Raw genomic sequence first — 126,850 nt, forward strand, 5'->3', positions numbered from 1 at the left:
AAAAAGGAACATATAAGAGAAAACACTCCATCTTCCCTGCTGTTTTCCCAGGGAGTATCCATGTGTTCTTCCATCAGGGCTGACTTTTCACATGAATATCCCTTCCCATACTTGAAAGCTTATGCAAATGCAAACATACAACAGTCCCTTTCCGGAGCCTGAGGAAGTCTTGTTTCCTCCATCCTGTAACTGAGTATCATGAGACAGAGCAAGAAATTACAAGGGCAGGCAAACTAAAGCCCATTTGATCCCTACTCCAGAGGCTTCTGCACGCACTTCCTTGGTCTCCCCTCACAGGCTGGCCTGCCCAAGCTACTCATTTCCCCCTCTATCTGCAAAGTCTGGCCTCCTGACTTCTGCAAAGTAACTACCTCCAGAGTTTGGCTGGAGCACTTTCTTCCTCTCCTCCTGAGCTGCAATAGCAAAAGCCTAGGCACATTGTGATTTTAGGATTGGTGCTCTTTGATTTTAGCCTGGAGTTTAGCAGCAAAATGTATTTCTAGGGAGAAAAAGTACTGGCTGTTAAAAACCAGGGCTGCTGTTCCAGGCCACAGCAATCCTCACAGCTGAGAGGTGCCCAGCTGCTCCTGTTCCTGCTCCTCCCTGCTCAGGGACTCGGTGACACAGGCTCTGCTTGCAGGCAGTGGACCAAAAAGCAAAGATTTCCAAGCACCAACGCACGTAATCATGTTGACCTGCTCATCCAGGTCAACACAATCCATATGCTGCCAACAGATGATGGAAGGCTGGCACAGAGGTTTCACCTTCGTGCTGTGTGGCAAAAAGGAAGGTGATGCTGGGAAGGGCACGGTATTTCTCAGTTGGAAAGCAACTCAGAAAAAAAATCTTGGAGGCCAACTTCTTCCACATACTTTGTGTTTGAAGTGAGTCCTTTGTCTACAGATCTGTCATCCCTCTGGTTAGCTGATCACCCAGTCATGCTCTCATTTGGCAAGGAAATCCCAGGAGCTACTTGATGGCTTCCTTCATGGGAATAAAATTTGTTCCAAGCAGGAGCAGTTTTCCCTTCAATTCTAAACAAAGATAATTTTTTCAAAGTTTCCTTTAAATCCTGGGGCCAGAGGAATGAGGAGTTAGCACAAGAACAGGAAGAGCACAAGAACAAAACGAAACTTCTCGTAAAGTTCAAGCTGAGAAAGTTGAAAACCTATTAGCTTAGGAGCCAAGCTTGTGATGAAAGCTGTGAAGTATTTTTCCTGAAATAGCAGATATCAGAAATTTTTAAGGGGAAAAAAAATTCTTTGATGTTTTCCAGGTTGAGCTGGTAGAAGGAAGGTAAGTAACCCCTCATCCCCCAAAATACCATCTCGGGAGAGAAGGAACTTGTGAACAGCAAGAGTTACTGGTCAGCCAGGTGCAATCCAGCTGTAGGATCACAGGCCATTGCGGCACTCTCTCTCCCCTTTGCTAAGCCTGCTGGACAGGCAGATTGCAACATATACAGTGCCTTTGCCTCTCAAATCCCATCTTTGGGAGGACTGGAAGAAACAGAGAAAGGTAGGTCAGTAGAGACTCTGCACATGGACTGTGCATCTGTGGTAATTTTGTACTGCAGAGCAGAGACTGGTAATAGAGAGGTTCTTTGAGGCATTTCTTGTGCACATCTTCTAACTCCCCTCCAAACGGAGAGCTGTCAGGCTAAGTGAGGGCATTCGTATCCACATGAAACATGAGTCAAGTAATGAGTGCCAAGAACTTTGTTAAAAGATGGTTCATGCCTAGAGAGTAGGTCACACAAATACCATAAGTATGTACTACCCTCTAATTATGACATCAAGATTTTAATTTTGTGTCTCTGAAAATGTTTTCAAAGTTCAAGGGTCCTGATGCAATAATTGCCCAAAAGTGTAAAATTCATAACACTCCTGCTGGTGAAATATCTATTTTTAAGAAAAATATTGGCTCCCATTCTACCATTGACATGACCAATGGAGAGATCAGCTTTAGCTAAAATACAAAAATATATTTGTCTGGATCTTTCTTTATATTTGTTTTGGAAGCTTTCCTGGTTAATTATAGCAGTACTCAGCTCAAGCTGCAAATACGGACTTAAAGAAAGAACTGATGAGTCATTCTTTACTGAATGACACTTTCTAAAGGTAAAGATCTATAGTTTAACTTTATTTTTTTATTCTAACTCTTTCACCCTCTACAGAGCTGTAATCCCTGTAAGGTCGATATTGCTTAACAGCACAAATAGTCTTTGTGAATTCAAGAACTATTTGTACTCCTCTTGCACAATTTATGACTATTGCTATGGAATAGCTCAACCAAAGAGCAAGCAGGACTGGAAATTTCACGCTTGCAGCTCTTGTAAAAAATTGTGAAAGGTGGTGGATAATATTATCTCACTTTTTGGAACCAGAAAAAGTCATGTAATTGGAGTTTGCCAACAAAAAGAGCAACAAATAATGAAACAAAGAGGTATCTTGTAGATGCCTGGGCAGAACTTTGAGGACAAGTTAAATAAGTAGCTTAAGCTCTGGAGACACATAGAATGACTACCACTGCCTTACCCAGATGGTGTCTGTCTTATCTAGGCAATCTCAGTAAAAAATAGAAGTTTAACCTGTCTAATTAACACTGATTGTGAGGGTAAAGATAACTGGGTTCAGAGCACAGATACAAACAGGACCATCAGTGTTGAGAGCTCATCAGTAGCTGCACTTAAACCCAGTGTTATCAGGAGGAAAACTAGAAAGGAAATAAATTACCAACAAACATATTGTGGCTAACAGCAGGTTCACAACTGACCAGCCACGAGTATTTACAGGCATCTCACCAAGCAGTCAGTAATTAAGCAGTGGATATAAATAATCCTAAATGAAGGGTTTGGTAAATGAATTGCTTCAGTATATCACAATACCACAGTCACAGCTCTGTAGGCTACTGCACGTGCAAAGCCTTTCCTTGTTGTTATTAGTGCTCCCATTTCTGTGATTTGTTTGGGGACATGCCTGAAACTCAGATTTTCTAACTCTTGCAGCAGAGAGGACACAAGTGCCCAGCCAGCCCGAGCCTTTGGCTGTCCTGGCATTGGTAGCAACAAAGTGACCATGAGCATCTCCTCAGTTCAGGTTTCACTATTTCACCAGGCATCATTCTGAAAAAACAATCCATGTCCTTTCCCTCTTTTCCTCTCTTTTAGATTTGCCAGTGTGTTAGAGAGGAACTACACAAGGAGAAGGATTTGCTCAAAGTAATGGACTCAAAGCCAGATGTAACCTGTGTGCTTCACTCCAACTCAGGAGGGGATGTCTCAGGAAAAGGAGGCCATGTGTAGAATTACAGCAGGTAAGTGCTTACTAAAAAAGGTCTACAAAAATACAGTACAGATCTTAAACCCAGAGTGTCTGCTGTACTGAAGGATTAAGCTTATCAGTAGGAGTGGAGAACAGTTTACTTCAAGCATTATTGCTTAATTTCAAAATTAAAAAGTGACAGCTGCAGAATTACCAACTTGTTGGTGTCTGATATACACACTTCAATCTGCAGGCAGCTGACCAGCACTGTGGGGTTTTAACTGCTGAGAAATTTCCCACTGAAGAATGAATTCATGAAGGACTGGTAAGTGCATGCTGCACACGGAATTATACAAGCCCTTTTCGAAGTCAACATCAGGAGCAAGACTGTATTCTCTAAATTTACTTTATAGCTGGTTGCCGTTTCACAGCACTGCTTGTAACACTGCAGGTTCTAAGTTTGCATGGGATTCTTTCAAGCAGTGAGCTGTTATTCATAATGAAAGTTATAAATTCCTTTAAAGATCTCCTGACTTTAAGAACAAGCTCAGTTGCTGCCTTTTAAGAAAATAACTCCAGGAAGCTCCATACATCAAACGTATGAGACCTATGAGACCTTTGCAGTTAAAATATTGGTATTTTATACATATAAATGCACACATACTTTTGATGAGTTTTCTAGATTTCTACAGAATTTGAGCAGCAAAGTTAGCTCCTGATTCCTCTTACTGCCAGTATCATCCACAGAGGAGTGTGAGAAAGCAAAAAAAAGAAAAAAAATTTAAAAGATCCCTCAGAGTTGAGAGCAATTGAATTTTCTAGAGACACTTGTACAGTTTGGACTTACTGAAGCTGTACATGACTGAAGTTCACTCCTTTAAAAGAGGGGAAAGCTCTCCCTGCCAAGGAGCGATGTGTGTCCACCAGCCCTGGGCAGGTACAGCCCAGCTCAGGAGCTGCTCAGCCTCCCTGGGGCTCACGGGTGAGCAGGTGGCTCTGGCTGTGCTGATGTACCAGAGACATCACAGCGTGTCCTGGTTTGCCAAGCTGTGGCAGAGGCTTTTGGTCAGATGTGCAGTATCTGCAGTTATAAAAAGACAGGCTTAGGAAGGTCTGTCTGGGTAATGATGACAACCAGTTTGTCCTCTTTCAAACACCAGCAACTTTTTCTTTCTGTTTTACATCTGAAGTTGTTTAATTTTTTAGAAGTTTAGTGCTTTTATTTTCTGGCATAAGACCCTCAAGCTCATTAGCATTGCCCTATTGAGGGAGGTGGAAGGGAAAGGAGACTTTTTGTTGTCCAATTTTTGCTGGCTCCTTCACTCAATCCTCCCTGTGGTGGTGTACGATTTTAGAAGACAGAGATGTCTTTGTTCCTGAGGCTCCCATGCAGTGTTGCTTTGCCAAGCTTGCACTCTCTGAGCCACGCCGTTTTGTGTGGTGACCTGGAGCCCATACCAGTCCCATGGGCAGCATGCAGGACCTGCCAGTGGCACTCCTGCTGCCCTCCAGGACAGCACACAGCTTTAACACAGCAGCTGCCTCATTCCCTGCTACAAAGGGATCATTTCCTTTGCTCAGGGAAGAGTCCCTTGCCTCACTCACTGATGCACAGACTGAGGCCACACTATGGGGTGGCAGAGCAGGGAGTAAGCAGTATTTTGTCAAGGCAGTGCAAGAAGTGAGCAGCCCCTGAGTGCCAGAGTGCTGCTGCACGTTGCTGCAGAGTGCTGCTGCCCACCACCTCCTACGGCACCAGGGGTGGGCAGTTAAGTAAAGGAAGGTCAAAAGTGCTTACAGCTGCATGGAAGAGAGCAACCCAGTGCCAAGGCTGTGTATGTCCATGGTAGCTGTCTATTTGGGATTTCTATGTGGTTTCCTCACTCTGAGCAAGCCAGGTGTTCCCAGCCTCTGGATGCAAATCCGTACAAGCCACCAACATTTTATAGTGCATGCAGTGGTGCTGGCCAGCTGCCATGTCTCATTTCTTGTGTTCTCCTTTCGCTTGAAGGAACAGGTGTCCTGATTTAATTCAAACAAGTCTAGGATAAACCAGAGAAAATAGCAGCTCAGAGGTGTTTTCTCCAAGAGACATGTATTGCATAGGAGCAGATATTCTGGAATTTTGTTCCCTGGGTATAGCACATACTTAAAACTCTTTAACTCATGCAAATTTTTCTTCTGGCCCACGCGATGTATTGCAGTGGGTGGTTTTGTACTGAGACAAGGCTGGCTGCAAAAGTGGGGTGGAAGTTCACAGAGGACTTCAGATAGGACCAAGACCTTATTAAGCTGGAGTCTTTGAGGTTTTTCCAGTTTTCTCTTGGATGTTCCATCAGCTAAAAGCAGCACATGTTTTTGAGAAGCCAAGTTTCCTGTATGTTTCATACTTTTCTGTTTGAAATTAGCCCTGTGAAGTTCTTAGGCATCCTTGTACGACTTTCTATACTATGCTCAACTTACTACCAGAAATAACAGCCACACATCTCAAATTGCATCTACTAACTCCAGGCACTCTCCATGGCTGGGTCAAGGTCCTCTTCTGCCAACCTAAAAGAAAAGCTGCCTGGGGCAAGCTGAGGGGCAGAAATCCCACCAAGAGTAGCCCCGAGACCGCATCTTGTGGTCAGCCTACTGTCCAAGGCTGACTAGCCCTTCTCCAAGCTCCCTGGGAGCACCGGCACCCCCTCTGTGGGAGACTCACTGCCCGCAGACAGGGCCAGGGACCCCCTGGGATGGGTATTTCTCACAGCAGCAGAATGCCAGGCCCAGCACACCTGCAGATGCCCTCTCCAGCTGCTGTGTGTGAGTTCAGGTCCCATGCCTGCATCATGCTGATTGCCATGTGGGACAAAGGAGTTCAGCTCTGCTTGGGGCTTGCAAAAGCTCCACCTGAAGCAACAGTTTCATGAGATATGCTTGAAGTGATTTAACATCCTTCCAGCCTAAAACTCTATGGATATCAACAGCCGTGAATTAAATTCTGACATGGGACAGAGTTGCCATCATGAAATGCATAACCCTCTTAAGTGATAACAGGCCTGAACAGCTTTTATCTCCCTAGAGACTCTGTTACGCAATGGAAAAAACATTCCCAAGCAGACAGCACACCCCCAAAAAGCTGTGATCTTACCTGTCTTATAGACAGATACCCTTAATTCTCATCTGCCTCCCTGGGCTCAGCTTATCTTATATGGATAAAGCCATGTTGAAAGAAAAGCTGTAGTGAGAAAGCAGAAGAGATGAACAGCAAAGCCTTTGTTAACTGTATTTTGCTGTCTATCGAAGAAATACTTAGGAAAAAGCTTTTAAATGCTCTTAGCAGTTCTAGTGTCACCATATGTATGCAAGCACCAGCATTGTATTGGACAAACCTCAGATCCCTGCTATTTCTAGTAAAATTTTAAAGGAAAAAATACGGACCAAAAAAAAATTTCTTTTTATGTGACCTTTAAGGTCCTTTTGATGCCTTAGGTTTTAACGTTCATATTTTTCAAATCCTGTACTGCCTAGTGTGTAACTCTGAAGTTTCGTGTGGCCTGTTAGCTGCTGCTCTCTCATGCTGGTTAGACATAACAAACCTCTGTAGGTTTGCTCTCCAAGGACACCCAGATTGTCCTAGGTCCAAAATGTGTAAACTAAGGCCTTCGAAGAGGAGGGCAAACTTGGGGTAGTTACATCATTAACTGGGGTTGCAATGGGAGAATTGATCCTGATATGCAAATGAACCAAACTTATAAAAGTGTGACAAAGAACCCATGACTCAGGGTCCATCTTGGGTGTAGCCTTTTGACTGCCCAGGGTGTACCTTTGAGGGCCCTTCAAATAAAAACCTACCTGTATTCCCTTATTCTTGTCTAGTCTCAGTTTCTACGTGGCAACCTCAGGCATCACTTTCAGCAAAAGTAAATTATTCTAACATTCAAAAATTGCTATTTTTTATTACTGTTTCCTTTATTGTAACATTACCTCCTGCCATTTCTGTGGTTATATTTTCTTCATCACCTGCCTTATGGAGGTGCCAGCAGTGCTGGGGGGCAGACCTGAGATGCAGTGGTGATGCATGAAGAATATGAAGAATTGCAGTGACCACAGCAGCAGAAAAGATTTGAGCAATAAATTGCAAACTGCAGCTGGCAACAGTGGGATGGGGACTGTAGCAGGTGGACAGAAAAGTCCTCCTCTGTTAAGCTAAACAATGGAGTTCAGCCTGGGCTGAACAGACAGTCAGTCAAAATCCTTGAAGCAGCAGGTCCTGGGGCTGTGTAAAGCAGAGAGGAAATGTGAAGAGCAGTGTAGATGAGAGGTAAAACAGAGCACTGTGCCCCAGCAGAGTTCATCTGGCTTCATCTGTCTCCCCCAGATCAGTAATGTAGGCAACACAGCCTGCTCTGTCGCTGTGCAAGTCATGATAAATAACCCCTTTTAAGTCTTCCCTGGTGAGCTTCTGACAGAGCAGCAGTGAGGATTTGCTTCCTGACAAGTTCTCAGGCCTCCAAAGGGCTGGAAGGTGGGAGAGCAGGCACAGCTGAAGGTGTTTATGTGGGGGTTTCTGGCAGGGATTTTGTGGGCACATCACTCTCAGGGAGCACAGAAGTCACCAAGCTACTTGGAGGAGAAATATGAAGAATGTTTATTCAGCATTTTGACAGTAAGCAATGTGGCAAAGACTCAAGAAACTTGTTGGCCAAGTCCAGCATCACTGTAGAATCTGTGTTTTCTTGCATGGACTTACTGTGAACTTTGTGAAGTGTTTCATCTTTGTCTTCGAGGCAGCTGCTGTGCACGAGGGACAGAGCATGGCTGAAGGCGGGGCTGTACCCCACTCCCTGCACAAACTGGCAGGAGAGCATCAGCTACGGCTCCACAGCTCCCCTCCACTGTGGGTGGGCTCCTGCATGCACTCAGCTTAGGAAAATGTTTCTTCTTGCTGGAAAGGCAATAAACAGAGCACTGCTAGAGCCACGTGGTGATGGATGCCTGCCTGTCCACTCAGTGCTGAAGGACAAGCACAACACAATTTCTTTCATCCCAATATCATCCTTCTGAGTGAGCAGCAGCCCACATTTAGTGGGATGCCAGGATGGCTGATTCTGCTGGGGACTTCCTAAGCACAAGCTCATTGCAATCCATGACAGCGTGACAGAGGACACTAGAAAGAGGAGCTGATTTTTGTACTTGGGGGCATAGACAATGTCAAGGTACCCGTCAGAAGCATAGAGAGGTGGGTACAGGAGGAAAGGAAATGTAGTTTCTGCCATAAACCTGAAACAATCCCATACTGCCCAAATCCTGCTTTTTTTCTCCCTGGTTACTGAACCAGTTATTGAGCTGCACCTACCTCCCGTCTGCTTGGCTACATTATTTGCTCTTTCACTCTCCCTATGATAATACTGACAATGGTAGGCAGCACTTCCCAGTGCATATGTGCAATTCCCTTTTCTTGCTGTTTCATTTTCAGACTGCTTCTTGGGCTGATTCCCAAGCCAGTCCTCAGGAAGGTCACCAGGGTCTCTCAGAGCCCCATGCGTCCCCACTGTGGGTTTCCCACTCTGCTTTATCCTCCTCCTCCCGCCTCCAGCTTCTGCTGTCTTTGCTCAGAAAGATGATGTGGGGCTGGAAGCCAGAGGGGGAGTGGTTGGGGTTCAGCAGGGATATGATACAGTCCACACATTTTTCACTTTGGGTCTTGTCTCAGATTTTGGTTTGTCCTGCGATAGATGCAAGTCACTTCACTGCTTTGTGTATACAGAGCAACAAAGCTTTTCTTTTCCTTTACAGCCTGCTTTAGCTTAACTGCAAAAGAGTAAACCATGAACTGCTCCTGCTGTGCAGAGTGGGGATGGCTGTGTCCATCATTCAGCAGGGGTACTTGTCTGCACAAGCTGTGCTGCCGGCACACGGATGGGTGGCTGGGATGTTCAGGGAACAATGGACACAGGATTGTCCAGAAAATGGCTGGTGCAGAGATGCTGCAGAGCAGTCAGTGCCATCAGTATGGCTGTGAGAGCACAGTGCTGGCAGGGTTCACTGGCAAGTGCTGCCCTGCTCACAAAGGTCTCCCTGCACAGACGGTACCATGACGGACAGGGTTTCTGTTTCTTACCAGAGATGCAAAGATTAGGATTTCCAAAATTTCAGCATGTACAATCAGGACATTTAAGCACCTGTATGATGTGCACGCTTATCATACAGATGCATGTGACATACACAAAAAGAAAAAAACCACATGATGCTTCTGTGTGGTGCACAAAAATATGAACTTGGTAGAGATCTGCTGGGAAGTGGCACAGTAGTCATGCTGTAGTCTCATACCTGGTGAACCACCTCTCTTTTTCAATAGATGGACTTGGTGGCAGTAGAGAGAAAAAAATGCATGTTACAGATTAATAAGACACAGAGACAGATTTTATTTTGAACCAAAAGTTAAAATTTTATTTGGAATATCAATATACCCCAAAAAAATAAAAATAAAAACTTCCTTTTATGTAATGAAATAGCCATTTGAAAATGGTAAAATAAAGATATTTATCATACTATTCTCTTCTAGTTATTGTACACATATTAAGGTTGTTTTTCTGAATATAAATCTAGCTTGAGCTTTAAGGCTCCAAAAAGCCTAAAGCATGTAGTGGCCCTTTTGAGAAAGCAGATAAGTCAATCAGAGCTGCATTTTTTCAGCAGGCAGGCCTGTTTGAAGCTGTCCAGGACTGGACAGAAAGGAGATTTCTCAGAAAGGTCACTGCTTCAGGGAAGTATTATTTTATACCCATTGGGAAATACACTCTAACCCCTCTTCATGCAGCATTTTATATTATTATGTCCTGGGGAGGGCCCTGGTTCCCCTTAGCTGTCAAGTTAATGTGCAGATCCAATCTTATTTGTGTTGGTACAGTTGATTTAATTTAAGAAATCAAGTCCTACCCTGTGATGTTTGCTCTGCTAGAAATTAAGTCAATACAAGACCCTGGTGCTGCCTTTACCCCTGTAAGCAAAAGCCTGTGTATGGTGCACTGACTGCAACGGAGCGTTCACGAGAGCAGGATGGGGGACTTGTCCTTTAACTTGCTTTTAATAAAATAAATGGAATGGAAAATGTATTAAAATAAAACAGTGCAAACCCACTGGCAATTCTGGGTTACAATTCTTCCCTTGTAGAGGGCTCACTAATGCTAGGCTGGAAAATATGACTAAAGACCCACATCAGAGCTGAGTAATGCCCCAGATGGTTCATGTCACCACTCAGCAAAAAAGGAATTTGGGACTTGCATCACCCTCTGCAACTGGGCTCCACCGGGCTGAAGCAAAGCTACCTGAAGTCACTGGACATCTCACCAACAATCTCACTTTCAGCAGGCATTGGAACACGTCCTGAACTTATGCAGTATAGTCTGAAATTATCTTTGATTCTTCCTTGATCAAAGCCATTTTCATTACTTTATGTTTGTGTTTATGGTTCCAATACAAAGGTGTTATACTTCTGCTTCTGGCTCCGAAGTACAGGATAGGCTACAACTACTAGAGACATTACAGCAGTAATACATTATATGTGGCACTGCTTACAAAGGCTGCTGTTTCATGCTCACAATAATTGGTCTCTTACAATCTTTGCTGCCTGAAACCACCTGAATATTGATCCCTGAGGTACCATCGTTTTCAACTAAAATGTCCCAAGGTTTTACTTTCAGGAGAAAAAATAAGATATACCCAGGACTTGAACCTGTTATCAGACCATGGATGTTCCTCCAAACAAATCCACAGACCCACGTTTGCACTCAGGGAGTGACTGCCTAATTAACTTCTGCAGGAGGGACCCCTACATGGAAGCTTTATTCCACCAGCCACCCCATCCTGGGCACCTGGCACTGTGCAGCCCACCTTCCTTCACATGGCCTTCCCTCATCTTGGAAAGGAGTGAGTGTTCAGCCTGGAAATACTTTGTCCTGGGATATGGAAAAAATCTCCCTGTGTGTCTGTCCTGCAACTTGTGCTCAGTATTTTATTCCTACTACCTAGCCTGGCTCTTCTGAGTGATTCCTTTTGCACACTTTGGCCCTTACTCCTGCAAGTAAAACTCCTATCATTTTACTGTGAGATGCTGGTGAGAGGTCTCTTTTGGAGCCAGCTGCTCCTAGCTGGGCATTATCAGCGAGCCCAGACAAATAATTTGTGACTCTGAGTTACAGAAGGTCTGTAAGAATGAGGGGTTTCCTTCTCATCACAGGCACAGTTTATAGAGGATGCAGAATTATCCAAGCTTTTGTTCTTTCACTAACTAGTTGAAAATATTTTCCTTGAAGTGTTCACTACACAGAAGTAGTGTTGAGGAAGAGCCAAATTCTGCTGGCAGCTGCCTAAGCGTAAATCCATACTGACCTTTCTGGTTTTATTTCAGTACATTGAATTAATGCATCAAAACATAAAATACAGACTTAAACCCTGGTAGAGTGACCTCATCACCAGTGGAACTTTCCTGACTGTTAACAGTGGATCCCATAACAGCATTTCCAGCATCTCTCATGGCTGTCACAGGTCTCAAAATTAATATAAAGTTTGAGTTCCCCATGGCATGTGTGAATGCAATAGAATTACAGATTTCTTTAAATTAATTAGGGAAAAAAGGGTTCTGGTAGTGGACAGAAAAATCTGAAAATACGATTCCAAGACTCAAACCAGGGGAAATAAGTAGGACCCAATTATCTGTGTTTGTATCTTGTGGCTCAAAGGTTGGAACAGCTGGAGTACTGTTGAGGTGTCATTATATTAGGGTTGAAAAGCTCAGTGTTTAAGTATATGCAGGTGGGTTAAATGGGATGTCTAAATATGATGCATGTATGTTTTAGGGGAAAAAAAGTAAGAAAATCAGTGTCAGTTGTTTTTCGTCTTATTGTCAAATTCTTTAATGCCAGTTACCACCTTGGGCTCCAGTGGAAAACCTCAGAGGAAAAGCCCAATGGTACAGTAGGGCCATAGGACCTGTGTAAATGCGTGTGTGATGTTACAATTTCTGAAGCAAATGGCAGTGTCACAGCCAGTTCCCAGCGTGACAATAAATGCTCCCTAATTTGCCACTGTACCTTACATGTCTGATCCTGCTGCCCCGTTCCTACAAGGGCGCTTGTCTGCAGCCCAGTCACATGCCAGGATGCCCCCTGCATTTGGTGCTGAGCTCCCCCTGCACACCAGGGGTGCACCCGCACTGCCTGCTGAGGAGGTCACTCGGGCTGGCGACTGCACTGGAGCCGCTTCCCAGGCAGCAGGGAAGCTGCCTCTCCCACAGCCAGCCTTGTCTGGGAGGGCAGTGGGCATGGTGAGGAGCAGGTGCTGGAACAGTGCAGAGGTACCCACGAGGGTTTCGGGAGATGGGGAAAGAGCAGGGGAATTTCTTGCTCTGCTGAAGTCAGTGTTGGCATTGCCAGCATTGCCAGCCAGCACCTAGAAATGTGGGGTTTTAATCCTATGCAATTAAGGAAAACAGAGTATGAAACAGGGTAGGTGGTTGTTCGCAACCCACCCCGTTTTTGGCCTGTGGTAAACTTAGGCTCCAAGTCCTTGCCATGCTGGGATGTCACCTGCCATTGATAAAGGTTATGGGACTTTTAAGTCATGAGCCATAAGCCTCAAATTCACAGGAGATGCGCAGGGCTCCTCCCCCTCTGCTCAGATAAAGGCAGTCAGGCACACTGGCTCTGTTCAAAGCACAGCAAAGCCTCCACTGACTTCAGATAGTCCAAGATTTCTGTCCCAGCTTCAGCTCCAGACACTGGACCACTTCCACCCCTCTTGCTCTATCTGAGAGACTTAAGACACACAGGACTGAGGGTCTAAATGGCACAATGGTGGGCTTCTACTAACACTTATCAGCTAATTACAGTTGACTTTTAATTTTGCCTTTTCCACTCTTAACCAGTCTTCTTAACCTGCTTTTTAGCCAGGGCAAAATTAAACATGAGGAAAAAGGCTTATTCAGCATTATAATTATCTACTCCCAAGCTGTATAACAAAATGGTTTACACATTTAATTGGTTTTGTCTAATATTTTCACGTATACAGTAGTCCTATTAATGAATATCATAGCTTCATTACTGCATATCACATTTTGCTATGTTTTGTACCATAAAATAATGTCAGCACATCAATAACTTAAATAACACAAATGTAAACTCATTTTCTGTTTGTTATAATTATGATTTTAGCCTGAAAAGGCGTTTTGATTTGTAAGACCATTCACATAATATGGAATGCAACTTTATTTGTTTTTCTTTTGTATATAATGAGACACCGAAAGCCCTTGTCATCTCTTAACAGGATACTAAAGCAGCTCTGTTTCATGAATGACAGCACAATTAAAGCTAAAAATCATAATTAAAAAACCCCCTCTGTACTGTACAATCTCAAATTAAAGCAAGAAAGATAATGACAATCTTTTGCATTAGCCAGGAAATGTGATTCTCTGCCACTGGGCTGTTTTTTCTTGTTGACAATTTACAGAATGTGTATATGGGTGTAGTTATAGGTGTGTGTATATTCTATGCAGAACAGCAGTCCCTATTTTGTTGATCTAGTTCTTCTAATTGTTTAGTTAAACTACCTAGCTGTTACAATTTAGAATACTACATTAACACATTTAACATCAAGTTTACATACTTGCGTCTTTGAAATACTAGGAACTTTTACACATTTTATTTGGCTTCGTAAGGACTGGAATACCACAGATAATGCAATCTACTTGTCTTTGAAAGAATATGGCTGTTCTCAACTAACTCTCTAAGGTTCAGAGTGAAATGCATTTCTCCTTATATCTGTAGCTGACTTCAGAGAAGAAAGAGTGTCTTCTTAAGCGGTCAGTCTGATGTTACAGTACAGATTCTGCAGAGATATATATTTATTTAATGAAGGATTAATTCTCTCTGGACTTTAGAGTCAAGCTGTTGCAGCAAAATTACTTCATTTAGACTATTTTTTTCTACACAAATCTCAAGAAAAACCTATTCCAAGTATGTTTTGTAGTAGTATCTCCACATGACCAGAGGAGGGCACTTTGAACATCTTTGCACTGCCCAGGAGGCAGATGCAGAAGCACAGTGATACCCAATGTCGAGCATTCCTGCCACCTCTCCCAACTCAGGCAGGCATCGTTGTGTCTGCAAAAACACAGAGTCCCGATTGTACCACAGGGCTGTGTTCTGAAAACAGTGGGCAGATAAATCACTCTCTTCTCGCTAACTGCGATTTCTTCCAATTTCCTCCATTTAATTCAGTGTTGCTGCGGGCGAAATTAAGAGTAATGGATAATTCCTAAAAATCTCGTGAGGGGAGTTGTCTCCCTCTCCTTCCTGAACATCCCTCCGCTATTAGCCCCTGGTAATTTAGCAAATATTGATTGATTTAAGCCTCTATGACTTATCCTGCTGCAGAAATTCCTTGCCTTTAACTGAAAAATGCACTTGGAAAATGCACTCTCTGAGATACGTATTGCAACAGTGCATCTTTTCACATTAGACTCTTGTAAAAGTACTGCTCCTTTCCGCCTTCTGAGGGAGGTCACTCTGTGTCCCAGATCTGCTCTCCTGGCAGAGAAATCAATCTCTTCTCTTTTCCATTCATAACCACAGTGTGGAGTTCAGCCAGTTTCCATGCAGGAAACATCTTTTTGGGCTTCATTTTGGCTAAAGGTATGAACCTTCTATGGAAAAGATTTTAATTCTGCAATCTTGTTGTTATTATAGACAGATTTTTTTGTCACCTCTGCTTTTTTTTTGTTTAATGCAGAGAAATTATTAGAAAGGATTTAGAAACCTTTTTTTTTTTTTTTTTTTTTAAATAAAAGTCTCTCCTGAACCTTGGGGAAACACACTGCTTATTTAATGTACTTTTTCTCTCCCCTTAACATTATTCCATTTCTCTTTTCTTCTGTTTTTTCTTTCCTTTTTTCTTTCCTTTTTTCCTCTTCTTTCTTTTCTCCTTCTTTTCTAGAGCAGACAGGTACAAGAAGGAAGTTGTCTTTCATCAGCAGTCCTTTGAGATAGAGTAGAATTCAGTGAGTCCTCACCATGATAGGATCATAAACTTACTGGGTTAAACCACGCTAACTTTCCCTAAGCTGCCAAGTTTTAACTGCACCATACATATATGTGTTTCCTTGTGCCTTTTTTTCTTATAATTTTGTTTTTCTTGATGACCCTGAGCTATGGCTTCTTGTTTCTACCACTAGTCAACCTTTCTTTCTTTTCTGGTTTTGCCAATATAGGCCTCAAAGAAAAAATGGCAGAAGAGCACAAAGTAGCTGAGGTACATGAGAGAGGACCAGATGATGTTCTGCACGTGGGAATGGCACTGGCCCTGCTGCATCCAGGAGAAGACCAGGTAATTGATCACGCAACCAATCAACATCTGAGTGATCTGCGACAAGGTGATGAACATGGCAAACTTGCGTGAGACCCTGAAGCCAGCAGCTCGCAAGGCATAGTACGAGTACATGACGGCGTGTACTCCATAGTTCATGGTCATGAACCAGCCACCGCCAGCCACCATGTCCTTGTAGGAGTACCAAGAGTAAAGTAACACAGTAATGTGATGGTACCAGTGTAAGAAGATGAGCTTCTGCTTCCTAAGAATAATGAATATTGTATCACCTGTAATAAAAACAAAACACAAAAAAAAGAAGAGGGGAGGCAATGAGAAATATATCAAACAATTCTGTAATTAATGCAGTGCTCTCTTCCCTTTGCTATTGCTGGAGAATACACTACTTTAGAGCATGAAATCCACCTTACCTCTAGATCTGAGAGCCTGTCTAATCCAAGAGCCAGTTTGGCTCCTAAGCTCTATGTAATCTTCAGAAAACCAACGCATCTACATTTTCCTGTATGGATAACTCCATTTGGAAACTCCATAGGTTTACTTGATAGCCTTTCGCTGCAAACATTATCCACAGAAGTCTGAGGTGAGGTAGGTGGATGTACATGTATTATCTCTAACTGTGAGACTGTCCATTATATACTGTGAGACTAGAAGAGAAATACAGCTTGACAGAGAGCAGAAAACCTAGAGGAAGCAGCACAATGTCCTCTGATTCAAATGTCTACATGCAAACTGGACCTAGTTAAAATCACTAGAGCCTTTTGAGCTAATACACAAAAAAGCTGTTGCATAGGCATCCTACCATAATGAAAGAGATGCTCCCAAAAAGAAATTTGGGTTATGTTGAAACACACATCTCTTTTCTGCAAATCCATCTTACTATTGTAGAAAAGTAAATATTATTCCTCTTGTTTTTTTTCTTCCTTCTGCTTCTCATGATTGCAATGAGCATCTCAATTAGCTATATTGATATGTATGTATGCTACTTGTTTTCCACTGTTATACACACAGTGTTTTCAAAAGGATCCCTGGGATCTGAACCTGGGGACTTAGTTTGATTTGTAAGTATCCCAGGAAATCTAAGTCATGAATATTAGTCATGGATGGAAGCAAAACTGCACTGTCTTCACAAGGTCTGTAATAAAACCATAATGCTACTGTTCACTTCATTAACTGCAAGATGTTGACTCATATTTTAATAAGTAATCATATGTTCAGTTTATTATTGCTGTGCAGTTCTTCCTCAGTTTTAGCAACTAAATTTCTGTGCATTTGCAGCAATTTAAGCAGCAGGAAACCAAGGGATTCTGACACAGCAAGGCAACTGGTGTCTGTCTTATTCTAGTTTTAATGCTGATGAATTGCTGTCCTCTAATTTGCTGAATCAAATCACCTGCTGAAAGGTAAAGTCTTATTTTTGCTGTACACCTGAACACAGTGAGAGCAGCAGTCCTTTGAGGTTTAATAAGGGCATAACCTTAAATGAAAGCTGGTGGGCTGCTCCCTTCCATTAAAACAACCCTTTCTTACACTAATAAGCCACAGATGAGAACACATGAAGACTGACTTCCTAGTTGGCTTTCACATGTATATCATAAGTATCCTTATCAAGAAACTGCTGCAGAGATACAAATTTATAAAAATCTGGACTGGAAAAGCTAGGGATATTATGGGAAATTGGTTTCTACTTGGAGGAAGCAGACAGCCACAACTTTCCATGTCTAGGGAGGAAGCACCTTACTGTTCATAACTGTACACTTAGATGTGTATTAAAGAATGAAAATTGCAGAATGGAGGAAGAGCCTGACTCAAAGCTTCTTACTGACACAGCTGCTATAGCCCACCCTTCACTTCTGTAGCCATGGGGCATGTGACTGCCGATTATGCCACTCCTATCTGCCTACAAGTAGCTCAGGAAGAGGTACAGACCACATTGCTTTTCCTTCTTGACTGCCCTGCTGTGTATAATCACTGCAGTTTATTCCCAGGCTGAGAAAGGTCTTATTCAACTGCACATTGATCTAACTTCAGCCAAGCTGGAATTTACCACTAGAGACTAAAACACGTAGTTTGGGGTTGGTTACACTTACTCAGTTTTTCTGAGACTGAAATGAGATTTTGACGGTGATGAGACCCTTCTTGTGCTTCCTGCATGGACATTTCTTCTCTAAAAACACATATATGCATATGAGAGAAAGAGAACTCACCTAGTTCGGGTGCTTTGCTTAGCACAAATGCATATGCCCAGAATTTGCTGACAGGTCCAATGTAAAAACTCTGGTCACACACTGACTGTTTCAGGCCTTTGGTCATCAAAATGTACAGCATATAAGCACCAGTTCGAACAGCACCAAATATACTTTAAAACAAAAAGAGAAAATTAAGAAAGGTCAGTGGACATTCGAAATCTACATGCCATCACTCCAAATCATTATGAGAAAAAGGCCATAATTGTGCTGAAATAGTAAGTTTGAGACAGCTTAAAAGCTGGAGAAACTCTGCTGGCTTCTGGGAAGTTACTCTAAACTCAGACTTGTAAAATGGAATGCAGCCACAACCCCTGATGAAAGTCTGGAATGGTAACATCAGTGTTTTTTATTTCATTACTACAGGAATGATCCTTCAGTTTTCAGGAGCAGGGAAACATCTATTTCAGCTCTAAACAACATGCAGAGTTTTGATGCTGATGGCTGTGAAACGACAAGAAATGAGTCAATAAAATGCTGTATTTGCAACATAATCAGGACCCATTCCCTCTTCGGATTTCCTCAGAGTTTTCTCTCATTTCTCCCTGTATTTGTTACACCTGCAGGAGCTCTGAGCACAGCCAAACCCAGGTAGGATACACAGATTTTGATGAGGAATCTCAGAGCTGGTGTTTTGGTGCACATGCTTGACTTCATCCCTCCACAGGTCATTGCTAACAGAGGAAACAAGTAGTTAAATCAAGCTGTAAACAGCAGATTCACCTTCACCTCATCAAAGTGAGATGCAAGGTAACAGTGTTCTGTAAATGAGAAACATCAAGAGATTTGTAACGGTATTAATTAGTGCAATTACAGAGGGGATAGGTTGACATCCATCTCATGTAAGGAACAAAGGCTTCTGTCTCACCAGCAAGGATCTCTGCAGAAGGAAATGCCTCACTGCTTTATGGCAAGAACATGCCTGCCCATTGTCTACCACTGTAGCTTGGTGGCGCTTCGTAAGGTGTGATGAATACTTGGTGAAGGAAGTAGTTTTCAAAAAAAAAGGAGCAAAGACAGACACAATCTATTTTGGGATTGAGTGTATCTTACTTTATGCCTACATCATATGTCCTCATCCCTCTACCCAGCTCCATCTTATCTCCCCTCTAACTTCTTTGCGACCTTGACCTATCCTGGTTCCCACTCTGCCTCACTGTCTTTTGTGACTATTACATGGCAGCAGGCAAAACAAGCCACCTAAAACTGGTGTACAAACACATGTGGGTAATGCAAGCTACCATTTATGCAAAATGTGTGAAAGAAGGAACAATTCCTCTGAAGTTATAGATTCTCTGTTACTTTTCCTTGTCTTGTGAAGTCAGTATTCTTTAAAAAACATGTTTTAAAACCATTAAGGCAGCTTCAAAAGCTGAGTTCTGTGGCAGTTTCTATGGTACTTGGTCAGACTAGATGGTTCTAGTAAGCCTACTGAACATAAAAACTGCTGACCTAATTTATATATAATATGCAGAGCATATTTAGATTTCCAAATCTGCAGCATTGATACACCCTGCTGCTAAGGAACAATGCAGAGTGCTCTCCCCTGTCCCCTGCACAGAATCTGCAGCCCAGTGGAGTGCCACAGTGCCTGCTGCTCTTTGGGCTGTCAGTGGGGGCTCTATGGCCAGGTCATGCCCATGGAGAGGTGCTGCATCCTGGCTCCTGCACCACTACCTTTAGATGCCTGAGGTTTCACTGCGCCATCAGGAAATTCAGACAATTGTGGGCACTTACCAAGCTACTATTATTATCTGCTATTTGCACAGTGGTATTTGCTCATGGGCTCTACTACCAGATGAGTCCTCTTGTGCTATGTGCAAATAAAAAACACCCTGCTGTGGTACAGGTGTGCTGGAGAAGTTTAGCTGAGTCTGTATTTCCCATTAGCATTGTCCAAAGCAATGCACATATTCCCAGGCTTAAGCAAGAGAGCTGCTGCAGTCTCTCACGTTCATCCACCCCTGCATGCAGAGGAGACAGCGCAGTGCTCTCAACATCTACACAGCCCATAGTGATATCCCCCCCATGTAGGGTTGTTTCCTCCCAGAAATGCCCTCTCAGCACACTTTTCTCCCATCTTTCAGGCATCGGTCATTTTAGCTCAGCAGAGAGTGCCAAAACCTGCAGGAGGAGTTTTGAAATGAGGTGCAACTTATTTTGTGTCTTCTCTTTGGTGTTTAAAACATGCTCCTTTTTTTTTTCTCAGGAGCTGCATTTCTCATTCCCAAGAAGACAGATCCTGACAGAGATGTGATACGATCACTTCCTGAAGCACTGAACTCCTCAGGCTAGCCAGGGCATGCTGCTGCCTGCTCCTATGTTTTGGGTGGTTGCAAAACTGCGTGGAGAAGAGCAGGCAGAATACCTAATGATACACTGGTCCTCCCATTAGTAAGTATCTCAGTGCTGACATTAAAAGGGAGGGAAAAAAGGAATTTTAGATTATGAAATCGAATAGCTGTGAGCAATACATCTTTCTCTGTAAAGAAGCTGTACTGCTTTTCTAAAAAACTGTTTGTTACTAAAGTTTTAAAACCAAAGAGAATTCTGTGCCATGAACACAAATGCAAATGAGAAGAACACTTGTTCGAGCAACAGGCAAACAATCACACTCAAGTGTGATTGAGTATGGACAGCCAGGGATTTAATCTAGACTGTTAACAGAGCCACAGAGTCTGTGCCTGGTGGGGATTACAGTGTCCCTTTGCTGTCTTTGAGATTATATTGATGTAATTCTGCCTGTCTTTCTGTTTAGCAACTACAGCAGGGCTCTCCCTGGAGTGCACACCCACACTGATTCACACTCACACACTTTTCTACAGTTCCACAGGATGGTGGCTTCCTCTAGTTCCATGACTCCAGAAGTGACTCCAGTTACAGCTCTACATGGTGTGAGTCAGACTAATCTGTATTTTTTTATTGGTAGAAACCAAGTTACATTTTCACACAATTCACGATGGAAGGCTTTATGAAAAAGAAGGATAGCAAACTCCAAGTAACTGATTCAATTACCTAAAGAGACACCACGAGTAGGTAGCTGCTTATGAGAAGTGCTGCATGCCAAAACACTACCTTGCCAACAAGACTGAAAAAAGATCTGATGCATGCCTGCAAATGTGTCTTGGAGCCAGAGAGCTAGGACTGCTTTTTGTGCCTCTAGCACTTAATCTTGTTTGTTCTGTAAGGTAAAGTCAACCAACAAATTTCTATGTTGCAAAGACATGATGTGCAGCAGAGTGATGACATTGCTTACTCAGTAAATAACTTCTGCTTCATTCTGTCCTCACCCTGCTTTCTGCTGTAGCTTTTGTGAGGTATTGAAATGAACTGCTTACCAAAGCAGTCTGTCTGGTGGGAATCATCTGCAGGGATTTTCAAAATAAGGTAGCAGTGAATTACTGTACAAGTACAGTCTTTTACAACTAGAGAGACTGATCAGAAATAATCTGCACCATCTAATGCAGCTTTCTCATCTATTCGGGCTCAAAATGTCCTACATTCTCCTCCCCTCAGGCAGTGACTTCTCTGGTAGGTTAACAAAAGCCCAATTGATATTTTACTGTCCATAGTATGATCAAAATATATCCATGAGTAAAATACAAACTAATATTTTTCCCTCTCAAACTTGTTTTCAAACAGGCATTGGTGGGTTGACTCTGGCTGCATGCCAGGTACCCACTAAAGGTGCTCTATCAGTCTCCTCCACAACTGGACAGGGGAGAGAAAATATATGAAAATGTTACTGGGTTGGGATAAAGGCACAGAGGGATCACTCCCCAGTTACCATCATGGGCAAAACAGAGTCAACTTGGGGAAATGACTTTATTACCAATCAAATTAGGGTAGCATAAAGAGAAATAAAAGTGAAATCTTAAAAACACCTCCCATGTTCCCTTCTTCCTGGGCTTAACTTTACTCCTGAATTCTCTACCTTCTCTTCTCCAGTGATGAGGGGAGGAGGGGGATGAGGAATGGTCCTCCTGCTACCAAAACCCGGCCACAGAAATCCAGTATTCAGAGGGCCTCAAAACACATCCCATGCATGGGTTAGGCGCAGAATTAAGAAGGAGGCAAACTGAGGACTGGAGAGCTGGGTGATGGAAAGACAGTGCAGGTGTTATTGTCTGAAGCCTATTGCTACTTTCTGCTGTCTCCATCCCACTTGCCAGAAGGGAATGAAGTATTTGTTTCTCAAAACCCCAAGTGAGCAGCAGGTACCTCAAGCCTTCAGTACCAACCCCAGCTGGCCTTGTAGCAGGCTTAGCTCCTCCTTGCAGTGGAGGTCACTGCCCATTTTTGCTAGGGCTGCTTTCTAGGGACACCCACCCCTGCACTTGCCTCCTGACACCTATGGACACCCCAGTCCAGGATCAACACTGCAGAATTGAGCAGGGAATGTGACTTCCAAATAAGAACAAATTAAAAGTTCAGCATAGAATATAGCAACATGCCCTAAAGGACAGAGTGGAAAGCCTCTACTCTGGTTTAAATCTTTAAAAAAAATTAACCAAATCATGCAATCTGTATAAGCAGAACATGATAAAGATGGCGTTGAAGGGGACAGGAGTCTTGACTATGGCTAGGGATGAATGAAAAATATGTTAGCTACAAGCTGGAGGTCAGTAGTGGAGTATCTTTTTGAAAGCATACCATCCTCTGTACCCAGTACCCAGCAACCAGCTGAGAGCAGCAGGGAGCCCTCAGGCAAGAACCAGCTGTGCTGCACAAAATTACGGGCTGGTAGGGACTTCAAGCAGAACCCTCCTTTCCCAGGCCTCACAGGCTGTTCAACAGCCCAAACCACTGGGAGCCAGCTGGTTCAACCAGTCTCTGAGGTGTTGGACTACACTGTGCTATGGGTGTGCTGGGCAAGTCCAGCAGCGAGCCAGCCGGCCACCCAGACAGAGCTCCCACAGGTCCAGCTCCAGCTCCCAGTCCAGAAAAGGGAAAAAATTTTATTCTGCCCTGACCTGCTTACATGGTTACTCACAGGAGTCCTGGCAGGTGAGTCTGTGCCCTGGGAGCACAAGGCTATGGCAAAAAGCACAACATCCTCCTTTGTGAAACCCACATCAAGCAGACAGCGGTCCTGGGAAAGCAGCTGAGATGACCACACTGACTGCAGCCTGCTTGTACCATAACAGCAAGAAAAGAGGGGAAGCAGGTTCTTTAGTTGTTTGTTGACTCCCTTTTTTTTTTTCATTTTAGCATGTGAAATATTTACAGAGGGAGCACTCTGAATTCAAAGGATGTGTCTAAAGGGCAGCAGGTGAAGAATGTGGAGCTCCCTACACCTTCCTTCATGACAAATCAATCCATGTTCACCTTCCTGTTCTGGTCAGCAGCAGTACTTTGGCGGTCATTCCAAGCTTCCCTTCTGCTGCTGAAGAGTTCTCTCTTAACACAATAAAATGGCCTTTCTGTGTCTTTCTGATTTAAATCCCAGCGTCCTCAGGAAAGAGGAAGGAGTTGTGCTGCTAATGCTGAGGCACAGGAGCGTGGGAAGTACAGTGACCCCTCTGTCTGTCATGTCCGAGCAGCAGGGCAGTCCTGAGAGCACACCCAGAGACAGCAGTTTCTGTTAAAAGGGGCAGCAGAGTATTTCTGTGCTTAGCCAAGCAACAGAACACATGCAAACTATGAAGTGATACTAGGAAATTGCAGGGAGGAAGCATATATAAGAAACAACTCTCAGAACTAATTTTCTTGAAAAGAAATGCAGCTTCATCAAACATACTGAACTCCCCACCAGCACAGTTGTCAAAACAGCAAAGAAACTCAGAAACTCCTGGTATTACCAAGCACCATGTACCAAAGTAGGTGTATGTCCATGTCAAAGAACATCTCACATCATTCAGTCATACCCTTGCTGTGTTTTTTAACTCATTCCTAAAAATAAGTTTGTAACAAAGCCATTTTTCAACATGAGTGGTAGGGATGTTTACTAGTTCTCTGGAAGTATTTACAGTTTTTCTTCTCCACCTGGTAATGGTGAACTTCTTTCCAATCACTTTTATCTTCTGCAGTCTTGTGAAACCTGGTCCCAGAGTACCAGCCCATCAATGATGTGCACCACAAAGGTAACACAGCAGAGACAGGGCTAGGTGACAAATTTCTTAAGAAACTGATAGATTTTGCTGCTGGAAATTAAGCTGTTTGTAAATTTCCATCTGTCTCCCATAAAACCCTGCTTAGGCCACGTGAGAAAGAATGGTAGTTTTGGCTGACTCAATAGACACCAAGGCACCTCCAGAGGATGCAGGCACTGAAGGGGGCATCTGCCAACCAGCAGAGGGAAAGGTTTTTTCCAAGTTTGCATTATTTTTTCCTAGGTGACTTCAGATAAAGTTGGTAGACCAGCATTGGGAAATGGCCTGTTCCAGGGAGGAAGGACATGAGGATAGGTCCTACCTAGCAAACAGGAGTTCTGGGAACATGCATTTGTATGGTGACCACACACTAAATATATGTTTACAGCTCTATTACAGGAAGATAAACTATTATCTGTGTGGACAGGTGAGGTAGTCAGATCACAGTGTGGTTGCTGCGTTGCTGTTGCTACCGTGACAATACTGACAATCAGCCCAGTGGGAAAGATGGAAGATTTAATGAACCATTGGCCTGCTCCTAATCTAAAATCTGTCTTTAAATTTTGTGGTGACTTCAAGTCCCCTAGGATCAGAGTACTCTGGGAAACTGCTAACCTTAATGGCAAAAAGAGAAGACAGTCAGACAAAATTTTAGTAGTTGAATCAGAATGCTTGCGGGAGTCTGCCCTCATCTGGGGAAAAAAAAAAAGAAACTGCATTTTTTTCAGTTCTCCCAGGATGTGGCTACAGAAAGGGTAGTTTCTTTATAAAGTTAAGCAAAACCAAAAGGGAATGTCCAGGCTGAAGGGTTTATCTGGGTAATGACAAATGAGGAAAGGATACACTGTGGTCTGGTTTGTGCTGACCGGAATTATGGACCAACAGCCTACTGACTTTTACTGGTGCCTGGGTGATTATTCAAAGACTATTGTTCCAAAAGCTTTTGTGGGTGGACGTGCCAGACTGTTTTGAGGCTGGGAAATGAATTAAGACTATGAGAGTAGCCTCCTTAAGAGCCTGTCCGACAGAGATGATGTTCTGTCCTCCACGGAGAGGGGACTGGCGAAAAACCAGGCCACACACCAACCTTCCAGTGCACTGCAGCAAAGGGCAAGTGAGAAATACGTTTCCTGGCTAATTAAGTTTCCTTAAACTTTTGTGTCCATGGGTTACAGGGTACCACAGAGAGAGAATGTAGGTTCTGTGGGCCCCACTTTCTGGGGGGCTGACGTGTGCAGGACCTAGCAAAGGAGCAGCACAACCCACTAGAATTTGCAATTGTTTCAATCTGCTTTCTGATAGCCAAGCTGCTCTTGGTGTTTGTGGATTGGTTAGATTTCATTGCAGCTGTTCTTCCACTTCTTTTTTTCTAAATGAATCACCTCTTAAGTCTTGCTGTGATTTTTTCCCACTGATGGACATATTCATCCACATCTGGCCAGCTCTGCAGAGGGGAGGGAGGAGCAGCACCAACTTCACCGGGCAATGTGTAATATGTGATGGTGCAGTATTAAAAAGTTGGATTTTCCAGATGAAATCTTCTAAAAGAGAGAAGGAATCAATCACGACTATGAAAATCTTAATATACAGTGTCACTTAAAGGTTGTCAGACTACCTAAATGTTATCTCAGATGTGACTCCTGTCTTAGTTTGTCTCTTTTATCGTATTCAATAAAATTGAAGTTACATAAGTTCCATGAATTACCGAAAAATCCTGGATCTTCTTGTATTTAAACTGGTGTAGAAACTATATGGTTTCCTTAGACTTATCTTTGATTGAAAAATCATGATATTTGTACTGTACGGTGAGAAGCCAATCATTAAGTACAAATGAAATGTGACCAATGACTGAAAGCTATCATTTGGCTGTTGCTCCATGTAGTGACTGACATGGAATTAATGGCTCTTATTTTGACTTCACAGAGTTAATGAGATCTGTTGGTAAGTCACTGCAATATAACAAGTCCTCTAAACTTTTCCACAGAAAAGCAGCCTGGAAAAGGATCTGGCACCCAATGTCCTAAATGGTCAGTGTGATGCAAGGGCAACCTATATGAAATATTAATTTGTATTAGTAACTGACTAGAAGAACTAGCTTCTTAAGTCTGCACCTAGTTATTAAAAATATTTTGCTAGGTTTGTGGAAGAGGTTTAACTTTCCTAATTAAATTAATCAGTCTCTTGGTCAGTGAAGAATACATAGTGAATGGTACTCACCTAAATGATAAAAAAAATTTGAAAAAGTATGGTACTGACTACGGATTTGGTCACTCTTAACTCTAAATGTAATATCTTTGAGGTGTTTTATAAGCATTTAAAAGACAGGACTTCTTAACAGTGAGCTACCTTGAAATCCTGGAGAGACACTTGTTCAAATTACAGCTGATGAACTCAGCCCAACTGTTACTTTTGTAAGAAATGGCAAAGAAAATTAATGTAACTAGGTTATTGTTTCATCATCTTTCAACATTTCCAAAGTGCTTTCAAGCAATGCCAAGGTTAGTGATGGAGAGGGAGACCTGTTCCTGCAAAAAGACTGTTGTTGTAAGACACTTGTAAAGCACTTCTCTGCTTTACCTCCTAGAACCGATCCAGGTACCTCCCCAGAAGTTTCTGTCTCCTCACTGAATCCACTTCAGATGAAAAGGACATCTCCATTCTCTCCACAGAGCAAACCTTCCTCTGCCATACCAAAATCTTGGTCTCCTCTGCTTTCCAACAGCGAAGACCTACCACTTCCAGACTGGGCTATCCCTGAGATACCAACCTAAATAAAGTTCAGGCCAGCAACTGCTTTAGGTCAGACATTCCTGTGTGAAGAACTGCTAAGTACAAAGCTGTTCATAAGCTGGGGTCTATCCAGGTAACTTCCTTTAGACTTCTGTCTGTGTTGGCATCTCCAAGGCCCTTAACATTGTATTTGTGAATACCTTACAGAACTTTATGTCCTTTACTCGTGTGATAGCCTTGTAAGGTGGTTAAGTATTAAACCCATTTCAAAGACAGACAGGTGAGGCAAACTGAAATTTAATTGTCCCGTCGAAAATCTGCATCTGACTTGGGATAAGAAATGATGTGCAATTTCGTGAGTCCAAGGTTGTGGGTTCAGTCTCCATATGGGCTATTTCCTTAAAAGTTGGACTTGATGATCCTTGTGGGTCCCTTCCAACTCAGGATATTTTGTGAATCTGTGAGTTGTGGTTCAGTGCCCTACCCAGGAGGTCTGTTTGATGAAAGCAGAAAGAGGCCTGACCTCACTCTGTATCAGTGAAAACAGTATAGTTGAAGTAACAGTAAACACACTTCAGTAGGACAAATTTTCTTCACAGTCCTTTGACCTACTACAGATTTTCTTTCCACTTTTTAAAGTTGCTCTCTAAACATTCAAGTCCCAAGTCCTTCATCTTAATTACCTCAGGTACACCTATATTTTTCAAGATAAATAGTTTATAGACATAAAAGCTATTGGTACACCTCTTAACAACACTTCATTGCTTGTATATTTGGTACTTTGGCGGCACACTTTCAAGATCTAAAAATACAGAGTGAGGTGCACAGACACACAGTGCAAGTTTACAAAGCTGTGCTCTTCTAGAAACACCAACAGCTGAAAACCTTCTGACCTAGCCTGAACATCGGCTGTGCCTTCCACAGAGGCAGTCAGACCCTTGCTCTCCCTCTGTTTTCCCTTAGGAAAGTATGTTACGCAAACACCAGGGTAGATTTGGCCTGACACAGCTGGACAGAAGTGACAGAGAATGTGACCTACAAAGTGAGTTTCAAGAGCATTCACGCTTCTACCTCCTCCCCACTGTCACACCTTCTGAGTTTGCTTACACTGCTGCAGACTGCAGCAACTGACCTTAACTGTAAGAGAAAATATTTTGATTTTCTCCCTCATGGAAGTTTTGCAGTTGTTTTAACTACTGTAGTTGTTTTACACCAGTGAACTCCAGAATAAAATCAGGTATGGATCAGAATCCATGATTGGGTGCTTAACTCCTCGCGACATGACCACATACAAAAGTGAGGTGGAAAATTCAATGCCAATATTCTTAAATACTCCTGTTCTCCTTTACTTAAGCCTTCAATTGATAAAACTACAAAAATGCAGTTTTAATCCTATTCAGCAGCAAGAGAGTCCGTGGGAAACCCATTTTAAAAGGCTCCTATCCAGCCAAGTCTATGAAGGAAAAGCCTGAAGACATAAACAGTGAGTCAACCTTGGACAAAAACAGAACCCTGAACTCTCACTGTAAAATGAAAAAATCTGGTTATTTCAAAGTCAATCTTTCAGAGGACTGCAATGCCTCCTTTTGTATGTTTGGGATTTAAGACTATCGTAACATTACTGAGCTCCTTTCTGCTCCGTATTGTTTGCATTTCACTGGGGGAAAAAAAATCACACTGGCTAATAATTTTCTCACATTTTCCTTTAAGGAAAGTAATTTTGAGCACAGATGTGAAAAAATGTTACCAAGTTTTCACTGGTGCCAATGAACTATGGTAACTACTTACATGCTCATTCTATATTTAGCAATTTTAGCGTAAAACTGTAACAGCAAAGAAGGAGGGTTTTGCCACCGTATTTTACCCCTTGTTAGCTGTGTTTAGACAACCATACGCCCAGTTTCTACAATTCAGTTGCTAGCAGACAATTGAAAGCACAGGAACAACTCCCTCACACCTGTGTCCTCCAAGGCCTAGCCTATAGATAAAATTATTTGGGACCATTATTTATTCTCTTACAACAGACAGGAAAAAGAAAAAATTATGAAAAAAGCCCCTTGGTTCCATGATACACTTTTTTCTTATGGTAACTGAATATCTTTAAAAGCACTTTTTCAAAAATTAACAGAGCAGTCATTTAAGAGCACTTATGTTAATCTCATTCTTTAAAAAGAACATAGAATTCATCCTCTTCAGCCCATGTGTCTGAAAGGCTGCAAGGTATCTATAATAAAATGACTAAACCATTGTAATTAAGAGCACAATTTTCACAAATGCTTCAGACTAGAAAATGTCTTTAACTTCCTAAACTGCCTGAAAGCTTGTAATGATGAATGCCTTTGTTCCCACTTGCAATTTTACCTCTCCAGCTGAGAAAATGTTCTATTTGAAAACGTCCACTTTCTTTGGGGAGGTGAATGTGATTACTAGCAATGGGCATTCTCTGTGGCTCTTCTCTGCTCCGAGTTCCTGTATCCATGCACCCCACATGGATGGCCCTCTCATGCTGGAGCTATCCCATGCCTCCACCCATCCCACAAGCAGGCTGCTGGCTCCAGTGCCCGCTGCCCACCCTGCTGTGCTGCTCTGCCCGGTTCCATGGCCACACCATTTGCCTGGGCTGGTGAATGATGCAGCTAAAATGGTCTCTCCTCCACTTTTTAATAACATGATTTCACTGCTCTCATTCATAGGGAAAACAAAGACCGGGGAAGGCAGGAGCCTTTCCATCCAGCCTTGGCACCAGAGAGTGCAAAATGTGGCACCATGCTCTGACCAGCTACTCTGCTCTAGGAAGCCATTTAAAAGGCATTTAAGTCAGTGGTTGGCATCTCTGCTGGATCTTGTTTCAAATACACTCCTTTACAGGGTGAAAGAAAATCCCAGGACTGACTCAAAAGCTCGGAAATACACAGGCTATAGTTGAGAATGCAGCAGGAACTGTACCAATGCTGTATTAGGTACCATTATTTTTATTACAAATTCTATCTCTATAATCCACTGCTCTGAATAACAGAAATGGGTCCGTCCAGAACATACACAAATGTAAGGGCATGAGAACACCAAGAATTTAACAAGCCCCAACAGTAAAACCTTCCTTCTGATGTTTTGCTGCCTAACTGCTCCTCAGCCTCTCCCACTGACCATCTCCTAACTGGGAAGGAAAACAAATGGATCTTGCAGTTCACCCACACAGTCCTCCTTTACCATCCTTGAAGGTGAAGGAGACTCATTCAGGGTGGAGTCCAAGCCACAGTAATGTTAAAAAAAAAAAAAGTAGGAATAGGGGGAGATGAGGAATAACACTTTTTTTCAGTATGGTGCTTGCTTATCCTAAAACCTGCTGGTTAGAAGTACTGGAAGTGTTTTATAATGAGGTTCTCTGGCTTTCAGGACCATGTGTGTGAGCACAACCTGTGCTGATCTTTGCAGTTATTATCAGTCATTTTGGCAGAAAACTTTTCTTTGCATAAATTCACGCATACTTTGAGGTTTGGGCTCAGTCCTATCAAAATCCCAAAGCAAATTTCAGAGAATTCTCCTTCCATTTCTAAAAGAAACCCCCACCACTGAACCAAGCATACAAGCCTTGCTTTTCAGACCTGTCTACTGCACTGATCCAGATGCCTTTCTAGAAAGCTTTTCAATGCAAATCATTTGAGTTTTCAGTTGGGACCAAAACCTGAAGTCAGGCCAGCTCAGACTGATTTAGAAACTGTGCAAATATTTCACATGGCTCTAAGAAATAATATATCATTTATGCAGCTTTATAAACCCATAAGCATATGCATACATGCCTGGGTGGTGTTAGGATCCCATGTGATAAATTTTGGGGAAGGTAGTGAGTTCTATTAAAGTGACGGCTCGCTCTGCGGTTTCCACGTGAGGGCAGATACTGTGTGTCTTGCATCTGCCTTTTTTTTCTCCTTGGCAATAAATCCCTCAGTGTGGGGCCACTCCCTTCAGCCTTTCCCTCTTGTCAGCAGATTTCTTAGTCACAACTCACCTGGCTCCCCAAACCATTTCTTTGTCCTTTTTATTGACAAAACTGGAAGGAAAGCCAGACCTAACTTATTTCTTTCCCTCCCCAGGGACCTCATTAAGCATACCCAAACAGTGACATCTCTGCAGGGCTCTCGATCAATGGACACTGTCATCTGGAGATTTTAATCACATTAACACCACAGCAGAGGAAAATCCATCCAACTCTCCCTTGCTAAAGTGGCAAACTCAACAATTCTGCCAACCGCGGCAACTACTACTCCTAAGACTTATTTGTTTGTGTGGATAAAAATCAATCTACCACAGGTACTGCCTTCCAGTCTCTCCTCACAGAGCCTGAATTACCTCTCCAGGAAATGCAATTTGATCCTCCAGGCCTGCCTTCCTTATGATTGGGAATAGCTATATTCAGACAATCCTGAGAGCAGAGCACACACACACACAAAAAAAAAAATCAATAAAGTAAAATTTTGTGAGCTGGTGGAAGAACTTGCATTGGTTACAAAGCACAGTAGAAAAAAAAATGCTGGGTGTACATCCCTACCAGTAGCTTGTGCAGCAGCAGGGAAGATAACTGGTGAAAGTGAAAAGAGTTATATTTGCACAGAGAGCCTTACTCAGAGCACTTGGCAACTATGCAAGGCCCACTGGGTTTTGGTGGAGATAAGCACAGAGCAATGGTCAGGCTGAAGGGCAGCTGCACTCAATCATCACCCAAGGAACACCAGAGGACAGTGTAAGCTGCTTACAGGGACACCCTTGTAACCATACACTGTTGAAAAACACGTAGCTGTTTTCTTACAGAGAATGAAAAATAATTTTCCAGCTTACCCATGCATCCCTGTATCTCCTCTGATTGCCAAAGAGGCAGTTACAAGCTGATCAAGAGTAATTACCTATCATCTAGTTTTACTCTCTTTAGTGTGCGGCTACCTGACATTGTTTCCTGGTAACCTGGCACATGGTGGTAGGAACTTGCAGGAACAATATTTCTTGATGAAAGCTGTTACTTCTCAAGCAACACCATCACTAAATAGTAATTGGACTTTGTTGTAGCTGAAATTCCCTGGCACCCTGTGAAGGCTGCATACTCAATGAGGTGTTTTCCTTTCAAGAAGTATTTCCTAGTTCTTAGATATTTATTTCAGCAAGTTTGGACTGTGGATAGACTACTAGAAAGGAAAAAAAAAATTCAATTTTCAACTTAAGCCTTGTGTTTGGTGCAAAATCTCACAGGAATTAAGGAATCCATCTGAGGATTTCTAAAGTAGTCCATGAGGATTCATAAGCACAGTGTGCCTCTTAAGCAATCCTTAATGAAAGCATCAGGGGCATTTGCACTTGTTCCTTTGTTGTTACTGAAATTATTCTCAGCATCCAATGTCATCTCAAGGCAACCTTACAGTAGGTGCAGAATTGCAGTGATTTAAATGATAATCCAAAAAAGCAGCATTATCTAGTTCTGCAGGATAAATGAAAGATACTTACAGGATCAAATGTATCAAGTTGGCAGAGTAACTGTCATGTATAGCACTGAAATGTTTGTGTTCAGGAGTTTGAAATTATCCTACACAAATAAAGCCAAACAGAAACAAAGTAAAACGTTTAGCAAAGAGTCAGGCCAACCAATGAAGCCAGCCATGAGTAAAGCTGTAAAACTGGCAGAAGACAAAGTAAGAAAAATCTAAGTTACAGCGAAACACTAGCATTTGACAGAATAAGGGAGGCTTAAAGAAGCTAAAAGTTATAATACAACTGTAATGTCAGATCCATAAATTTAATAACAACTGGAGGCACTGAACTTCTTTTTCACTCCGTCCTCAGTGGGGCAATACTCCTGCAAGCTGCTAGAGAAGTTCAGGGATTTGCCTACAATTGGCAACTGTTTGTTTTTTTTTTTTTTAATTCAACAACTTAGGGGGAGGATGCTGAATGGTACAAGCACAAGGAGACACGTTTAGAAGAAGCTAAACTTGTGACAAAACAGTGACTGTGCTAAGCCACGGGCCGACACCCGTATGCAGCCAAGCCCTGCGTGCGAGCACTGCTGGGTCTGGCAGTGTTTATTAACAGCTCGTCCTCAGACAAGGCGTTGGATTTGATAGGTCATGCAAGTTAACACCTCTCAGTGCTGTATTCCCGCTGTCTCCAACAAGCACAAGCTGTTGGGGACTTACTCAAAAGAAAACACTTGGAGACACCAGTTCCCCAGGGATTTCCGCATGGAGGAGGCCCTTTTAGCATGCTCACGAACCAAGTATCGAGGCTGAGTAAAATACAGAAGTGCTGCCACATGGGGAGAGAAGGGAGGTTTGATTCCTTTTGAATTAATGATCTACTTTCTCTCTAGTACTGTTCCCTGCTTAAGTCACCAGACAGATGTTCTTTATTCCTCAAGTAACATTTCAGTCTGCTCCCTGTATAAAATTTGAGAGGTAAAATTTCACTCTTGGGGGCTCTGCTTTGGGTACCATTCATACTGAGTGGTGACCTGCGATGGCTCCCATGGGCTGGGACAGGGTGAGCTCACGAGAAAGGTGTAATTCAAGGTGACACACTGAGAGTCAACACATTCATTTATTGCGAGAGAGGGGAAAGAACGGGGCAGAATGAGCACAACAGCTTTTCAAATAAAGTATTGAATTCACTTTGCTAAGATGCTCATTTTCCAGCAATAAAGACAAGCAAGCCAAGTCAGAGAGAAAGAAAAGGTTTTAAAGAAAGGAGGTGCAGCTTAACACCGAGAAAAGAGATTTTCATAATAATTTTTAGACAATCCTATCCGTATCTCCTGCAAAGCAGAATTAGCCAGGTCTCACAGTGACTCCTTGGTTTACTTTTAAATAGGCATGAGTAGACAAAAACAGTAAAACCAGCCTACATTCAAAATTACTTTGATGGACACAGGAATCCACAGGAGTAACAGCAGAGTGAACAAAGGGGTCAGACTTTAGAAGATGGGCACAGCATTTTGTCACATGGCATCAGTTACAATTCTGGGAGTAAGGATAGTGTTTTGCACTGTATGAATTCACTCTACACAACACTGTTTGTATTTTCCTACCGGAATTACAGTAACTTACAGAAAAGAAACTTTTCTTCTTAAACTGCTAGATCTCATCCAACGGATTTTTGTCTTCTCTCCAATCATTCTGAATTTCTATTGTTCACCCAATATTCAACTTCAGCTCCAAAACGGTAATTAAAAAGATGTTTCTTTATCTGTTACATAAGAAAATCGAGTAAGCACGTAAAGATGAACATGGTCCTATACAAATAAATTGTTAAGTATGTGTATATTAAGGCTTTTACTGATTTGGGTTCTGAGAAATGTCCTGAGAATATGTATTAATACTTTACAAATATAGGGAATGCTTCACTTTGAGTTAATTTCTTTTAAAATTTATAAGTGAGATTATTAATTCACCTTAAATACTGCTTATTAATTTTAATGTTATTTGGCAAACATTCCTCTTTTCAGTAATTAATTTTCTCTTTGAATGTACTGTCAGGACCTTATAAAATTTCAGAGTATTTTAAGATTTTGATGGGTTGCTCAGCAACATATGAAATTAAGTTGTGTTTAAATCTCCATGGCAAGTATCTGTGAATAGCAGCTCTTGTGAGGGGACATAAATCTCTATCATCTTTCATCGATTTTCCTACTTACAAGCATGATAACTAGAATGTATTTCAGAGTCACAAATCCAAGCAACTGAAATCTTTTCTTTAAACGTATGTTTTGTCTTTTCTGTTTAATTCAGCTCAGAATTGAGCTCTTCACATAAGGGCTTGTCTCAGGCTACCTTGTCAGGAGCCCTCTGTGGAATGAGTGCAAACCCCTCTACATGTGCTGCTGTGCTTCCAGTAACAGATCAGTCAACACCAGCCCCGTAAAGGCAAAGTGAGTCACCTTCTTTTAGTGAGTCTTTTTGGGTTTGTCTTTCAAATATAAGACCTGTTGTTGTGGGAATACTTTACTTTTGAGGCCGTGGTTAGCTTTGTGGCAAGCAGCTAGCGACCTTTTAGCTACATTTGATACCATTTCTACTACTTAGAGAAAGTGCTTACCCAGAAGAAAGACATTTGGAAACCTTGTACTGACATCTACTCATTTCCACCACTGCTACAAAGCATGGCTGGGTTTGGATTAGAATCTAAGTGATCTCAGGGGATGATAAGAGCCTTTCAGTTGTGTGGCTTGGCTAGATGAAGAGATATTCCTTCTCTCACTGCACCTACCAGTCATCGTCAAGCTTAGCCTCTGCCTACAAATGACTGCCTCCCATTAGATGTTTTAGCTTCTTAGCCTCCTGTATTGACATGCCAGAGCTCCCTAGGGAAGACAACCTTTTCCTGTTATTAGTTAGAGCCTTGACCCTGAAACTTCTGCTGTCAGCCCCTAAAGGATGCGCAGGAGAACGGTGCCATGCTGCTGTCCTTTGTGAAGACAAGGCAATCAAACACGTTTAAGCTCCTTGATAGAAATGCTACCCATACACAGACTCCTTGGCCTATAGAAGGAATTACAAAAATCCAACTGAGATGTAATGAAAACATGAATTAATGACTTCGTATCCTTCTGTGAGTCCTGGCCTCAGCTTTGCTGATTTCTACTGATGCCAGCATGACACTTCTGATAGACTCCAAGTAAGACATTCAATGAATGGCCCCAACTTTACATTCAAAGTGTCACAAATATAAAACTGGCAATTCAGGTTTGATGTGTTTTGCAGATTTTTAACACCAAGGAATATTCAGAAATACAGGACTGACCATCACTTTGATTGTGTAGGTAAAACGGCAGTGGTTTCCTTGGGGTCATATGGGACTGAAGAAAGACCTTTTGTGTCTTTCTAAAAAGCAGGTTCCTGTTAACAGAGAGCAACACAGGACTGCTCCCTCACGACCTCAGTATGTAACCAGGCTGGGTAAACACACTTAATTAAAGTGTAGACAACAAACTGAAATAGAACAAAAACAAAACAGAACAAATCTTCAATGAGTTAAACAAGTCAACAAACCTGCTAGGGACCAAAAAACCAAACCAGCCCAGCAACCCCAGTATCTCAAACTGATTTCTCAGCAAAAGATTTCAGGAGATGATGTTTTCACAGGGGTTTCCAAGTGAAAAGCAAGATTTACTGTCATTGCTCCCACCGAAGTTTTCAGAGACAAAATGTTCAAAACTAGTCAATGCTTTCAAAGGGAAATAAAGCTGCTTTTTTTTCTCAGGAATCCGGCTGGCTGCCAGTGTTGACACAAAACTCGCTCTTGACTGGGCTCCTGAATGCTCAGCAAGCTCAGCAGGGTGGTGTAGTTGTTTTGTTTATTTATAAGCGTGGCAAGTTTCCTACTGTAGCAGCTACCACATTTAAATGATCTTGGCAAGCGCAGGGCATACAGGATACATTCTGAAGAAGGACCATGTCATTGCCTGGCAGGCAATTTCCTTTTCTTTTAAAGCCCTAAACACATCTTTTCAGCCTCTGCTAAGTGTTACTATTTCTGAGGATATTTGAAGCAGGTAAAATGGTAGGAGTGCTAAAAGGGAGATAAACAAGGAGTCCAGAAAAAAGCCTCACAATGACCTTGAGGCAGAATACTGAGGGCTCTCCAGGCAGGCTTTTTTCCCTCAGTACAACCACTCATGGCAGACAAATATATTACTTAGAATTTCTGCAAGGTATTGTAAAAGTCATAGCATTTTAGCTTCCCAGAAAGCCAAAGAGGAAGTCTTTTGAAATTTAAGCAGCATTTTCCTGGATCCATAGTAAGTCTGCAGTCCTCTAAATGTATCTGAATTGACCTTTGGAGGAAGCAGGAATGCCTTTCAGACCACGAATGTATAAATGCAACACCCAGTTATGACAGGAGCCAGAAAAAAACCAAATCCAAGTTACTTGGAAAGTTAACAATATTTCCAGTGCTGCTTGCTAAGAGAGTCAGTAAGGCTGTGATCGATGGCCCCAGAAAGAACAGTGGTGCTGAAGCACCAGGTAATGGATGTTCCAATGAACACTTTTATAAGAAGTCTTTGTCTCACATTTTAATGAATTCTTTGCCATTTTTCCTGTTTTCCAGGCAAGAAGTCAAGGGGTTTTGTATGGGATTGCATGTTGCTATGGAAGCTACAAAGGTTTCATGCTCTGTCTTACTGCAAACATTTTGGGTTGGTTTTCCCCCTTCCCTATTTCACTCTTCTGCACACTACTCAGCACCCCAGAAGTGCAAAGCATAGTCATATAATTTTCATAATCAACTGATGCCAACTGCAAATCCAGCAGGGTAAATGCACAGTACTTCTGTGCAGGCCAAACATCTCACACACCCACTCCACTCTGCTTCCTCTTTTCCTAACATACAGAGGAAAGGGTGAGTTCTGCAGCACTTGGGGAACACTTGTCCCTGAATGGTGCTATTTGAGTTGATGGAGGAAGCAAACTATGGAGTTGCGAATCCCTGTCTTCACTGTGCCCTTCTGGCCAATGCTTCTTATCTGCACAATCAGAGCTCACCTTGAGTGCCTGCACTGAGGTGATCTCTGTGGCAGACTGATCCTGGCTGCTTGTACCTTCAAAACATGAAGGCCACATTTTTCACATCACCCAGCACCACTCAGCAGCTCATGCTGGCCATGAGTTAGCTATTTCATATGATTATGATGGGAAACTCCAATTAGCAAGTAAGGAATGTGCTAATTTCAAATTCCATCTAGACAGTGTAGTGTAAATTCATGCTATTCATTGATCAGTGCCTCGATCTTGTGATTGTGGGAGGAAATTAGCTAGTGAAACTGCTTAAAAACCCCACACTGTGAATGTCAGACACATCTGAAAGTAATTTAATTTTTAAATTTGCTCTAAACATCTTCTGCAAAGGAGAGTTCCAAAATCATGCTTCCCCACCTCAAATTGAGAATTAAACTACAAATGCTTTGTGTAAGCCAGCTAGTTCCTAGTGTCCACATTCAATAGGAAAGTGCAATCAGGACTGGGATCCTGCTGGCAACAAACCACTTTACAAACTGATCCACAAATGAAATGCCATCTAGGAACCAATTCAACAGCTGCTGGGATTCAGACATTTCTGAAACAAACAATGACAATTGCTTACAGGACCTTAAAGCAAAATGATGTCAGACACACAGCCAGAAGTACAGCACCAAGTGCAAGCAAATGAAAACTACAAATTTCCACAGTGTTAGAACTTGCTCTTAAAGTTATCCAGACCGCTAAAAGTTTTGTCTGCTCTGAGATATTCTTTATCGTGTTGATGAACTGTTAAACCCTAGCCAAATTAAAGTTCTCCTTTTAGCATGTCCTAGCTATTAGAAATACGCCAGTGTTTTGAAAGTTTCAAGGTGATATAATTTTGGAGAAAAGAAAGAAAAGCCATGAAAAAAGCCAAACTTCTTCATTCCTGCTTTATTTCACTCTGTAGAGTCTCTCAGCAAAAACTATTCCCATCCTGTGAAAAATAATGCATCATTCACACCTGCTCAGTAAGCAAGCCTGTTTTATGTAGCTGTGAACTAATATAATCAGGAATTACTATATTGATATTAGAAAGATACAGGTAGCAGTGTTTGATAACGGTTTGTTGGTCTGTATGTTGTTGAATGAGCTTTAACTTACAGTCCCAATAGTCACTGAAATGAAGGAAAATCCTGAGGTCATCTGTGTACTATTACTAGTAATTTGTACCAAAGTTCATGTGTTTGTAAGGGCTACTTTTATAAGCATTTGTTTGTTCATTCATTTAACTTCAGCCACATTAAAAATTAGCATATTAAGCAGATAAAGTGAAATTCAGGTTGGTCAATTTTGCTTCTGACTTCAGCAACTACCAACAACCTGAACATGACATTCCCCATACTCAGTGTGGAGTCAACACACAGCCAAGAGATGTGCATTACTGAAAAGCAGCCTTTCCCTGTGGAGCCACCTTTTTGCTACAGTCACAAGCAATTTGTGATGGAATAACCAGAAGTCAGCTCCTGATATCGATTACAGTGGTCTAATTTACCTGTCATCAAAGCACTGAGTTTTGGTTTACCTCACTGTAAAGGAGATCAGAGTCTTGACTAAATATTCCATATACACGCACACACCCCATATAAACATAGTACTACTAGTAAGTGAGAACAAGACTAACATCTTAATGTGTTTATTTCCATTTGTAGCTTGCATGGTAAATGTATTGCAATGATAACCACTTTTTCTCATGTCCTCCTTCATTTTCACCTTTGTTCTTCAAGAGAGTTATTGATTTCTCCCCTCTTCAAATGCTCTGTGATCTGGTAAGTCAAAGGGGATCATTTCAGTGTTAAGGAGTGGATCAGGACACAACCCTGAACAGCAGAAGCAAAGAAATGCCACTTCTGTGTGAGCCTATTGTCACACTAGCAGTGCTGCTGTATGTGAAGAACCCCAAACCTCTTCAGGGCCTCTCCCAAGGCAGGTGGTGTGAAGAAGTGCCTACCTGAAGACGGCGAGGCTCAAAGACCAGAGCACTAGCGGCTTCCTCAGTTCAAATTTTGCTCGTTTGTTCATTAGGTGCCGACCACCAAATATAAAGGCAGCGTACAGAGCTGAAAAGAGGAATGATTTCTTCCTGCAAAACAAAACCAAAAAACACCTGTCAAGTGTTTAATTAGTATTAGATACACAGCAGAGTCACATGCGGACATCACTGCTAAGGGCTTGTGTGCTTCCTTAAAAGGAAACTCTTTTGGAGGCATTCCTGCATCCCAGCTGAGCTTATCATTTCCATATGAAACTACATGCCTGCATACAGTCAGGGCCAGGTGCAGGCAAAATTGACCCTGGGGAAGTTCTGGAAAATGACAGACAAATTTGGCTCCCATTCTTTGTCAGTTTCCAAACACTGAACTTCTGTGAGGAATAGAATAGATATTGCAGAGCCCAGACACACTTTTGCAAGCAAAACACAGCTGGTACTTGAACCAGTTGATCACATTTTGCACTTCATTTCTCTTTTTCATATAATTTTTTGTTTCCTGCAGAATCCTCCCTATATGGCAATTTAGTTTCCCACTGTTTCCTCTAAGAAGACACTCAAAGATCATGAGCACTGCAACACACCATGATGAACCCCACAAGAAGCAGAGAACCAGTGAGGAGAGGTCAATAGCCCCATTAAGCAGCAGGACCATGCTGGGTGGCATTGCCCTGCCCATGAGTGCTGGTTCAGGAAATCCAGTGCATTTGCTGAATGGTCAAGCAGGGCTCTCTTAAGGAACTTCAATTACACTCTTCAAATTGCAAGTTTTATTTTTAAAACTGTCTGATAGTAGTTCAGCTCAGCAATAATCACCAAACATTTGAACTCTGCTACTATAACTCATTGTAAATCATCCATTAGAGGTCAAAAATGGACTCAGCCTGGGATTCCTTCCCACACAACACAGTATTACACTAAGACTTAATGATGTACACTATTAATGGTGGCCTAACTGGAAAGGTATCTGTTCAAGAATAGAATTTTCCCTACATTATTTATCATTACATTCACAAATATAGGGTGGACTATGGTTTTGCACCAGGTTCTGGTTCCTACTGTACCCCAAGAAAGAATGACAAATACTCTCAAGAAAGTTAACTACTTCATCAACATCATGGAAAAGACAGAAGCAGGCTACAAGACCTCTAGTTCCTTCTGACACTGGAATCCCAAGGGCAGCAGCAGCAGACAGGCCTATGATCAGGGCATGGCACACTGCCCAGGCTTCCCATTGGGAGAGACCCACATGGTGGTCTTCATAGGATTTTCAACTGGATGTTTAAATGATAGTATGTTGCTTCACCTCAAGAGAAAGACAAGTATGTGCCGTGGTGTCACTACTGGTATCACCCAAGTGCCACCTCCAGGCTCTTCCCTTAAGATTGGCCAGCTGAGGTTACCCCATGGCAAGGAATCTGTAGAGCACAGCACGATCCTGAGGGCCAAGCATAGAGTGGCACAGCACAGCATGTGCCTGTGCCACCTCAAGGCAGCTGGTAATGGATCACGAGACCCTTGATGGCCAAGGGTCTTCCTGGAAGGTTCAGAAAAACTAAGAAAAGCTGTAGCACATCTGACTGGAAATACAAAGAAAGCACATGCAACCTTCAATCGAGGTAAATTAATTGAATTTTATGTAAGTTTGAAAGCTAAAAGAGAAAACTCCAAAGAGACAGAAGCGTATCAGTATGCATTCTGCAGCATGCCATTTTCTGCCAACTTAGAAACTCTGCTTCTACTGATGTATTTACAGCTCTGTGTTGTAAAACACAGGTAACTGCACGAAAATCCACCTGATGCTCTGAGAAGGGAGGACCCAGTGCCTGTGGTCCACTGGGTAAGCTTTAGCATCCATGCTGGCAAAAGCCCCAGGAAGACCAGGATGACCACAGAGCCCGCACCCTCTCACCTTGTGCATTTAGATGGCCGAATTGCCATGGCAATGGTTATCATGACCAGGTTTTGAAAACCACAAAGCCTCGGCCCTTATTCATATCATAATACAGAAAAAAGCATTCATTTTTACTTCACTGGTCAGGGAAGGGACAGAATCACCAATCTGATAGCATGACTGCAGTTTAGCTAGGCTGGACATCACTAAATATTTGTTAACCAGTTTGGGTAACGATGAACAACCTCAAGCTTGCTCATACTGAACCACCTAACTATTTAGACAAGATTTATGGGTTACAAGATAGAAGCAAGCTCTCAGTGTGAGTTTGGACTGCATTCCTATCTCCTTCCCTCTGCAGCCTTTTCAGCAGCGGTGTGAAACGCAGCCCATTGCCGCCTGGGCATGGGTGAGGGAAGGAAAGGAACTGTGATGGACCCATAATCTGCAGTCCTGTCCAGGCTGCTCCAGGGCACTGGGAGAGATGTCTGCTTGGCCTGATTTTGCCCCTTCAATCCCACAGAAGTCTGGGCTTGCAGCGCTCAGTGCAGACAGACAGCAATGCACATGACAAGGTATGGAGATACACGTACACACATACGGCTACTCGAGCCATGTCCATGCAGGTGCCACACAGGAGGGACCCTGCAGCTCCACACCATGAGGGAAGTGCAAACCCACACTTCACAGCACTGCAGTGTGAATCCCCCACGCCAGAGTCAGGAAAGGTCTGTCTTGCACTGATCTATGCAAGGATCTCCAAAGCAACTGAGAGCAGTGCAGGATGAGATTCCAAGTCGTGCAGGGGAAAAGAATGCAACACAGTGCTGCCATGCAGCTGTCAACATGGCACAGGCCATGCAGGCTGGCACGGGAGGATGTTGGGATTCATGAGCTAGAGACACTTTGCAGGAAGGCAAGCCGGAAACAGTTCAGTTCTAGATCAAATACAGCCGAGACTTCAAAGTAATGGTTCAACTTCAGTTCCAGTTCAAGACAAAAAAAGCAGTCTGAATGAGTTAGCAGTTCAGGTCTATGTTCTGCTTGTCTCCTGTTCTTCCTAAGCCAGATAATCTATATATCTACACCAAGTAACATTTCACTTTGCTTCTTAGTAGTGAAACTATCTTTTGTGAATTCAGTCAGTTTATTGAGGTCAATAGTTACATTACAGTAATTAGAACCAAAAAATTTTAGGCCACTTTAGAGCTTTGTAATGAGTACAGCATTATTGACAATGATGGTAAATTGTACTCCCAGAGTATGCAGCTTTGTATCAGCAGTGGCAGACAAGGCAAGATTTGACTGCACACATGATGTGAACTGCAGAGAGCAGCTGTAAGCAGTTTCAGACAAGGAGGGACACAGTAGTATTATCTCCCATCAGAGGGAAGCACAATACTGAATAATGATTAGGCTGATTTTGAAATCATCACTGTTTTGATGCTTGCTACTTTTTGCACTCAAAGGACTTTGAATTTTCCCCATTTTGCAGCATAAAAATGGTTAAAAGAACCTGGCAGGCCAGATGATAGCGTTACAAAGGGGTTGCAGAGGTATGTACTCTTAAGATAATCTGATTAACTGCATTAGACTGGTATTAACCAGTTTCCTACCAGTGTTTTTATGATGGATTTTCCCAAAGATTCATGACTACAGTCTGGTCCTGGGATAGTGACACAAAGCAATGGCAATCTGACAGAATTCAATTAGATCTGATTGATTTTAGTCAAAGGAGAGTAATATCGTGTCAGAGACTGAAATATTATAGTTTATGACTTAAACATTTTCCTGAAAGACTTTTAAAACTGTATTACAAAAGCTGCAAAGAAGACTACCACACCCTGGATGGGGCCCTGACTGAGGCCTTACACTGCTCGCTGATGAAGATGAGATGAAGTAACAGCTCAGGGCTGGGGACATTCACTGAGCACAGGCTTAACACCTCCAAGATGAGGACCACAGCCCCAGGGCTATCAGCTGCCAGGCTCAAACAGACCTCCTGCACCAAAGGGTGGAGGGAAGAGAGGCTCTGGGTATCTGGGAAAAAGGCTCTGGTCAGAGGTGCAGTGACTGCCCATCCTCCACTGTGCAGAGGAGCCCAGCTGAGGGGTCCTCACTGTGGGGGAAGCTTATCCACAGCAGAAGGGGGTGACACGGCCCATCACAGGGGCCCCCCTCAAAGGGGTGCCCAGACCCTGCACCAGAGCACCAGAGATGATGCAACAGACCCTCAGTGTTGCAAGGGACAGTGTCAAGCTGGCCCCTGCAAGAGAGGCACGTGGGCATTCCCACCTGGCCCAAAGTGTATATTAATCCACGGAGTTCTGCACTCTTCAGCATGGCGTGTGGTATGGTGGCGAGTGGTGTGGTGGCGTGTGGTGTGGTGGTGTGTGGTATGGTGGCGAGTGGTGTGGCGGCGTGTGGTGTGGTGGCGTGGCCACGGCGGCAATGGGGGACCCTCACCACCAGCAGAGCAGATGGAGGGGAGCAATGAGACGTCATTGGGACCCTCGGAGGGGTGATCTGCTTCCACCTAACCCCTGTCACCTCTCCCTGTCCCCTCACCTCGCCCACACACTTCTTTCTCTATTTCGTTCTTTCTGTTCTCTTTCCTTCTCTTTGCCTCTCTACTATTAAATAAAATACATCAATTTTTTGGCATCAATGTCTAACCTCATTTGGTTTTAATCTCGTTTCTGGGAATATTTTGAGCCTTCTAAGTTCCTTCCAGTTTATGCACAGAGACTTAACTTTCCTTGCTTTTCTGGGTGTAAACCGGATTGTAACATATCGAACAAGCATTCTGAAAGATGGAGGTCTGGAGTTGTTCTGGAGCAATGTAACTTTTACTATTAGCTGAAGAGAAACTAAATAGAGCAGAACAATGGCAAAAAAAAATTAACCTTGGAAGTAAAAAAATAAAATCCCTCAAAGTAATTCGGTAACAGACTTGCATCCAATAACTTAAATGTTAGCACATTCATATGTTTGTCTTCAATTCTGTTCTGCAGGGTAACGCAGTAGACATAAAGACAGGGCTGCCAAATCCTCCACATTTTTCTGGCATTTCTGTTTCTCACAGTTGTCTCCCACCTTCCTACATTTTCAGACTTCAGGGACTAAGTACTATCTCTACTGAATACAACTCCATGTTCCTCTGACAAAAGTTGCCAGCTCTTTCCCCCTTTATAGGTTTCTGGAGAACCTATAAAAAGCTGTATTTAGGCTTACTACAAGAGAGGGAGGCAAGAGGGGCTACAGGCTGAAGATGTGAGACAGATCTTCCAGGACAGAAGCACAGAGGTGGCTGTATCATGAGGCAAAGGGACAGGAAGAAGCTGGGAGCCATGATGGGAGAAAGAGAAGAGAAAGGATGACTAGTAAGCGTGGCAGCAAATGAGGGGAGCTGGCAGCCATGAGATGGATATGAAGCTGGGATAGCATGGAAGGCAAGGAGGCTTGAAGCCCTTTCTCTGCTGGAACCCCTGGAAGGGTGCTTCCTGCATCCATGGGCAAACCTATGGCAGAGGAACAGAGACAGGAAAGAGGAAAAGTATAACTGACCGGAAAGAGGAAAAGGAAAAGTATAACTGAAAAGAGGGAGGCAGAAACTGAGGATGATAAAGGAAGACAGGGACAAAGCTTCTCCTCATTTCCAGCCAGAAGTCCCACCCAGGAAAGCCTACTCAGGCACCAAGGAGTGACAAGAACAGATCAGCCACCCAAGCCTCAGGCAGGAAAACACAACACTGGGAAGGGACAGCAAATAATCCAAAGAGGAAAGCAATGGTAAACAAATGGCTAAGGAGTAAGACATCCTGACTCCCTCAGAAGTACTTATTTATAAAATGCTGAACATGTTAGAATTATCGCAGTACTCTAAAATAAGGGGCCAAAGCCTGAGGGTGAGCCTCATGTGCAGCAGCGTGAGACATCCCCTGTCTCTGATGCAAAGTGAAATAACCCTGAATATTGCAGTACTGCTGAAGGAGGTAGTTTTGAGCCCAGATGCACTGCTGCCATTTTTCCCCCTGAAAATAGCAGACTGAGTCATTATTGTAGAGTTCTCTGATGTTAATGAGTAAACTGAAACAGATATGTATATATATATGTGTGTGTGTGTGTTATAAAATTGACTATTTCCACAGGATTTTCCTTAATCATCAAAGAAAGTCTTTATAGAAATGCCCAAAGGACAACCTCATCATGGATTGTTTATCTTTCATCATGTAATACAGGATTATCTGCCTAACAGCATTCAGTAGGGGAGCAGTAAAGTGGTGTTAGCCTCCTCTTTCTACATTCTATAGGATTCTTAAAGCTTTTTTAAATCAAGACGTATTTACTTTGCACATTCAAAGCTCATTTTTAAATTCACTACCACTCCTTCATATGCTGTAAAGGGAGCACAAGGGGTTAAAAAATCCCCACTTGCCAGAGCAGAGTGCTGCTGGAAAGTAAATAGGCAGTTTCAGACTCCTGATGTTTTACTTTTGGCCTTCTTCATCACCATTTTACTCATGTAAAAAAAAAAAAAATTACTGAAAAAAAAGATAAATAAAAGAATGTTTGGTTATATGAAATATAAGGGAAATTTCCTATTCCTTTCTCCCAGCTTTCAACAGAAAATAACAACAATCACTTGTGTTTATAATTGAAACTGCTAACTTGAAAGTCTAACTGAAGTGCTTTAACCTGAACGCATGTGAATCCCACACCACACCCATGTCCACAGATCAGCCAGCAGGGCTGGTAGCCTTGGCAAAGTTACTTTCTCTCTGGTACTTATTTAAAAATCACACATTCTGTATAAAAAAGGGTGTGAAAACGCTTCTCAGTCTCTCAGTGTTTCTACCTCAGAAATACTGTCAAAGCAAATCTTTCTCTCTCTCTTCACTGATAGAATTTTGACAGAACTGGCAAGAAGAGATCCAATGTGTGGATATGCCAGATCTGTGTATGAAAATATAACCTGTAGTCCTGGCTTAGATTTGAGTTTCTGCAGCTGCTTCCCATTGACCGTAGCAGCCTTTGTAATGGAGAGAGAAGGACACACGGAAGAGGAAGATCTGTCTGATACATGCATGCCAACACAGTCTGATTTATTCCTACAGCTCAATATCCTTTGACATTTATATTTAGCACAGCAATGATGAGAGTCACACACACATGTAGGTGATTCACTGATGATGGTCTTTGACGTAAAAAGCTATCAGAGAATAAACAGGGACATATCTCATACCAGTCATCTGACCCCTTGATTTCTAAAGCCTGCCTCTCAAAAGGCCATTCAGCCTCCTTGTGACAGGTACTGTTGGATGTTCAAGTCTGTGCTTCCCCAAAGGCTGGAGCAACTCTCCAGGCACCTCTCTCCTGTCTGGGAGCAAGGGAAGAAAAGTCAGAGCCCTGGGAACACATATGGGCCAGGGACTGTTATTCCCCCACATGTGCCTTCTCTCTGGGGTCCCATCACCCAATTCATGTCATTACTGCCAGACAGTACATGTGTCACTGCCCCAACTCCTTAGTCCAAAGAAAGGGAAGAAACATGGGGCCGGGAGGCTGCCAGGAGGACTGCTGTGGGAACTGTCCCAAGCACAACGTTGCTGGAAAGGATGGAAGACGAGGAAGACTTGCAGCTCTGTGAGTGCTAACGGCTGAGCTGAGGGGCAGCCTGAAGCCCAGGTCCCCCACTGCCCAGGTCAGAGTGCAAAGGGTGAGAGCTGCAGGGGCAGCAAGCTCTGAAGAGCAGAGCAACTATTTTTTTGTGGTATATCACCACCTCAAAGCCTGCTCTGGTCCAGTGGAGACAGCCCCAGCTCACCACCAGCCAACTTGCATGACCAGTGTTCCAGGGGAGCAAGGGGCTGAGCCCACCTGGGCCTCTGCCCACACCGCATTCAGTCAGACCCAGGGGCAGGAAACCACTCCTGAGTTGGCAGGGCAGCCAACAGCCCTAAAATTACAGAGAGGAGAAACAAGGGCACGGAAGTGTGGGGGCATGGGGGAAGGTGGCTCATGTCCTGCACCTCCCTGATGGTTGCATTTGTTTTGTTGAAATGTTTGCCAGTAATTTGTAACACTCATGTTTGTAAAACATGTTACAGAGTATTAGTCACATACTTAAAATGTGCGCAGCTAGGGACAAAAACAGCAGCAAATTTTTCTTGTTTTCTCTGTGAATGGGAAAATGTAAGAACAGCATAGGGGTGAGAAAACAAAGTTAAAATTCAGGAACAATTTTGGGGTTTTTTTCAGCTAGACGGGGCAAACTCAGCTCTGAAGCATAGTCCCCTGTTCTTTATAAGCCTCATAGAGGCTTGATGGAAGAAACCATATTCCTGTAAAAAACTCATCAACTGCAACCCCAAATATCAGCCATGTCACAAGAGAAAAGAACCTCTCAAATAGAAAGCACTTCAGAAAAAACCCCCAAAACAAGTTCCAAAACTTTGGGTTTTGAAACCAAATTGCCAAAATTATCACTGAAAGAAAATCAGCTTCTGGCTCTGCCCCAGATTTCCTCCACTTACGCTTTGAATGGGGACCCACCCAGTGGAGACAGCAGGTGAGTGTGCTTGCTGTGATAACAGCCACTCCTGAGTTTTCCACCTGACACAGACAGCAGTGGAAGTTGCAGCCCAGTGAGTTGGCTGACTGGGGAGAGCCACACCATACCCTCCTACCCAGTTGGCACGCGTCAGCCTAAGTCAAAGCCTGCATCACCCCATCCTCAATGCCACCACACATCCCAGGGATGGGCCACATCCCAGGGGCGGCATCTGACTTCACTGTTACTGACACTGATCATATCTAACAAATATTTTTGCACAACCCCTGCAAGATTTACACTGCCAGTGCTAAGAATTGAATCTAGCCCCAGAGGAGTCACAGGAGCCTACCGGAAAAATGACCATCCCTGTTCCTGTGAAGAGCCTTTACAGAAGCTCACTGTAGTCAAGAGAAACTCCTTCACTGGGAGCCTCTGCTTAATCCATTAGCATCACTCCGACAACATATCTAGTTCTTAAGACAAAGATTTGGGGTTATAACAGGTGACAAATTAGTGTCCCAATTCCCCATGGACCCACCACAGGTTTTTCCAGACTTTGCTGAGACTTTCAGGCAGTCGGTGGAGAGATGGCAGAAAGGAGAGAAGCTAATGTAGGTCATAGGCACTGCAGGTCTGATGAAAAGCTACAGTACTTTCACTTTGAATTTCATCAATGTAAATGTAAACCTCTGGCCTCCACAGTAAAAACACAGAGCTAGTGAACACTACTGCAAGTGAACTTGGGGACTACTAACCTACATCCTTCCCAGTTGAAGTCATTCTGTTTGCTCCCACTTCTCACCTGAAAGCAGTTAATGAAGATGCTAGTGGAGGTATGTCATACAGACATAGCATGAAAATAACTAGATCTACAAACCGCCTTACTCCTTTGATCTGCTTTATCTGATCAAATTAATCAATGGTTACGACATTTTGTAATTTTACACTTAAAGGAGTACATCAACGTAAGTCCTTCAGATCTAGGAAGATCCCTGAAGAAACTCAAAATGTTATTTGTATAGACAAGCGCTGCTTTTTAAAACTGCTTAGCAGATAGATATTTCTTTATTAAACAAGACAAAACACAACTCAAGTAACAGATCAGTAAGAATACTGAAGCTGCCTTTGCCCATGCACCTGCAGAAAGCCTCAGCACCACAGTGGCAAGCTCACGTTCCTCTACCATTGCAAAGGCAATTTGTAAACATTCTGGGAAGTAGTGTCTGTTGGATCTCAAAACATATTTAAGCAAAAATGAAAGCCGTCATTTAAAATGAAACATGGAAAATGCAGGGGTTGTAAGCAGTGTGTTATTTTTCTATCTATCCGCCCTAAAAGACATTCCAGCAGACATTGCTCCCTTCCAGCCTTCTGCAATATGACCTCAGAAAATGATGTTGCTACAACGTCAGTGGATTGCAAAACACAAACAAATAAAAACTGTTCTGATTTCCCTGAGAGTGTTCTCAGCCAAAATAGATATGCACGATTTTCCTGTAAAGCAGAGCGCAATGTTAGAAACAGGACAGCAAAAAGTAATGCACAAATAAGACCTTACAGCCAGGGCGTGTTGATCACCTTATAGAAAGCATCACCGCATAACTCCTTCAGTGCCAGAAAACATTAAATTATCCTGGAGCTTTGGAGGAAACCAAACTAAGGGGATGCCTGAAAAGCACAATAATTTAGAATACTGTCCTGGCTCCGGCCAGGACAGGGTTAATTTTGCAGTAGCCAGGAGGGGGCATGGCTCAGACTCAGGGGTTATTCTACACCATCACATGTCACTGCTGTGTTGTCAGGTTGGAGGGAAGGGAGTCTCTTCCAGGGAGAAGGGGTTCCTTTTGGTCAAGTGAGCATGGCAGAGGGAGCTGTCCAGTCCTGTCTGTTGCTGGGGGTCTTCTGTATGAATCCTTCCTTTCGTGTACCCTCTGTCGTAAGTATTGTTGCTGTTATCGTTTGTTTTCTTATCTCATTGCTCTTTGCAGTAAACCGGTCTCATCTCAACCCGTGGTGCCTCCAATTCTCCTCTGCAGCAGGGGAGTGGCCAGGAGGGGAGCGAGTGAACAGAGCACAGGTTTTAGAGGGAATTCTAAATTGGGACATACCATTCCTAAACCATGACAGATAGACACTTACTTCTCTTCCCCACCTAAAGACCTAAAACCATATACGTGGATGAGAGCATGCCAGCAATACCATTTGGTGGCCTAGCTTTGATTAAAAGGGGATACTAGTACCAGTGATATTACATTAATGGAACTGTGGAATAAAATGTTTTGCTTTCAAAACTTGTGAATGCCCAGGCGACCTGTGGAAGAGAAGGGAGCAAATGGATCTCATAAAAAAGGACATTCTGGTGGAGAAGCAAATGAAAGAATATCTTCCAACAACCCATACTGAAGAAAAATCAGGTCATCTTGAGAACAACTGCCTGCTCTGACTGGTCCCATAGTACTTCTTGATGCATGATGTCAAGGACTGCTTGATGTATCTAATAAAATCTTCAAGGACGTGTGACCTTTGTCTACGGATGAGAAAGCAAATGACAAAGGATGCTAATGGACATGATGCTGTGAACCTGGACCTAAGTCTTGACTGATAGGAAACTGGCAAAATCCAGACAAAAAAATGGGGCAATCTTGTCATAATCTTTTCAGTTACCACTCTAAAACAAAGAGCTCTGCCCAACAGCCATTTTCCTTCTTAATCAACTGGGAATCAGATCAAAACAAACAGAAAGGTGTTTCAGCAGAGCTCAGAACCTGCAACAGCAAGCAATTCAGAGTAGCCAGGATGCAAATTTACATGCTGCTACCTCCTTTCAACACAATGTTTTGCCACTTGTCCAACATGTCCACTGGCAGGGAAAGTAGCATTAGCTGGTTATGTTATCATTACCAAATGACATTTTCGTGAACTACGCCTCACTACTGCTTACGAGTTTCTTGCTTTTCATTCCAAGTGGAGGCTTCAATTCTCAGAATAATCTGCAAATAAATTTGTGGGTACTTTCAACCTGGCACAATTCCCATGTCACTGACTGTGACCTATAGCTTCTCCATTAAATCCAGAATTGCTTTACCTGAAATCAGTCAAGGCACTATCTTTAAAGGAAACCCTTTCAAACGCAAAGGTAGAGGCACACTGGCTTGAATCCAACTAAAAGTCTTTGAGGAGCATATTAAACACCATGAGAAATACTGCAAGCAATAAACCAGTGGAAGTAATTTTCTAATTACTGTCAGAATTTTCAGGATCTGAGGTGGACAAAATTTAAGAGGCAGGATGACATTCCTAAACCCGTAATAGAAAAAATGGGACAAAGGAATGTAGCAAAAGCTGTACTATTACCAACACCTGTTCCTCAGCTAAATATCACAGCCTGGCTGTGTTTTGGCCATTTCCTGCAGATATCCCACTTGCACTTCTGAACAAGTCCAAAACAATCGGCATAAAGCAGCAGGAGTGGCACAAAGCAGTACAAAGTACATGGCATTAATGTAGCTTATCTCTATCCTGTCAGCAATATGGTTGCGACAGCTTGTTCTGGCTTTCCACCTCTGCCTACAGCATCACACTCAGCACACGCCCCTCTGTCTCTCTCAACAGGTGGCACGACCCACCGGCTCTCCCAAACTAAAGAGTCGGAGTCTTTGTTTTTGTTTCCAGCCACAAGGGTTTGACTGACTGCATTCTGCCCTTAGCCACCCCGTCACCTAATTAGATGGGATACTAAACTGCTTAGTAGTATTTCACTTTCCATCACAGTGTAAGAAGACCAGGTTACTAACGGATTAGGAAGTATAACATTAAGGTGTTACATATACAAAGAGAGTTGCCTGTCCTAGTCTCTTCTAAATCTTGCTCAGAGGGGACCTGTTAAAAGACAGGAGATGCCAAAAGGAAAGCAATCCTGAAAAAACAAGGTGATGAATCTGGACTATGGTGGAAGTGGCTGCATACATGACCCAAGAGAAGGAAAAGGAGCATTATGAGGAGAGAGCAGTGATTGACATCCAGCTCTTCTGGACAGGCAGACAAATGGAGCAAGCAAGGGCATAAATATGAATATATTTTTAAACAATCCACATACATCAACAGTCAGAATTTAATGGCTGTGGTCACTAAGGGATAAAAAGCAGAACCAGCTCACTGCAAATGAATAGGAAAGACTGTTAGCATGTCAGTGATACTGCTTCAGATTCTTTTCAAACAGGAAGCAGCCTCCCATGAAGGTAGAGAACTTCAGTAAGTTACCTGACCTTGGTTTGTTCCCAAAGGTCATATAACCAAAATTTGGTTTACATCTCCAAATATATTCTGTTTCCTGTTCTTTTCTTTAATTGGATCGTACACCACTGTAACTTGTGGATTTTGCTCAAATTTCTCCCCATGGCAGGTTTACTAACTTACAGGTGGCCTATAAAGAGGTAAAAAAAAAACCTGTTCCAGTCAAAAGCCAGGCTACTCCTACATTACTTTCTGTATCACATGGCTGCTATAGTAGAATACTCTCCATGCTCATCACCTACGCTTACCACGTTTCTTTCATGGGGCTCTTGTAAAGTCAGCAGTAAATCTGCTTCCTGTATCTGCCCACCGTTTCTCTCATGTTATGATCAGATGACACATGAACCCATTTATATTGGTATCTCATTCAAGGATGCTCTACTCCCTTTGCAAAAAGAATACAAGAGTCCCTTGGCCCCTGTGTGCAGGATTTGGTGGGCAAGAGAGGGGGAAGAAAGTTTGACACTGTTCTCTCAGAGGATGCCCCGAGGTGCTCCAGTGCTTTACAACTCTTCCACCAGAGCCCACCAGTCAAACAAAAGCAGCACCCAGGCACCGGTCACCCTCACTGCCCTGCACTTGGTGGCCCCATCACAAAACTCACACATGCAACTGGGAAATCTTTGATGCTTTCTTGCTGAGCCTGCACAATTTAAACACCTACCACAGTCTCCGGGGGTGGGGCACTCCAGTTTCTGGGCATTAAGTACACATTAACAGTAGCCTGCTTTTATGAGCCTCTCCTCGGGAAGGTAAATGCTATCTCTTTGAGGTTGGTAATGATCAACGAAACTGCACATTTGCCACCCAGCTAACCTAAGTGCCCAGAGAAAAAGCTGCAAACCTGTGTATTCAACAAGTTTTTCCACTTCCATGATACCCTAGAGCAAACAGCAGTTTGCTAATGTTTACTGCTTTAGGTTTAGCTTCTTCTGTTGCTGTAGCTTGCTTTGAGATCCGTAAGTGTACACATGCTACAAACGCGTATTAGAGACTTCCACAACTACTCTGCATCTGGAGCAACACTTCACTCCAGCCTATTTTCCAAAAGGCAGACAGTCTTGGAATTGAAAGCACCAAGGGGAAAGTTTACTCATGTTTTAGGAAACTATGCCAGTGATTCCCCTTCTGCCCCATTTCAAGGGGTATTCTACTTTGTTCTATTTCTCCAGCTCACTGGGACTCCAGCTCACCAAAAACAAAAGTATTTTTAGAGCCCTTGACCTGCACCACCACTGAATGACCACCGACACAGACACATGCCCCCATGTTTGCCTGCATCTTGGCCACAGTTGGGCTGCATTGCAGTCAGCCTGTACCTGCACTGAGAGCCAGCAGTGATGGTTCTTGGGCATGAGCTCTGCTTTGCTTCTTTGGGGCTCCAAGCTGCTACATCCACATGGTCAGCACAGTGCAGGGGTGCACCAGCTCACATGGGCATGTCCAACGCAGCCCTTCATTTTGGTCCTTCCCGCTGGTCTGAATCACCAAGGTGACACCATGTACCGAGGGACAAGTGACAGAGAAAAACCTCTGAAGAAAAATATTTGAGTCCTCTGTCTTTTGCCAAGAAGGAACAACATTCATTCATGCTCGAAGTTTTGGCTCAGAAGTTTCAGTCCCGTTGGTAGAACAGGTTGGGCCAAGCAAAAGCACAGCCAGTTTGTGATTCATTGCAGATTTTTTTATTTCAGCCTACAGTTTATGTTTTAGTCCCTCTACCTGTCTACCCTATCAATAAAAAGAATCAGCAACTCCCCACCTCAGACATTTAGCAATCTCACAGAACACCGGTGACTTGTTCAAAGACACATCAAGCCTGTAGTAGCAGAAGTTTGTTTTTTTGGGGATTGAATTCTTACAGCTTTGAGCTTCTCATCCACATTTCTGGAAACTACTGGATCTGTGTTACAGCTGCCACTCTACTCATCCTGCCCCACCCCTGGTAGCTTTTGCCCTAAATAAAACAAGGATATTAGCATGGCTACAAACCAGATGACAGACCTAACTAGACTTTAGTCACAACCGTACCAGTCATTAGTACTTAAATCAGCCTGTGCTTCCTTGTTCTTCTATCTCGGTATTTAAACATTGTGTTGATATACGCCAAGTTCCCTACGGCACTGTAACACACTTTATTCATGTCTCACATGTGCTTGTTTGCTTAGATGGTGGGAAGAATACATCCCACTTCTACTCCCCACTCACTCCTGTTAAATAATACCAGCACTATGGATAAAAATTAAATACTACTGATAATACTGCTATTAGTAACATACTAAATTAACCTCTTAAATAATAAAGAAAATGGATTTGCTCACAAAACAGGTAAGTAGCTGAGAATGTGGCACCATGTAATTGAAACTTAACCCCACTGCTACATTTGCATTCACAGAAAGACCATAAACTTTGAGTAAAACTATATTCAAATGATTTGGCTAAATTTGGTGCTCACAGCCTGTGCTAGGCTGACACTTTTCTGAGAAGGCTCGTGAACTGGTTCCATTAGACCTTCTAAAACCTACTGATGACAGGATGTGTTAATAAGCAATGGGATTTGGGGTTAATAAGCAAATGCAGTTTGGGAGCTCCTTGAGACCAAGTAAAAGCTGGTAATGTGTCCATGTGAATTTAGTGGCTGCACTGATCCAAAAGAGCAACAGTGCAAAAACATTCTCAAGCAGCTGCTTCTCTTCCTCACCATTGCATACTAAAGCATTTTAAACCATGCAGTTGTTTAAACTATAGGGGTGGCACATTAAGCACCCTTCCTGCATACATCCTGCAGCCAAAATAAAAATGTGAAAATCCTAGTACAAAACCTAATCATCCTGCAGCTAATATAACTGAAAAGTGACAGAATAATGTCTTGATGTCCTGGCATGGCTTATTCTTGTATGCTAATGCACTTCGGAGAGAGTGAGCAGTCCTGGAAAACTCTGCATCCAAAGCTCCACAAACCCACCAGCACTTGGGCTCCTTCACTATTTAGATGGTTTCCCAGCAAACTTTGTGAGCTTTCTGAATGGTGTCTCTGGGGGCAGAGTTTTAGACCTAGAGCTGCAGTTCTTTCCTTACACTAGTCAAAAGCTCTTCACGAGATGTCTCTGCAACTTCAGGTCAGCATCCTGCAAGAGAGCTCATCCCAAATGCTCCCACACCCACTGCTTCTTAGTCTATCTGGAAAAAAAAATCTCTGCTTCCTCCAAATTAAACATTTTACAAAGAGGTAAAATGGGCTGGGGAAATACTTGTCTCTGATGAGGAAGAGGAAGTCAGACAGGCAGCGAGAAGGTTGGGGAACTAAAAATCCCTGCAGCTGCCTGCCAGCAATGGGCACGCATCACTGCTCCCGTGGCTCCCTGGGCTGCAAGTGTGTGCCACATGAAGTAAGTCCATACCTGATGATTAAATTTCTAAATCGTCGTTTCCATGCAGTGCCTGGGGGCAAAATATAGGGCTCTGTCATCCTTCCTGAAGCTGTTAATACTGGACCAAAAAAATTAGAGGAAAAGAGTGGAAACAAAAAGCTGAAGGAAACTAAATTCAGATGATGGCAGTGAGTTGGGTCAGTGAAGGCAGCTTTTTCTTTTTTTTCTTTCTTTCCCTGCTCAATGCCAGACTTGTTTAACAAGACTCTCCTTGGTGAATTTTCTTTTGTAATTAACAAATGAAAAGGAAACATGCTTCTCTGCCTTAAAAGACAAAGAAACAATGCAGCTGCCTTTTGCAATCCATTTCCATTTTTAATATTAGGAAAAGGTTTTGCTGCCTCTGCTTAAGTACAGTCTTACTTTTCAGCCTTCTTTAGTTCGGGAGGGAGAGGGGGAACAAGCAAGTGTCCTAAATGATTGAGGATTTCTGCATTCATATTAAATGATAAACACCAACAAAGTAACAGTGAGAAACAGTTTCTAGCATGCAGGCTGGGCAAACCTATCACAACAGACACAGCAGGTGGCTGATCTCACAAGGCCTCAAAGATTATCTTGCTCTTCAACCTGTGCTAACCACACATGCTTTTAATTTTTTTTTTTTTTAAAGATATTTTGATGCCTTACAAAGGCTCACACAACTCTTCCCTGCCTCATGTCTATTAAAAAACCCTGGCAGGTTGAGTTTGCTCTCATGCAAGAGGGAAGGTGAGAAAGGTATATAATCTCTTCAATTTTCTTGGCACCAGAACAAACCCACAGACGCCAGCCACCACTAAGTATAGGCAGGAAGATGACTCCCCGTCATTAGGACATCCAAACTCTGGGAGACTCTGCTTTCCAAGTGCAAAACTGCTTGCCTGCTTCAAAGATGGGGCTTGGCAAGTTTGGGGAAAACAAAAATTACAGACTAGGTGATGGGCTGCATGACCCTTGAGGTCCCTTACAAAATTAAACTAGGCTTGGGCACTCCTGCCTGTACCCCATCACCTCCTGCATGACTGTGCTGAAAGTGATCACTGGGAGCACAGACCCAGGAGAAGAAAAGCTCGATGGTGCTGCGTACGACTGGGTGTGGCGCACGAAGGTGGCAGACAAGTACTCACCTCTACCCTACAACAGAGTACCTGCAAAGAGAAACATGCAAACATAGCACTTTTAATTTGCAAAAGCTTCTTCCAACACAAATCCCCCAGGCTGCAAGGCTGGGACTTGTTGAGCAAGATGTACACAGTGAAACTCTGACTGAGATGCCTGCACAGCATGACAACGTAGAAACGACAATATACAGCTGTCCTCTGGGCAGGAAACTTCCTACAAACTGCATACCTAGGAGAGCTGCAGAGCTATCAGCAAGGAAGAGAAATCTAGAGAAGGAAAGAAGGAAAGGAAAAGTAAGTTTACAAGCATTAAGAGACACAAAAATCTGCCCTTGCACAGCCACATAGTGACTGTCAGCCCAGCTCATTTGCTGTATCGTCTTCTGCATCCTTGTAGCCCAGTGGCAAAGAATGGCCTCTATCTCCAGGGCCCCTGAAGAGAAGTGCTGTCTAAACCACTCAGACACAGACACCAGGAGCTGGGATGAGGCTTGAGAAATGTCTCATTACTCTGGACCTTGAGCGGCTGCAGTGGCAGTGGGATCCTCAGGGATCCCAAAGTGTCCCCGTGATGGGATCAAGCCTGCCTCCAGCACAGTGCTCTGCAGACCCACGGGTTCTGGCTGCACCCATAATAGCTGGTAGCTCAACCCAAAACAAATAAATTAAAATTAAGATTCCTTTGGGGCTGACTCATAGCAGAAGTGTAGTCTTTTACTAGCCTGTGCTTCCCTTCCCCCATGTGTTCACCTCCCTCACAGGAGAACGATGAAGAACTCCAATTTACCAGTGAACAGGCTCCCACACCTCCCCAAGCCAAGCCCAGTTTTGCTCAACACTTCACATCCCCGCAGCTACACAGACAGTTTAAAAGGCTCCAGTTTAGAAGGCAACTCAGAGCCAAATGGTTAAACACCTTACTTGACAAAGCTCACTGAGCAGTGCCCATGCACAGATTCCACCTTCTTTTTATTTGTTTTGCCGAAATGCTTTGCTGCATTAGTGCATTGACTGGGCTGACAGTGCGTTCCTGGGAACTAAACAGTAAACTATGTGCTAGCCCATTCCTAGCAAATTTGTCCCTTGTAATAAGAGCATATTTTTGTCTGGCTTGGTTTGGATCAGTGGCATTTGTTATGCATCACTACAGAATAAAAAGAGGGTAAAGATTTCAGAGTTTGACCCTACACTGTGTGGGCAGAAAGGAAAAAGGGAGGCTGGCTCTTAGTGATAACAATATTTATCTGAGCTCAAGACTTGGTAAGTCTTGAAGTTTTTACCAATTGATGTTGACAAGCGTTTGTAGTTTCAATCCCCTTCCCAAGAGACCTCTTTAAGGACAGCACTGCACTGCACTGATGGCACTTGGCAGCTCAGCCATTGTGGCAGCTGATGCCAAAAGGGCTGACGGGGAATTAACTGAGTCACTCTCTCACTTCAGGTCAGCCCAGGTCATGGCTGAGGTGATGTGGAGAGACCTGCACCAATAAACCTGTATGGGTGGAAAAAGGGCTGCCAAGCTGGTGTTTGCTCCCAGTGCTAAATGTGCTTTTCCACATAATTCTCTAGCTGTGACCATGGATGTATCAAAAAAAAACCAGAATCACAGAACCTTTTAGGCCAAAACACACCTTTAAAATCATCGAGTCCAACCATTAACCCAGCACTGCCAAGTTCACCTCTAAACCATGTCCCTAAGCATGACATCTACACGACTTTTAAAACCACCAAGGACAGTGACTCAACTATTCCCCCAGGCAGCCTGCTCTAGTGCCTGTCAACCCTTCCTGTGAAGAAATGTCTTCCTAATATCCAATCTAGACCTCCCCTGGTGCAACTTGAGGCCATTTCCTCTTGCCCCATCACTTGTTACTTGGGAAGGATGTAAACAGTACGGAGCCATACTCCTCTTGGTGGTGCCAAGCAGTAGGATGAGAGGCAATGGGCAGAAACTAGAACACAGGAAGTTCCATGCGAGAAAGAATTTCTTTACTATGAGGGTGACTTAGCACTGGAACAGGTTGCCCAGAGAGGTTGTAGAGTCTCTTCTCTGGAGATATTCAAAAGCCAACTGGACACAGCCCTGAGTAACATGTGCCACGGGACTCTGCTTGAGCAGGGAGGTTGGACTAGATGATCTCCAGGGGTCCCTTCCAACACAAATCATCGTGTGATTCTGTGAAAAAAGACCACTCAACACCTCACTGCAACCTCCTTTCACATAACTGTCGAGTGTGATAAGGTCATCCCTAAGTCTCCTTTTCTCCAGGCTAAACAACCCTAGCTCCCTCAGCCACTCCTCATGGGACTTACCCTCTAGACCCATCACCAGCTTCACTGTCCTTCATTGGACACAAACAAAAGTTAGTGCAACTTATTGGGAAGGGAGGGCAGGGAATGACCCTTGCTTCAGGCATAAACTGGCAGAAAGCACCAATTTCTATAGCTGAGAAACACAGATCAGCAACTCCAAGCCAAACATAAATGCTGCAGGCAAAGCTGCTCTACTGCCTGTCAAAGAACAAGCATATTTGTATCCTGTCCTTTTTATCTGCACAGGCCCAGTGGGAAATAACAGAGAGAGGATGCCAAACACTGCCAAAATACGTGGTGAAACTGCACAGAAGCCAGAAAAGCTTTCACCTCTCTCTGACTGCCAGAGAAACACTTAGGTCTGGTCCAAGCTTAGGGGCATTAATAGAAAATTCCTTAAAATTTCAGAGCACTTTGAAAAAGTTGCGTATTAATTGGTGGACCCTGTTTTTGTCATTTGACATCCCTAAGTCAGACAGCAAAACTCAACAGCTTTAACAATCTTACTTTATTTCTTAGTCTCCCAAGTCCCTATCCAATGGTTTTTCTTGATTAAGCAACCTTTCTTAAGGGACTGATCAGCTTTCAGTGATCTCTCTTCCTGTGTGACTTATTCACAGGCAGAATTGTACTGAACATCTATTCCCCTTCCCTGGGGTTGCTTGCAGTACCTCTGAAGTGTTTCATTCTGCCTTTTCCTGACTGGATTGGAAAGATTACCACTCCCTATATGGGTGTGTTGACTATATCTACATTGCTTAGTAAGTGAAAAAGAAACATTTCAAAAAGCTACTCCTCATCTAAAAAATTCACATGGCCCAGCCTTCAAGAGTGAGTTAAACAAAGGTATCTCAAGGGCGGAACTACAGATCTGACCGTGTTCCTGCTGTGGTCAACCACAGGAGTCAATTCAAGCCATTTACAACCTCTGCATCCTTACAACAGGCATTAGCTGGGAGTCAGAAGGGGATAGATATCAATGCAGGCTTGCCTTCCCACTTCCTTGTGTGATTTCCACTCACTGCACACAGGTGGCATCATCCCTGGTCCCACTACAGCTTAGCTTCTTCCCAAGAAAAACTGAGAAGTCCCTAGGCTGCTGAGGAACATTCCATACAAAGTAAGAGCAAGTTGCACTCTACTAAAGAAAAAACCCAATTCGTCTCTATTAATTTTTGGCCTGTACAACCCAGCTGAACCCATTACAGTTCATTTCATTAGCATTTGTGCCAGTGCTACAAGACTGTAATTTGCACTGGTGCCAGGTTGTCTGCATTGTGAATCTGCATTGTACAACCCCATTATACTTACTCCAGTGCAGGTTTCTCTAGGGTGTGTCTGAAGAACAGAAACAAAACCAGAACTTACCAGGAGCAAAAGTAACTGAGCTTCATCTTTGGTTTACAATAGCTCACTGGATGCATCATGTATGTTACATATGAAAGTACCACCTGATGAACTTCACTGTAGGTCACTTGAAGTATCTCAGTTTAGTTATTCAGATGTAAAATAAATGTGTATTTTCTATGTCTGCATCATCTTCTTAAAACTTTGGAGACCCCCACCTCCTGCAACGTCCTGCAATACAACTGTTTGTTGGAGCCTGCTTACAGCACAAAAATCAGAGATAATAAAGCCAAGAGGGAAAACTATCTTTTTCTGCTCACTTCTCATACCTGTGCAAAATGCCACAGCATTATGAGACACATAAAGACATGTTAATATGGAGAGATTCACAGTAACAACTACCCATATACAGTACTTTTCCTAACAGTGGACTGTTGGTAAATGCAGCTGACTTCCAGCCGTAATTACTACATAAAGTGGTTCATCTGCTTTAAATGCCTGCGTAACCTCATTACTGCTCACATTCTTCTCACACTCTGCCATTTTACAGACAGAAGACTGCGTTAAAGAATAGACTTGGCCACAGTCTTACCTGTGCTTTTGAGTCCCTTCAAAATGGGGGAAATGCTGGGGAAATGCTGTCCAACAGCAGAACTTAGCAGGAACAGATTCAAGACTTCTTCCCCTTTCTCTCTCCTCCCTGACTCACTCTCGTTATACCCAGGTCTCTATATAGCCAAACTAGTCTCGATACTGGGTCGCATTTGGTTTTACCCAAGTCAGTGCCAACCCTCCTGCCCCACAATCTTTCTTACCTTGCAGACTTTTTGGTGTCTGTGGGAGAAAATAAGGCACAAAATATTGCCCAAGACCCTGCCTCTACTCAAGTGCACTTCTGATTATTCACTTCATTAACTGACTGTATCAGGGAACTGCAGCATCAAGCACATCACATGTAGGGCACATCTACATTCTCCTTTTCAATATGTCTTCGTGATTTGCAATGTATTTCTCTCATTTAGAAGCAGAATAACATTTCCTAACATAGACTGAATTTATTCAGATGCATAGAAGTCAGCTGTCTTTACCACTCACAGATGCACTTCAATGTAATTAGTTTCATGACTATTCTCATTTGAACTTTTGCCACTAAAATGTTAATGAGTAAGACCAGATAGTGGCTTGGAAATGGGATATAGATCCTTTCACAGTTTGCTAGCTTAGATCTGGCCCATGCTCACCATGACCAAAGGTCATTACTACCTGAAGACTATTTGATAATCTGCATGAGACGAGCTGGTAGTATTAAGCCCATGCTTAGCAAGAAACAGCCTTATCATTTCCTCTCAGCAGAAACACAAAGCCGAGGAGGGACACTGCTACTTTTACACAGCTGTGGTCAGAAAATTTCAGGACACTTCACCCAGCATCTTTCACTGGCAATGAATTCGATGAAGGTGGAAGAGAAATAATTGGAGTTGAAAAAGCTTGTGGATTTTTTGTGCAAGATACAATTAGCCTCTCTGACTCACTGTCAGAGATTGTTTGCTTTTAGCACACTTGTAAAGAGAACAGGAAAAATAAATAAATACTAAACCCATAAAAGATCATACTGTGTCTAAGGTTTAGCCAGTCACTCATTAGGTTCAGAAGTGCATTTAGGGATGTGAACCATGTTAATCCTGATATATTGTGCCCTCTTGTCAGTCCAGCAAATGAAAATACACACAACTTTCAGCAGTAGCCAACACATACTGTATCCACTCCTTTAAAAAATTATACTCTTCTGTTTGGTACTGATATAATTCAGCCCATACATAAGCACATACGAAAATTAATAAATTCACCCTGACAGCGTTCCAGTGCAAGCCTTAAAACATATTGCTACCTTTTCACAGACAGTAAAATGTGACAAGGACATGCAACAAAATTATTTGCTTAAGGATTTAAATGAACTGGGACTTGTTAAGTTTTCATGGGGAACTTTAGGATGGGTAGGCACAACAAAATTATTCAAACAGAAATTCCAAGCACTCGAGCTGGCAACCCTTCTCTTATGACTGCACATGGGGCTTGACCGAGGTTATGTTTCTCACTAACAGGATGATACCTCCAGCACCATGTTCCTTCACCTTGCCATCTAACTCTTGCCTTTACTCAGAGTCACAACACAGACGCCCAACGAATCCTGAACAAGCCCACTCCGCAAGCACTGATTTTGACAAAATAGGCAATGTGTGCAATAAATGCAATTGCCTAGCCTACCCTAGGCTTTCCCCTTCTTTAGTCTCTGAAGAACAGTTTTATTTGGACTGGATTATCTTCTGCAAGAGATTAATGGTGGGAGATCTCACAAACCCTCACCACTGTTTTGGCCACGAAAAATGAAATTAAAACTGCCAAGTGGCACCCAGTCTTCTGTGGATTTTACACTATCATCAGAGCACTCTTTCAAATGTAGTTACAGGCTACGGTCTTCCAACGTCCACATGTGCAGATGTAGGATAAATGACATGCTTGCAGGGTGCTGTTATTTCATCAATTTTTAAAAATTAATGATCAAGACTTAGTTTTTAGTCATCATATAAGATAGTAATTCTAGCTTTTTTTTTTTTTTTTTACAGAAAAAGGATTGCAGCTTTGGTAAAAACCAGTCACTGCCCTAACTGGGAAGTTGTCATATTATTTACATTTACATGCATATGACTGAGCCTCAGCAATTGGCAATACATGAAAGAGCCAAGAACAAGTTTTTGAGCGATGTTGTCTTAGATGTCGCAGGAGATAGTGACTGTAAATGCCTGTGGCTTTCAGATGCCAAGATCTTGGCAGCCAGTCTGGTTTTCAGAGCAGAGCTGCTCAGTACCCTTTGCAGACTCTCATAAGGTGTTTCTGACTAGGAAACTCCCAGGGAGATATTATAACCATCAGTCACTTTGAAAACCTTGAGACCCAGCAGATATCCAATATTAGGTATCTCACTTCATGCACATTTCAAAGAGAAACTTTCACATTACATGGTGCAGCCTTAACTCCATAGTTACTGGCCTGCTCACAGGCACTCTTTTCCCACCATTTCCAGATTTCACACAAATATTGCAGCAGAGTAATGAATGTCACATTAAGATTCAATTTAATTAGTTAAGAACCCTCCAAACCTGACACCACATAAACAAAATGGCTTTCACCTAAATTACACAGGCACCCTTCAGTAATAACCCAGCTGCTCTGTGCTTTCACTCGTTCGTCTCCAGCTGGGATATGGAGTCACCCCTTTGGTCCTTGCATAAACACCTGCTTGCACACAGACAACTTTCTAGGTAAAACCCTCAACACTAAAAAAGGCTTCAACTAACAAAACCTTTGAGACACTACGGTGTCTTGATGAGGGACTAGTGCTTTTCTCTAGGAAGCCACACCACCAGTCAGTGCTGTCATCTCAACTACAGCCGCATTCAAATTATTTGTTTATTGACTGAAATACTTATTCTAAACACACTGGATGGCAGCTTCCAAAACATATTGATATTACAAGGCAAAGGCAACAGAAGAATTACCTCACTGTAGCAAAACCGAACCTGAATTCAGTGACTTGACAGGAAGAAAGTGCACTTTTACAGCACTGCTTGAACACAAAGCTTTGATTCTCTAGAAATGGGGCACTTTATTCTGTACTTATATTTTTCCTCAAATAGCAAGGTATGGTACTGTTGTACTACTGACAGATCTTTTCACTGTTTGCAATGATAATTCCTTTTTTTTTCAAGTATTTGGGATTCTTCTGAAGTGGGATCTTCTGAACTTCACAGTGACATTCCTGAAATAACTCTGAAGAAGAAATAATGAGCCTCCCCTTACTTTACAGGTTCTCTAATACAACATAAGCAGCTTTACAAGGCTTAGCTTGTCTCTGCTGACCTAACTGCATATTTTATTCCTACAATAAACTAAAATAAGCAGGCTGCTTCCACAACAATTGACTAATTAACATAGTGCTTTTGTTACTTTCTTATTAAAAAACAATCCTAGTCTTTCAAAAATCAGACATACCAAGTAACAGCAGAGAAGATTACTAGAAAGAGAGATAGACAGAGACACACACATATCTCAATGAGCAGATCAGTGTGCTACAGTTGTTTTGTGAGGTTTGGTTTTGGTTGCTGGGTCTTTTTTTTTTAATTTCCAGCCATTTAGGGTGGTTTATTTCATTGCCTCTGATTCATTTTCTCAAGTGCAGACACTGCTCAAATCCCTGTTGGCTGCTGTGTTTGAGCACTCTCCAATCAGCACTACGGTGTTTATATGGGATCTGTCTGCTACTGAGTCACTGTGTCCCTGCAGAGAGCATGAGGTCACTTGCTGCTAGATCAGAGCACCCACAGGGACCGCCCGGAGCTCAGCTGGACAGGGGAAATGTCTTTTACGTAAGAGACGGGCTCCTCTCTGCTGCCCACCATCAACTGCACTGCCTCTGCTCCAGAAGAACCCAGTACCGGGCTTTTCACTAACACAAACTTTTAGGAAAGACAGGCTTGCAAAATTTACTCTCTGGAACATCTACGTCTCTCGCACTGCGTGAAAGCGATAGCTACACACCCCCCATATATACACTGTGCCTACTGATGTTGGGAAGTATAGGGGGGAGAGGGCATTTAATTGGAACAAACCCCAGAACTGCTTTCTCAGACCAACCCTATCACACCTGTGATGGCAGACAGCATTCAGATGTGATGTCCCCAGTCTACTTCTTTTGTGTTTGCCCACAAAGGAATCAGCAAACAGTGCTTCTAAATTGTTATCATTAAACTCTCAGAACTAGTGTCTTATGGAAAAAAAAAAAGACGAGGCAGCATTCAATTCAGTTCAAGCAATCGGGCAGAAAATTACAGGTTGATGCAAACTTAATTCACGAGGGTTTAATAATTTTTTTTCAAGTATTTAGTACTATTTTATCTGACAATTTGTTTTCTGAAACCCAAGTGGCTGCTCTGAGTAGCAGTATTTGATCAAAAATTCTGTCATCCCCTGGTTTTACCCACAGCTAACACTTTTTGCTTTTAGAGAAAAAGTAGTTTGCTACCCATACCAAAGCTCAGTGGCCTCAGTGTTTTTAGCTTCTTCACTTCCCTCATTTTAGCTTTACATTCTGGCTGAATAATTTGGTTAAAGGTATAAGTAAACAATATGATAATCCAGAGAAAAATGAAAGGCAATGGTATCTCTAAATACTGTTATATCCACAGCAACAAATAAATAAATCTAATGTAATAAAACTATACAGGTAACAGACTGAACATACATTTAAGCCGATCCTGTGAACAACAAGAGTAAAGAAAGGGATGCATCTTGTCTCCAGCAGCTGTTTACATGACAACGAGCCTTATGTCCCAGAATGCCATCATGAACACCGGTAACACATGAAATGGTACAAATGAAGAACTGTGAATGGCAGTTAAAGTAATACAATTTCTGAACCTTGTTTCACTACTGATGTTCCAGAAATTCTACATCAAAGGCTTCTTCCTAGAGACTGATAAGACTATATGCTTTTTCTAAAGATGTGACTATCACAAGAAGAACTGACAGGAAACACTTAAGGAAAGGACAAAATTTTCCTAGGCACCAAAACATTCTACAGTACTCTCATTATGTAGGTTACTAATTTGCTTCAATGCATAATCAGGCTTATTACCACTCACAAATGCTGTGCATAGGACTTCGCTTCTCAGGCACAGACCCTTGTTCATCCTCCCTTTACAAGATGGAAGAACTCTTCAGTACTCAGTATTTTCTTTCCTTTCTGGCGCTAACATGATAATTTAGGATAAAATCATCAGATAAATGCTTAAATCTTTCCTCAGAGGGCATCTTCTGCGGCCCTTGAATCATCTGCAACTCTTTCACAACTTTTCCATCTTTTCAACAATACTGTCAGTGCTGGATACGTGAATAGTATTCTTTTTTCAATATCCAAAACAATTTTTTTACCTTTATTCCATGTTAGTCTCTTTGGACATTGACTCGAGCATGTTCTGTGGAAGGAAAAACCTGACCTGTCCGTAACAGCAACAGCTGATGCACCAGCACATCCTCCAAAAGAGGTGTTTGAAATCACAGGACCCTCAAGCACTGTTGGAGTGAGAGCTCCTCTGGACTCAGGCCCAGAGGGAAGCCAAAGCACAGGGATTGAATTAAAACCTTTGGACAAGCTGAAATACATGAAGCCACACCAAAGTGAAATAGAAATACAGATTTTTTAACTTTTAGTAGAAGATATGCTAAGAGCCTTAAACATTAAAAAGCTGCAGCAGAGACCTTAAACACAGTTCTTGCTGCAGCAGTGTTACCTTTTCACAGAATTCTTTTACTTCAGACAAAATATAGATAGAACTATACTGCTCACATTTTTTAGATAGAGTGTTCACATAAACAATAAGAGCTGATAGAAACTATATACACAAATCTTACACTTGTGTAAGACTTAATGACTGTTGGAATTAGACCAGGATAGGTTAAGAAAAGAAAAACTAGAATCATATGTTAATCTTTTGGTCAGTTAACAAATATAATCTACATTTCTGTAAGAAAAAATATAGAGTCTATACAGTCTAGAGTATCGAGTCTAGAAAATAGAGTATATAGAGTATATAGAGCATATAGAAGAACAAGCTGGTTTTGCCTGCTGCTGCTGTTGCTGCTTGCCTTTATCATGTAACCCCCTTCGAACTCTGCCTTCAAGAAAGCTACGAGACTATAAAATAAAGAACTTATCCCAACAGCAGCCTCCTCTGCTCTTTTACCCTGGTCCAAGAAGGAAGGGTACCCCATCAAAAGCTCAACAAAGCACACTGGATGTACAATTAAACACTGGCTGTGTGCACTTGATTTCTCTAAAAGGCACTTCATCAAAGATTAAAAATAATCAAGAAAAGCTGGGATTTCCTCCCTCTTGCTATAAAAAACAAATATGAAAGCACTCAGAGGTCGAGGCACCAGACTAACTGCAAAATGGTTAAGCTACCCACAAATGTTTCACTGGAGGTCATTCTCAGCCCTTGGGAAGAAATATGAAAGCAGACAAACTTAGGATAGCTACAACTAAAAGCACCACCTAATACCTTAACCACTGCCTCATCAGAACCATGGCCCAGAAGAGCTCCAAAGTGCAGCTCAGTTTAACACGTTTTACGTATCTTTCTTGGGATAAGGAGGCTGAAGCATCAAAGGAAAGGCTTTGCAAACAACACACTACACAATTTTGAGGTGAAATTTTAATTGCACAAAAATAAATGCCTTTGGCATTATCATTACAAAACCAAGTTTATCTTTGTCCTCCTGCCTGTTTGGATTGTTCGATTGTGCAAGTGAACTAATCGCCTGGTTGTGCAAGTTCCAGGAAGGTGACATTTATTCAGCAAATACATTTAAGAAACTGAACTTCTAAAACATAAGATGCATGAATGTGATTGTTTGTTTTCCTGTAATTATTCTAGGCTGTAATTTAAATACCATCCTTCCAAATACGACTATGTAAAAAAAAAAATTCCGCATCATGTGCATAGATTCAAAAGGCATTTTTTTCTATAGGTATGGATATATTATCAATCCAATCTCACCCTTCATGTTGGATGATCATAAAGTGCTTTTTAAAGAAAATTTAGGGGGCAGAAGTCAAGTGGCACTTCACACAGAAACTTGTAATCCAACCAAAGTGATCTTGACGCACACATCTCAATCACGCCACGAAAAATCATCTTACCAAACAGTGCATGTATCACCAGCCAAACAAACAAACATACACTAAAAAATTGATTTTAAGTTTGAACATGTATTTCTTTTTCATTTACCTTTCTGTGTCTTAAGGCATTTTTTGGTAGTAATCCCCATACTGTGTCATTTCATTGTTTCTCCATAAAAACTGCCTTTCAGAAGTTTACATGTATGCATGCATCCATCTCTACAGCACAGTTACATACTCTGGATAATCCAGATGAATAATCCAGCAAATATCACAAAAACGTATAGTTTTTAACTGCAGACTTACAGGGGGACTTTGAGAACAACTGCCTGCACCCTCCTCTGAATTAGCACTACAGAATTCTAGAAAGATCTTAGTCATCTTGGGCAATTCTAGAAGCTTTTAGGCTTGTGTGTATATGCAGTCAAATTCCTCCTTTGGATGCCTCAGAACTAATGCATCTCCGAAGCCAAATGAAACAACGATACAATTCTGAGATCTTCAACAGTGATAAAGCTTACCAGTGGCATCAAGCTGAGTTTGATAGCATTGAAATCTGTGTCTGGTCTCGCTCCTTCTCAGTCAGGAAAATGGACATACCAAGCAGTTGCCAGAACAAAGCCAAGACCAATGTTTACCTGCTGCTCTGCTTTGGTTACTGCTATTAATTATGCACAAATTCCTTGAACTTTCAAGGGGTTATGGATACCCTGATGTCCTAGTTTCATTTTGCTGGCACTTACTAAACTTTCGAAGGACTTGCCTGCCTCAGATGGTCTCATCCTCCTCCGATTCGAAGTTATGTCCTTACTATTACTACTGCAGCATGACAACAAACAGAAAGCCCCAAGGCAAGTGGCACAGCTCATCCCACAGAACTCAAAGGATTATACACGGTAATGTTTATTTGTGCAACACACACAACTTCATGTGTGACCAAAGGGCAGGGGAGTGTTCCCCAACCAGTGTGGCAACCTGCAACCAGCAGAAGCCATAATCATAAGCATACTTCTCTGGGAATGCCTAAAGGGAGGACGGTGCCAAGCTCATACCATGCTCTTCCTCCCACGGCTGGCAAGAGGGTCACAATCTCTCTGCAACTTCTCTTGCATAACTGAGGACTGAATTCAGCCCTCAGTTTTTTTAGATAGCAAACTGAGCTGAAACACCTTTCATCACACAAGGCAATTTGCCTTAATCACTTCTGAGAAGGTGTGTGTAGGCAGGTGTGGAGGTAAAATCAGCCATAGAATCACAGAATTAGTTAGGTTGGAAAAAACCTCTGGGATCATGAAGTCCAACCTTTGAACACCATCATGTCAACTAGACCATGGCATGAAGGACCTCTTGTCCTGTCACTTGTTGCCTGGGAGAAGAGGCCAACCCCCATGAGGCTACACCCTCTGTTCAGGTAATTGTACAAGAGAGTGATAAGGTCCCCCGAGCCTCCTTTTCTCCAGGCTAAACAACCGCAGCTCCCTCAGCCGCTCCTCATAGGATTTAACTCTCCAGATCCTTCACCAGCTCCATTGCCTTTCTTTGGACTCGCTCCAGCACCTCAGTATCTTTCTTATAGTGAGGGGCCCAGAATTGGACACAGCCCTTGAGGTGTGGCCTCATCACTGCCCTGGTCCCACTGGCCCCACTGTTGCTGATACAGCCAGGATGCCACTGGCCTTCTTGGCCACCTGGGCACACACTGGCTCGTGTTCAGCTGGCTGCTGACCAGGACCTCCAGGTAATTTTCCGCTGGGCCACTTCCCAACCTCTCTTCCCCCCAGCCTGTAGCGCTGCCCAGGGTTGTTGTGGATGAAGTGTAGGACCCAGAACTTGGGCCTTGTTGAAGCTCAATCAACACCCCACTCCCAACCAAAGGCGCAATTAAGAGAAAATTCCCAAATGGCTCCACCCACAGCATTGCACAGGAAATGCAATGGAAATAGAGTGCTGTATTTCTTCTCCAATTATTTTCTGTTTACATGAAGCCCAGCACTGAAGAGACCCTATAAAGGCAAACCTGTAATTGCAAAGAGCTCCCCAGGTTAATCAGGTCTGCAAAGAAAGGTCCAGACCATGCTTCATAGGCTGTTCTCTTCTTCTTTTTCTAATTCTCTCCATCCTGGCCTGAAAGGAAGAGGTTTAAAAATACAAGGCCCTTTTCTACAGACCACTAAGCAAATTCAGGTTTAGCCATCTTTACACTTTCGAGCTGTAAGGAGTGATCCAAAAAGATTAGACAGAATACAGCAAATTTGTTTTGGCCTTACAGGAAACGGCAGCTTGAAGTTCCTTGCAAATAAGCTAACTTTTTAAACCTTTGAGATGCTGATCAGGTTTTGGTAATTTTTTTTTTCTTCTGGACTCATTCTCCAGTCTTCCTGCTTATTGCCCTGCTATTTTAACTGCCTAAACTATACTGAATTGAACTAAATCTAATATAGAATTACGTAATCATTCTAACAACTGAGAAGTACAAGGCTAGCGGATTCATTCATTATGATCTTCTAAAATTACTTCAAAATTTGTGTTCTGTGAAGGCTGTGACTGAGCCTAAAAACACTGCAAACCTGTGATTTTTCTCTCCCCACACAGACACTGAAGTGCAGAGAAGAACAGATGGATCTCTCCACAGTTCTGCAAGCATGGGAATGGGGAAAGAGCATGCAGTGTCTACATGAGTTTGCAGCTGGGGCTGTCCATCATTCTTCTACTGATAATAGGTAGTATGGAACAGCATTATTGTCATTCTGTATTGGACACTCTAGTCTAGTCACACCAATCTGTACAGGCTCCTGCACCACACCTTTTGTTACTGAGGAACAGCTTATGTAAAAGTTAAGGTATGATTTTATCACCTTCTGAAAGATCACCATTTAAATACAGAGTCTGTCTCCACAGTTAACTCCAATGTGAAGTCCCGTGCAGAGCATCCAGATTCCCACACATCACTTATTGAAGTTTCAATGCCCTCAGGAATTTGGCTACCTGATTTTGCCTTATTTGATCTGTCAGAAAATTGGCAAAATACTACTGTGCCTGTATTTGGTCTGCTACATCTATTGAATAGTAGGACAGTTATTATGGTCCCACCCATGGAGAGCAAGAAGAAAAAATACTAAATAACAGAAGAGAGCCTGGGTGTCTCAAGCAAAATTATTATTTTATAACTGAACAGCAGCTGTATTAGAGATTAGCTGTTAGTAGAAAAAAACATGGCTCTAGAGAATAACCTAAAGACAACAGTGATCTTTCTTGGGAGAGCTTTTCCTGCAACGTAAGAACATTACATCTCATTAAAACCTGTACTTTTTTAGCTTAAACCTTTGTGCTTTTTGATTCTGAAAGTCTGTACTTGATACTTTATTACCTACTTACTTGACTTAAGACTGGGTTCTGACTTATGAATCTACTTGCAGAAGATGACTGATTTATAATGCTGGAAACTCAGCTAATATATTCCAGACCACATTACTAAAATGACAGAAGTTTAAGAATAAGGTCTTCTAAATTAACCTCTTATCAGACTTAGGAATGTTATTCAAACAATACCAAAAATGTACTGTACATAACAGAAGAAGCCACAGAATGGAATTATATACAAAAGAACAGTAACAGTGTTGTTCTATATTTCACTTGGAAAAAGTAACCCTAAAAGGTTTTAAACCTTCTCTGAATTCAATGAAACGAACTTATATGAACTTAAAAATGTATAGCATGTTGGGATTTTAGACCTAGTTCACATTCACTGTAGGAAATTAATAAGAACCAAAATAAAAATTTTTCAATATTCAAAAATTCTAATATAGTTGAAACCTGGGCCTCAATCTTTCACTTTGTGCATGCAGATTTGCTGCATCTTCACCCTGAGGTGAACTGAAAGCAGCTCCCAGAGTGAGAGAAAGGGTACTATCTCATGCAGGACCACAGCCCAGGCTGGTACCAAGTAAAATGCAATGACATAAAACACAAGAGTACACACCATGCATAGTGAAATGGAAACAGGAGTTATCCCCATGTGTCAGTGACTGCAGGTACAGTAAGTCTTTACAAAACAATGCTCGTTACATTTGCTTTTGAGCAGTGCCATAAAATTGAGACACTGCATGATGCTACTCAAGGATGCCACCATTTTCTACTCAAGGGCAATAAAACATTAGTGTGACTGCAGCCTACTGGATAACACACTAACCTCTGATGAGGAGTCCAAATATAGTTATTTGCCTGACCTGGGTTAGAAATAGGATTACCATTTAAATATATTTCAGAGTCTACTGGAATAAGCTATTTCACTCTACAGTTACCCAATGGCACAACAGACTCCTCTCTCTACAAAGCCCTCGGCACATTACAGAAGTGTTTATTGCTTCTGCTTACAAGCCAAAGATCAAAAGATATCTTAAGCTAAACAGATAATAACATGAAGTGAGAGGCAAGCCATGAAAGTCATACGGACAAAGCACTGACAGCAGGAACCAAAGACTACAGCTTTGGTTAGATCGGTTTCTTCATAGCTGCTTAATCACTGAATTCAACCAGTGAAAGTGCTGTGTAGCCCTTCATGAACTAATAAGCACCCAGAAAAAATTTACATGAATACTAATAATGGTGTACTTATGGAAAATCATAGAATCACAGAATGGTTTGTGTCAGAAGAGACCTTCAAGATCATCTATTTCCAACCCCCCTGCTGTGGGCAAGGACAGGTTCCACTGGACCAGGTAACTCAAAGCCCTCTCCAACCTGGCCTTGAACACTTCCAGGGATAGAGCATCCACAGCTTCTCCGGGCAACCTGTTCCAGTGCCTCATCACCCCCACAGTAAAGAATTTCTTCCTTATATCCCATCTAAATCTACACTCAGTTTAAAGCCATAACTCCTTGTCCTACCACTATATGACTTTGTAAAATGTCCCCCTCCAGCTCTCCTGTAGCCCCTTTGGGTACTGGAAAGCTACTGTAAGATCACCCCAGAACCTTTTCTTCCCCAGGATGAACAAATCAAATTCTCTCAACCTGTTTCCATAGGAGAGGTGTTCCAGCCCTCCGATCATCTTCATGGCCTCATCTGGACTCACTCCAACAGGTCCACGTCATGTACCCAAATCAGCACTCCCCCTTGGTAATTTGTCATAATTAAACAAAATTTGTCATGTGCAAGTACCACAATATGCCTGCAATACATCCGTAAGATATCAACATCATCACCGCTTAAGATTCAAGCAGATTTAAACAGACACTGAGATGGATTTACTCATAAATCAGTCAAATATATAAATTCCAGGATTTGCACACATTACCTCAAGTTATTAAACAATGAAGGGTGATCCAAGGAAAGTCAGCAGACATGTAGTGCCAACATACACTAAAGAAAACAAGAGACAGAAATGCTTGACAAAATATTTAGGGAAGTCACATAGGAATAATCTCTGTAAGAGAAACATTTATTTGTATGGCCTTGAGTCTCTTCTCTTTTTGAGTTAGTATTCTTTTACAGTGGCTCATGGTACAGGAAAAGCTTGTCCTATGAAAGCTTTGCCTCAGTAAAGCATGGCAGGGCTGGGTTTGCTTCCTGAAACACAACAGCAAAACTGCAGCAGCCACAGGTAAAGCCTTAAAGACTGCTTTTGTACTTTTCAGCCACAAAAGATGCCCCTTTGAAAAGATGAACAGTCAAATGAAAAGCACTCCCTCATTGTGTGGCTACAGTTCTGCAATTCTGAGTAAATCAGAAAATCATCAATAGTCCTTACATTACAAATGAAACACTGATTCTATTTTTTTTAAATAAGGTGTACATATAATGTGCATTTAGTTTAAAACCTGATTTAAAAGATCAAAATGCCTGAATACTGGAGTACCACCAAATCCTACCTAGATTACTTTTTAATCACTGCAAATCAGGATAGAAATTGCCAGCTAGTAGAAGGCAGATTAAATGCTAATGTAGTCTAGAAACTTTGAAACTTAAAATTGAATTAGTGGAGAAACACTTTTAAGCCTAAAGAAAAGATGTCCAAACAACACAGAAAAAAGTGGTGGCTGATACTTATTCTGTTGTGCTGTAGCCAGCAGGATGTTTCTCCCAGGGAATCTGAAGGGGGCTGAAAGCCTCTTGTGCTAGGCTTCACTTCAGTGAGCAAGGTCACATGGTCTATTGGGCAGCTTCTCAGACCTCCTTGGCTGGTACAGTGTTTTATGCCTCATTTGAACCAAACCAAATCTGTTTCTTTCTCTCTCAATCAGCCTTCCACCCACTGCCTCTGCCTGGCAGACACATACAGACACCATTTTCAAAATCAGCCAGTGATGCTGCTTGCAACAACAGCATCAGGCTCCTTTCTGTGAATGGCTTTAAATTTTAGTCCAAATGCAGGTACAAAGTCTATGTTGGTTAACAGCAGCAGAAAGAAATTCATCCAAGTATCTGGGAAATACAAGTACTTTTTCAGAGAGCTGCCAAATCTGAAGCTTTAAAAAGTATCAACATACAGTGCAGGCCAGTAAGTAGTACTGGATTAAACAGGAATGCTAAAGGTCTATTAAAATCATTAAAATTAACAACTTGGACTTAATAACCTCTAACTGCATTAAGATGTCTCAACATGCCTGTAAAATAAACAGCTGGAAAATCTGATCTAACTATCATGTAATTAATATATGGGTATTTCCTTGACTCTGCCTGCAGCCTAAAGCACCTTCCAGCAGTACAAACCTCTTCCTTTATCTTACAGAAAAAGCCAAGTGGCCATCTTAGGGCTGGGGAGGAGATATGGCACAACACTGAAGAGTTAGCAGTTTGGAGGCCAACCAGGGTGGGAGCAGGCTTAGGGCTTCCAGCCTACAGGGTACTCTGGTAAGGCAACAAAGCCTTCTCCTCAACTCTCTAAAAGAGGTAATTTGAAAGCTGGGTGGCAAAGTCCTGGTTTCCATTTTAAACTCTGCATTGAAGCAGCTTTTCATTCCAGAAATTCATCATCCAGCTGCACAAGGGAACATTAAATGCCACCAGGAGCAGGTGCTGCAGTTTGGAGGAGGAGAAGAGTTCATCTGTTCCAGCACCACCACTCACCCAGTCCTGTGAGAGTATGTCACGCTGAAGAAAAAGCTTATTGCTCACCTTAGGCAACAGAAATGAAGAAATATTTCAGTAGAGCAGACCTCGCCAGAACACGCACTGATAAAGATAAGGCATCTTTATTAAAGCTCTCATATTATTGTCTGTTCTGGTTTCTGTTCACTTGGGCAAATAAATCTCAATGTACAACTTACAAATAAGTCATGCCAAATGCTCTTTGTCAGAAGTATAACACTAATTCAGAGGAAGCTGGGATAGAGGAGATGGACTAATTTAATGTAAAACAAAAGCTCTGCTCATCATTTAATTTTCACTGTATGGGTTCATGGTGACAGGCACCGCTTTTGAGACTCAGTAAAAACAAGTGGCTTTCAGAAGGATTTGGACAATTTTCTTCCCGTTTTCAAAAACTTCGTCTGCTTTATTGCCCCACACAATGATATCATCAATGTACTGCAGGCGTTCCAAAACTTTATCCTGCTCCAGTGTAGTCTGGGTAAGTCCATGGCAGATGGTAGGGCTGTATTTCTACCACTGCAGCAGTGGATTTCAGGTGTACTGCATGCCCCTCCAAGCAAAAGCAGACTGTAGCCTGCATTCTGCTGTCAAAGGGATTGAGAAAAGTGCATTAACAAGTATACAAAAGTATGTGTACAAGCACACATTGTCCTGATATTGTTTGAATACATACTTGGTCCATAAAGTATTCAGAATCAATGACAAAAATGTAAATCCTAAAGTGAGTAAAGCTGGGCACAAGCCCATAGCATTGCCACTGAAATGCCTGGGGGGCTTTCAGAGCTTGATTCAAGAAACTGACAGTCATTTCCACTATGAAGAAACAGGTAACAGAAGACACGAGAGAAGCTGCAAGTTTAATTCCCTCCAGCAGTTACAAAAGTCACAATCAAAAATGCCAAGATTTTTCTGAAGTTTCTGTTTGCAAATGCTAAGTATCACTGATCTCACTGAATCTGAATACTGAAACCTGCAATAAGAAATGCTATGAATACTGTTCAACTTGAGGAAAACAATCATGCTTAAAAAGAACCAAAAAGGCAACTCTTTCCAGGCTGAAGTTCCTCAAAGTGTCCATGTACTCAGAAGCCTGGTTCTGTTCAGCCACGGCTGTGCAAAACCAGCACAGAGAGGCTGTAGTTTCAACACAGGGAGGGTTTTGAAGGCACCATTGACGCTGGATTCCTCTTGATAATGTTGGGGAGTGCTGTCTGTCTGCACCTAGACTGACACACAAGTGGTGAGCAGGAAGGAGAAGGCACAGAGGCAAACAGCATGTTTCGTTTACAGCAATGCTGCTGCAAGGTGATGCTGCTGTTGTATGATCTCAGGGGAATGCATACATAATGCTCTTTGAACCATGAGGAAGATGCTGTCTGCTAATTAGTTCCCTGGTAATTGGCCATGCAGTGTCATTCCTTGCATGAGGACTGCTGATATATTGGACATCATCTGATTAAAACAAGAGAAAGGAGCATTATGTGATAGCAACTTAATGAGGTGGGCTTCAAACTAGACCTAAACAAGCTGGACAAGAAAAATAAATGGTGGCTTGTTCAGAAGCCATTGAAAAGACAAGACAGTTGCAACCATCTGTGCTACTCATACAAAAGTTTAGGAGCCTGGGCTTTAAAGGGGAAAAAGTTGAAGACATACTAGTTGTTGCATACTAACCTGGACGCTCATTTTAGGACTGTCACTTAGGATCGCTGGTATTTGAGAAGAAATGTCAGAAATGACCTGTACCTCCCGAAGTACATGAACACTGCATATCAAGAACAGGCATTCTTTGAAGTGGCAACAGACACGGACACTTAATGGCTCCAGGGGAGAGATCAAAGTGGGAAAGCATTCTGGGCTGTGAGGATGCAGGGCTGCTGCAGCACAGCTGGGGAAGAGCAGCCAGACGAAGCCCTTCCAGGAGCACCCTACAAGCAGGGTCAGTGCTAAGCAGGGCCTCTGATCACCCATACTTCTCCTAGAAAAGCAGGACACTGGGGACCCAGCAGCTCTGCTGAGCTTCTTAGCCATACCCATGTACAACTCCCACTTAGAAAGTCCTTTTAGACACAGGCTGCCTGTGTTAGCATCTTCTGCAGGTGAAAACACAAAGCTGCCAACAGCCCATTCACTTAAGAGCGGGACTTGATGATCCTTATGGGTCCATTCCAGCTCAGAATATCCTGTGATTCTGAATTTAAATTCATTGTTCAAAACAGTTTGGGGGAGCAGGGCTTGAAGAGACAGCAAGACCAAATGCAGGTGGTTGTGCAAAATGCCAGGCAGTGATGCTGGGGATGGCCCTGCCCAAGAGCAGCATGTCCCTGCCCTCCCTCCCATGCCAGGGGGCTTCAGACCCCCAGTATTTTGTTGCTGTTATTCACTTCTGGGTGAATGATATTAACATTTGTATCCAAATGTAAATAGCTCCACCAACACAGGAGCCAAACACAAACAGGCCGATTATACAGTGTCTGGGGCACAGCCCTAGTAACAGAGATAAAAATCAACACATCCAGGGAACAAGAAAGAAAAGGCAGCGCAAGAGTGAGTCAGCAAATGTAAGCAATATGTTAGTCAGGCAAGCGTTTCTGAATGCACCACAAAGCTGCTCACACTGCAAAGTCACAGCCCCGATAACCTGGAAGACCATCCTGGTGTGAGGGCCCCCACCCCTTTGTGAGGGGACCTCTAAATTTTCAGACTGGTTTTGGGAGGGCTTTAATGTAGATTTTTTCCATTGCCCTCACCCTCCCCCCCATCCTTAAGCCTAAGGAAGGAAAAAATCTGTGCCATGTTTAGAAAGACAGTGATGTGAGCATGGAAATCTGGTAAAGCAGAGGAGGCCGGCTGTGCTGCTGTGTCAGGTGTCATGATAAAGGCTGCAGGTTTCCAGGATTAGCCTGGTCACTTTGCAGGCCATGAAATGCTCCACTGAGCCTGTTTAGCCTGTGGCTTGGCTCTTCCTCCTGCCAGCCTGCATTTCTCTGCAAAACAAGTGACTGAGTGCCTCAGAGTACCGCTGTGACATGTCCCCATCAGCGCAACAGCCATGGGGAGCAGGGCCGCACCGCTCCTCTCTGCGGCCACACACATCACAACCCACTGCACTGAGTCCAAGGGACACAGCTGCAGAAAGCAGTGCCGGGGAAGAAAAAGCAAGGCACAAAGCCAGGAAGTTTTACAGAAGTCACTGGATTTCACGTCACCAGCAAACTTATTTGCAGTTTGTCTGATCTAAATCCTGTTGTTCCACCACTTTGAAAATGCAGACTCTAATTAACTCACACTCATATACTCTGGCGCCTGAAGGATACTTGCTTTTGTAAATGATATTTATAAAGCAAGAGCTATTTAATACCTGCTTAACATATATCCATAACCTTCAGAATGTCTTCTATGAGTCAACACAGCCTGACTTGAAATGACATCTTTCCCCTTTCTGTTCTGTAAGGCTTTCTGCACTGTCCAGCCACTATCCCAGAGCACAGCAGAAGGCAGCCTAAGACACTGCTCATATTAACTCATTAAACACTGGGTAGTTTTATTCTTGAAGAGGAGCACTTGCACAGAGAGGACTGCATGTAAGCCCATCTCTGGGAAACAAGCCCTTTTCAGTTTTGTCTTCATGCTTTCTAGCGATCTCCCATATATAACCATTTACTCCACAGACAGATCCTGCATTTACAACTCTTCATTGGTATTTCTGCAGGAAGCCTGTAGGCTGGTGGCTTAATCCAATTTCAGCAGCACCCAGATTTCTATCTGCACCAAAGCTACAGGTAATGGTAGAGCCGTCTCACTTCTCATCCACAAATATTTACACTCTCTTCCCATTCACCTCACAGATACATCTCCCACTGACTTGGATGAATCCCAGGCCCCAATTTCAATAATGAAAGTCCTTGACAGTCTATAGTTCTCCAGACGGGTGCCTTACCCACTCTGAATGAAGCAGGTCAAGCAGGATAGTCTAGGGACCACACCACGGGGCATTATCACAGCAGACCATGGGATCCAGTTAAGAGAGGGATGTTTGTCCAATTCACAAGAGTGTTTGTCCCCGCTCCTGCAGCTAGAACAAAACAGCTCAGACTGCATGGGTGCAGCATTTTGGGCTCACCAGCACCTAAGTATAGATGCCATCATAGGTCCTACTTAAGACACATCACCTCCATGCCGTGCTTTTTCCAGGACTGCTTTCAGGAAAGCTACACAGGCAGCCTGCAGGCAAGGCAGCTGGAGCAGTGGGACAGTTTACTGCCTCTGCTGGTCCCTTCCACTCTGCCACAGGAGACCAAGGTCCCAGGAGGAGTCATGAAAGGCAGTTCAGTTTACACAGTTGTAGCAGTGCTTCCATGTGTGTGGCATGGGGCCAAAGTTCAGCCCTGGGAAGCTACTCCAGTGCCAGCAAACCCAAGGCAACCCACCCTGATATCATTCCCTTGTGCAACCTGGCTGACAGGGAGGCTGTCCTTGTTGCCTCACAGGCTGGCTGACATTCAAGAGGGAGCATTTGATCCAGCAGCCAGGAAAAATGCATGATGGCACCAACTTTGTCTGTACATGCAATGGGAGACTCTCCAAAGTTTTGGGAACCAAAGTCTTGCTTTCTTTTAGTGTCACACAGGACTTGAGAGCTAAGAAGAGACACCTCAGCTGAAAGTCTGGAAATGGTTATTTTCATCTGGGAAGCCTTCCAGCTGCAATGGCTGTGGGCAACTCTCAGAGCAGCCCTTGTGACTGTACGGATCCACCACTTTCAACACATCCTTCCTGTTCTTAGAAATGCTGCATTATAGAGCTTTCTGTCCTTAAAGCATCTAACTCACCAAGAATGTGACTGTGGAATTCTGTCTCGACCTTAGCAAAGGGAAAAAGATAACTTAAAATACCGTAACTCTTCATGGTAATACAGTGAACACAAATGTCCCTCTTCCAAGATGTACAGCTATTTTACAACACGAAAACTACCTGAAACTCCATCGAGTCAGGACTCATTCTTGAAAATTTAAACAAGATAAGTGGGTCAAAGATGTCTGAAGCCAAATTCGTATCCCCTGTAAACAGATACAACACTATCTCGTTTAATGGAAAGGAGTCTAACACTCTGCCAGCAATAAATATGGATCATAACTAAGGTCATCAGGACACAGCCTATGAAGACAAAATGCTGGACCATAATCATACAAGCATAGGCGAGATGGCTGTGGTCTGCAAAAATCTCCCTCAATCCTACATGCCATTTATTGGAAACAATGAAGACTGCTCACAGTACTTCCAACAGCAATGGACCACCCACAGTATCTTACACATGTAGCATGCCTACCCTGAAGCCACCAGCATTCGTTAGGGAAGATGCTCCATGACACCCCAACAGCTGAAGCCATGGGTACTGCTAAGGCAAGAAGAGCATTTGGAAAGCCCAAGGCCAAAATCTGTGCTCCCAGCTTTAATGCCAATACGTGAGAGATGCTAACAGATCCTATTTTGTTACCCTAGTCCATTTTTCTTCTCCATCAAGGGCATGCCACTACAGAGAGCAGAGGAAGGAGCTCTGCTTGTTCACCCCCCAGTAAAAAGCTGTGGTAGCTCTTATCAGCCTGGTGTGTATTTTTTCCTAAATGTAGGCACATTTTTCTAAATGGAGGCACAACTTCTTTTCATTTTATCCTAACATCTTTTCCAATTATTCCATTTACAGTAACGACCATTTCAAAATATGTGAATTGTCAAAATTGTTTTACGTACCAGATGCTACATTAGGGTCACATTAGCCAACACACGTAAGTTCAGGAACTAAATCTTTTGTACTGAAGCCAACTGCTGTTTTACTGTGGACTTTTTAGTATTTTTCCACTTAGTGACTGGAAAGTGGCTTTTAAAAGAGAGGGCCCTTTTATACCAGTATACGATGGGGCTGTGGAAAGCTACAAGCAAGCATTCTTCTTTGGTTATTACTGCCTTATTCCAGAAATCAAGGACCAAGTGACTTTATCAGAAGGTGGCAGTGGGACTACCCTGATGCAGTGCTTTTTCTGTTCAGCCAGAGACAGCTCAGGGCCAGGCCCGTGCTGCCCAGCTCCACCAGCCCAACGCCAAAACATGCACCAGATGATTCCCACCCTGCAGGGTGTTTTACAGAAGCATCCAGGGCTTGCCCAGCCACCTGTGATGCTGACTCGACTGCTCCTAAAGGGGAAAAAGACATACAGAACATGAAAGAGGAATGGGCAAAGGGTGGTAGAAAGTAAAAATCAGAAGAAAGAAGAAAATGCATCATGGGGGAGAAGAAGGAAGAAGGATCATGAGAAATAACTATGGTCTAGTTAGTTCCCGAGTCTCTACATTTGGTAAGAGAGGGAGCGGTTTTACAATAAAACTTAATTCTCTCCGTTGCCCACTTCCTGATGACTCAGACACCTTACATAGCAGGCATCTGTGGTCAGACAAATGCCATCACCAGCGCCTGCAAGGTGCTCCTAGGACCTGAATGAGTGAACAGTAATAGAAACTGTCTGTAATCACCAAATACCAGAATCTCGGAAAATAAACAAAACATCCTGAGCAAACATCCCGAGCAGGATCAAAAGACATCATAGGCAGAAGGATCTGGGAAGGGCATTCACTGTAACTACCATCTTTATGCAGGGGCACCATTACACAAGGACCAGCTCTCATGAACATCAGGGGACTGGTTTTCAGAATGTTACTTACAGCAAAATGTTTTCCTTTATTTCCTAACAAGTGTGAGCATCCTGGGTACAAGACCAGTATCTTGTTTCAGACAGTGCCAACAGCCACATCTTAGGAAAAACTATAATGGGGAAATGCCCTCACAAAATAATGTAAAGACAACACCGCATCCTGAAATACTTCTACCTGCTAAACAACCTGTTTCATCATGAGTCTGAAATCAGTGCTGCACACTCTCATCAGCAGTTCCACTTAGCACATCCTCACAGCTTCTGCCTTTACCTAGGAAAGGCAGTGAAGCCACCCAGGGGTTTGGGCTGGCCGCCTGTGAGCATGGAAGATGCCACACGCATGTGGAACAGGACGGATCCTCATCCACACCCGTGGCCGGGGCTGAGGTGCAACAGGGTCCAGGGCAGCCAGCAGCCCCAGAGCTACTGTGCCAGCAGAGCAGAAGTCTTTGTGATGGTCAAGGTAGACAAGAGCATCTAGAGATCCATGTGGTTGACAAAATAGCTTGGAGTTTTCTGCTTGGCTGTCAAGCCAAGGAGGGTGAGGAAACAAGAAGGAATTGAAATGTAAGATGTCTACATCATTTCCTACTAATAACTAATGTTTCTTTTGCTTGTGACCTGCAAAGACATGGAAAAGGAGCTGGACAGCCAGCTCCTCCAGGGAGAACTAAAAGGAAGAAGAGCCATGGTTTTCAGCTGCCTGGAGATGATGTATGTTGGCAACAACAAAATTCCCATTAATGTTTACAGAGGACCTGTAAACATTCAGAAAGCATTCAGAAGAATCACATCAGGGGACCTAGAGGGTAAATTCCCAATTAAAGCTAAAAGGAAAAATACATAAGGAAAAAGACAGACTTTGCAAACATTTGTTAATAAACCCACTATCTGAATGGCACAGCGCAACAACTTTGGCATCCCATTTTTGTTTATACTTAAGGGATTTTACTGTTATCTTAAGCAGCTCTTAATGGCTCTAATAAATAAAAAAAGAAAAAGAAAAAAAAAAAAAACCAACCTGAAACCCAGGCAATTTTATTAGTCAGAAGGTAAGACTCCTCAATAATAGCACTCTGATATTTTTTCAAAAATTAACTTGGCCCATTGTTTCTTCCCCTTAAAACTTTCATTGGCACTCCCTGGGATTGCTTCTTCCAGGTGTATTTATACTGCTGGTGGCTCAAGACATAGACCAGACCTTTGTCCTTAATAACACTCTTGACTGACCTTAAGTTTTATGTCCAGGGGTAACTGAGGCCATCAGATATCAAAATCAACACATTCAATTTGACAAGCTCACAACCTGGATGATGTCCAATTCATTTTTTACTCACTTTGCAGACTTCACATACTGAAACTAATTACCAACAAATTTTAAAAATTCTATTTAAAAGTTATCATCAGTCTGAAGTTTTATTGGACTATCTGAAGGACAGTTCCTTTCATAAATTTGCAATTAAAAATGGTCTGGACTTTTGCAGTTTAATCCCATGATACCAACACTAAACTGCCTTGCCTCTAATATTACAGCAGCTCTTCTCAGTCCCCAGTTACCACAATCAAGGAGACAAACTTTGCCCCACATCCTTGGCAAGAATAAAGTATTCTTCACTGCTAGTACAAGTGTAAAGCTACATAGTAATAGTGTAAGACCATTGTGTTTTCTGTACTGTTCTAATGTAGTTATATACAGGTCTTACCACCTCAGGATCACCTTTGTGACATGGCAGAAAACCAACTCTGAATATCCCCAGAAAGGAATTATTCCCTATTTTGCAGCAGGGAAAATGAGGCAAAAAGAGAAATTTTCAGAGATGACACAGGTCCTTGATTTCCATTAAAATGAGGAACTCAGGCACCTGACCAATGCCCATCTTCTGAAAGGTGGCTATGGCTGCCTTCAGTTTGAAGTCAGGCTCCCCATACCCTCAGGTATCATTCCCCTCCATACCATGCACTGCATAAACCACTGCGTGTCCTCTGCAAAGTCCCAAATCCTCCGGCATGAGGTAAACCACTGACTTGGATCTCCCCCTCTTTTTCCCCACTCTGAATACCAGCTCTTTCCACAGGAGGTCAAGGACTTCTCAGCAGATGCAAGCTCTGCCCATCATTTCATGCCATGTTCTGTAGGACTTGGGTCCCTTCCCTAGGCAAACTCAGGTCATGTTGATTTTGGAGTCCTTCCACCTTGCTCCTAGTCCATAAGCAAAATTCACAGGAAAAAAATTGCACAAAAGTCAACAAGACTTGCAAGTGACAGTTTGCAATGGAGCACACAGTGCAAGGCACAACATGAAGAGCAGTAGCAGGTACCACTCCTACTCTGGATCTGAAAGCAATCATACCATTTGCAAACCTTGCACATGAACTGATAGAATTTTCTTCTGCTATAAGCCTGGGTGCAGCACAGCCTCGCTGTTTCCTGTGCTGTTGACAGATTATGAAATGTTTAACTGGGTGTCCCTGCAGAGCTCCCCGTGGGGCTGCACCAGCTTTCCCCAGTGAATCCAGGAAGTCCCAGGAGATGTGATACTGTGACACAAACAGGAACAGCACAGCTTGTAGCAGCAGCAGTCTGGGATGCTTTGGTCAGTGATGGGGCAGCACAGTAGAAAACAAAACCCTACCACTCCAACCCAGGGCAAGGCTCAAGTGGGCTGACAAAACTGTTGGCGAGAAAAAATTTACAGTACAGAGGTAATGCAGTTACATAAACATCTCACATGTTGATATAGCCTAAGCCAGTGAAAAGTCTGTATTTCACACAATGCTAATGTATAGTTAAAAATAACCGTTCAATCTCTTCTCTTTTCCATTAAAAGAAAAAGCACCTAAACTCTTAACTAAACTTTCCAAAAAGTGTTTTGGAACATCCACGTTCCTGAATGCCCATATTCCCTTCTAAAAATGATGGCAAGTTCCTAAATTACTCCTTGCTCCACTCATACAAGTTTATTATTCCCAGAAGTACGTGGTGTTTCACAAAGTAGAAGAGAGTAGAACTCTCAAGAGGTTTAAAATCACAGAAGCAACATGATGACAGATGTGTCCACATTCTAGGAACAGAGTAAACAAAAGGCCGATGCCTATGTTTCAGTGGTAGGCTGAATTCAGAAGACATTGATATATTTATCTTCAGGATGACATTTTGGTGTCCACCGTATTTTTTTTTAAATGTTTTTTCCCAGGACCACCCAGACAGAAAACACCTGAACTCTGACAGGAGATCTGCTGTCATTCCTCATTCCTCCATCCTTTCATTTTCAAGGAGCCAAAACCCTGTGATACTCCAATACATCAGTCTTTGGCTCAGAAAGGCCTGCAGGATGAAAGAAAGGCAAAGAAGTGGGTATCCTCTAATCTCTGCCATGCACTGGTGGCCCTGTCAGCTTTATGGCCAGTTTGCACAAGAGAGCAGCAAAAATCCCCTCTGGAGAATGACACGTGGGGGCCGGCTAAATTCTTGGGCCAGCTGAATTCTGCTCAAGTAAAACAGTCTCTCTGTTGAAAACAATTCACATCTTCCCTTTGACTCCTTGCTGCAGCACAGAGGAAAGTACAGGGTGACTGCAGCGTCCCTCTCTACATCCTTCACTTGGCATCTAGTAAGAGCTCAGGGGAAAAAAAAAAATGTAATTTACATCAGGTTTTGGCTGCTACGCACACATGCCTGGAGAGATATGCTCACAGCCTCTCACTCTTGATTTCTGCATGAGGTAAGAGCACCTTTAGTGGATGAGGAGAGCTTGTTCTGCATTTAGGAAACAAACCTGTCTAGGACGATGGTGCTTGTGTGAATTATTAAAAGGCAAGTGCATTTACAAATCCAAATTATCTGACCCTGTGCCCTTCCACATCTACCTCTCATTTTGACTTGAAAGAAAATCACAACAAAGGATAAATTTCTCTCAGCACTGGCTGCATTTTCTGCCTCTGCCACATAAAAGTTTTGGTAACAAAAGGTTAAAAATAACTTCCTGCACAGATGTTTTCTTTCAATACATAAACACTTATCCTCATCTAAGGTCCACAAAGTTGATTTCAGGATCGAGTTTGAGTTGCCAGATCCCTTTAAAACCAAAAAATTCCCAGCAGTCCTTATGCAGTCCTTCTCTCTTTACTGAATCATTACTTCTGTTAAATAACAAAACCAGCCAGTATCTGCAGCAGAGCCCAACAGCTTTTTTAGGGAATAATCAGTTTCACTTTCATCCTGCTCATCCTCCTCCCCCTACTACCTGTGAGCATGCTGCCGGCTGCCAAGGGTTAAACCTTGGCTTTTCAGGAAGCAAAACAGGAGAGGAAAGAGAGAGAGGAGCAAGGAGAGCCTGCCCAGGGCAGCAGCTGGTGGGAGGACATTGGGCTGGAGCAGAGATATCCGGAGCGCTGCAGCAGCCGATGGAGCAGCAGAGGAAAAGTTTCGGTGATTTTAGGCAAGCCCTGGCGTGACGTCAGCTCTCCCAGATAATCTCAGCGCAGTCAGCACAGGCCTCCTGCCTCCCCATTGGTGAGCCCCTCGTCAGCAGACATCTGAAGATAATTATTATTGGCCAGACAATTATAACAGGAACGACTGTCACTTCGTGCTGATGCCTGAACCTGGTGCTCTGCAGCACGATGGAGAAGGACTTTGGCAGTCACCACTCCATCCAGGCATTTCTGTCACTTTGCCTTTCCTAAGCACTGGCCAGTTTTTGCTGCCTCACTGGCTGCAGCTGGGAATGGGGATCTCAGTGCTACAACACTTCTTGCTGTATGTCTGACAGAACTGTGACTTTTCTCCAAAAATATTAATATACTTACCCATATGAGATAAAGGACTAGAGCTGCTTTAATTCTCATGCAGCAGTTTAAGGAACTGCAGACTATTTACTTCATACCACTTCCCTCTTTGAAGAAGTTTAGGAGGAGGTGCTGGGAGAGTTTGACTTGAGAAATCATTTTAAGCAATTATTTTCATAAACATTTGACTTAATCCTGAACATACTGAAATCACACCTCTCATGGTTTCAGCACAGTATGACAGTATCTTAAAGTGATACTGTATTTTATATTTAAAGCTACTCGATGGCACTATACTTAAACATGTATCAACAACAGCTTTCCAACAACATAAAGTGTAAGGAGTTTCATGACAGTAACTGGACCTGTTTCTTAACCTCCTGAAATCCTGACATTGTTAGTTTAGGGAAGGCAACTAACTGGCAGCTCTTACCACCAGAGGCCCGCAGGCTGCAGGTCCATCTTTGCAGCCTCCAACCTTGCCCTGCCGCTCCTGCCTCCCTGCATGAGAACCAGGCAGTCCAGGGCTATACCATAAAGGAGTGCATAAATGTAAAGCCAGGCATTCAGGGAGGCATGAAACCAATCAGCTCGGAAGTACCAAGCAACAGACTACTCATTTCCCCTCTGTGTCAAAACAGCACCCTCTTTACAGCACTGCTAGTCCAGGCCCAAGCTTTAAAGAGGTCTCAGTGCAATGTGTGTTGCAGGATAGGGTCTTCCATATAGTGAAGCAGGAACATCTGGAATGAAGCAAGGAGGACCTCATTCACTGCCATTAGACCAATATGCCGTCAGATGGGATTTTCAGGAGCAAATGCCAGCAAGGAAACAAGCCCTAGGATGGGGAAGAAAAGCCTGGGAGCCAGCTACTGCTGAGGGCAGAGGACGTGTACTTGCCCCAGGGAGTGATGGAGCTTGGAGCAGGCTCAAAGGACCAAGGCAAAGGAGGGGCAAGCCTTGGCTGAACAGAACCAGACCTTGCACCATGATCCTTCCCAACCAACCATACCAGTATCTAGGGGTGTATGCCACTACCTCCAGGCTTTGCATTCAAGCTTTTCCAGCTTTAGGCCTACACAGTTTTAATTAGAAGGGCTGGATAGTGCTTTAACCAGCTCAGAACTCAGAGGATATGTAAAAGGATTCACGTCCATCCTCAAACTAGGCTACATCTTCATACGCAACCTAGTCAGACTCCAAAGATATATCTCAAATTCCCAAAGTCAGGGTCAACTCCTTACTGCCAATTCATGCCCCCTAACACCCTACAGCCTTCTTTTTGTGTATTTTTTGTGTTGTAAGGTAACAAGACATTGTTCTGAGATGAGGTAAAATAGTAAATGCCACACCTACAGAATTTGTTTACCTTCATGTTAGACATTGTAGTAGTATTGCACCCTAATTTAAATAACAATTACAATATAAAATCCTGACACAGTCTTTCCTCAAACAAGTCCCCCTTGTCTTGTCTTACTGCTCAAAGAGCATGTTTACCCCTACAAACTACTACTTAACAACCTCATCTTGGATGGCTCTTATGTTAAGGATGTGTACGTTAAGGCTACACCTACAAAGTGCAGGAGCCATTGATGTCTGCATACACAAACCTATTGAGTCAACCTGACAGGAGTAAAAAAAGCTGCTGTATTTTACCAGGTAAGCTCCCTGCAAAACTCAAGTGCTTGAGCAGGACCTGTTTCATTAAGCAAAGGCACTTCTTAAAGATAAAAATGCACAGTTTAACCTGGAACACAGAAGAGTCTTCACCAGCATTTTCAGGAAAAGTCTGCCACGATAGAGACCTCAGAGGGCACAGCTCTATTTCATTTCCAGAAACACTCCCAGGACACAGGAAGATCATTCTCTTTCACTTTCATGAGAATCAAAGACATTAATTCATCAGTTCCCTAAGAGAAGGTGAAAATAGACTGAAAAGCATGTGGACATGTATGATTGTGTCTCTTTAGCTGTACAGCAGCAGTGTAACACTGACAGTCTCCTCCTCTGAACCTGGAAAGTGGGAGCCTGGCGTTATGGAATCCCAGCTAGCGACCTCTGCAGCACGTGAAACTGCCAGGGAGACTTTAGTAACACTGTTTAGTATTTACGTAGTACCTGACATCTTCAAGGCACTCAGCAAACATTACCAAAATCATTAAAGCACCGAGTAAGGGCATTTCAGCATTATTATCCCCCACTCCCCTGGTCTTTCTCTGCTGGGGAAACTGAGGCCTAGGAGAGGTTATGTAACATTCCCAAGGTCACATCATGAAGTACAGGAGAGCTAAGGAGAAGATGCAGGAGTGCTAGTTGCTAGGAATGTTCTTTAAAATAAACTGCACCTCTCCTGGGTTATCTGGCTATTATATACACTCACATATCGCCCCCTCCATCCTCTTTTACCAGAATATCCTATTCTGATGCCAATTTTCTTCTGGAACATGGTCAGAAAGGGAAGCATCCAATAATTCCAGCCCAAGAATATCTATGTGGTCTCCTTTTTCCTGAAACATGAGTGACACCAGGCACCCCTCAAGAGGTAATGAGCTCACCTGCAGAACAGAGGGAGACATACATGCACTTAAATGGTCATTTTAATTACACTGCCCTTAAAAGTCCCTGGACAAGTCACTAAAGGATTCTAGCAAATCCCTAGCTGAGATCCACCTAGGATCCTGGACCATTCTGCCCTACAAATGCAGGCACCAAAGCCTGGGCCCAGAGACAGTCCTATCCTGCCATTGTCACATGAGGGTGGCATGGGGAAGGTCCTCACTCGGGAGGTCAAAGGGCAGACAGCCCTGCCAAGGGAGGGCATGCAGGCAATGGAAAAGTTGGGGGCTAGCTGGGGAGAGAGACCACAGAAGCAGCAGAAACAGCAAGACTGGGCACTAGGCAAGGCTGGTCAGGGACAATGCATCAGCAAGGCACAGGTGAGCGAGCGCAGACTGTGAACACAGGGCCAGTGCAGGTGGACAAAGCCAGGACAAGGACTGGGGCAAGGTGTGGGCAAGTGCCATGGAGAGAGGGATCCTGGCCCCGAGGACAGCTCAGAGGGCCTGGCGGAGGGGCAAGGACAGCTGGGGCGCTCCCTCCATCCTCGTCTCCCGGCTGCCGGCCAAGGCCCAGGGATGCCCCCGGGGCAGTGCCCGGCAGAGAGCAGCTTCCCGGAACAGCCACTCCCCTTCGGCGGGCCAGGATGTGAGCGTGCCTGTGTCCCCTTGCGAGGCCATCAGGCTCCGGCTCGCCGCGACCCGGGAAGCCCCGACGGGTCCCTGCGCAGCCCCGGTCCCGCCGCGGCTCGGCTCGCCCCGGCTCCCCGGCCGCACGAACACGCCGGGAAAGTTAATAACCGCATGGCTGCAAATGAAGTTTATTAGGAGCTGAGGGAGGGGGAAGGCAAAGGGGCTCCGCGGGGAGCGCGGGCAAACGCGCAACTTGTTTGAACGAGCCTGCAGCGCGGGGAGCGGGAGGGTCGGGCAAGGATGGAGGCAAGGGAGGCCGAGGGCAGAGCCGGGGCACGTGTGCGGCTCCGCGCCGCCGGGCCAACCGGAGGGCCGGGGCGCGGCGGGAGGGTGCGGCGGCGGGGCTCGGGGCCCGCAGCGCACCGCACCGGCGGCGGGATGCCCCAGCCTTCTGTAACCCGGCGGGGTAGCCCCCGCCCGGGCGCGCAGGTAGGGCCGGCGGCAGCGCCCGTGTGCCCGTGCACGGCGGCGCAGAGCCGCGCCGCACCGCGCCGGCCGGGCGCAACCCGCGCACCCGGATGGGCTCAGCGCCTCCCCGATCCGGGCGGGCGGCGAGGCCCGGGGGCGGCACTCACCAGTTCTCTTGCATCCACTGGATGGCCGCATGCTCGTTGAACTGCTTCTCGAATTCGTATTCCTGCAAAGTCAACACTGACATGTTCATTGGCCCGGTGGCTGCGGAGCCGCTCCCCGCGCCGAGATGCTGCCTGCCGCCGCCTCGGGAGCCGGGCCCCTGCGCGCCCGCCGCCGGAGAGCCCCCGCCTCTGGCCTGGCCCGCCCCGCCTCAGCGGTACCCCGGGTTTAGCATAGCTCCGCTCCCCTCCGCGCCTCTCCTCCCGGGCCCGCCGGTCTCCTCCTCTTCTGCGGCCGCCGCGCAGCGCCCGGGGGCGGCGCGGTCTTAGTGCCCGCCCGCCGCCGCCGCCGCCGCCCGGGACACCCGCCCCCCGCCGCCCCTCGCACAGCACTGGCTCTCCTCAGTGAATAGCGCCAGGGCTGCGCTCTTGGCTGGGAGGAACTCCCTCACACACCCCAGGCCGTCAAAAATAACTACAAAAATAGGAAGCCCCCACCCCTGTGCTGACTCCATGCCGCAGTGTCTTGCGCACCCTCGCCGGCCAGCCGGGAACTAAAGAATCACAAGCTTAGATTTAGCCAGAAGGGCAGACGCATATACACTGCCCCAGAAGAAGCCTACGCACACCCCGACATGTCCCCTTTTGCATTTAGATCCCAGCGCACCTGCTGCGGGTGCCGCCATCCGGCGGGAGTGGGCTCTCTGCCGCCCTGCCCGGCCGGGTCCAGCTTGCGGGGACAGGGGTTGCAGCTGGGTGTCCCCATGCGGGTCCTGCAGACAGGGTGCCCTGAGCTCCATGCTGTGCACAGACACGCTTTTGGATGTTACAGTATGCATGGGGCTGGTGGAGCATAGGGCAGAGACCCTAAGTCTAACCATCACCTGCTGAGCTACTCTCGCAGCTGGGTCACACGGTGTTTATGCAGCCTTAATTTTGCCTTCCAGTTGCATCTGCCACTTGCTGATGTCTCCAGCTGTGCTCTTCCGATTCCGGCAGCATCAGCTCGTGTGCTGCAGTACGAGCCGAGCTAAAAGAGTGGCCCCAGCCCCCAGTGAGCTTGCAGTCTTAAGGCAGGGGGAAAACAATGTCAAGAAAGCCAGCCCAAGCAAGCAGGTCCAGCAGGGTCAGCACTCTCTTGACTCTCCTGGACTTCCAGTTCTCAATGACATGGAAGTCTTTAGTATCATTAAACCCAAACACAAAGAAAAAAAGAGAGCCTTCAAGTATTGAGGCATCAACAGCTTACCAGCTTGCATTTTGGCTGCCATGTTCTTCACAGTCATGTTTTTCAGCACATTAGCCAGAAGGCCTGAAGACCTTCTCCCTTACACTGGCAGCTTCCTAAAGTTGGTGTCAGAGCTGGTGAGGTGCACAGGATGAAGCTGGAGGTTATGAAAAGTTATGACAAGGGCTCCTTTAGGGTTAGAATGGCCATGGGGCTTCAGATGAGGTTGACTATTGCCTTCAGTGTTTCTGCCTACCTGGAAGCTCAGCTGCCAGCCAGACTCGCAAAGCATCCATGTGGCATTCAGCCTTCATTCCGGAATGCAAGACATCGGCCAGAGGTTAACTCACAGCAACACTTGAAAATCTACTGTAACAGTTTCAGGAAATACATTAACAGCCTGGAAATACTAAACCCTACTGGGATTCATGTGTCTCAAAAACTCTCTGGGGACTTTTCCAAGTTTTCTATAACTTACAGGACTTCTGCATAGGTTAAACAATCTGCAGTGAATCTTACTTCCTTTCCTGTCCTGCTCTACCTGAAAATTTCCTCTAGCATGTGACTATCTACAAGTTAATACTGAAGCTTGGGGTCACTTGGAAAGTCTGCATGAACAATGGAAGAACATATAAAACATTCTTGGCCTTGAGGAGTTTGTAAGACCTGCTTCTAGTTGATTATATTGATTGCAGCCAAGAACACTAAACAAAAACATATAGTCTATTTTGCAGGGAAGTAACTTTTATGTAATCATATTTTAAGTCATTTAATTAGTTCTCACATAAAAGCACAAACTTGAAGTGAAAGTAGGCAATGCCTCTCAGGAGAAAGGATGTCAGGAGAATGATGTGGTCTCAAGAGACAGGGAGGACAATGTTAGTCCCTCTGTACTTGTTCATATGCATACCTCTATACTGTTGTGGTTTTTTATGGGGTGCCCATCTCGTTCAGTAAGTGGATAGTTATTCAGCATTACTTTTTATTCCCTTTATTTAGCATGTCTCCTAAGGCTGTGTAGAAGGTATAGCAGGTAAATGATATATTTTCCACCAGATATATGTTTATGCCATTTCTGTTTACCAAAGACCCTTTGGTTGAATAATGCAAGCAGCTTCATTCAGGATTTACAGATAACTCTCTAACCAGGCTGGGCACCTTACCATTATAATTTCTGCTACTAAGCAAATACTTTTCCCTCCGTGTCACAGTGTTAATTTATTGCAAAAACCATTAAGCTTCTATTGCTGTAAGAAGTAATGTTGAATAGTTTGTCTTGCTGATGTGTAGCTAGGTCTCAACTAAACTCTTAGCAGCTGCTGGGAAATGAGATGCTATACTGCTGACAAGTCAACATAAGGTATAGTAAGTGGCAATGAGAGTTGACATTGTGATTTAAACATAACATCAATTACTAAAACACACAAAGACTTGAAGGAGGCCTGTGTGCTCGAGAGCTTATTTCCAGCTATATCAATGAATACATCAAAGGATTTAACCTCTCTGTCTGTGATTTTGCCATACTTGAAATGAAAGCGACATGTAATAATGGAAGCCATGGAAAACTGGGTTCTCCTATATACCCCATAATCTAGAAACAATTCAGTGATCCTCTTGGATAAGGTAGTGGGAGTTAGTATCAAAAATGAATGGCCCTAACAAAGAGAAGGATTTCATCAAGTGCCAGGCAATGAACAAAAAATGGCCAAAGGATGTTTATGGCCAGCCCAAGTCCTCCTGGAAACTCAGGCCTGCAAAATTGTTTGTGCCACAGCATTATTCAACCATGGGCAGCTGGGAAGCTGCTTGAATGGATGCCATGCTAAGTCTAAGCAAATCCTATGAAGCAACTGTTGTACACAGGAAATGTTAGCATGTAATAATTAATAGTAAACACTAATCTGAATTACAATGTTACAAAGACATTTAAAGCAGGATTATTGTCATCTTGAAGGTCTGTAAAATAGCCTACGTCTCTATGTACTCCCTTCTGTCATGCTACAGTATCCAGGGACTTCAGCTTAATCATGTGCTTAGAAATCACCTGTGTGCTCTGAAAGTACCTACATCTGAGCTCTTCTGAAATATTTTTAGTGCAGCTCATGCCAGTTACCACAGAAAAAGATGATGGGCAGGAGCAAGCTGCGGAGTGCACGCTGGGGCTGGGCATTAGCTCCAGGGTGCAGGCCTTGTGGGTAGCTCCGATGGAAATCTGTCTGTCATTGTCAGGGCTATGGTTTAGATTGGCTAGATAAAAGCTTACTGTTGGAAGTGGGGTAATTTTATGTTTGTCTTCACATGATTCACCTCCTCAGCCCCCTCAGTATTTCCTTCACAGCCATAAGAACCAGAAGCATTCTTCAATTTGTGCTGAAGCTCTAGGCCGTGGTTTGTGGCAAGAAGTGGGAAATATCTGTGGGTTTGGATCACATGACGTGTTGTATATAAAGCACAATCCAACAGCAAGACCTCCCTCATTATAGCCATTTCCATATAAATCACTGAATTTGTATTTGTGTGTGCTATCTTTGCACACACTAGTAGCAGTTCTAAGCATATCCCAGATGGTTTTCATTCATAGGCAAAAGACACGAGTCTTTTTCTGCATTATCTGCCAGTACATCTGCAGACCTGTGGAGTGCTTCATCCATACAAGCTGGGGAAAGCACAACACCGACAGCATCCTTCCTTCCCTACAGCCTTGGGTAGGATGATATCAGTAAATGTGAGAGAAAATAAATCGACTTTCATTGCTCAGAGCTCAACAAAAAGAATCTGTTTTGTAAGGCAAGGAGGCAAGATGCAGAAGCAAAAGGTGAAAAATTTAAATATGGGCACATATTTGGAGCTGGATGCCTGTGCTGAGTTTGCCTGCTGAGGTCATGATAAAGGTCTATGGCAGAGATTGGAACAGGAACTGACTTATGGAATGTGATGTTAATCCATATATTTTCTTGACATTCCTATGTATTACTATTTAATTGAATGAAGTTAAAAATGGAAAATTTGGTTGAAGTAATGGGGTCTGTGCAATCACATTCTAAAGACTATTTTAATTTTACATTACAGTACAAAAGAGACGCAGAAGCAGAAAACATGGCTTCATATGCCTCGTGCTGTTATTACAGGTGTCTGGGTAGGTATGCATATATTTTGGGTGGTGAGTGGAAAGACATACACATAGCAACAAGTGTGTGTACTTCAACTTTAAATGTATGTACTTTCTTATAGTTTGGATTTCTTGGAAGCCTATTTCTGCACATTTCTTGATCTTGGAAAGTGAGCAAAAAGCTGACAGGTGCTTTGATAAAGTGGCTGCAGAGCAAAATACTGGGCACCCTGAAAATCTTGTTGTTGGGTTTTTTCTTCATGATTTCACCCTCTAGCAGTGAGATTGCCTGCCAACTGTGATTAGGAAAGTGTCATCAAGCAGGCCTGGACTCTTCACCTGCTTCTGCTCTGTGCAGGTTTAACTGCTTCCAGAGCCAGCACAACTGATATCACTATCACTCCTGAACAAATCAGTTCACTTCCTTCTGTAAAAACCCCTGATAACGCAACAGTGGCATTGCCAAATGGCTTATGGGCTCCATCCCAACTGTTTCAGCTTGCAGTACAAACAGATTGTGATTGTGCTGCAGGGTTTTGTGCTGTATCTTGCAGTGCCTCTGGAAAGACCTCCTGGTCTCAGCAGGGACTAGATGTGGTGGCACACTTGCTGTCTGAGGTAATGGAGTCAGCAACGGGATTTGGAAACGGCGCCCACTTGCTGCCTATTTGAAGATGAAAATTATCACTTGGGCTCCTTCATAACAGGAATAGGATTAATGCCTGTTAATTATTGCATAACTGTTGGGGTTATGATTACTTACTACTGTTTTTAGATCAAATGTGAATGTGCTACACAAGTGCCATGTAGAGATTATTAAAATGAAGGACAGGACTAAGTCATAGTTATGCTGCATAATCTTCCTGCTGCTGATGAGATCATAGAGGTATGCACAAAGGCTCACTGATGAGAAAGAGGAAAAAGAAGGTCTCGCTCTTCCATATAATAATGAGATATTTAACCATACAAATATTTGATTGTATTCACTTTTAAGGATTTATCAGAAAAGTAACGGTGCCTCAAATAATGCTTAGGCTGATTCTTCAAGACTGAAAATGGGAAATGATTGCTGAGCTTTTCTCTTGTTCTTTCACTTCATCAGTCGGACTAAACCCTGCAGTCAATGAGGAAGGGGGTGCAAAAGATGAAGAAATCTTTATAGTCACCTCCTTCAAAACCTTTAGTTCTCAATAGCAGTCACTTGCTCTGTGCCATCTGGAATCTGTGCAAAAATAGTATATAAAAGAACTTTACTTTGCATTTTAGAGATGCATGCACTTTAAAGTACAAGAAAGAAATATTTTATAGAAACAGTTGCACAGATAAGCTGTTTTTAAAGGGCTGCTTTTAATTTTTAAACATATCTTTGAATGTCTTCTGCACATGTATTTTTTGGCTTCATAAGTGCTTTTTGTTGGCATAAAAAAGTGGTCTGTGATAGCATTAGATGGAATACATGCAGAAAGAAGGACAAATTATGATGATAATAAAACTACAAGGATTTTTGTAGGAAGTTGGTGGGGTCGAGGGTAAGTTTTCATACCCAGCTGTATGTTAAATCTGCTGTCACCATTTCAGAGGTATAGGGAAGTCTATGGGCAGGCTCTGCCCCTGCTACTCAAGTATTGGATTATCCTATATGCCAGCAGTTTCATCAGTGTAGCTGGAGCTATGTTATGTCACGGCTGAGGACCCTTAATATTAGTTGCTTCAGTCTCAACTCATTTTCAGAGAGATTGGTGTCTGGTACTGCTGTTTAAGATGTCCTCCAGTATTCTTCTTGGCCTCCAGCAGCTGTTCCCCTAAATCCCATGCCCTCTGTACCAGCCCTAGAAATGTGCTGGATACCCTAGCCTACCTACCTGTGGAAGCAGTCACCTGCAGTTGGGTACATAACCATGCCTGTGTGCCTCAAACTGTTTGCATTCCAACAGAAGAGCCACAGGAATGCCAGTCCTTTGGAGGATGAATGCTATTTGAGGAGTGTTCCAAAATAACAGGTCATCTTGCTCTCTGCACTCCAACCGATTGCCACACTGGCAGGAAGAGACTGCCTGGGTGGAAGGGCTGAGCCAGCCTGGTTGCTACAGAAGGGGAGTTTCTGCTCCTTGCTCTCCCATTGCTCATGCATTCCCCCTGCTTCTGCACCCCTGGCACTCCCCATCAGCTTATGCAGCTCACTAGAGTGGGTGGGTAACTAATCTTAAAAAAAAGGTAACTAGCCTGCAGTGAATTGTGTTGGCTCCCTGAAAGGTCAGGTCTGACTCATAGAAAGGGTGAATAGTGTGCTTGGTGGTGTAGCTGGAATTGGGATGCTCCCTTGCACTCTCTCAAAGGGGCTAGGTGAGCCAGCAAGTTGTAGTGGCCAATTCTTCAAACATCTCCAGGGGCAGGGAAGAAAGACCACGTGCTAAGTATGGCAAGGGTGCTTAAGTGTGATATGCCAGTTCTCTTTGGGTTTTATATATTACTGAATAGACAGGTTGTTCCTCAGTTTCAGCTATCTGCTTGTTTTAATCTTGTTTTACTGCTTCAGTGGTCATCTATCTACCAATCTGTAAACTGGAAAATGCATATTGCTACAGCCAGGTGTTGTCCAAGGATAAGCCTGCAGCATTGCAAGCTTACAGCAGAAACAACTGCTCACTCAGAGAAGCAGAGTGCTTGAAATAGAGTAGCCCTGGGCCAACTATTCTGATCAGAAAGGGGCAGGTTCAGGTTGGCTCAGCTTAGTTAACTTGTGCTCAGTGTGGCTGAGGGCTCTGTTTAAAGTTTGGCTCCCAACTGGAAATGAACGGTTTCAGAGTTCCGGTACGAGGGCCATACGTAAGTTGTCACATGGACATAAGGTAGGACATTAATATATCAGTTTAGGTAATATTGAATATGAAAAAACGGTGATAAAATCTGGAACTATGGGGGCTTTTTAAATCATTTTTTAAACTACAGATATCAGGAAAGATCTTTCCAGGGATAAGAATTGCCTTCCCATAGGAAGATACAGAAATATACCGCTGTCTTTGATCCCAAGATCCTTTTCCCAGTCATTTCTCTTTCCCTTTTCCAGGACAGTCGAAAGAAGAGAGATGAATTTTCTAGCATGCTTATATGACTACTGGATGAAGATTTGAATATGCATAGGTCAGATATAAGCACTGATCAGCACGAGGACCTGACCAGAGGAAGATTCTCTGCATTTCCATATGAGGCTCCTTGCTAACTTGCTTAGGAAGGACAGCAAATCAATGTATTTCCTATCTGAGCCCCCTCATCTGTTCAAATCAACACCCAGAAGACAGGAAATTTCATCACTTGCTTCTTATGTGTATAACTTGTGTCATGGCATGGTCTCTGAAGGTCAAAGGGCTGATTCTTTATTACAGGAATCAACAGAATATTTGTTAGGCTTCAGTCAGGCCCCAGAAGCAGGCATGCATAAACACAATTTATGGTTATACCCCAAAACTGTGAACTTAAAGGGTCTTATTCATTAAGCCTAAATGGGTCAATAGCAGAGTTTCCAAGATGCTTCTGACAAGTCACTGCTCTGCTTCATTTTCTCTCTAAAGAGCAAAGCTCTCCCATCACAGCTGACACAGAAGGCTAAATTCATTATTGAGTTTTCTAAGTAGGGAGAGCCTTAGAAGGAAAGTGTTATTTTACATGCAAAGCATAATTTCTATGTTGCTTATCTGTTACATACGTCATCCACATAATTAAAAGGTACCCTGTTCATACTGTTCATAGTGTAAATGCTTGTCTGTGATTTGTGGTCATCAGTGAAGAAAGATCTAGATGCCATAGTGCTGTAGCTAGGTGTTAATTGCTGTCATGTTGTACAATATGACAATTGCACTTGCCATGATACGCTACTGAGACAAACAGAAAACTCAAGTGTGCTTTTAATCATGCTGCAGAGAGAGAGCCCTGACTGGGGAGAGAACACAGAGCTAAACTGAACACTGGGAGGCATCACAGGAAGAAGGGGTCCTTGAGCTCTCCCTTGCATGAAGAAGGTACATCTCCTGATTTGTAAGTCCCTGAAGGACGTATATCACTTTCTCTGCACCTGTTGGCTGAAAAGGAAGAATGCCCTCCCTCTGCTTTTTTTTCCCTCTGCACAGGTTAATAGAGGGGAAAGGAAGCAGACCTCTCCCAGCTTGGGAGAGGAGGGGCCTCCATGCCCTACTTCACCTCAGGCCCCTGGCTCACTGTTGAACTAGGCAGAAAAGCTAGTTAGAGGTTAGAGCTGGTGGGTTTTTTGTTTCTTGCAAGGCAATCACCTTGCTAACCAGTTAACTCCCAAATTAGTGGAAGGTTTTTACAAAGAGAGAATGAGGGCCAAAATCTTATCTGTCATAAATCTTGACCTTGTATCAGTTACCTCTGAATCTAGTACCTGAGTTTAGTGGGAAGAAATAGTAAACTTCAGCTGCCAGTTCAGGAAGCCTGCCTGATGTACATATCCAAAATAAGATCAAACATAACATTGCAAAAAAAAAAAAAAAACAAACCACAAAACAAACCAAAAGCAATGTTCTGGCTGTGCTACCTTCCTTTCACCTGCCCAGACTAGGTGCTCACATGCTCTGGTGCTAAAAGCAGATGCTGTGCCTCCCTTGAAAGTGGCAGGGACCAGGGTGTTTTTAAAAGAGGACCCCAACTCCTCTTAGGGTGCATCTAGGGTCAGCAGGAGCCAGCTCTGCTGAGTGTTGAGACATCACCAACCATATGAAGTTCAACAAGGGAAAGTGCTGGATTTGGCACCTGGGATGTACATACAGACTGTGGAACAAGAGGCTGGAGAGCAGCGCTGCAGAAAGGGCCCTGCGGGTCTTGGTCCATGGCAAGCTGACCATGAGCCAGCAGTGCCCTGGCAGCCAGGAGGGCCAAGCGTGCCCTGGGGGGCATCAGGCACAGCATCGCCAGCCGGGCAGGGGAGGGGATTGTCCCACTCTGCTCTCCTCTGCTCTGGGGCAGCTCCCCTCCAGTGCTGGGGGCAGGTCTGGGTGCCACAGTATAAAAAAAACATTGAGCTGTTAGAGAGTGTCCAAAGGAGGGCAATGAAGATGGGGAGGGACCTTCAGGAGAAGCCTTAGGAGGAGCAGCTGAGGTCACTTGGTCTGTTCAGTCTGGAGAAGAGGAGACTGAGGGGAGACCTCATTGCAATTACAGCTTCCTCATGAGGGGAAGAGGAGGGGCAGGCATTGATCTCTCCTCTGTTGTGACCAGTGACACGACCTGAATGGGAATGGCCTGAAGCTGTGTAAGGGAGGTTTAGGTTGGCTATTAGGAAAGCATTCTTCACCCAGAGGGTGGTTGTGCGTCGGAACAGCTCCCCAGGGAAGCGGTCACAGCACCAAGCCTGACAGAGTTCAAGAAGCATTTCGAGAGTCCTCTTGGGCACATGGTGTGAGTCTTGGGGATGGCCCCGTGCAGGGCTGGGAGCTGGTCTCGAGGATCCTTGTGGGTCTCTCCCAGCTCAGCAGATTCTGTGATTCTGTGATCTCTGCTCCCAGGAACAACCTGCTGCTGTTGCTGCTTCTGCCGCTGGCCCAGCTCCCCGCTTCTGCTGGGTGGCTGTGCCCTCTGCTGGAGCCTGCGTTTTGGACGCTGCTGGGTAACGACCAGACCCAAAACAGGGCTTGGGCAAAGGGGCCAGTCAGTGCTAAAACTCACGTAGGCCCTCCACAGCCCCCCTCCCTGCAGCATGTGCCCCTGAGGGCTTCTCCAGGCTGCTGATTGAAGGGATGGGGCCAGTAGCAGTTCTCCCCCCGGTTTTAAGGCCCCGTTGGTTGCAATGGTGTCACTGTTGGGTTTGGGAGACACTGAATAAACCCCAGGGCCAGGCACCTGAGCTCTGGTGTTCTGCTCCCAGGTAAATTTTAGGTGCAGAACACAAAAGCTCTCACCATTGGTTCCTCTCTGCTCCAGTGGGAGTTTAATTAATTCCTGCAATCTATACAGCAATTTCCAGCCTGTTAGCAGGCTTTCTTCCCCAGTGCCAAGCACTGAATAGAGGGATGGCAAGTACCAGTCTTAGGACTGAGAAATGTTGATAAGTGGGTCCAGCTGCTGAACTAGTTTTTAGTGTTGCTTCCTCCTTTATTTAGCAGGGAGAGTCAAGACTCTTGCACCGAGAGGTAATTTGGAGGTTGGATCTCTAAGTTGTGGTCTGTGAGAGGCTTTTGTCACAGCTTCACTGGATGTTTGAGCTGTGCTGAGTTCATTACTCTGTACCATCTTTTGTACTGTCCTGAGTATTGTTAGGTACTTGCAGGCTACTTCCTGCTGTTTCCATGCAGGGAAATACAACTCATATGGAGCTAAATGAAGCAGATACAGCAAATAAGATGCTGTGCTTATGCAACTTATTATTTATAAACCTTAGGGGAATTTAGCTAGTGAAATGTATTCTAGTGAAGGATGTCTTACTCTGGAAAATATAAGACAGGAACAGGGGCACAAGATGGATGAAGGTACTTCATGAAACTCATTTGCTAATAAGAGACAGATCTGGGGAAGGACCAGAATTACTGGGGCAGATTTTTACTGAGGGTCAACCACTTAACTGTGTGGAAGTCAGTGGAGGTAGGGCAGTTGACATCAGCTGGTTCAAGTCTACTATGAATTCCATCACAGCTTTTTACTCCGCTGACAGCAATGTAGAGAAGGACTCTGTATCACCTCCAAATCCAGTGCAAACATCCCAAATAATGTTTTCATTAAATTGTTTTGCAAAGACCCCTGAGAGATCAAAACAAATAATAAAATGTGTGTTATTCTTTCTGAGATGTCCTTGACACCTGTGATCAGCATTTTGGGGATAGTTTCTGCTCTCACATTCAAGAAGGGTTGTGGGTTCACCTTGAATTTACCTTAGAACAGTTAGGCATTTTTGAGGGGAGACTCCTTGGTGGGGAGATTGTGCCCCAACAAAGCTAATGTTCATGCACACACACAGTTACCGTGGTCTATGCGTAGTGACGGGAGAGATTTCAAACCAATTGCAGAGCGCAGCTGGAAAACCCTCCCATACTGCTGGCATTCTGGCATCTGTAAATGAAAGCTCCCAGACTGACTTGCTGTGGACAGGCTCAAGTGTCCCCTCAGGAGCCCTGAAGAAAGTGTCCATGTTGTGGTTGGGGTCTAGACGAACAGACCTTGTCCTTTCCACAACTTGCGTAGGTCACAGTCACTCTTTTGCTCAGATAAGTAGGAAACACAGACATATTTTTTCCATATTTGTTCTTCAGTTCTCTGATAATATCAGTCCTTTAGAAGTTTTTCCTGGTGGTTTACTTCTACAGGCTTTCCAGTTTCATTTCATTTCCCAATTTAGTGACCTGAAACATGTCACCCAGAACTAGTAAGCCTTGGTTTTGGGATAGTTGAGGGAATAAAGATGACAAATAGCACTACACGCTGCATAGAATAAATTATTACTCCAAAAATTCAATAAAATAAAAAACCAAATACCAAACAGAGCAGAAAGAAATCACATCTTTCTACCCATCTGCACACACATGCCCCAAAACCTTTCAACTGAGCTTGGCATTTTGTACTTCTACACCACAGATTTTTCTCAGCATAAATACATCCTTGCTATAACTCCAGTGACATTAATGACTGCCTTTCATGCAGGCTACATTTAACCTCAAAGGCCCGATGCACTTGTTGGGATCAGCACTGCTCAAAGGAGATCCTCATGATTTTCAGTCTCAGTGGTCAGACTGGCTGTGAGACTGTACTTGTGATTTCTATTATCTCACTGAACCTTTGGAAATTTCCTGTGAAATGCTGTACCTGAGTGCATTCAGAATAAAGCCCTGAATTTCCATAAAAGCTCCTAGACTTTGTGTTTCAGCCCTTACTCTTTTGTTGTGATGGCCAGGAAGACGATCTGGAGTCAAATCAAGTCCCTTTTGAAATCAATGGCAAAACTCCTTTCATCTGCTTTCTCTGCAGGGAAGCCATGCTTTGAGCTAGAAGAAAAATAGCAGGGACAAAAAACTACTGAGGGTCTAGGAAGTGTGGAGAGAAAGGAAACTGAAGTAGAAGGGGAATTATTTTTTGGGAGAGTGTTAGATAATTATATTCATTCAACTTTGTCACCACTGATTTTTTGTATAGAAATAATGAAACAATAAATTTGGTTTTTATGCCTGTGTTTTGAACTACTGTGCACCTTTCTTTACCATACACATTATTAAAGGTAAACAACATTAACCTTCGATGTAAAATATCTCCTAGGTATTTCGTAAATTGCAATGTAACATGCAACAAAATAGCATTTTGTATATTGTAACCTGTTTATAACACTGAAGTAAGGCCAGAGATTAATTCAGAATTGTGTGTGCCTACATGTATTATGACTGACATAGACATGCCTTTCATTTTTGACAGCTGAAACTAAGGACAGTTTTCCTGCTGCCTTTCCAAAGGCATTCATCTGTAATTCCAGCCTGAAGGTCACCACCCTCTTTTTCTAGCAGAACAAACTGTCTCTACAAAAAGCTGTGTTGTAGCTCAAGCTGCAGGGAAGACTGAATCAAAGTACAAAGCATGATGATGAAAATGCAGGTTTCAAGCTTTTCTAGCACATCTGTAGCCCCTGTCCTCCTGCTGGCCATAATAATCACCTCCTTGCTCCAACACCTGTTTCTTCACTACCTTCACATTTTCAGAGCCTGGCTGACAAATGGTCACCTCAGTCAGATATTAAGGAACTGGTTGATATCTCCTTTATTCAAACATTTCATAAATACAGGTGACATAAGGACCTTGACTGCAGAAGACATTTTAAGGGCAAATCCTACTCTATAAATGATAAGCATCTCTCACCACCTTGATAAAAATATTTCATGGATCTTCTGGCAAGATTTGTTTAATTTGTCCAAACCCATGTGTATTTACTGAAATCAAATCTTCAAACATACAATATGTCATTTTTATAGCACCTTTTCTTCAATATCTAAAACTATTTCAGATCAGAAATTATTTTCATTTAAATAGTAAGAAATAAAAAAATAAAGAGGGGAAATAGCATTATAGCCAGACATCCACAATTGGGAACTATCTAGGTTACAGCATGAGCACAGTTGTACCATAAACTTTAATTATTAAACAAAAAAGAAAAAGCAAGACTGGATTAAGCTTTGTTAGCAAATGCAGCTAAGTGTAATAGAGATTTCAGTCTCAAGTGATCACACATTAATTCAGCTGAATTAAGTTGGAACCTATGTTTCCCTCTGCCCCTGATAACATATTTTAGGATAAGCCAAAATTTCATGTCAACGCCTTTGAAACCTAAAGGGGTTTTTTAATTGCTTTTTCAGCTTATGAGTAAAATTAAAGGCCTCAGAGCACTAGAGAAATATTAATTTGTTGTCCCATTCTTTAATTTGATGGGGGAGAGGGGGGAAGAAAAAAACCCCAGACAGACAGTTATAAATCAACTTCAAGCTTATTGCTTCTATTCCCAACCTCACTCTGGCCCTAAAGGTCTGGCCTGGGTTCCCCACAGTATCACTGGTGCTCCTTTCCTGCTTTCCCAGTTGCCTGTGTGTGTCTCAGGCCCCTGCTACTACTCTGGATCTTTCAGCCTGCACCGTAGATAATAAAATGGGAAGCACTGACCAGTGTGGCCATAGGTTTCCTTTCTGGTTTTTCTGCTCTCTTTTGTGAAAAGGAGCCCTTTTATACTTTCTTTTCACGTCAGAGTGTTGGGAATAGGCACTGCCAGAGCCAGCACTGAAATGTCTCAGCTCCGCTGTACACAAACGAACCTAATTGAACCCGCACACAGGTACAGCTGTAATTTGTGAGATGTGCACTGAAGCGTGCAGGCAATGATCCCGGCATCGTAGTTGACAAGCAGAACAATAAGGTGGTGTTCTGTGCAGCTTGGATGCCAACAACTTTCTCAGCTCCGTCAGAAAAATGGCAACTCAGATTTTATGAACCAGGGTTTTACTGCCAAAGGTGCCAGGCTTCTAAGGGCTGCATGAACACACCTGGGAACTGACTGAGTTGAGGTACTGTTTTATTCCTACTGCATTGTTACAGGGTACTCGTTCCGTAAGGGTTATGTTTGTGCGGAGTCAGAGAGTGCAAAGGGTGTGTGGGAAAACGTGCTTTTCTATTGCATGAGCCATTCCCCTTCAGCAAGGCAGTAAGGTGTGTTTGAGAGCCTCAGATAGGACTGAAGGCAAATCATCTGGCTCTGGAAAAGAATTATCAAAAGCAGCACGATCATGCTGGCCTCCAGAAGTGGAAATGCAGATCAATTTCCAGCTACAACCCTTCCTTGCAAATTCAAGTAAAGGCAGTCATGGTGATCTCTGGGACCTGGACATTTATCTCACCAGAGCCTGGATGCCAGCATTGGCCATGTGTGCCAGCAGGCAGCTGTCACACAGTGATGAATTCTGGCCACTAGCAACTGGGATTATATTTAAACCAATGACTTACAATGGCAAGATTTTCACTCCTGTTGTCCCCTAAACTGACCTGAGAAACCTAAAGTTTCATAAGTAACTTCACAGAGAATATCAAGGCTCATCAAAGGTGAGGTAAAGAACAAAACCTTCAGTCATTAGGTCTTATTATTTAATGGCAGCTGGTCACTGTGGTAGGCCCTTCCTCCTCCTGTACTTTGCACTGTGTACTAACTGTTATGTGTGACTTTGTAAGGGACAATCAGCGTGTTGCTGAAATGCTTTTTTAAAATTTTAATTTCATTAAGGTATACTGGTAACATTTCCAATCCATTTTCTGTATTCATTATCTTTGCATTCCCAAGTAATTTAGTTAGTTACAGCAATGCCACTAAGAAGAAAAAGATCAACCCTTTGATCTCAGCTTCTTTTATCAGGCTCAGAAATACATATTCTATCTAACCTACCTCTAAGGACAAAACAGCAGCAATTAAAGGTGGAAATCACAATCCAAAATGTCCTCTGTCCCACCATCTGCTCAAAGGGAAGAGGGGAGGTCTACTCCCCACAGTTGCTATTTCAGTACAAATAACCCTGTAATGGACCAGTTTTAGCAACAACAACAAAATGAAAAGTACAGCATTCCTGTTATACAAATACAGTATCCACATAACTTTGGCAATAAAATGCGGAAGCCTAGCATGTGCCCCTTATACTAATTATGGCTGATCCATGATAAATACTCTAATTGATGTCTGCTGCCTCATAGGCATAAGATATTATTCTTCTGAAGGACAATTCTGTGTTTCTTAACATACTAAGTCTGAACATTTGAGCGGCTACTACATGTGCCTGACTGTGCAGGCAAGAAATTGTGTCTGCACTTCTAGGCAAAACCAGGATTTGCTTCTTCCTGAATTCAGCCTGTCCTATGTCTAGTAAACAGCAGAATGGAAATGTTTGGCAAAGGAGGATATCTGCTAAGAAACGTGGAGAATTAATATTGCAAAAGTCCATGTTCTAGATTCAGTATGTCTGAATTTTGCACAATCCTTACTTATGCCTTTCATTATTACATCTAAAAAGCAAGCTAACAAGATGCACTTCTCTGGGAGCAGTGGGAGCTGCAATCTCCCAGACACAATTTATGCACTTATGCATTTGCAAAAACCTTCCAGTGATTCTGACAGGAGACAGGCTCTTGCATTCCATAACAAGGTGGCAGCTGACGAATATTTATTTTTTCCTTTAGTACCTATCTTGTCTGCTTTAATTGGCTGCTTGGGAATGCACTTGGAAACCTGGCACAGAGCACTGACACTGTGGTGCTCTGAGATGGGGGTGGGTGCCATCAAAAACATTTGCTTTTTAAACTTGAGTGGCAGTGGGGGAAAGTTAGAAGATGACTGGTAAGAAACAATAAGGCCTATACATGTGATCCTGTAGGGAAACTGCATTTTCCTTCTCTCCTTTCCTTTCTTTTCCTTGCTTTGCTCTTGTCTTCCTGGGATCTACCTTCTTTGACGTAGGGGGTATTTTTTCTTTTACATTACATAGCATAGTGGGACTGCCATACAGAATTACAAGAAACAACACCACCACCAATAATAATAATAATAACAACAACAGAAGCTTTCCTGGAAAAAAAAAACCACTGACTTCCCAGAAAACTGAGTTCTCCTGTAATAAATACAATTACTTCCTCCCAAGCTGAATTTGGCCTATTTTGAAAGATACTGAAACAGGAAAATAACCTAATTTCTTCAAGTATGTGCACTCCAGTGGGAAACTTTGCAGTCATTACCTTTTAAAAATTAGGCTGTGAATTTTTCTCTTTGACAGTTTCTAATAAAAGTTAATATTTAGTAATTTTAGCCATCTTGTGGTAAGATTAGAACCGCTGTGGGGAGGGCAGAACAGAGAAAACTCTCTTTTCACTACAAGTTGCTGAATTAACTGAACCTGAAATGCTTTGTAAATGTGTGTCTGTGCCAGAAAGAAAGAAAACAAACAAGGTCTCTTCAGCAGGTTTCTTGCCTGTCCCATTTCCCAGTCAGTTGGCAGCTCTCTTCAAATGGAAAATATGCCAGGTAAGCTAGTTTGCCTGGTGTACAGATCTCTGGCAGGCAGAAATTTCGGGTACTTTTAGGACTGAAGGCTCTAGTAATGTCTGCTATGCAGTCAACATTATCAAGAGTAAGGATGCCTTCAAGTCCTGATATAAAGGACTCAAAACATTTTGGTTTTCCACTTGAATTAGGACAAAACCAAACTGTGTAATCTCCAAATCCTCAAGGGCATAGAATTACGTTTCTGTGCACAGGTTTGTAGCTTTGGACAAGTCACTCATTACATTAATAAGGAATTTCTGAGTGATGGTCAGAAATGTTCTCCAATGGAAAAAGCTTGGCTTTCACCATGAATGCTTCCCTTGCTTGCCAGCAACCCCCTACATTCAATATATTGTATATCAAAACACAGAGTACTTGTATAGGCCTGATTTTTTTCCCCAATGTAAAGGTTATTCAACCACAGCAAAACAGAATTTCACCTCTATAACAATGGCAACAAGATGACAATGTAAGTTCATTCTCCCGTGTTATTTTCTTCCAGTGGCAATGCTGTCAGCACTGCTGGGACAATAAAATATCAGGGTTTATTAAACCAGTACTAAACCTAATAGTTACAGGAAAATTGCTCAGTGAGTAGCAAGACCATGCAAATATTACTGTTAATGGAATATTCTGTTAGAGAATTTAAGAAAAAAGAGTTACAATTGCTTTGCACTGCCTCTGGGCAATGGCTAATTGCATGCTGCAGTTACAAGCATGTTTTGCTAGCAAGTCTAGAGTGTAGGTACATCAGGAATGTTATCTGAGTGCAACAAGTGTGGCACCTCTTTCTGTTTTAAGGATGCCTGCATCTCGCAGTTGATGGCTGTGTAAACTGTGTGCCCCTGGTCCAGCGCCAGTGCGGACGTGTCTGTGTGTGCCTCAGCAGCTGCCAACTATCCAGGGGCAGCACACAGAGGCCTGTGTGGCTATGAATGTTACTGTGCTGGGGATGGATCTGTGAATAATAGCTACTGTAACTGTTTGTGGCAGATCTGAAAACTGACGAAATTGTGACCGATGATGCGGTAGAAGTTACTGCTATGGAGGGAGCAGCAATTCGGCGTTGTGGTCCCATGACAAGTTTTGGCCTCATCACTATGTAGGGCAGAGCAGCTGCTGTAATCACAAATGACGGCTTGGGATTCCTGGGCTCCTGAGGTCTCTGAGAAGGCTTGCAATCACAGGCTGGCCTAGTTTCCCCCTCTACCAGAAAGGTGGAGCTCATTCACCAATGCTTGCCTCAGCAATGGTGGGGAATATCAATCCTGAAGCCCCCTAAGTGATGAGGAAACTCCTTCCAGTCACTGCTGGCCCCAGCCAGGAGTTATCAGAGTGACACATTAGTGATGTTCAGAAGCTGTGCCTGTGCTGCTGCAGATCACATTTGTACCAAACCAGCACAGGAAGTCTGCCTGCAGCCTCTCACGGGAGGAAACAATGCTTCTCTGTGCAGTTACCATCAACCTCATATCACACATTCTCCTGCTTTTCCCTCCCTTGAGTCAATTTATGTATCATATAATTTTTTTAATTATTAAACATTGTGAATAGTTTGAAAATGTCTACTTAATTTGTTTTTTCAAAGCTGCATTTTCTCACATGTATTAGACAGGCATTAGGTGGCAGTATGGACTGGAGACTTCAGCATGGGGCAATGGGCAAGATATTCATATTCCTAATTCCAGTTGTAAGATGGAAAGATTCTCTAAACTTTCTGTTTTGCCTATAAAATGGAAGTGTGAGTAATGGTCCCCTGACATCCTGTGAAGATTAATTAGCTAATGTCTTCACAGAGCTCTGTGCATGAAAAATGTACTCCATGAGTACAGAAATAGTCAACAGTTTTTCTTTTACATCAGTTTAATGTCACACATTTTGTCCTTGGTTTCTGCAGTGACACATTTGATCCATAATTCAGCCCATACATTCTCAACTATCCTATTTTTAGATTTCAGAGAGATACAGATTGGAATTTATAGCTAAATCTAACTTCCCAAACCATAGTCTGACAGGAGATATCAGAGCTAAGTACACAGTAGTTAGTGAAGAGCTGACAAAGTGCTTTCATAAAGTCATCACAAAGGTGGAAAAAACCCAGTGGGTCATCTAATCCATCTCCTTGCCTCTGAAACGTTTTTCTTTATGGTACAGTTGTACAAATGCTGTATCTAAGATGGTGAAAATGTTGTTAGAAGTTTTCTAGGGAAATCCCCTGTCTGACAACCAAGGAAGACACAGATTTTCAGATCAGTTTCAGAACTAATTTTCTCCAAGTTTTAGCCTGTAGCTTCCGGGACAACGTGCCTCAATCCAATCTGCATCAATTTTCAATGAGCAAACAGGAGTTTGGCCAGAGCCTGTCAAATATCAAAATACCTCAGCTAAATTCTGATCCAAATATACTTTGACCCATATCTGGATCCTGCTTGAACTAATTTCCAAAATTACCTTGTATTATTGATATTTCAACTCACATCATGGTGTTTTTCCTCCCAAGAAAACAGGATATTAGGAGGACATCTTCACCTCATGCTGTGCCTGGGGCCTGGCAGCATACCTTCCTACAGGTCTAGACTCTGAGCTTGTGCTTTTACATGTGAAATTCAGAACTAATGCCATCTTTTAAGCTACCATATCGCACTTCAGACTCATTTCACTGGCTCTGTATTTCCATCTTTGCACATATCTTATCTTTCAGCATAGCTGCTTTGTACAATTCTCCCTTCCTTTGGATTAGTTCCATCTTTTCCTCTGCCTCAATGAGTTAATTTGCATATTTTCACTCCGAATCTCACACTGTTATTCTGTGCCTGTGTTATTATCCTCTACAGCTTTTTTTTTGTATCTTCTTTTATATTTCCTCCAGGGCAGTTACTTATACTTTCACATCATCTGCAGTTTCCCTTACTCTCACATTAATGAGAACACCTGCATAAAAACTGAGCCTAACACAAATCCCTACCTCATCCATTTTCCTTTTAGGATTAATTTCACTCTCGTGTGTTTGTATAAAACCCCACTCTTCTCAGACGTCCTTGAATGGCAGGGAGTTACTTGCCTTCTCTGCTGCTCTGGTTGCTCCATGCCTTACACACGTTATTTGCCCAACCAACCCTTTTCACTTGCAGTATTGTATTCCTTTTTCATTTCAATCTCAAACACAGGAACTTTCTTACATCTCTCTTGACAGCCAGTGTGCTGTAAAGTGTCTGTTTTCTATGTACATGTGAGCAGTCTAGAACAATTTTCTCAATGTTCAAAGCATTTGGTTTTAGGTAAGACCCTGACCTCATGCTTGTATTTATGGCTCTGTGGATGACCAGGCAATTTTAACTCACCTATTGGTTGAGATACTCGTGGTAGTTTTCTTAGATTCGTGGCTCCCGAGGCCAATGGGGATGATTCTTGAGCAGCACTCCCCCGTGCTGACTCTCATTAAAGTGTAGCTGCAAGAAAAACAAGAAAAAAAAGTTTTACAATTGCTGCCATAACTTTTAATGAGAGCCTTACTGTTAGATCCTGTGCCATGCTTCTAGTCCCATTCTTCTGGCTTCAAGGCTGCAGGAAGCCATCACCAAATCAACTCATGGACTGCAAATTAGTCACGCTTTAACTTTCTTTTTATGAAATACAAATTAGCTCCTAGGTCTTGGGTTTTCTGCCCATAATACATATTTTCCACCTTCTTAATTGTTCTCTAATTCTTCTCTGAACCCATTTCAGTTTGCCAATATCCTTCTCAAATGACAGAACTGGACACAGATTCCATTAGTGCTTTCTCCAGTGCCAAACACAAATATCATCGCTCCACTGCTATTTGAGATACCTCTGTTTATACATCCAAGGACTGCATTAGACACTACCCTGTCCAGGAGAAGCTTATTACCCTAGCAGCTCAAATTACGCTTCCCATCCTTTACAGAGATGCTGCTTTTTGGGATGCGGGAAGATTTCCTCCCCTCATTTTTATTACAAATTGCACCCAGACCATGTATTTGAGTAATAAACTTCAGTTTAAGCCTTACTTTGTTTAGCTTATTCTCAGTTTATTCAGAGAACCACGTTGTCCTGTCTGGCTTTTAAGCCCAACACTGCTGCCATTGTACACTTCTTTGGTTTCTGGCAGTTAGTCAATGATCAAGAAGCAGCCACCAGCTGACCACGCTGGAAGCACATATGCTTGCTCATGGTTACCTACTTGTAGGTACTGAAGACTTGTGACCCATCTTATTTTTTAAGATGTGCTATGGTAATTTTGTGGCAGCCTTATTTATTATCAAAATATTATGTAAGATCTAATCAAACTCTTAACAGATGTCTGAGCACATTATATCCCCCAATGCTAGCCAAATTTATCCTATCTTTATCTAGCAATCTATTTCAAATATGAAAGCATCCATTTAAGCTCTTTAATAAATAGCAAGTAATAATTATAAGCTCATTAATTCTCTCCTCTATTTTATTATTGAATCCCATTTAAAATATTTTACCCAGAATGAATGTCAGAATGAGAAATAGCAGGGGAAAGCATCTGAATCATGCCATCTTCTGATTGTAAACATTGGCACAGAGCTCAAGATGCCTCTGTCTCTAAATAGTTATTTAAAATTCATCCTAGAAATATTGAGGTCCTCAACCAGCTCATTTAAAACTCCTGGCCGTTGAGAAAGCAAAATAGTTTATTTCTCTCATTTTAATGGATATTTTAACAAAGTTTTTGTCTAATGTGTCCCAGACTTCTCTGGGAACACAGTGAGACTGTCTATCACTGATGGCTCCATGTATCTGGTAGGTGCCCTCAAGACTTCTCTCAGTTGCCACCTACCCCTGGAAGTAGCAGTATCCCAATTGCATCTGTATTTCTCTCTCTGAAACTAATCCCCCCTAAACAGTCAAACTGGTACTTCTGCTCAAAGGCAGCTCTCACAGGTGTCACCTTAGCAAACACTTGAGGCATCTCCCAGCAGCCCCTTGAGCCTGGTTCTTGCACAAAGCTCAGGGGGGAGTCTGAGGCCCAATATGCCCTTTCAGGAGGTGACCTGCAGTGTGAAAGGCAGAGGCATGTGCTTGTTGGGGCTTTTCAGTTTGATTTGGTGAGATGGGAGCTAGCTGTTGCCCTTTTCCTCAGAGGACATTCCTCCTTGGAGTGTCTCTAGTGGATTACCACCAGCCTGGATTTAGAATTAGGTGAAGGCTTCAAGCTGCACTCCCTAAAGCATTTGTCTACACAGCTGGGACCAAGGTCTAGCAAGGACACTCTTCCAGGAGTTGCTCATGGCCCAGCTGTCCCCACAGCCAAGGGTATGTGGAGCCCTGCCAGCAGCATGCTCTTGGCAGAGCCCGTAAAACACCTCTTAGAAACTCAGCCTCAGGGAAGGCACAGTTCCCCACCTCAACTGCCCCGTTTAGCCCATGTTTTCTGGTGGGAAGCAAAGGACGAAAGAGAGATATAGACTTTTAAGTTTATATCTCCAGTTAAGAAAAAAAAGATTCAGATCCTGTTTCATACATGACCTGGCCTGTAGCTTTATTCAGCAACTTCTGTGTTAAGAAAATATTCATCAGGCAGGGGAAGGGGAGAAGAGGGTTAGAAGCTTAAAGCTGTTCTGCTGCTACACGAAAGATGGGTGTGAATAAATTATACAAAAATAATCCACTGAAAAAATAAATAGAAAAATAATGCTAAGCCTATTTAGACGTGGTGATTCTCACTCTATGTTTTATTTATGAAACTGTAATCCTAGGACAGTAAATAGAGCTATTCTTTATCCTCCCATGAAGATAACGTGGTAGAAAGAAAGGCATGCAGCATGCAAAAAAAGCATGCAAAAGGAAGAAATTGATCATGTAATTAAAAGAGATTTCTTTCATGGAGCTTAAGAATGTTTTAAAACAGCATCACATAATGGAGATTGATAAGTGATTGCTTTCACAAAACATACAGTACACTAAAAATGGGAGGAAAAACCCCCTAAACCTGTCATGTTTTACCTCTTTGACACTGCACAAACACCCTGTGTCAAGTATAAAACCGACGGTTTCAGCTGAGACTTGTTAGTAGGCACAACTTCAGCTACTGCAACTGAGAGAAGGCTTGTGTATGCCTGTGTGAACGGGCTCCACACAAACTCCTCATTTGCTCCTCAATTATTCTTTCTGCACTAGTTCCCAAGAACTATTTAGCAGTCCTGGTCGCTCAGCAATCCCCTGTGGTTTCCACACCGAGGTAAACACTGTCATGTGGGGCCCGAGTCTTTGCCCTTAATACGCTAATTGAAACTTGGCTTTGGGAAGGAAACGAAATGAGGAGAACTGTGGTGGGTCAGAAACCAAAGGTGAATTTTCCTGGCTGGCCAAAAAGGTGAATTTTTCTGGCTGAATGAGGTATGTCCTGATTTTGTGCCAAAACAGGGCTCCAGGTTGAGCTGGAAAAAAATGTAAACATCTCCCATGGTTTTGGTCCACCACCCAGCAAAAAGCACATGGTTGGCTTATACAACTAAGACCCCTCCCTGCTCTTGGCTTTGTTCATCCAAAGCTTGATTGCACCCTATGAAGCAACAATTAGCAATGGCACAGAATTAAGCAGATTTGTTCTGTGAATTCAGCCATTGTAATAGCTTCTGCTCAGGATTCCCACTTTTATCCATTTAATAGTTGTGATTTTGGTTTGACAGCTTAACCTGTGTGGTAAGGAATAGTGTAAAAACACTTTCTCTGGTAAGATGCACCACAACCCTCTCCTTTGCTGTGACAGTGGTATTTCTGGGAGAAGAATTTCTTGCACTCTTCCTGGTTCTGTGGGAGTCCACTGGCAGCTCCTCCACAGCCTTCTGTCCCCACTTTTTTTGGAGGGTATATTCAATGAGAACACCACCCATGACTTCCTTGCTTGACCTGCTGAGCCACTTAGAAACTCAGAAGTCTCTGGGGCCAGATGGGATTGACATGAAGGTACTGAGGAAGCTGATGGAAGAACTCAACAAGCCACCCTCCATCATATATCATCAGTCCTGGTTAACCATTGGGGTTCCAGATGACTGGAGGTTGGCCATGTGACACCCAGCTACAAGAATGGTTAGAGAAGGATCTAGGGAACTACAGGCCTGTTAGCTTGACCTCAGTGCCAGGAAAAGTTATGGAACAGATCATCTTGAGTGTGATCATGCAGCATGTACTGGGCAACCAGGGGATTGGGCTCAGCCAGCATGGGTTTAGGAAAATCAGGTCCTGCTCGTCCAACCTGATCTCCTTTTGTGACCAGGTGACCTGCCCAGTGGATGAGGGAAAGGCTGTGGATATATTTACCTGGATTTCAGAAAAGCCTTTGATACTGTTTCCCATGGCATTTTCCTGGGGGAGCTGGCAGCCCATGGCTTGCACAGGTGCCCTCTTTTCTGAGTCAGAAACTGGCCAAATGGCTGGAACCAGAGAGTGAGGGTGAATGGATTACATCCAGTTGGTGGCTGGTGACTAGGGGGCTTCCCCAAGTCTCAGTATTGGGGCCAGTTCTGTTTAACATCTTTATCAATGATTTGGACAAGGGATTGAGAGCATCCTTAGTCAGTTCACAGACAGCACCAAGCTGTGTGGGAGTGTTGATCTGCTGGAGGTTAGTAAGGCTCTGCAGAGGGATCTGGACAGGCTGGATCCATGGGCTGACACCAACAGTTTGTGGTTCAATAAGGCAAAGTGCCCTGTCTTACACTTGAGTCACAACTACCCCAGGCAGTGCTACAGGCTGGGAACACAGTGGCTGGAAATCCTCCCAGAGGAAAAGGACCTGGGAGTGCTGGCTGACAGCAGCTGAACATGAGCCAGCTGTGCCCAGGTGGCCAAGAAGGACAATGACATCCTGGCTAGTATCAGCAGTAGTGTATCCAGCAGGACCAGGGCAGTGATTGTTCCCCCGTACTGGGCACTGGTGAGGCCACACCTTGAATCCTGTGTTCAGTTCTGGGCCCCTCACAACAAGAGGGACATTGAGGGGCTGGAGTGTGTCCAGAGAAGGGCAGCAGAGCTACTGAAGGGTCTAGAGAGTAACTTACGTGAGCTGAGCAGCTGAGGGAGCTGGGGGTTTTAGCCTGGAGAAAAGGAGGCTCAGGGGAGACCTTATTGCTCTCTACAACTACCTGAGAGGAGACTGGGGCCAGGTGGGGGTTGGTCTCTTCTCCCAGGTAACCAGTGATGAGAGGAAATGGCCTCAAGCTGCAGCAGGGGAGGTTCATATTGGACATCAGAAAGAATTTTTTCCCTGAAAGGGTGTTTAAGTGTTGGAGCAGAAACTGCCCAGCAAAATGGGGACCTGATCACCCCTGGAAGTGTTCAAGAAACATCTGGACATGGCACTTAGTGCTGTGGTCTAATTGACAAGGTGGTGTTCAGTCCAAGACTTGGTCTTGGAGATCTTTTCCAACCCTAATGCTTCCATGATTCTAGGTGTAGAAGTTTGCAAGCAGTCCTACTCATTCACACTTTGTGGCATATGTCTGGCAATGACAAGAAATAGGTGATGATTTACTTCAATAAACTCACAGTCACAGGACATACAAGAGCATTCCATAAATCTCCATTGATGGTGAAAGGCAAAATTCATCGGTATTTTGGTTGGACTTTTCCTTGAACCTGGAAGAGGGCGTGAAGACTATTCCAGCCATCTAATTTAAAAACAAAAATTGAATCTAATTCCTTAGTGTGTTTTCAAGTCCACCCTTTGCTATGAATCTCTAAAGGCTTTAAGGCAACTGCTAACCCATCAGCATTGAGGAAAAAGACAAACAAGGGGGAGATAGTACTGGGAACTCCAGGCATCTTCATTTTTTCATAACCAGAAATGCCATGTCCCTATCTCAGCATCACCCCGTGCAAACAGGGTGCAAACAAACACAGTCATAAGCATCCTTTGCCTCACTTAGAATGAGAAAGAAGGAAACAGTCCTTGAGAAAACTGAATGATGAAATAGCACAGCTATTTATCTAGACTAGCTGGGACTGCTGTGAGAGGCAGTACTTCACACTCACATACCATATGCACACACAGACTGATGGCCGAGAGCTGCAGCAGAAGCAAAAATGAGATGGGAACAGAGAATGATTTGGGATTCTGTAGACCTGAGGGGACCTGTGGAAGGAGGAGTGGGAGCTCTGTGTCAGTTTGGCACAGGAAGGGCAATTTTTAACTGGGACTGGAATCACTTGGAAATGCTTTTCAGCATCCAGTTCCCTGAAAACAGACGTAACTCCTTCCAGTGCAGTCCTGTATACACTCCTATTTTCCACGTACACCAGAGGTAAAGGTTGAGATGCAGCATCTTCCAATGCTGGAAGTTGCACAGCTCACTGTTTAGCTTCCTGACAGTGACTCCACTGCCACAATGACGGAATACAGCAGATGTACCTAAGTTAGAAACTCTTTAGCTACTGCTGCAGCTGTAAAACTCAGTGCTGAAATACCCACCCTGCTGTTCATTCAGTTTCTCCAACCTATTTTGCAGCATTTTCTGCAGTCCCTGATGTTGTGGGTACAACAGACAGATGTTACCCACTCTGTTGCAAACTAAGCCCTCCTGAGCCAGCCGGAGGCACCACAACCCTGCAATGCCTGTTGGGAATGAATGGAAAACCTGTGTGGTTAACAATTCATGTCTCTATCCTGCCTCTCTGCAAGAAGGATACTGAGGACTGTTGCTTACCTTTGTAGTGCTTTGAGAATAATGTAAGCAATTTTCTACCCATCTAAATACATTATGCCTTAGGAAATTAGCTGGTGCGCAGAGAATCAGATTATGCAGGACTAGAAACAGTGTCTACCCACAAATCGGAAATAAAAATCTCGACCTTAACTTTTTGCTTCTGCAAAGGCCATCTGGTGGTCAATTGGGCATTGGTTATGCAAGTGATGATGTGCACACACTACAGAGAGGCTTTAGAGAAGTGCACAGCACTGCAGCAGAGATCCTCCAGCTCCTGCTTCACAGCTTCCAAGAGAGTAGAGCAGAAGTCTGCTCCCCAGACAGCAGTCAAGTGGATGCTGGCAATATTTCTGAACCAGTGATAGCTGCTCAGTGCCCTTGTGTGAATGAATATGAACTTCAGCCAGCCGTTTTCCAAAATTATCCGTTCTATTACTTCAAAATTTGTACTTCAACAGAAGCCAAAATACTGCCTGCAGTTATTAGAAGAATTGCAAGCAGAAAGGAAAGGGCCTGGGATTTGCTTCTAGGATGGCCCTGCCATATATGATGCTTGGATAAGAGAGAGGACTGTTTAAATTCAAAGGTGAAAGCCTTTGGAAAAAAAAATATATAATTGAAATAAGCTGTGTGGTTTAATTCCAAGCGATTCCAGTTTCTATATATTTTTTTCATATTGTAACCAGCCATTTATATGCAGCATAACATAGTTTGCAAACAGCATTAAACTATCAGAGAGATTTTGACACTCCTGAGTAACACATAAAATAACAAGGTAGATTTCCAGTTTTCAGTCTGAGAAAACAACAGCAGGCTACCCTACAATAGGGAAATTTGGATTTCATGGTGCACAGGCTGTCTACTTTTAAACTACCGTACATTTCAGTGTAGAAACCCCATCAGCACTTTACCATTGTTATTGGGTTGCCTGGCTAAGAATTAATTCCTCATTTAGATGGCTCCCTCTTATATGCCTATGTGGCAATCGACTTCTGTTCTCACAACCAGTGACAACATCAGTATCAGTCCCAGCCGATAAAACCTCTTCTTCCCTTTCTACTTGCTGGGCTATAGCTCCTGGCTGGAACTCTACACTGCAGAGCAGACATTAAAAATCATTTTTCTGGAAACTGGGTGGCTCAGGGAAATGTCAGTGAGTGGCTGCCTTTGCTTTTCAAGCACTAGAAAGACTCCAGCTGGTCCCTTAGTCTCCTGGTTAAAGGCAGCTGAAAGCAGCTACCATCTGCTTGCATAATGTTTCTCTCTGAAGACTTGGTATCACCAGTCAGTCATAAATGCCTGTGTCCACACAGGCTACATATTTCATTTTCAGCAAGCAGTTTAAGGAGTCTAAGGGGCACGAAGATCTATGAGTTACAGTTTTAGCCTATGGATAAGTAGCAATTTTACCTTGGCAGTAGCTGTATGAGAAAAAAATGTTGACAGTTATACAACATAATGCTGACATCACTCCATCTTCTGTGTAAGCAGGTAGGGAGAGAGGACTGTGGTCTGGGCAGAAGACTGCATGTACCACCAAACTGAATTTGTCTTTGGAGCTGTCTAGGCACAGGGAGAATAACACTTTTGGATCTACCAAGGACTTGTTCTATCTTTCCAGCAGAACAAGGAAGCTGAGTCATGGAGCTCCATCTGTGCTTTGCCAAGAGCAGTATGCCAAGGGAGATCCCAGCCCCTTCTTACATGCTCTTTCAAGCACAGTTCCTTAGCTATTTAGAAATGTATATGCCCAGCACTTTACACCTCCATTTATAGCAATTTCTTAAACAAAAAGCTGATTTTTGCTGTTACTGGCCCAGCTCCATTCCAATTTCCAGAAAAAAATGTAAAGTGAATATCACAGGGTAGATATTGTGCTCCAACTTCCACTCAAAAATTATGGGGTTTTTTCCCAGTTAATGCTGACGGCTGAATTTAACAGTCAGAACTGGGGCTGGAACTGAATTAGCTGCTCTTGTAGGACAGTGCCCACAGCTGTCCCTGAGAATGCTAGTTCTGCTTATGCCTGACTCCCTTTCATGTAATGAAAGGAAAATGACATCGGCAGAATTGGTGACCACTTTCCTCCTACCAAACTGAACACTGGAATTAAAAAATCCCAATCTGCGGCTGGATGCTGTATGCAGCTGAAGGATATTATGTTAGATCACTGTCTATCAGGTATAGCTAAATGCGGTTTCATGCCAATGTCTCCTACAGTGTTTTAAGTGGGCTTTAATTAACTACTAACTATTGGTTAGTTAAATGTTTTTAACTGAAATTAAATCAATTACACTTTTTTCCTTTTCCCAGAGTGAACATGCTCTGTGGTATGCGCGAGTACCTTCTTTGCTTTGGGTCAATTGGATATTTATTATTTATTCAAGTATGCAAAGAGCCCTTTTGCTCCTTTAATTCCTACTCCACTGTCCTCACAAAACCACATCTTGACTCCTATTCTATAGTCCTGATGAGGAGCATGGATTTCACCATGTGCATGGTGGTATCAATTTAGGAATAAAGTAGTAATACTTTGGAACTGATAGTATCTTCTCCTTCCATTATAGAACTTGGCATCAAAGCTGGTCTGACTCAGCCAGCTCTTTCCATTAAAAGTTGACTATCAATCTTATTATTCAAAAAAAACTCCCAGAGATGCTTATCATAACATTTTGTCCATAATCAATTAGAAGGTGCATTTGCTTTTTCCAGGTCATTAAGATATTTGAGGCTAAGCAACTTCCAGACTTCATTAAAAAAAAAAGTCTGCAAAGTGTGATGGAAATTTGAACCAGGGTTAATTCCTTGCACACTTCCATCGATGTGACTGACAGGGAGCCTGGGAGGTCAATTGTCTCAGAAAAATACAAGCACCTCCCATGTCTTCCTCTCTGTATAACTGCTTGTTTCAAAACCTTATCTGAGAAACAAACGCTTCTGCCATGGCAGAAATGAATGGGATTAAAAGTAACATTAAATTAATTTTGTGTTCAAAGCACCTTGACCAACAGTCTGAGCGAGTCACTGTAAATGCACAAACTTCCTCCCACTCTTTCCCATAAATATGCCTCAACACTTGACAGACCTCACAAGTAAATGGTGGATTTGTGACCTTGACTATCTCAGCTTTAAATCAGTGCCTAGCAGTACTACCAAGCTTGGTTTATATAATCAGATAAAAATAGGTGGCAAATCCTATTTACTATTAGGCAACTAAGTGCAAAAGGTATGAAAAGTTACATCTGGTCTAGTCTGTTTCCTTGAACAGGTTTATAGGACTGGCTTAAATGCATGGGTTATTCCAGCAACCATACTACATCAAACCTATGGAGACCTATTAAAAAAGCAATGGGAAACAGTGTGGTAAAATATTTGGCTTTGTTTCTTTCTGCCTTCTGCTAACACAAAACTGCAGCCCTGCCTGGTGACCAAAATTGTGCCACTGTCTGAATGGAGGCACAATCAGAATTGAAGGATTATTTTCTGATCAAAACAGGCAGGGCTGTGTTTTGCATATTTAAATTGTGGGGATTACATTTCTTCCCAGCAGCATCTCATGACTACTAACTAACTTACTGCTCTTTCAGATTGCTGTAGCTTCTCATGAGACTGTTTCCCACTTGAAAACCCAACTCGAAATAGAAAGGTACTGCTCAGCTGCTAAAAATGGATGTAGGCAGGTAGAAAAGACCTTCTGGTACAATCACTGGGCACAATATACAGGAGCAGACTTAAATGTATTAATTTATTTGAGTGAAGCAGAAAGGTAGTGCTAAAGGACCTGCAGAAGCATTGCCATTCCAGGTTCTGCGACCTCGCTCAATGTTTCAAAACCATCTTAGCAATTTTATCTATTGTACTTGCCTGGCAGACATGCTGCCTTTCTGCTAAATCACTGGAAGGAAGAGGATGGCATTTACAACTACCACTGTCTGCCTGCAACACACAGAGACAGAGAAAAGATGGAATTACCTAAAATAAACCATTTTCTCCAGTAAAGTGACTTAATAAAAGAAGGGCTAGTAATATGATGTCTGTAGATGTCTGTAGTCTTTTTATGCCTGTATTTCTTCAGATTTTATCCGACAGCCTGCCTATAAACCTTGCCAGAATATCTGGACTCCCTTTTTATTTGGCAGCAGATAAGGCAGAGAGGCCCTTAGATTTAATATATCTTAGAGATAAGAGGTGATAATACCCCTAAATGAAAGTCCTGGAGTTGAAGTTTGCTTACCTACCCTGACTTCCTCCAAAACTCCAGATGTAGCACAGTTATATCTCTCACAGTCCCATGGTATGAAGTTCACCAAGGGAAAGTGCTGGATTTTGCAGCTGGGATGGGGCAACCCTGGGTGTATGGACAGACTGGGGAATGAGAGGCTGGAAAGCAGTGTCATGGAAAGGGCCCTGGGGGTCCTGGTCCATGGCAAGCTGAACATGAGCCAGCAGTGCCCTGGCAGCCAGGAGGGCCAAGCGTGCCCTGGGGGGCATCAGGCACAGCATCGCCAGCCGGGCAGGGGAGGGGATTGTCCCACTCTGCTCTCCTCTGCTCTGAGGCAGCCTCCCCTCGAGTGCTGGGGGCAGGTCTGGGTGCCACAGGATAAAAATGGCATTGTTAGAGAGTGTCCAGAGGAGGGCCATGAAGATGGTGAAGGGCCTTCAGGGGAAGCTGTGTGAGGAGTGGCTGAGGTCACTTGGTCTCTTCAGTCTGGAGAAGAGGAGACTGAGGGGAGACCTCATTGCAGTTACAGCTTCCTCATGAGGGGAAGAGGAGGGGCAGGCACTGATCTCTTCTCTGTGGGGACCACTGACAGGACCTGAATGGGAATGGTCTGAAGCTGTGTCAGGAGAGGTTTAGGTTATTAGATCTTAGAAAATTGAAATTGAAATTGAAAATTAGAAAATTAGAAAATTAGAAAAAAAGTTACTGGATATCAGAAAAAGGTTCTTCACCTAGGGTGGTTGGGCACTGGAACAGCTCCCCAGGGAAGTAGTCACAGCACCAAGGCTGAGAGACTTTAAGAAGCGTTTCTTAACTTCTTCTTCTTTAAGTGCCCTCAGGCACATGGTGTGACTCTTGGTATGTCCTGTGCAGGGCCAGGAGTTGGACTCGATGATTCTTGTGGGCCCCTTCCAACTCAGCATATTCTGGGGTTCTGTGATTCTGGGATGCCACAGGACACCAGAAGCACGTGCTAATGGACAGCCACCACCCCAAAGGAGGCAGAACAGGGTGGATGGGAGGAGGATCTGGCAGACCTGCTCAAGGAGGGTTTCAGAGCATGGTAGCAGGAGCTTCTCTGATCACCTCTGCTGATACTGCTACATCTGCCTTTTGCAGAGCCTGCAAAAGATGTATTTTGAATACCTGCTTTCTGGCTCTAGACTTGAACATTTGATGCTAACACTTGAAAAGTAGCTGCAAGTCTTCTAAAAGAAGTAGTGTTTTGACTGTACTGCACTTCAAACCATACACTGAACATTCACTTTTACTACTACTTCGTAAATAAGTTTATCAAAAACATTAATAAGAAAAAAGTTGTGCGATGACAAAGTTGATCATATCCTGCAGGAGCAGGATGCTCTCCTTCCTCTCTCATCTACTTTTTGAAAAGTAACTCTGAGAGTTTTGGTATCCAAAAATAGTATCTCAGAGTTGACATAGTAGCTGTTTCCTGCAATGACCTATTTTCACCGCAAGCTTCAAAAAACCCCCACTTGCATGAGCCTGGTTAAATGTAGGAGAAAGTAACTTTGCACTCAGTGAACAGGAAGCCCCTTGTTCCAGCACACCCAGGGTCACACAGTCACTGTTGCACAGCTCCTTTTGCCAGCCTTGAGGGGCAGAGGCACAAGGCACAGCAGCATCTCTTTGCCACCAAGGCAGCTGCCTCTGCCAGCTGGGCTGTCCTCAGCAGCAGATATGAATTGGTACAGCATGGGATGATACACAACAGCTTTTCTGCTTTCTCTCTCATGTCTTTAAAGGCCACTGATGATGCCAGTAATGGACTGCCTTTCACGGCTTGAATTTATGTTTTCAAGCTGCTGTGTAATCAGCTGAATGGGTGAAGGCCTTCTTCCCTTCTTTTGCTGCCACATAACTCACTTTTCTCTCCTATCTCTTGTCACCCTTACTCTTTTTTCTTTCAACTTTCTTGTCCTATGTAACTTTTCTTTACCTTGATGAGCCTTATTGATAATGAAGCAACAATTTAAATAGTTGACAATTGCAAAGATATTCCAGAATATTCTGTATCCTTGCCAGATGTGTTGCTAATTTAATGTTGTGTATTACACTTAGCAATTCCTTCTTTGTTTTATTTAATTAAAGTTTAATTCCCACTAGTTGTAAAAAATACTATTTTTCTAACTCAGCTTGTGTTCTATCGTGAAACTGTATTTTCAGGTACAATTTCATGTTTGTCCACAAGAATCCAGCTTAGAAAGGAGCCTAAATTCCATTTGCAAAAATGCACTGTACTGTCATATTTTAAGAGTAATGTAACAGTTCTTTATGGACAAAAGTACAGTCAATATCTTTTAGGTATTTTAATGAGATCTAGTCCCAGCTGAATAAATTAGTATTCAAGAAACTGAATTAAATTGAGATTCCCAACACCAAGGTTAGTGGTATGATTGACATGCCTGAGGGATGAGATGTCATCCAGAGGGATCTGAACCCTATGAACTTTGTGAGGTTCAACAGGGCCAAGTGCAAAGTGCTGCACCTGGGTCAGGGCAACCCCCAGTACCAACACAGGCTGGGAATGAACAGACTGAGAGCAGTCCTGCTGAGAAGGACTTCGGGGTGCTGGTGGGTGAGAGGTTGGACATGACCCAGCAATGGGCACTCAGCCCGGAGAGCCAGACGTGTCCTGGGCTGCATCCAAAGCAGTGTGGGCAGCAGGGCCAGGGAGGGGATTCTGCCCCTCTGCTCTGCTCTGCTCTGGTGAGACCTCCCCTGCAGTGCTGCATCCAGCTCTGGATGGACATGGACCATGTTGGAGTGAATCCAGAGGAGGGCCACAAAGCTGATCAGAGGGCTAAAGCACCTCTCCTATAAAAACAGGCTGAGAGAGTTGAAACAGAGATGTTCCCACCAAATAAGCAGGAGCTATCCCTGCCAATATCCTTCTGCACAACAGCAGTGACCTCCTCCCTCTCTCAGTTGTCCCCATGGCTAAGACCAGCTACAAACTCAGAAATGCCTCAAAACTTCTCTTAATGCAATACAGGTCAGCCAAACTAAGATCTCAGTGTTCAGGGCTATAGCTGCCCATCCTGCAGATACTATCTGATCTTCTCTGCTTCTGACCTGTCTCATGTAGGAACTCTTCATTCAAAGCATCTTTTCCTCCTCAAGAGAACTAGAGAGTTTAGCTAACAGAATGACTTGTTTCTGGGATCTTGTTTCAGCCTCCCAATACATTGTACTAGATGCCCCAAAGCAGTTAAGTAGGTAAAGAAAATCAAACTTCCCTGTAAAGGTAATGTCTACAGAGGGAAGGCAACACAGTATGAGCACTCCCTGGGACTCCTTGAAGCTCTAGATATGCTTGATATTTGCTGTCTTTGGGACAGGACAGCTTGGCTCTGTGTGGCACTGGATATGGTTTAGTGATGAACGCAGTGGTGCTAGATTAATGGCTGGACTTGATGATCTCAGAGGTCTCTTCCAACCTTAATGATTCTATGATTCTATTGAGAGGTACTGGCAGAGCTTAGCCCACTGCACCAAGCACTTAGACTACATTTGCCAATAGGGAGTTGGATGTGGAAAAGCAAAATGCTCAGCAGTGTGCAGGCTCACCTTCTGTTTCATGCAAATACAAAAAGAAGAATTTTGCTGTGTTTGTCTTTAGAGAAAATTGATTTGGAATGGCCTCCTACATGGCAGTTTGCTCTTTACTTCCTTGGAATTCATTTTTGTTTTGCCTGTTTCAGACAGATGATCACACTGTGCACATACTACTGAAAATACAGAGTAAGTAATGCTTAACACCTACGGTCTGCTTTTGCTTTGCACTGAGCCACCCATAGGCAGAGCCCTGCAAAACTGAAGAGAGGTTAGTGCAAAAAACAATCAAAATGCTGCCAATCACTGTGTATTAGCTATTCCCAGAAACACAGCTATCCACAATAAGGGAAACACATGGATAAACAAAGTAGTTTGAAATCCTGCCCCAATACTGCACATAGGACATGACTATGAGGTTGTAATAATGATGATAACACTATATATCTGGCAGGGAGTTACTGTTTCCGTAAACCAGTATACTACTGAAAGAAGAGACCTGTGCCTCAAGATACTACAGTGGAAGTGGCAATTAAGAGTAGATAGCACATTGTCCTCTTTATGATAAACACAATTATATAACGTTATTATGCAGTGATATTTTTCATAGTCTGCTTTTGCATATGTGCCATTTTAGAAACACAATAAATAACTGGAGATGTTCTTCCCAGTAGATTGGACTGCCTGAGGTTATTCCCATACTAGAGATTCAGTTCTCATAAAGCTTTAAATAAACTGAGACCAAATAAAGGAAATCAAATGCACCATTAGAGGAATAGTAGAGGATTTATTTTCTCAAGGCAGTGCCCTACAGGATCTGTGCATCAATTGCAGATGTAAGTACAAAATGAACGCAGTGCATTCCAAGCTAAAGTGCGCTGGTAAATGGGAACTGCTAACAGTAGGCTGGATATATATTGCTTCACACCTGCTTCTCTGTCCTTCACCACGCAAAAAGGGACAGCTTTTCTTCTCAGTTCCTCCCAGTCTCACAATCCTTTTGCTTTTCCATGCTAAGGACAGAAACAAGGACAATGGAAAGAAAGACACAATAATCACTCACACTGAACTTCTTTCTCTCAGGTCTGTTTAAATTTTTTTCCCTCAGTTCTGTTGTGCTATCTGCTGACAGGAAAACAAAGGGTGTGGGTAGACTTAAAAAGGGGATTGATTAGTTTTGATGTGGGAATCAGAATTAAAATGCCAGCAACTATTGATGAAATTTCCTGCTTAATTTGTAAACTAGTGAAAGGAAGAAAAGTCATGAAAAGCTTGTGAGACAACTTGCAAGAGTGTGTTGATCTAGTCAACTATACTGAATCAAAACATTGTAGGTCTTCACAGAGAAAAGGAAAATATATGAGTAGTGCCTTCAAAATAGACATTTTCCAACAGGATGTTTCAGAGCGATCCGGAGGATTTACTTTTTATTCTCCTTCAATAAATTCACAATTAAAATCAGATTCTTCATCTCCATTAATCCTATCTGAGACTTCAAGTTTAGACTGTGAACACTTCACCTGTGTTCAGGAAACTGTAATTTTCTAAAGCAGTATTTCTTAAACCTTTTGCAGATGCATCTCATTTTGCAGTTTACACAAGCCAGGATAAGAGCTACTTTTACCTGCTGACAGGACATCAGTCACACCACAATGGATATTAGACTCAATTGTGAGGATTTCTGACTTCTCCTCTTTGATCCCGAGTGACCACAACATACTGTTTGAGAAACATTGACTTGGAATATAAGAAATAAGAGGGTTATTTGTGCAGCTGCTAGTTTTTTTCTGCAATTCATAGAACAACATTGTTCACATGAAGTCCATCATCTCAAGATAACTATAAAGAAAATATACTTCATAACTATAACCCTCTAGAAAGTAAAATATTTTTGGGACTACTATGAACAAACCTGAATTCCCAGACAGTTCTGCTGTTTGAAGAATTCTACACAAGTTTATGGTGCCTCATTAGCAGGAAGCAGTTATCTTCAGTGCCAATGCTTGCCCAGATATGGTTCTGTTCAGCAGGAAAGCAGGAGAGAGATTCTGTGACCTAATGAAAAGTATTACAGAAAATAGTCCTAGCCCTTGCAGAAGCTTCCACAATAGAACCAGTCCAGAGAGTAGTGCTTAGAGGGAAGACACTGCATGGTTTGAAGTGTGTTA

General features: G+C 43.2%; 1 protein-coding gene across 3 annotated transcripts; it reads right to left on the reverse strand.

Annotated features, from left to right (window-relative positions):
• Positions 1-13,257: 13,257 nt before the first annotated feature.
• ELOVL6 (ELOVL fatty acid elongase 6) lies at positions 13,258-90,582 on the reverse strand. Of its 3 annotated transcripts, XM_042049578.1 has the most exons (5): positions 90,306-90,380; positions 88,889-89,037; positions 39,181-39,312; positions 17,834-17,985; positions 13,258-15,898 (listed from the first exon to the last, which is right to left on the reverse strand). In XM_042049578.1, the coding sequence occupies exons 2-5, from the start codon at positions 88,996-88,998 to the stop codon at positions 15,474-15,476; spliced, it is 819 nt and encodes a 272-aa protein (XP_041905512.1). In that variant the 5' UTR covers positions 88,999-89,037; positions 90,306-90,380; the 3' UTR covers positions 13,258-15,473. The 3 variants fall into 3 exon arrangements, with proteins under 3 accessions (XP_041905512.1, XP_041905513.1, XP_041905511.1); XM_042049579.1 differs by lacking the exon at positions 88,889-89,037 and having other exon boundaries at positions 90,306-90,582; XM_042049577.1 differs by lacking the exons at positions 88,889-89,037; positions 90,306-90,380 and adding an exon at positions 78,928-78,998.
• Between the last annotated feature and the right edge of the window lie 36,268 nt (positions 90,583-126,850).

The sequence above is a fragment of the Corvus kubaryi genome, unplaced genomic scaffold (assembly GCF_017639235.1).
Source record: "Corvus kubaryi isolate FWS band 111438036 unplaced genomic scaffold, C.kubaryi_AGA036_p1.0 71, whole genome shotgun sequence".
NCBI lineage: Eukaryota > Metazoa > Chordata > Aves > Passeriformes > Corvidae > Corvus > Corvus kubaryi.

Excerpts from the sequence above, each read along its gene's own strand:
- ELOVL6 (XM_042049578.1), bottom strand. The coding sequence starts at position 88,998 with ATGTTTCAGGAAAAAGGAGACCACATAGATATTCTTGGGCTGGAATTA. Across the intron at positions 17,986-39,180 it reads TTGAGCCTCGCCGTCTTCAG|TATATTTGGTGCTGTTCGAA; the intron begins GTAGGCACTTCT and ends TTTGTTTTAAAG. Across the intron at positions 15,899-17,833 it reads AAGCAAAGCACCCGAACTAG|GTGATACAATATTCATTATT; the intron begins GTGAGTTCTCTT and ends TTTTTATTACAG.